General features: G+C 43.5%; 3 protein-coding genes across 8 annotated transcripts; 1 reads left to right on the top strand and 2 right to left on the bottom strand.

Moving 5' to 3' along the window:
• Positions 1–8,662: 8,662 nt before the first annotated feature.
• TMEM273 (transmembrane protein 273) lies at positions 8,663–33,088 on the bottom strand. Of its 3 annotated transcripts, XM_030031254.2 has the most exons (6): positions 32,807–33,077; positions 27,385–27,435; positions 26,465–26,575; positions 24,252–24,276; positions 11,799–11,825; positions 8,663–10,981 (listed from the first exon to the last, which is right to left on the bottom strand). In XM_030031254.2, exons 1-6 carry the CDS (start codon positions 32,859–32,861, stop codon positions 10,936–10,938), a joined length of 315 nt encoding a protein of 104 aa, XP_029887114.1. In that variant the 5' UTR covers positions 32,862–33,077; the 3' UTR covers positions 8,663–10,935. The 3 variants fall into 3 exon arrangements, with proteins under 3 accessions (XP_029887114.1, XP_029887115.1, XP_040983359.1); XM_030031255.2 differs by lacking the exon at positions 24,252–24,276 and having other exon boundaries at positions 10,915–10,981; positions 32,807–33,088; XM_041127425.1 differs by lacking the exons at positions 8,663–10,981; positions 11,799–11,825 and adding an exon at positions 22,558–22,629 and having other exon boundaries at positions 32,807–33,086.
• Positions 33,089–66,359: 33,271 nt separating this feature from the next.
• On the top strand, positions 66,360–86,287 carry C11H10orf71 (chromosome 11 C10orf71 homolog). Of its 4 annotated transcripts, XM_030031220.2 has the most exons (5): positions 66,360–66,662; positions 70,849–70,911; positions 77,562–77,732; positions 78,609–79,008; positions 79,642–86,287. In XM_030031220.2, the coding sequence occupies exon 5, from the start codon at positions 79,821–79,823 to the stop codon at positions 84,468–84,470; it is 4,650 nt and encodes a 1,549-aa protein (XP_029887080.1). In that variant the 5' UTR covers positions 66,360–66,662; positions 70,849–70,911; positions 77,562–77,732; positions 78,609–79,008; positions 79,642–79,820; the 3' UTR covers positions 84,471–86,287. The 4 variants fall into 4 exon arrangements, with proteins under 4 accessions (XP_029887080.1, XP_029887079.1, XP_029887081.1 ...); XM_030031219.2 differs by lacking the exon at positions 78,609–79,008; XM_030031221.2 differs by lacking the exons at positions 70,849–70,911; positions 78,609–79,008.
• A 12,170-nt stretch (positions 86,288–98,457) lies between these two features.
• DRGX (dorsal root ganglia homeobox) lies at positions 98,458–119,671 on the bottom strand. The gene is made up of 7 exons (XM_030031572.1): positions 119,594–119,671; positions 118,713–118,940; positions 115,759–115,856; positions 115,399–115,500; positions 112,611–112,783; positions 112,159–112,271; positions 98,458–101,289 (listed from the first exon to the last, which is right to left on the bottom strand). Exons 2-7 carry the CDS (start codon positions 118,744–118,746, stop codon positions 101,024–101,026), a joined length of 786 nt encoding a protein of 261 aa, XP_029887432.1. The 5' UTR covers positions 118,747–118,940; positions 119,594–119,671; the 3' UTR covers positions 98,458–101,023.
• Between the last annotated feature and the right edge of the window lie 842 nt (positions 119,672–120,513).

Raw genomic sequence — 120,513 nt, 5'->3', positions numbered from 1 at the left:
GTCTGGGAGTCTGACAGACTGTAAATGTGATATCCAAATATGTCAGCATTGCTCTGCATGAACCTCCATCGAACTGAATGTTTCCTTCTACGTGTCTCGTACCAGAACTTTTTAAAGGCACAGCTCCACACATGCTGTGAACACTCCTTTTTCCCCAGGACATTTACCTTTCCACCCCTCTTTTCTATGCCCCACAATGGCATTGAGGAGGAGGAAAATTAAAAGAGCTTAATGCACCCTGCAGCCCAGGGCTGTGAATTCCTCCCAGCTGCCTGCAGAGTGTTAATGGACACTGCACAGACCAAAAAGGGACAGAGGGAATCTGTCCCAATAGTTTTTAAAGCTTCACCTCTGTTGCTAATGACACCTTTGAGAGCTAATGAAATAGTTTTCAGCTATGGGTCTGGTCTCTGCTAATGCTCAGGAGTGTGAGCATACAAATAGTATTGCATGCTCCAATGGGAAGCTTACTTGGGCAAAATTCCCACTGAGGTCAGCTGGGCTTTCCCCAGAGCAATCCTTGCCTAATAAATCCCTTAATGGTAATAATTACTGAGTCTGGGGTTGTAGTTAAATATAGGGATATTTTAAATTAAAAAATACATGGGCTGTGCTCTCCTCCTGTCTGCAGTGCTCTTTCCTGCAGTAATTCCATAAAGTTACAGTCTTCGTTGGTGTATAGCTGAGTGCAGAATCATGCCTCCTATTACCACTTGAAATAACTCATGAAAAAGCCTCAGTTTTATACAATTTATTCCAAATATGAATTTGTGGCTTCAAACTAGTGAACAGCATGACATCTAATGAGTCCTGGAGTATCTTAACCATAAAATAAAATTAAGGAAAGTTCTTACTTTCCCTAAATGAAGGTGTGATGGCAGAGTGGTTACAACATCTGGCTTTTTGCCTGAGGTGTAAGGTCCCTTGTTGTGCTAGCGATGAGTGTTTTCAAGGCAGGTAGAGAATCAGATCTTGCTGCTTTGAGGCGTTTCTTGGCCAACTCAGTTGTAAATGGGTACCAGTCCTTCCAGCTGAGAGTCAGAAAGGCAGCTGCCTGTGATAAAAGCCTTTCTATTTTCTTAAATGTGTTTTGCCACAGAGTTGGCATGTATTGGCTGTGCCAGTCTGATGAGCTGAACTGGCTTGTCTTAAATTGTAGCCATTTTCCTACTACTTCTGCTGAGAGTTGTGTATTTCAAGTGTAAGTATTTACGTCTTGTGAGCAGCAGAACTAATGAAGTCTGCTTCCCAACAGATTTGTGTTATGCACTTGGTTGACATTAGCTAAATATGGCTAAGGCTATTATTAGGTGTCAGGTAGTCTGTAAAGAGAGATCTAGAGAATGCCCCAGCCTTGGGAAAAGCTTCAAATGGGGTTTTGTGTCTTCTTAGGCACTAGGATCCATGCTGCACAGAAGACTGATAAGGTCTTTTTCTAGCTGCTTGTATTCGTGAAAGCTACTGGAATGTAACTGTCTTGGAGGTTTCTGCCCTTCTGTCAAGTTCTGATAGAAACTGGCCAATCTATTCAAACACTGGTGGGAGGAGGCTGTCTTGGCCTGAGCTCCAAAATTTTCTGAAAGGAAAGATTCCCCAAATCCTAGTACTTTATGGTGGATCCATGCTGTCAAACATGAACTCTGAAAGGATCTGCCATGGGCGGGTTACTACCACATGTACTAGGAAATACCCTGAGTTCAGTTGTTCCAGCGACCATTAACAATGCTCTGAATCCATGCTACAGTCGGGCTGCAGCCAGCAGTGCGTAGGGATTAGTCTGCTTAAACTGACTCTTCACTTTCAGTTTAGGCAAAATCTGTATGACCCTGCTATGGTAATTAACATTGCTTTAAAACTGGATCTGCTTCTCCTCTTATGCCTTTTAACATCCACACAACTCAATTGCTTTGATTTTCTCTTGATTTCACCCCCACATGAAAGAGGCTGATTTTTACTCTCAGTATGAAGTTGCATCGACTTCTTCAATGCCATTACATTAGTATCAATTGGCAGTGTCCAAAAGGACTAAAAGGCATAATCCAGAATGAAACAGAAGAAGTTCTCATCTGACAGGCCAGCCACGGTCAGGTACTACTGTTAGATACTAGATTTTCCCAGGAAATTGCAGTATGGAAGACAGGAACTTTGAGAACTGAGGAGAGTTAAATCCATGCATACTGTAAATTTCTGTAGTATGTAGAAATTCAGCAAATAAATATGTAAATACTTCTTACTGAATTCTTAGAGTTCTTACCCAAGTCAGAGAAAGTCTCCTGTCATCCAGAGTCCTTAACTCATGGAAGAAGGGATTTTAAGGAGAATTTCTGTGGAGCCCTGTGTACTTCCTATCAGCCACTTCTATGTGGGAATCAAGCCATTTATCTATACAGTTCCTGACTCTGGAGCAATTAAAATCTCAGCCATAATGTTATATTAACACAGAATTCGGTGTGCCTAATGACATATTAAATCTTCCTAAATTATAGCTAAATTACAAAAAGGACTAATTTACCAAAACCAGTTAATAAATGTTTAGAAAAGGAAGCTAATTGAATTATCCCTTGTTTGTCAGAGACAGATAATCTCCTTGTGAGAAATCTCATTTTTTCTGAAGCATGATTAATTGGCCTGACGAGTCAGAGATTATGACAAATTACACAGGAGGAGACAATAAATAAGTCAGTAGGAAGGCTTGGGAGCAGAGAACTAGCAGCTGTTACTTGGTTTGAGGCTCGGTACTGCTTCTGGTTTCACCCTGACCCTTGTGTGGTTTCCTTGCTCCTGCTGCAGACAAGCCACGCAGCAGTCACAGCCACCCTTTGCTCATTTCCCCCACATGATCTAGGCCTCAGCCCGATTCAGATCAATAGCATCACCTCCCCAAAAGGATGCCTGAAAAACCACATGCTGCTAGGCCAGCGACTGGTTTCTACTTACTGAATAATCAAGGACATAAGATGAATGGGGTTTTTTTCCTTAGTCACGGTGGGAAGGCATTTATGGCTCACGCAGAAGATCCAGTTACAGCTTCATCTTATTCCCATTAAACTCAATGGAGAAATTAAAATCAGTTGTAGCTGTGCTCTACTCTGAATGCAAAGTGTGTCTTCACTAAGCCCATCAATGCGTTGTACCTAAGACACTACAAGTCTACACTCCTTTAGGAGAAGGCTTCAGCGCATGCACTGAGACTGCGGAATTTTAGTGCGTGGTGCTGGGCTGTGGCTCAAGCTTCAGGCTCCAACAATAAGCAGAGAAGAGCCAAGGGTGGGATGTGTGCTGGTGCACCAAGCTGCAGGCTGCTCCACCTGGGCACAGACTGAGGATGAGGCTGGTGCTGAGGTGCCAAATAAGGTCTTTTGCTCTTCCTCTCCTAAGTATCTGATCTGAGTGTCTTTCAGTCTAGTTCATGAAAAGCACAGGGCAAGGGCGTCAAAATTTGATCTTGATATTTAAACTCTGTGTACAATGTTGCCTGCTTTCATCATCTTGTTTGAAAAGCCTGGCAGGTGGTAGAACTGAATGAAAAGTTTATTGGTTTTATCGATGTGGTATCATGTGGGCTTGAGAATCGTTTTCCATTTGCACCCTCTTGTATGCGTAGATTATGCTATTTAACAGGAACTAGATTTGAGTTATTGACTCATTAACATTATTTGGAAAATGTTATGAATTAGATCTAAATTATTTATTAATGTGCTGCATTGGATGATAGTACTCAAGGAAACCAACTGTAGGAATCATTTCTATGCAGGGGATGCAGGACTAAGGCAGTGATCTTGTTGGGTAAGTTTAAGAAAAATCTCAATATAGCAGGGGGAAAGGGAATGGAGATGGGCAAACTCATTTACTATTGGCATTGCACAGTAGTTGGATATACATGATATTTACATTTAAATGCCAATGCATACTTTTAGTTTACACCTCTAACCCACCTCTGCCAGTCTCTAGTGGAAATCATTTGCACATGAGTTCCCAGCAATATGCAGTGGGCTTTTCCTGCACTACATCTTGGAGTAATTTTGAAAGGAGATGCAGGGCTAGGCTTTTGCCCTTTGTAAGCCGGGAACTTCTTGGACTTGGTGTGTGTCACAGGGAAGGAACTGCCTCTCCGGTAGCAAGCAGGTATGGGCCTGTTGTTTACCGAGCTTGTGTTCGTAAACCTGAGAATTCAAAAATCCCTAAACAGGCTCAAAATAATCCTGACAGTTTACAAGTTTGGGAGGTTCTTAGTTAGAACTATTGATCTCCCAGTTTCTGAGTCTTTATGACGTAGCAGAGATCAGAACTTTTAACTGTTCTCTACACCCTCAAGAGCAAGGTACATTTTAAATTAAAGTGGGGGTTGCCACAGCCACATGATTTAGAGACCTAGTATCTCAAGTAGAGTATCAGGTAGTGCAAAACTTCAGGTTAAATAATGACTGTTGGCAGCACTCTGCTTTTTCTGTTGTTCCTGACTCTGCTAAAGCAGTGATTTGAGGTGATTGTGAGTTCACATATCCTGCCTTTTCCTGTGCAATCACTTTTTCCCCCTTCCCAGCATCAGAGAGTTCTCCCTTATATTTAGTTCTCCTTTATATCATCAGTTTGCTTATCTGAAAAAGCAATTTCCCTGGCATCCCCAGCCAAGTCCCTGTGAATCTGCCACTGTCCCCAGTCCCATACCAAATGCATCCAGTCAGCTTCTCATACCAGGACTGCCTGAGGTACCTCAGAGCCTCTCCAGCTCTACTTTGGGTGCTGCATCCCTTTGGCAGGAAGGAGCAGAAGCCTCCAGTAAGGACAATCCCAAAGGAAACAGCCGGGTACCTGTAGCCTTTGAGACCTGAGGTCAGGGGCCCTCCCTCAGGACAAAAAGATGTCAACAGCCTCCCAAAGACAGACCTGGGTTGGAACAGTAAGGTCTCAGAGCTGTCAGAGGTACTCAGAGTGTGAGGGGCAGATCTACCAAGCAGCCTGCCCCGCCTTCACGGTTGCTTTGCCAGTTGCTGTTAGAACTGCTCATCCTGTGAATACGCAGCAACGTTTTCTTCTAAGTAGCTCTTTTATGTTTTGTATGCATTTCAAGGTGGCAGCTCTTTTTAAGGGGTCCCTGCAGGAGCCCTTGTGCACTCACCACAGGTTTCCATTGCTTCCTGGTGTCGCTCTAATGACTTTAAATATGATCCAGCTTAAAACATACAGGGGTTGCTCCCAAAAGGGGAGAATAGCCAGTGTTTTATATTCATTGAAGCATTTCAGCCAGTTTTAATCACAACAGAATATGTTTGCATCTGGTCCCAGCCCTGTGAGTCCTCCCTCAGTACTGTGGAGTAACTGAAGAATATGATTAAAGGTAGTTATTTTAATTGCCTATTGACTCAGAAAGATTTCTGATGGCACTGACTAGAATCCGATCTGTAAAGGCCTTGTGGATTGTCTGCATCAGGACAGACTGCCATCAGCAGTGCTGTGAGGGATGCAAATGAAACATTGCTAACCTCCTGTGAGCACTGCATGGGTTACGGGGGTGAACACATTTTTTAATTGAATGCAGAAGACAGAATCTGTGCACTGTACCAGTTTGCCTGTGAAGCATTTGGGCTTGTTATTAGCCCACAGTGTTCAGCCCCAGTGTAATGTCACTGACTTTGCTGAGGCTCCTGTTCGATGCAGTTGTGAGTGAAAGCATGGGGTTCTTCTAGGGCTTAAAGCCTGAAATACGGGAATCAAGACCATATATATTCAAAAAGGTGAAATACTTAACACCTAACCATTCCAAAACCAGCATTTTTGTTGGAGGCAGCAGTGAAGAAGAATGATCGTCTAATAATTAGGTCACCCACATTGAACTTGGAAAACATTTTCTGTATTCTCTGCTCTGCTGATCCTGCATCGGCCTTTGGCGCAGCACTTGGGCTGCTCCATGTCTCATTTCCCGTCTCTGTAAAGAGTGGATGTGCCGCCTTAGGAGTACGTGAATTGCTTTCATGCTGTGTTAGTAGCGACCATGCAAATTCACTGATGTAGTGACAGGGAGGGCAAAGGCCTTTGTGATTTTTTTTATGTATAAATATATAGTGTCTATGGAATCAACTACTTCTGACTGTGGAAGGAAAGTACATCAACAGGACAACTTTTGGCTTAGTGACGCTAAGCAGAAGTTTGCTGTAGGGCGGTACGGTCTTCTAGGAAAGCTTTGGCACGTACTTGCAATGTTCTTACATTTAGTCTAAATGTTTGCTATTAGCCACGGTGGCAAAGAGGCTATTGGAGAAGATAGATTTTAGTCAGACCTGGGCTGGCTATTCTAATATTACCCGTGTGTAACTAGCGTGATTTTCAGAAGTCTGAAGCCTCCATAGGTCCTATTTGTTTTCTTCTGCAATTACAGGCACTCTGTATTTCAGACCTGGTCTATACCATCATACAGTGTCATACTTCTCTGTTCTTTCTTTAATTCACACTCCATTTATATTTCTCTTTGTAGGTGAGTATAAACATCCTTTCTTTATCAAGTTTGCTAGGTAGGTTCTTTCCTTTGCTTGTGTTTTTCCCATTTTTGGTTGCTGAGTCAAAGCATTTTTAACAGTCTTTGTGTTTTGTATTTGATTAAGTGTAGTTACAAGAAACAGAAAAAAAAATACTCTTGACTAAAATGATCTGATTTTTCACTTACAAGTATGAGAGAGGCCAAGAAAGATTCAGGTTGCAACTGTTTTGACTATTATGAAATCTGCCATCCTTTCTGCTTGGGAGGAACTGAATCAGACTCTTCTGCACGCCGCCCAGAGCAGATTTGTATCAGTGAGGTCTGATATACAGGACTCCTTCCCCAGGCACTGCTTTTCTATCCATGCAGTTCTACCGAGTCCAGGAGATTTTTGCCTGATGTATTACCGTGTGAGTGAGCGCTGCACCAAGCTATGTGGCTCCTCCAGTTAGTCCCAATTTGCACTGGTGCAGCTGACAGCAGGATTTGACCTCAGGGATCCCACTGTTGCTGTGGCACATGCATTGTAACTAAAGCCAATACTGCATCGTTATCTCTTTAGAAATGCATGCTGTGTACGCACCTCTTAGCTCACTTCTTGTGTCTACAACTGCCTCCTCTTCTGAATAACTCTATTCACAAGCATCATTATGTTGCTGTGCATCAGCTGTGAGGAGACTGCAGGTCTAGCATGACATAACTGGGGCATGTGTCCAAACCCCGACTCTGAAGTCCTTCCCACTGTTATCCGTTCAGGAGAATGCCAGTGATCTCATGGAGAGCTTGAAGTGCTCAGCATGGGCAGGTGTAACCTGTGCTGGACAGGCAAATAGGTGAGCACAGATGCCTATTGTGCTGGTTGTGGGCTGCCTGGGCTGCATCCCTGATCAAGAATTAGTGGAGCTAACAGTGTCTTTTGTCTTTTGACTGAATGCCTCCAAAATGTTCCCCTTTCATCTAGTTTTCCTTCACTGATTATTTCCAAACAGTGTGGTGCAGCTTGGCCCAAATTCAGGAGCTCCTGATGCTACAAGCAGTGCTGGTAAAGCTGGTTGTAGGAATGGGCAAACCCAGCAGTTCCTTGTGTTATCAATTAATATAGGGAATACGATTGAAATAACCAGGGAGCTTCCAAACTCCTGGTAGAACCCACATCAGTTAATATTTGAAATAGGGAAACAATAACTAGACATGATTTAGGGTTTAGGAACTAACTACTAGACAATTGGGCTTTATGTTTATGCCAGAAAAGGTAATGGATTGTGGTCTAGCCAATAAACCTTGAAGAACCACTTGGAACTGCCAAGATTAGGAAAGAAGTAGGTCAAAGGTAATTCCTACAGTGGGAGATTGCAACCACTGACTCATTGCCCACCTACTCAAATGATACCACCTACTCAAAAGAAGACAATGAAGGAAGAAGACAGAGTCTGCGCACTAATTTACATGAGGGCCAAAGAAGAAAGAACCAATCATTAAGGAAAATAACAATGAATATGTATTAATTAAGTGTATAAATGTGAGAATTTTTAAGACAAGGGTGTGCTGTCTTGAGACAGGCACCCATTCATGCACATCAATGAAATTAATTTGAAAATACCTCGACTCTGTTTGTTATTGGCTTGCACAGCGGGTAAATGAACCCCGTTTGTGGGACAACGCTTGGGGTGGCGAAACGGTTGTGGCAGCCTGATTTGTCCGTGGAGAGCCACGCTGGCTGCTACAGTTGTGGGGTGGGAGAGTTAGGCTTGATGGGGCACTGGTTGCTGCTGCCACAGCAGCCCCATGCAGCGGCGGCAGTTACTAAGTGTGCCCAAACCTCTCAGCGGCAGCAGAAGCAGCAACCCCGGGAGCCCCTGATCCCCAGCTGGCTGTCTCAGCGCTGCCCATATTTTTCCCATACCCAGGGAGCCACGGCACACACCAAAAGGTTTTGGAAATTCAGAATCTATTCTGCAGCCCCGTGCATTTGCCTGATCAAGATTACTAACTCTAAATCTCCAGGCCTGTAACTTACATTTTTTGTTTATTTTCATCTTTATTTCCCATAGTGTACTGAAATGATGCAAAGGAAACATTTGTTCACACAAATAAGGGAAGGTAATAACTTCCCTCCCTGACCACATGCTCTCTTCTGTTCCAAGTCTTAATTAAAACAGTACTAAAGGAAGCAAATCAATTAACAGATACCTTACAAGATGGTTTATTCACTTACACATGTACATACACATAATTACTTACAAGTATCACATTACTGCTTTAGTTTATCTCTTAGCAAATGCGGCTAATGAACTGCAGTGTTACTGAACTGGGTAACAGACACCTAGGAATCCAGGGAAATTATTCCAATATATCAATTTTCTCTGAAAATGAACCTTACATTTTGCTGTTCAAAAATGTGTGAAAAAATTACCATTCGGTTTCCTTTGCACATTTGGAAAATGACCCGCTTTGCTGAGATAATATTCACATATTCAAATCCTTTCAGTTACAGTTACAAGTAGTACAGTAGCTTATTCTTCATAGAAACAAAATTCTGATATATCTGCTCTTATGCTCTGACAGTGTGTTGACTCTAAGTCCCTGACTCAGCACATCAGCTTTGCCTTTAATGTGTGGGGTTAATTGCTGCTCTTCACAGTCTGAAAGTTGATTATTGGATGGAAGGCCCTTCTGTGATTTTTTTGGAGCGATATTTCTTAATACTACACAATTTCTAGGTTGGACTTCAGTCTAATGTTTGTCTTTTTTTTTTTTTTTAAGTTGAATAATTTCTGCTATATTACAGTAGTGAAGAACTGGAAAGAACTTCATTTATTATGATCTGCCACATGGCATAACTAAGAGCAGACACTGGCTTAAAAGTTAACTTTAAAAATGCATGTTAGGTGAGAGATTAAAAAGTCCATATGTCTATAGACACTGGCCTGAGCTAAAAGTTTAGGCAGATCCAATCTATTTAGTTTGTGGTCTTTGGATCTGGCTAGTGGTTATTTGTAAATGGCAATAAAATAGTGTAACATCCTGCTTGGAGCCATCTTGTAATGCAATGACATAACAGCTATGCTGGTGAAATATTGTGATATTACGTAATGTTGTGCATGCCATCTACCTGAGGCTCTCAAGCCTTTGAGTCCTGCTGGGTTTCCTGAGAGGAGCTGTAGGAACAGCAGAGGATGCCCAGCATGGCATTGCTGCTAGACCAGTGCACCCAGAGCTCCCACAGCTGACATTTGCTGCCCTGTCTTCACAAGCTGAAAGGAAAGCCTGGCTTGACATACAAAAACCTTTCTGCTTTTCTCGCACCTTGGGATGACAATAACTGTTATAATAAAACATTCTTGAAAGAAGCGGATTTAAACAAACAGAATAGAATCTATAGCATTATTTTCTCAACTAAGACCAAAGCCACGGGCTCACAGCTTTGGTAAAAGCTGGGATGTGTTTACAAAATAACTTTGGTTTAAACCATTTAAAATTATTTAAACTGTTCTGAAAGTTCTGAGACAAAGCTCTATTTTTTCTTGTTGTTACTTCCACTGTAAGAAGTTTGTAATTGGAGCCAGGCAAAGCACTTTTGATGAAATCAAATTCAACAGAATATATAAGGCTAGAACAAGATTGAAGGGGCTGGGAGACTGAAATTATTCACAGTTTCTGATTTAACTTAGTGCATTGTTTTATAATAAAAAAATAGGGATGGGTGAATTTTGGAAATGTCAGATTAGCTTGTTTGTAGAAAGTTGACATGAAATGTTTTCTTTCAGATGTCCAGAAATGTGTTTTTTTTAGTATACAAAACTGTTTTCATTTCAATGTTCTAAAAACAAAACATGAAAAACATTATTTCAAAAAGGAATTTTTCATTTTACATGACCATAATTAATTTTAAATGGCTGAAATTAACATTGCCATGAACAGTTAAACAAAAGACATCAGTCCTAAAGCTAAAAAAAAGATATAACTTCAGTGTCAATGAAATGTTTTCATATTAACACAAAACATGTATTTCCCGAAGAACCTGAGAAACCTTGTTTTATTTCAAACTCAAATTAATGATTTTTAAAGTTACTTCTGTCATTATTTACCTAACTTGAAATATGGGCGTGACCATAAATTCTGCTGCTGAAATGTGTTTCTACCTTTTTGATTACCCTGTATTTAATTGATTTTAGAAATCAATCGTATGCTTATCACAGACTAAACAGGATCTATTAATGAGCAGAGCTCATCTATTTTATTTTCCCCATACATTTCCTTCATATACATGCTGTTGGGGATTGCAGGCTTTTTGCGTGCAGGTGATTGAAGTTAGCATGCACTATAAGCTCTTCCTGTAATCGATCAATCAGTCTTTCAATTAAAGAACAAAGAAAGGAATTGGTATTGGTGAGATTCCTGCCCGTGCACAAGAGACTCCTATTGATCCTCAGATCAGGTAACTGTTGATTCCAAAAGGATTATTGATCATTTGTACTTTGTTTTCCTAGTACATTGATGTCATCTCTGAAAAGAAAGAAAGATCACAGGTTAACAATAACTTTCTGGCTTTGCTTTTACTGGGGATGATCCACAGCATCATTGTAAAAGCTGAGCTGGGAGATACCCAGATAAAGATTACAGGAATCCTAGCAAATTATTAATGGAGCTGCTGGAATTACATTCATGAAGTTCCTCCCACTTAACTTTTCTTTTCCTAGATATTTCTTTGTATTTTTGGAGGTATCTGTTTTTCCTAAGTGAATTAACAGGACAAAGGTATGATTCTGGCTGTTGTGGTGACTCCCAGACGTCCGCTTCACTGCCAGGTAGGAATCCACTAGCAGCACGTAATGCATTTTAGGGCAGCATCCTACTATAAGAACTGCTCCGTGCATTGCAGACTCTGGATTATTGTCATTTGGGCCGCTTCCCAGTATTGCCCTGCCACATGAGTGGGGAGCAGCTGAGCAGCTCCTGGATCCATATTGCGGCTGCATCTTTCCAGCTTACTACCTGGAGTACCTGCTAATGAGGGGGCAGCTGCATTGCAGCTGCATAGGGCAGCCAGCCTTGCAGTATGCCTGGGCCTTGCGTTAGGGTATTCCAGGTATACAACTGGGAAGCTGGAGGACAAGGCAGTTAAATTACTTACCTTAGGTGATGCAGAATGTCTGGCAGACCTGGGCTGTCAGTAGGAACTCAGGGTAACCCCACAGCCTTTATTGCTGTGCGACCTTTCCCTTTACCTAGGTGGATGTGCCTTTACAACTTCTATGTGTCTGCCTAGCACTGTCACTTCACCTCCCTGCTCCACCAGACTCCCCCTTCCCCCAGAACGTACCTGTTTTGGCTCGATCCCATGTTCGACCTGCGAAGTATAGAGAGTGATATTAATTGTGACTTTCAGAGCAGTAATCAAAGATGAGAATTCAAAGAAGCAACACGTTAGGAGTTGGGGAAATGCAGGAACTTTTCTGCCTTTCTCTTTTCTTCACTGCTCTTAATCTTTTATTCAGTTTTACTCCATCTAGCGTCAGTGCTTGGAAATAAGCTGTTTCCTTGCCTTGCAGCCCTCAGCTTGTTTATATTAGATCTCATGACTCCACTGGGAAATGGTATTCATCGTAGTCCCTTTCCTTCAATACTACTTAAGCATTTTCCGATGACTTTGCTAAAGAAAGAACTCGCAGGAGATTTGGCAGGCAGGGACGTGCTGCTTGTAATTTGCCTCAGTCTTTTTTCCTTCTCTGAGAGAAATATTGTCACATGTGTCTTTTAGAAAGCTGTGCTGAAATTTTCTGTTCATGCGAAATTCACTTCACTAACGATTGGTGTCTGTAAGAAAGAATTAAGACCTGATTCTCATCTTTCTAGTTTGAACTGGGCATACAGTCCACGGGAGAGTGTATGGTGAGGCATATATAGGCTGGAATCAAAGGGCTTTTTTCTGTTCTGCTCCATTTCCTCACCTATTTCTTTCTCCAGTTTGGGACTGGTGTGAGTCAGCATAGCTCTATAAGGTGGCAGTGCCTGCACTTTCCTGCAGTGCTTTCACAGCTAGGTTCCCATACTGCCTGCTTTGCCCAGCCCTCAGGGAGCTTCCAGAGCATCCAGGGAAGGTGTCTGCTGAAGTGCAAGGAGGGAAGCTGGCCAGCACCTGCTGCCAGCCTGCTTGCCTGCAGCCTGGTGACCACACTGGAGGTATCCGGGGGTTGTCTCGGCCTTCTTTTGCCTGCACCGCTCTGGCACTTTGCAGACACAAGGAATTTCTTTTAGTGACACAGTTCTGATGTTATCCAGGATGTCATGGTTATGCAGTAGTATTTTTCAGCTTCTTCCAAATGGTTTGTGGTAGCTCTTTCCCAGAAAGGATAGGCATTTCAAAACATAATCAGGGGACCTGATATGGGCTGCGCTTATGAACTTGTCAAAATTTCTTCACACAAAACAACACAGATTTAAGCATGTGAACTATGTTACATGAATTTCTGCCCGTCTGGAACTGTAGCCATTAAAAAAAAAAAAAAAAATTCTATGGATTAGGTTCAGGGATGTTTACTTGATCCCTTTCCCTGCCTGTGTCAGAGGAGAACAAGGTGGCAGGGAACTGCTGGGAAGGGCATTGTCTTTCAGCACCATTCCTAAATGATTGCCTGCCTGTGGCAGGCACTACTAATCCTAAATAACTCAATTCTCTGCATACAAAAAGAGTAAAGAAGACACTGGTTGCAAGGCGAGTGCTCTTCTCCATGTAGCTCAATGTACTCAGTAAGTCACCTAAAGAGAGTGGCTTTCTTGCTGGTGCCCTCAGGCAGCCTTCCCACTGTTGACAATGCCAGTTGCTTCAGGAAAGGATGGTCCAGCCTTGACCAGTACCTCAGCTGTAATATTTTACTACTTCCTTTGTGCCAGATGTCCTTGAACAGCCTGATCTCTCTGAAAATGATTTTTATGTTATACTGCATAGATTTTTGGCAAGGCCAGTTCCCTGAGGCAGTGGAGATGCGTGACTGCCTGACCAGAACGTGTGGCTGTGCTGGCAGGGAGCGGGAAGCAGAGCAGGAGTGTCTCTGGACATGGGAGGCTCCATTGGTCCCACGCTTTGCTCTCCTCCAGGGAATCGTAGAAGCTTACTCAGAGGAACCAGTTTACAAACACTTTAAAAACAGCATTTCCACCTAAAGGGGTACTTATTCTTCAGCACTTGTCTCCAGTTCCCGGCCCCTTCCTCCATCTCTCCTGTGCCAGCACAAGCATTTCAATGTCTGTGTAGTAAATCAGATTTGGGAGTGGGCCAGGTGTTGTTTTTAATGCACAAAAAGTAACCTAGTTACTTTTCAGCCAGTGATTTTCTGTCTTTTTCTGTTTACAAGTCCATACAAATTTTCCATTGAAGCTGTGGGCCTCTGTGAAGTGTTTTTAAGCCTAATTTAAACCCATATGGAAAGCTTTTAAGCCCATAAACTTCTGTGAACCCATGAGAAATACTCCATGGATCCCCAAGCATTTGCAGCCTACAAGGGAGAAGTCAGCATCACTTTGTGTGATACTTGCTCATTTCTTTCAGCTTGCTGTTTGTTCTCTGACACCAGGCTGTAAAGTGCACATGGAATATGGAGGTTGGTGGTTATAAGCAACAACCAGAAGATAAACAAATGTAGCTTTGCTGATACCTAGTACAGGTCCTTCAAGGCAGAGCTCTTGGAGAGTAAGAGATCAGGGAACTGAAATAAAATGATCTGACAACCAGAAGATAAACAAACTTAGCTTTGCTGATACCTAGTACAGGTCCTTCAAGGCAGAGCTCTTGGAAAGCAAGAGATCAGGGAACTGAAATAAAATGATCTGACAGACTATATACATGATCTTAAAAAAGGATCTATAAATAATCTTATTTTCTGAGAAGTCACTGAAAAAAGGCTCCTAGGAGTCCGTCTGGAATCAGTGATTTATTTTTCATATGTTTAGTGTGAACTTGTCCAAAAATTCAGTTGGATACAGGAAATTCTGTGAGTTGGAATACGCAGGAGCTCTGATTTGACTCTGTTCTTTTCTGGCTAAGACCTGTGGCACTCTGAGTCTCTTGCGTCAGGAGGCCTTGTTTTGTTTTTAAGCTGTCCCTTAGCTATGATAGCAGCTTTCATTCCTAGCTAATCCCATGTTGTCACCTCTCTGACAAGCCCTAGTCAACATAAAAATACTCAGTCTGGATGGCAGATGGGTGCTGCCTGGGAGCAGGAAGCTCTCTGCTTGGTGGCATCTAATATTTAAGTTACCCTGGGTGTCTGTTGACAGGAATGAAGAGGGTACTCTTCCAGAAACATTTCTGATTTTTTTTTTTTAATCCAGACTTGCAGCAGCTCCAGGGAATGGTAGGGTTACTCATTTATTGCTGGAATCAGTGGCACCAGCAAGTTTGCCGGCAGAGACCACAATGGCTGTGGAAGGAATTGCCTCTGACAGGTGTCTGAATATTACGAGGAAAGAATTCTCCTGACTCAGCAGGTTTGAGACCAACTCTTACAATCAAATGATTTAGAGCTATTCAAGACTAGCCTCAAACAGTTGTGCAGAGGGGTAGGAAGGAGTAAGGATTCCTCCCTGTTTGGCAGCTGTGAAAAGGTCAGCCACAAATGCAGCCCCAGATCTGAAGGGAGCACAGGCGTCCTGGGCCAGATGCTCTCCCAGGGAATGTGGAGAGTGGCCAGGGAGGAGCAAAAAATAGCCAGAAGTGTGGCTCTGCCTGTCAGGCTGGTAGCTGGTATCAGTGAAGTATGCTGTATCCTGGAAACAGGTTTAATGAATTAATCTCACCCTAACAGTCTGGGCTATATGTATGTGTATATATATAAAACTGTCTCTGTGTGCGTATGTGTCTATACATGAAGTATTCCCTCCATTCAGGAATGGTGCTAAGAGGAACTGAGAGCCTGACAGTGCCTACAGAGTGTCTTAGTGCTGCTTTTAGAGCCTGGTGTTCCCAACACAGTGCAAAGCTTAGTGTCCTTGGTTTTGAAGTGTGTGATATAAAGATTAATTTCATTTTATGGAAAGGGCAACCTGAGCTAAAGTAGCTTGTCCAAGGTTGTTCAGAAGAACAAGTTTGGCTAGACAGGACAGTGACAGAACCAGGTAGAAAAGCCAGCTTATTGCTCTAGTCACTGGTGAGCATTGCCTCAACACAGAATGGGTGTTTACAATTTGTTTCTGCAAATGTGTATGTGCAAGGAGTTGAGACAGCCATCTCTGCTGAGATCATTTGCTCATTTTTTTAACATTTACACAAACATGCATGGAGTTGTTTGGGTCATCTCTGTTCATACTTATGCTTATTTGCAATAGCATGCATTATTATGGCATTTGTGCAGCTTTTAAATATTTTTCATTAAACTCAGTTCCCAGGATGCATACTGAGAAAACCTAAGGCAGTGAATACAGCCTTCAGCCTATCAGCCACCCTAATCCCTACAGTGTTGAGCAAGGAACTGGGCCTGCTTTGGTGTATCCGCAAGGCCAGACTCATCTTGTGCAGGTGGTATCTGCTCCTTAGCGAAGTGCAAATGCACTTCTGCCTAAGAGGACTGTAGCCCTCCAAGCTGTCTTTCACTCCTATTCTCCCAATAGTTGATCGCTACTGGTATTTGGCCATGGTGGCCAATGTGAAGGGAGGCTCTGCAGTCAAAGTAGACCGCAAAAGAATAATTTTTGATTGATTTTTTGCAAGGCTTATTTAGATCATGGAGGAGGCTACATGTCTTTGCTGGCTCTGTTTTTCCTTATTTCTAAGCTTCTAGAAAGTTACGAAAACTTTATGTTGACCTGATGATTGGGTTGTTTGTAGTATGTATTAGTTGACAGAATGAAAGACCTTGTGAAGGGCTGCTTGGAAAAAAAAAAAAAAGGAAAAAAAAAAAAGGAGTGGCAAGTGAAGGAACAGCTTAGGATATAGCTGAGGGATGTTAAGGGAAAACATTCAAGTCTTTGACCCCAGAGATATCAAAATTCGGCTGAATCTACATGACTGATTTTCTCCAGATCCAAGAAGACACTGACTGTCATAGTTTAAAAGGAATATGCCTGGGAGAGGAAAAGGGAAAAAGAGGCTTGTTTTAGTAGAACAAAGATGGATGCCGGCAACTCAGTGGGTCCAAGGAAGTTGAGGATTACTGAAGAAATCCAGGAAGCTGTCTGGATTACTGGGGATTTAGAGAGAACAGGGGTGCATCTAGGGTATGGCTGATTCTTTCCCTTTGATGCTTCACTTCTGTTGTTGCAAGATGCTTTATGACCATGCATGAAGCTACTTTGAACTGGTCACAGCTCCTGTAAGGAGGAACTGTAGCACTGAAACTCAGTTTTGCCTCCTCTGCAAGTCCAGAAGATACTTGGGGCACATGGGAATGGAACTAACTGTGGAAGATGAAGACTCAAGGCCAAAGGGTGCACTCAGCCCAGAACAAGGACAGGGTTGCAGTCGGTCTGTCCAAGAGCAGTGGTCTGGAAGGTATGGGGGGAGCTGTGGCATACTTTGTATTGTATAAGCACCACCACTTCTAGTCCTCTACATGGGAAGAAACAGACACCCGCAGGCTACAGAAGGGTGATGAAGAAAGCCCAGTGGGCACTGGGAAAGATAGCCAGGATGGAGATGGGAGAATAGATGAACTAGGAGGCAACAGAGCTCTGCCATTTCCATCAGCTACAATGATGGGTGTAGGCAGGTGAAAGCTGGATAGAGTCTGAAGCTTTTTGATATGTTCTCCAGTGTTTTTTCTTCTCTGCTTTCCCATATCCCTCTGCTCAACCTTGCTCTTTCCAGACCAGACAATGTTTTCTTTCTATGGCAGGAATGCCATGGCTGCACACAACAAGGGCAAAACTGAGCTGAGTGGGGAAAGGGAGTTAAGTGGTGAGGCTGGGGCAGATCCACTGGGGTGTGCCTTTGTGGGACTATATGAAGTGATTTTTGTGCCAGGGAGGCCCTTCCGTGCTGCAGTGTGAGCTGCCTTCTGCCAGGTGTGTTTCTGGCAGGTCTAGTTTCTGACAGCTGAAGCTCTTGTTTGTTATGTTTGTTGTTGAAAAACATCTTGGAGGATTCAGTCTGTTCCAGGCACTGTTCTGCTAATGCAGAAATATGAGACGCCTCAGGAAAGACTGCCCATGAGACACCCATCAAGTGCCAATAGTTTTGAAGGGCTTCTGATAACTCTTCCATTTCATAAGTCACTAGTTGTTGGGGTTTTTTCTTTCTCTTTTTTTTTTTGTTTGTTTGTTTTTTTTTCTTTTTTGCAAGGCTAGTGAGTTGAGTTTGCAATTTGAGTCAGTTGCAGTTTGAGTGAATGGTAGGCAGTCATATATTACATCTAAAGAAGAAAGTACTTTTTGAAAATTAGGATTCTTCATTGTTACACATTTGAAGGCCAGGCTGGGAAGAGACTGAGCAGCTGGGACTCTGTGTGAAAGGCTAAGCCAACTCACCTTTTCAAACCATTCCATACCAAGACTTGTCTTCTGGTAAGATTGGTGACACTCCATCGCTTTCCTCAGAATACCAGTGACTGCTTAACAAATTCCTTTCCTATGCCTGTACTTCTTACTTGCATCCCATGTGTTGGAAGAGGTGAATTAGAAAGACAAAAGACAGCGGGGAAGCAACTCAGGGAGCATGTCTAAGCAATAGGAAACTTGGAAGGTGGAGACTGTAATCTTGCAGGTGAAGATGGGATGTTATAGTGCCCATCTCCTGGGGGCATATGACAGACACAGATTTATGCCTAGGAAAATGTGTGCTTTTTCTTATCCATTGGCAGTTGACAATGTTTGTTAGTGCTTTGTAGTGATAGACAATTCAGTGGTTACATATTTTGTGTAATGAGTCATTGACTTCATAGGTGATTTCACCTCTGCATAGGTGTCCAAACAAATCCTATATTAACTTTTTAATGGGGGTCTTAGCAGGAAGGCCACAACTTGAATGAAATGTGGAGAATGAACTAGCCTCATTCCAGGTATCTCCAGGCTGAAAAGTGAGATACCTTACTGCTGGGAAAAATGTACTCTTAAAGTCAGGTCAGTGCAAAGAAAAATCTGTCTCCAAGTCTGACATATTTCCACAGGAGGGAATTACTTCATTGAAAAGTAATTAAAACTCACAAAAGTTGCTGTAGCATGGCTTAAAATAACCCACACCAATCCCTGTTTCCTGCTCTCTTCGTTTAAAAATCTTCTTCTGTGGAGAGGACATCTTAGCTACTCTGATTAAGAACTGGATAAAGATAATTCCTTTGCAGATTTATTTTTAGCATCATGCTATGTCAAGTACTTTTGCCATTGAACTTGGCTATAGTAGAACAGCAGTATGTGCTTGCATCTTAAGCAAATATAATTTCAATGGATAGTAGAGCAGCTGAGACAGTATCGCTCCCTGGCTCCAGACTGAATGTATAGTGTAATGTGTGAATAGCTGATGCAGTATCTGAGTCACTGCAATGCATTTCAATGCCCAGAGTCCTACCCAAGCTGTGTTCTAGATCTTGATTCTTTTTCCATGCGCACCAGTCTTCCAGTGACATGTTCAGACAAAGCCAAAATCTCTTTCCTTTGAATGTGTATTCACTTATGGATTTTGATTTGTAAATTTCGGGCCTGTTTTCCAAAGGACTCTCACCTGTGGCTTTTTTAAGTACCCTAAGCATCAAAACCAAGTCTCCAGTTAAGTTTATTTATGAGCTCAGACTCTGGTGATGAGACAGGTTGTGTCTCTCATTTGCAGCTGATAGTATCAGTGATATGACTCATGCCTACTTCCTGTTTGGTAAATGATGCATTCTGCAGTTTACAGTATTACAGACCAGTTTGGACTATTTAGATCAGAAAGAACTGCTCTCCTCCCCAAAACAAGAGATTTTTCTTTCTATCTGACTTTAAACCTGTTTGAAGGATATGAAATTGTTAGATCAGACCCTGTTCACTATCTCTGCCTGTCAGTGCAGCTGGCTACAGACCCAAACATGACAAAATGCTAGGAAAAATGTTCTTGGCTGAAATGTTTAGGCTGAGACAGTTCTGCTAGTTGGAAGAAACTGCAGCTCAACTTTCAAACTTGCATATGATTGCCCACACCTAGTCTTTGCCATGCCATCCATCTCTGATGTTTATATTTTCCAAGTGGATGATTTCACCTCCTATGTAATCCATGGCGTTGCTTTTACAGTTAAACAATGAGGAGACTGGAGGCTTTCAACATGCGATAACATTCTAAGCCCTCTTCCATTTGCCTGAAGAATGCTCTGATTCTCAGGAGTACCTTGTTTCCCAAGCATAGCCTAGGAAAGGAAAGAGAAGTCGGTCCCTTAGAAGGAGTCAAGTGGGAAAATACAAGCGAACATCTAGATGATGCTTTGGGTAGCAAAAGATCACTGATATGCTTGGCACTTGGCTGATGCAGCTCCCAAGCTCCTTCTCTCCTCCATCAAACATCAGAATGACTTGTGTATTGCATTTAAAACCTGATCTCCTGCTGAGTGATTTACCTAGGGGCCTCTAGAACCCAGTGAGTAGCATGGGAAGTTTTGTTGTGTGCTGTTGCCCAGGGTGTGTTGAGGCAACAGATGCCTTTTTGCTATTGCAGGTTTAAAATATGTACCTTTTCCTTTTTAGTAAACAGTCTCTGTCTCTCCATCCTTCTCCTTGCCTCTGTATGTCTCTTTCTTTGCCTCCTTCTGTCAAAATAAATCTGGCTGCCATGCACTGTAGTTAACTCAAAATATTACTAGCATTAAATGTGCCCAGACATTTTTATTAATACATTAAACTTGCATGAAATTTTTAGGCATATAATTTACCAAGCTTGCACCAAGATGGCATTTGAAACTGACATGAGCTATTAATTAAAAAAGAGGACATTGAATAATTGTCAGTTGACATCTAAATTACTGTTTTGTTAACTGACAGAAGCTTGCCTCAAGCCTCTTTCTCTTCTCAAGTGTTAGTAAATATCCCATTGTCTTTAAGGGCATCACATTATGAATTGATTGTTTAAATCTTAATGTTATATACCTGACTAAATAAAGTGGTAAATGCTGTTAGTTATTTCACAATGAGCTGTCAGTGTCATGTGGGTATAGAAACACTTCTGTTTTAAGTATTTGGGAAAGTATCAAGGGGGACGCGTTCAGAATGCTTCCTGATTTTAGTGGACACCTCTTCTTGCATTGTCTTGGTTAGGTTCAGTACCAGCTGTTCAGCGTTCTAGCATAAAAGATTATCTGCATCAAGGCCTTCAACTGGTACAAGGCTGAATAACTCCATCGACTATGATGGCACACTGTTCTGGGTGACGCCCACTCAGAGTATGTCCCAGCTAGGGAGAGAAATTATTGAGTGGCTTGAGGTACTTGTGGGAATAATTATGTGAAATTTAAAACAAAATTTGGCTGAAGATGGATTTGTTGAGGGCTCTACCAGTTGGATTAGGTTTTTTTTCCTGAACAAACACTAATAATCATCACTGGTCAAGCAGAAAATGAAGTTATCTGCAGAAGATATGCCGGTTCTCTCTGATCCTAAAGGAGTGGTATCTTAATTATCACTGAAGGTTTCAGGTTGCCTGTATCCCTGAGGGATTCAGCGTGGCTGTATGATTAGTTGGAGTAAATCAGGCGATTTTAGATAATGGACTTTGCTTTATCAAAGGGTTTTCTAGGACTAACCACTGGCCTAAAAGTGCCATGAATTCAAATCCCCAGGGAATTGAAGCAAGTAGCTAAAATCAGTTTAGACCCAATTATCACATGCTTCTCTGGTGACCTGAAGAAATGGGCAACTATCCCTATGACCTATGGGGAAAAATAAATCAGATAAAAAAGAACATACAGCTTGGATTTTCTTGAGGAATCTCCTTCGTATTTATAATACTGTAGCACTTACAGTGCAAGTACTCAGTGTGAGTAATATTTCAATGCTCTTTTCAGGAAATAAAGTGGGTGGGATTGTGGTGGCTTTGTGTTTGTGGGTTTTGGGGCATTTTTTTTTGGTTGCTGCTGTTAAGAACAGTTACCTCCCATACATCTCCTTTCAGAGATATACAACCTCAACCAGTTAGATGAAGAATGTTGGAATCCAAAACATGGCATATAACCCCATTCTTTGGGTCAAGTTTGGTCCTACAACAAAGAGATGCCAACATGGGTGAGAGTCCTATGCAAGGCTACCACATATTCAGCTATTACTTGTGCTATAGAGGTCCATTTCCAACCTTTAAGATATTCCCAGCGAGTATAGGCTAGTTTAACATGTCAACACAAACTCTACCATCTGGAAAGGCCCTATCCTGAAAAAGGTTAGGAGGAAAGATAAAAAAGTACATTGATTCCTGTATGCTGTATTTCCTTTTGATTCTTTGTGAGATTGCTTAGGTTGCAGAATGATGGTGCAAAACCAACTAAGCTAGTTCTGCATCAACTATCTGACATGCGGAAAAGCATAGCTTTGTTTATAAAATAAAGCACCATATATACTTCCTTGCTAAAAACTGATGTTATCTCAAGGCTATCTGCATTTCACTAATCCTACTAAGCATTAGTTTATAGGGACCTGTTTAAGTGTTTGCTATGGATCTGATAGTATTTTTACTGTCAGAGGTTTCCTCAAGACCAGTAGAAAGCTATACTGTTTCCTCAGATTAACACCTGCATTATAGAACCCCTTAATGAACCATCAAGGAGTAATACATAGATTCCCTGAAGTGAATGAGAACAAAGATTTGTTAGTAAATTACTCAGTGCCACAGTAGAATTGCAAAGTACAACTGCTAAGAAGCGATGGTGGATTTCTAGTTGTTTTCTACTTAACTGAAAGAAGTCATCTTTAACATACATAGTTTTGCCCCCAAACATTGTGGAATTACAGCTTCTCTCCCTGGTCAGTGTTAGTGGCTCTAAGGCAAAGAGTTTGTGTATTGTGTCACATTTCCAGCCTTAGGACCAGAATTTTGGCATTAGGTGGGAAACTTCACTCTACCTTTTAGCAAACGCCTGTAGACTGGGATGAGGAATCATCAAAGAGGTCAGTGTAAGGTCATCATTAAAGATGTTAAATTTTGCTGCCATGACAAAGTCAGTCACTTCCCTCAGAAAAATCAGAGGATGGTATCATAGATGTTCAAACTGTCTCTGAAGGAAAATAACACACATAGTAAACAGCAAGGGGAGGTAGAAAAGTCTAAAGTGGAGCAGTTCATAGATCATACCATCTGCATTTCATCCAGGCAGTAAATCTACTGCCTTCTGTGTCTCTTCTTGTCATTGTCCCTCTCCTCCCTTTATTCCCTTTTCTCTTGACTTGGGTCCCTGGCTTTTCTGGTTTGGCTTAGCTTTTTCTCACGCCCTTCCCACTCATTTGCTCTGTCTATACTGTCCTTAATACACCAGAAAGTTTACTGGGTATTGTATGTTTGTTCTTCTGGCCATATAATAGTCCTCATCTATTTTAGGTTAATACACAGAAATTGTCAGTGTCTTCTAAGAGAATAGTGTGTTACTAGAAAGGAAGCGTTTTGTGACAGCTATTTTTGTTAGGTTGGGGAAGTGTCTCCCTGGGAAAATGACAGGTGCTTCATGGCTGGGGCCCTTCTCTGTTGGACAGGCAAAACCGATATTGAAGTACTTGCTGCAAGGGATGCCTTTGCTTTGATCTTCAATTGAGTGTTTACATATGCTGTGCTCTCTTTATGAGGTATGACTGATGGGGACATCCTTCTATCCAGCTCTCTGAGAGAGTCCAAAAGCCATTTCTTAGATCATCGAGTACAGCTGTTGCCTTCAGTTCATGAAAATGCTGATTAATTAATGTTTGGGTCTTTTTAGTCACTTATAAAATGTCTCAAAGGGACACAAAAAAGTGTCCACATATGTAGATTACCATGAGCCAACAAACAACTTGCAGTCCAGGGCCCCTGCTCCTGTACATCTCTACCCTATTGCCTGTCCTTGGAGGACTTGAGGAGTGGCCATTGCCTAAGCAGTCTAGCGTTGCCTCTTCTGCCTGTGAACACCTCGGGTGCTCAAAACCTAAAATGATCTTACTGCTTCTGGATGAGGAGGAGGAAGGTCAAGGGCAAAAATGTATCCCTTCCAGCAGGAATGATCACTGCATGACCTTGACCTGTAAGAGCCTCGAGTGAAGGGACTTCTCAGAACTGAGATCCAGACACAGTAACTGGGAAATGTTTGATGAAGCCATTTACCCTGGTTTACATCTTTCTCTTTTTCCTCTTTTCTTTTCTTTTCTTTTCTTTTCTTTTCTTTTCTTTATCTAAAGGGCTTGTGAATATATGACAATACAATAAAAACTTTGTTTCAGAAAAAATATGGAAAAGTTCTAGCAATGTCAAAAAAAATCCAACTTCAGCACTTTTGAAACAAGGCCTTTGGCTTTCATTCCTTAAAAATGCTTTTTTTTAAATGAGTTTGCTATTATAATACATAGTACAAAATTTAAAAAAAAAAGCTTAATCAAAAGTGTTTGAAGGATTTTCTTTTTGAAAAGAATCTCAGGCTGCTGGGATTTCTTTCCTATTTCTGAAATGTCAAAACCCTGTTACAAGGAATTTCCTTTTTCCACACAGATCCACTAGATGCACTGTGCATAATGGTCCTCCAGAGGCTTGCATGTGTGTTATGTGTTATCATTCAAATCACAGTTGTGGGGAAGCATCATGCATAAAGAGGGGAGTTAAACATTACGGTTTGTATATCACACTGCCTCAGAAAATGCATGGGGCAATGACTCTTACCTTCTATCCATTTTGCCATCTGAGTCTAAAGAGAGAACAGGAAAAAGTGGTTAGTTAAGAAACCAGGAACAGAATGGTGACAGGCCTGCTCAGAAGTTGTGAGGATGCAACCAGGAGAACACAGTTACAGCTGGTGAAGATACAGCCATCCTTTCTGAGGCAAAACTCTTCGATATTAGTAGTGTCATGCAACCTTCCTAAAGACCTTCTTGATTCTTCCAGCTGGAATATCTCATGTCAATTTTCTCAGAGCTGTATCTTTGCTAATATTTTGGCTATATTGAGTTAGAGTGTAGCACATCCCCAGAGTGTCATGAGAAACAACTGTGAGGACAGATGCTTGATGAGAATGAGGCAGAAGCAGTTTCCCTTTAGGCCTGCTAAAGAAAACATCAGCTATTTGTCTTCCAGGAAGTGGTATTACATTGTCATTTGTAGCCTCATGTGGTACCTGGGGAGTCTGCTTGCAAAATTATGCTCTAAAAGACCAGTGTTTACTGTAAATAGGATAGAATCGGGTCGTGGCTGATGGGCTGAGCTCACCATAGCAGTGCTGGGCCCAGAGAGCTCAGTCTATTTCACTCCAAGCCTAATAGTTAAGACCACTCTGCTCTCCTCTTTACTAAGCAAGAGTCTGTGACTACTATTGAAGCGGTGTGTCATGGCGCATTGCTGACTTAGTAGGGTTAGACAGTTTCGGATGCTGGAAAGCTACCTCTCGTCAGTTGTGTAAGGTTACTGCAAAGATCTAGCCACAGAAGCAAATGTTTCTGGATACAGTGGATGGAACAAACAGGTCCTAGTCCTGTGCTGTAGCAGCCTGACTGAGTTCTCTCACTGCATTTTCCTTGTTTAATGTCCGACTCGTTTTCATGGTGGAAACTGGCTACATTTATCAGAATTTCTCTGTTTTTAAAAGTAGACTGCAAGAGCTGGTACTTTGCATGCAACCAGAGCCGCAAAGCTGCTTTTTTGAAATTCACCATGGAAATGCCATAGAGAGAGCAATGTTTTCAGTCCCCAAACTCTCTTATTATAGTCCCTCTTCTTTCAGTAAAGATTATTTCCCCGCTTATTTCATGACATTGTTTTACTGCTTCGTTTTCTGCTATGGTTTCCTTCCAAGCCAAATTTTCATGTGCTACTAGGAGTACAGGCCTCTCTTGCCAAGCAAAATGTAGGTTGCAAAGATTTGCCTTAGCAAAGTCCCAGGATGCTTTTTTGCAAAAAAGAACAGCTTATACTGATGTTCTGGTCAACCTGTCAGGAGTTTGCATTTCCTCACTTGCCACTATCTGTTGCTATTGGTTTTGCTATGATTTTTATTTCTAGCTCAACTGCAGTTGATTGTTACTGTGTGCTGTTACTTCATTCTGCAGATGACAGTTGTATTCAGCAGTGGAAGAAATTATCACAATATTTGCTCTACAGTGCTCTGTGAAGCACTTCAGAGTCCTGTCAAGTAAGAAAGGCTCTGTGCGGAGGATGAAGGGCCAAGGACCAGCATTGCCTCTGGGGAGGCCCATGGGACAAATTCTGCCTGTCGCTAGCTTCTGTCTAGTGCAATGATGGGCATTATTCAGTTTATCTTTAAGAATTTGGATTTGAATCCAAAACCATGGGTTGTAAACTGCTGGTCCAAAGTCAAAAGGAGCTGTTGCTACCAGCAGTTATGATGTTAGACCAAAGAGCTTTTTGCCTGTTTCAGATGAAAAACATCCTTTCCTGTAGCAACTTGAAAATCAGTCACAGTGGAAAAGTTATAGGGAGTTTTTCTGTGTACTCTGATGGAAACTGCGTATCTTAGTCAGACAGTCACATTTGAAGGAAAAGTCCAGAATCAGTGAAATAAATAGTAATTTTGGCTGGGAAGTGTGAGCAAGCCTCTTGCCCATCCTGCAAATCCAGGGCTCTATAACTTATGTTAAATAGAGAGAATTTTGTTTTTAAAATTAATTATTTTAAGATACCCAGGCAGTATGCTGAAGCGAATTCTATTTCTCTTGTAAGGCTAAAGAGCAGAGTTGGTTATACTGAAATGTGAATCTGCTATTCTAGGGACTCCAGCACTTCAGACACTTGGAATAGTTCTTCACAGGAAAACCAGAGCTGTAGTACATACACAATTCCTAACACTGAAGCTCAGATCTGCTGTATCAGAATATAAGAAGATCTAGATCTCTGGACAAGAAATCAGGAGTATTTTTTCTTACCTCCAAAGACATTGTCAATCATTTGGTTTTTGATCATGCAGATTATTACTGCTACAAAACCAATTGCTAGAAGTGCTCCCAGAGTAACTCCTATAATAACATATGTGAAATCTGCAAAAATTGAAAACAAGTCAGTGAGTATAAACCACTATGTAATAAATACAGTCTTTGTGTTTCAGATGTGACACAAAGTTTCCAAATTTTAAATTCATCCCTAAAAAAAAAAATCATATTTATTCTTCAGAAGGGCCTTATAATGCTGAGCCAGACTAGGTAGCTGAGAAGAGTCTACACTTTCAACCTGCTGCACATCATGAAACCATGTGAACCTGTGGCTAAGGGGCTCAATGCTGGTTTATGATAATGAACAACTTTAGCTTTTGGTGTGTGCAGGTCTCAGCTGAGTTTTAGAACTAGGGCTCTACTTTTCCCCTCGAAGTGAAGTTCCTCATCCCCACTCCCTTGCCACTCTGCATCCTGCTTCCCATAGCTGCACATACACAGCTTCATCTCCACCTCCCAGTCTCCAGCCTTCTGCCTTGCCTGACTATTCTGCCTCTATAAGTCTTCGTTGGGAGGAAGCAGGAGAATTTTTAAATGTAAACTATGAACCATATTGTGATTTTTGCACCACTGTTTGTACACAAGGGTCCACCTTCATCTGTCAGGCAGGAGGGTGCCTGTGTTCAGGATCTGTGTTCCAGGCTCTGTCCTCCCTATGGTCATTATATTTACCTAAAAATAATTTAAAAGCCCCAGTCACACAGCAGGACTCTGCTGTGCTAGGCAAAATACAAACATGCAACCAGATGATTATCTTCACATAAAAATTACTTAGTCTTCCAAGCACATTCATTTTTGTTATATTTGCTTTGCCCCTAACTTCCTGTCTGGAAGCGAAAATCTCACCATGAACTCACCTATTTCCTCCTCTAAGTTTCCAGAAGCATAGACCTTTGCTCTCCAAAAATCTGAAATGAAAATGTTTTAGCCTGTTAGGACATCAAGGAGAATGCTCTATATTCATGGAGAATGCCGTATCTGGCTATTTCCAAGGGGATGGTTGATCCTGGTAAAGCTTAAAAAAGGATCTGAGGCTTCCTGGAGTAGTGAAGTGTTATCAGTCAAGTTAATGAGGACATCCTAGGAATGTGGCCACCACATGCCAGTTTTTGGCCAGAATAGAAAATACAATTTTAAAATTTAATGTTGTCTTAGCACTGTTTCCACCCAGAGTTTCCTCACTGTAAGCCTGAGAGCTGTATGCAAGAGAAGTTGCTATAAATCAAGAAAAAGATTACAGATGCAGTAAAGCTAGTAAGACATGCTAACAAGAGAGGATATGGTACACCCAACAGCCCTCTCCAGAAAACATGCATCCCAATCCTGCCTGAAGTTCCAGTCTTCAAAATGTGATTTATTGCTGACAGAGAAGAAAGTCTTTTCCTCTTGCAAGAAAATGTTATGGGCTGAAAGCAACCTTTTCAGAGGCTCCTGTGCCAAGGTCCCTGTTCATCAAAAGGACACCTTCCCAGCCCTCCCCTTCTCCATAAAGCTGCTGAGCTGTGCTGCCTGATGCTTGGAGTGTTCAAGCCCTCAGAATGGAGTGGCTTGGAAGAAAACAATCCACTCCCACATACTTTTTGAGGGAAACAGATTCAAAATCTAAAAAACAAACAAACAAACAAACAAACAAACAAACAAACAAAACCCCAAGAAAAAGAGCAGTCATGTTTAGTTTTAATGTTGCTTGCTTATTATAGGAATTGGCTAAAAAAGTACACTCAAATGGGGTTTTTTTCAGTGATGGGCATGCAAGGATATTTCTTTTCAAGTAGCTCCAAATGACATAACTGATACGTAGCTGCGTGAGGTGCCTGGAGCATAAGAAGGCTTTAAAGGCAGGTATGACTCCTGCATTTTAAAACAGCATGCTGTGAAATTTCTGTCTCCTGTACATGCTTCAGGCAGAATATGAAGTCCTCTCCTACAGCTATTGCTCTTTGGCAATCCACTGCCTGGGTGACAGTACGTATGGGACCTGGTGGGAAGATAGCTGTCTTGCACATAACCGTCTTTTCATAGGCATTCCCCACTGTAGTGGGGAATTGTGAGGAAGTATTGTCTGACTGAAACTCTAGTGGGATTTTAAGGTCTTAAATGCATCCCGTTTTCCTACTGCTAAGGTATCTAACATCGTAAGTCCCAGCTTGCTTCTCCTTTCTCTCCTCCGCTTCTTGTGGAGAAATAATTCTGTCTTCTTGAGGTTTTGGGGGCTGTGCTTTCATTTCTTGTCCAGTAAAATGAATGCTACAAATATGATTGCTTTTAAACTTGAAGCATAGTCTTCCCACTCCAAATTCATCCATTTTGGTACCTTTACAGAAATCCATCTTGTTTCTGCTTTTCAGACTGATGAAACTCTCTCTCAAGATGAGTGTGGGCTCTGGGGTTTCCACAGTTATGTCAGAAAAATCTGATATATTGCGTGGCTCACAAAAGATTTATTTTTATTTCCTGGTCTTAAATCATATTTCTAATCCCAAATTTTCATAAATTACAAACCAAGCTTCAAAAATCTGGAGATGAGCTTAAAAAAATCTTGAGTTTTAAAGAAAATGTATTTTGGGAACTATAATTCTGAGCTGAACAACCTTTTTTGCCAGACTTTTCTTCATAATTAAAATGTCTGGAAACTTATTTTATACAAGCAGAAATGTTTTCTCTCCAAAAACCCCATGAAACTCTGAGAAGGGAGTTGGGAGGGGTGGGGAATCCAATTGCAGATATGATCACAAAAGCTGGCTATACTAAATGACCAAGATCAAAGTTACAAAGAAAAGGAAATTAAAAAAAAAAAAAAAAAAAGTCTAAGACTACACAGTGGGTGTAAAAAACATAGCTCCTGATTTTCCAGATTAAAACCAGTCTCTTTGCTCTCACTTGTGAATTTATTTCATTATAAATTTAAAAAAAAAACCCCTTTCTTCCATCCCCTTAATTATTCTTTGTGCTCACATGAAGAATGTTTTAAATTCAAACATAATAAAAGTGATATTGTATTACTTTTATTATCCTAATGATCATAATACATAGACCTTAATGTATGCTTTCTAATGGAATTAAACCAGTGACAGATTATGTGTTTTATGGCAGAAATAATATTTTACATGGAATATTTTATGTAGGTCAGTTTAATATATTGAGATTAAATTATTAGTTTCTTTTTGAAAAGGGAGGGAGGGAAATCTCTGAAAACCCACAGGACTAGAGAGAACATTTTCAATTCATACTTTCAATATGGTTTTAATTAAGGTTTAATATCACTTACTGGATGCTGCTTAAATACCGTTTGCTTTTGAGGACTGTGTTAGATAGCCAGCTTCTGTTTGTTTCAGTTTGTTCTTAGGTGGAAAGAAGTGGATTGACTAAGTCAAACACACACATGTTGCTGTTTGACCTAGATCTTCAGTTTAGATCTTTTGGGGATGTACACAAACCTCACAGTACAGAGGGTTTAGAAATGATGCCTCAAATCCTGCAGTGCTCCAGTCCCAGTGCTAACTTTCTGACCCCTTGTCTCTGTATACTGGGTTTACACTAACTCCCATGCCTTGAACAAACCCTCTGGGCTTGGAGAATCATAGAATCATAGAATCTTCTGGGTGGAAGAGCCTTGCAGATGAATTTGATATCTATACTTGAGTGACCCATGGTTCATTTTTCAAAGGGTCTTGAAGCAACTGACAGTGCTTTCTCAATTCTCCTGTGTGCCTGGCTCAGATGCAACATGCAACTGGTGCTATAATGGAGATGTGCCCCCCAAAGCCCTGGCAGCACTGGGAGACTGGTGAGAGGCATGGGCTGTGTCTCCAACTGGTGGGGAAAGCTTTTCTGCATGTGTTGTTGGCAGCGAGTCCGGAGATGAGACTGCAGACTAGACAGGTCTTACGTTAGAGGTGGGGGGATGGAGAAAGAGTAAGTGTGAATCTGCTGCAGCAGCCTGCCTGAGGAGCTGGGCTCGGTCAGGTATGCTGGAGCCAGGCATGCAGCTAAGGAAGCTTTTGCTTCTGGCTGCCCACTGCAGTCCTCTGCCGGTATGGTTACCTCCCACAAGGTACATCTGCTGAGCAGGTGATGGACCAGCAAATAAATGCACCAGGCTGGGACCCCCTGGTCTGTGATCTCGGTGAATCCCCCAGCAGACCTAGCCCTCCTCAGACCTGCTGTGCATGGAGCTAGGCTAAGCAGAAAAGAGCTTCTGAGCCACACTGAGGGATGTCCTGTTCTCCATGTGCCCTCTGCTACATAACTGTGCTCACTCATTGCCTTGCCCGTAGGTCAGCGCAGTGAGGAAGTGGTGCAGAATGCAATTTGGGTGTAAGATCAGGGAGCAGGAATAGCTCACTTCCCCCACCTTATGAGATACTGTGAACAACTCCAAGCCATAACCTGCATTGATAAACAGCAACATGTGCCTTGTTTTTCTCAGTGCCCAGCACTTGCCTTAGTCCCTTTGCTCTTGTTGCCTCCTGCTTCCATGTGACTTTCTTCTCCCTTCCTCCCCCATCTCAGGTGACTTTCTTCTCCCTTCCTCACCCATCTCAGGTTTCTCCTCATTGCAGCAGACAGTGGCTGGTTCTGTGGCATTGCAGTAGCCAGGCGTTCAGTGCTATGCATCTTTGAGGCAGCAAATGGGAAAGCAAGCATCTGTGAAAGCCAGAGGTAGGGTGGAAAAAAGGGATGGCTCACAGTGGATGTCTGAGCAACTCCAGAGTCAAATAAGGAATGCCCAAGACAACAAAGGGGTTACAAGCAATGATCCTGCTGGAAACCATTCCTGGAAGACATTATTAAAAAAAAAAAAAAAAAAGGTATTTTGGCTGCTATTTAGTGTAGCAAAATTCCCAGCTATGTGTAAATTTCATAAGATAGGCACTGTTGGCAACCAGGCAACTGAGGTCCTTCCTCAGTCCCCAAATTAGAGGCAAAATCCTTCTCTGTAGTAATAGATGAGGAGTCACTCCTACATGAAGACAGGAATTCTTTGAGCTCTAGTCCTTGCCAGGCACCCCTCCATCCAAGGCCTATAGATTTGCCATTGCCTGCACCTATCCATGTGACACTTGGAGGCATGTTAATGCATTTTCCTTGTATCTATTGCAAAGTGCCTTTTGCTGTAGAACATGTCTTGCTGCATCTCTTTGCTCTAAGCAAATGCTACTGCATTAATAGAACTTGTGCCATTTGATTTTTGAACAATAATAAGTAACTAAGGAGCAGGCATTGCTAACTTCACGTCTGTAAGAATGGTTGGTTACCCATGTCCTATGTGGTGGACAGTCTCCATTACTCTGGCCTCTGGGAATTGTCTATAGAAAGGTGCAGAGGGCTTGAAGTGCTGACAAAAAAGGATAGTGAGAGTAACATATTCCTATGTGTACCCTGAGAAAGACTACAAGAGGATAGAGCACTGCTGTAGATCTATGGATAGCTTTGCTCGCAGGAGGGGATATCCAGTGGATGCAAGCTGGAATAGCTGGTCTGCATGCCTCAGGTGGGGCAAACTGCCCTTGTGGGATTCCCCAAGGGTAGATGATGATTTTCTATGAATTTCTGCATAAAGTAGGGTAGTGTGGGAGTTGTTCATTCGGTAAAGATGAGGCTTTTGCCACCAGAGGGTGCCTGCCCCCTTACCTACCGTTCCGGAGACCACAGTAACCCATGAAACTTCTGTCTTTGTAGCTGCTGCCAGCTCCAGCCTCCCCATTAGTCCCAATGTTAATATGACCCCTGCTGACACTTCCTATCCATGAGGCTCACTCAGCCCCACTTTGTGCAGTGAAGAAGTAACCGTGAAATAAGAGGCAAGTTGTGAGAAAGCCCTGCTTTGGGCTGGCAGGAAGCATTAGAAGCAGTGCGAGTCAGGAGCATCAAAGTCGTGTAAGTGAAAGTCACAGAGACCAAAAGTGGCTTACAGATAGCATGTACACAGATCAACTTTTTCCTTACGCTCTACTGAAGTACTGTTTCCTATATAGTGCCAAACAGGGTGCTCAGCAGCTCTGCCATCTCATCTGCAAAGATGCAGGTATTTAACTTAATGGCGTCTTCTGGGTTGCGCATAGCTGACCCCTTAGCACTCAGCCGAGGAAAAGTTAGCGAGAAAACTCAGCAAAATACCCCACTGTCTCGACAAATGTTCTTTCTCCAAGGAACAGAGTTCTAAACAACATTTTAAATAACATACATACAATTAGACTGGGAAATAAATAACCCCACCAAGCTCAGGGAAAAAAAGCTCTCAGAAAGGATGGAAAAGAAATATGATAGATCACTTACGGAAGAGAAGAAGAAATGCCATTAGGACTGATATCCAGCTTGTTAGTAAGGCCATTGTGAAGTTTTGACAACAGAGTGGTTTCACCCAAATTTTCTGAATTTAGCTCTTCTGCAGTGTCTTTAAAAAAAAAAAAAAAAAAACCAAACTAAAGCAGGTCACATGACTATATTGGGAAACTACAGTCACATCCTGAGTAGTTACATTTGCAAACAGAAGTTCCCTTTTTTGGGTTTAGGTTCAACACATAAATAAACTCCCTGCTTGAAAATGTTCTGTGGAGAAGGTAGACAGCCAACAGTCCCAGCCTAGTTCAGCTGTTTTGCTCTCTAAGGGACCTTTAAATGCTAACACTTATTTTTACAAAATTGAAAAAATACTACCGCAGCGAATTGGTCTCTGCTGAAGTCTTCTAAATCCATGGAGATGCAAGTGGATTTTCTGTCTTAGAAGGAGACCCTTCTAATGCAATCTCTCTCAAAGTTGCCAGCTTTTTTTTGAATTCAACATGAATGCCATCATAACATTTTGAGGAGAGGACTCCTTGGCTGAACCCTTTCATAATTTCCAATTTTCCCTTTTTTTTCCCCATTTCCCATAATTTCCCATTTCCCTTTCACAATCAGCTTTTTCAGGAGCAGAGTGGAAGAAACTCACCATGGCTGCAAAACAATTGCAAGCCAGTTTCTGGAAAAGAACTTCTACCTAAGAAACATGTCTTGACCTAGTAGGAACTAAAAAGCAGGAACTTGCTAGCAGATAATGCTTCTGGTAGGATTCAAGCTTATTCTTTGAACTGCAGTGAAAAAACAGATTTTTCTGTTCTTCGGGAAAAATCATCTTTTCAAACAGGTTAACCTGATCCAAAAGTGAATGACAACAAAACATACAAGTAAATGTTAAAGCTTTTTGCTAAATGAACCCATTCCTCCCAACTCATTTCAGGTCCATCCTTCAGAGGGGAAAGGCACAAGAACATGGGCCTCTTTTTTTTTTTTCAGCAGAGGTCTCTGGAAGATCTCTGTATTGATTTTACCTCTTGCCTCTTGATGTACTTTTCTGCTTTAGATTAGTCCTTTGTTGTCTGGTATCTTCATCTCACGTAGATGCTTATATACTCCAATCAAAATAATCTGAAACACATCCTGAATAGGAAGTTTTAAGAGAGAAAACTCCTGGGTATTTCTTTTTCTTACTGTTGGTATGTCTGAGCAATTTGGTCTCAGCAGAATCTCACATCTTAAGGCTGGGTGAAGCCTTGCTGAGTAAATTATAGTTGTAAAGCCCTCCTTCCAGAAGTCTGTTTTTAATGGGACCATTGTAGTCCATAAGAAATGCTGATGACTGCATGTGTATGGCCACCTTGGTGGAAAAATGACTGTAAATGAGCAAGATGTTCACAAATGCTTAGTGGCTCTGACAAGCTGTGAGTGGAAAATCGTGTTTACGACTTTCAGGTGTTTGTGGAGGGATAAGCAAAATACAACATTAGCCAACAAATAAGACTCTTGAGGCACTAAAAATCTGAGGTGGCCTTAATTCTTGGCCTGTTTTGCTGGATGAAGCATAGGTAGAACTGACGGAGTGTGGTAGATGTGATAGAAAGTATGTGTTAATGCTTTGACCTCTTGTGAGTGTTTGTGTGCACACACACATGTGTGTGTAATTAATTTTTGCTCTTTCACTGTTCCTGGTTCTCTCTGGGATCAGAGTTGAAAATAGCAAAACCAAGCAAATAAAAATCTCTGTACCAGATGGATGGAAAAGATCAGGATTCTTGTAAGAAACCCCCAATGTTTTCGTACCGCATGTGTTTCATCTGCAAATAATTCCATGCTCCAGGGTTCCTGAGAATCTTTTATGGAAGGAGTAACATGAATGCCGACTCCCCTCCCCCTTTTTTTTTCTTCTCTTTCTTTTTTTTTTTTTTTTTTTTTTTTTTTTTTTTGGTTTGTTTGTTTGTTTCCCCTGGCCCAAGTCAGTGGTCTCAGAGGGCTCTAATATTTCAGAAAAAGCAACTAAACATTTGAGTATTTGGCTGAACTCTCTAAAGCTGCTTGGTTTATTCCATTGCTACTTCTCCACAAAATGCTTCAGATAGATAGTTTAGCTTGCTGACTGCTCACTGCTGGCTACGTATGTTTCACTATTCTCATTCACAGCATACCTCCAGTGAGGAAAAGCACTGATCAGAATAAGCCAGACTTAATAAAATCCTGCTTTGTAGTAGGTTTATTCTGATTCTTGACCAAACTGGGAAATGTAGCTTCAAGCATAGTCATCATTATCAGCCTTCCCTCTATTACCCACGCTCCACCATCCGGCCACTGGGCAGGATATATATGTTTAATTAATTCTGCTTTTACCTTCGACCTGTAAATAGTGGGAGTAATGTCAGATTTATACGTTATATGAATAACAAGGATTTCTCAGGAGGTCCTATCCTGGTGAAAGAGGCTAACTGTAATTTTCAGCTGTGAGTAATTGTATATAATATAATCCTAAATGATTTTTCTTCTGTAATTTCATTAGAGTTTAGAAATTTAATTAGATTTTGAATCACTCTGAAATAAAGTAGCAAAACACCCAGAGACTAAGAGCAGTGGTTATTTTGTCCTCTGAGGCCAGAATTCTTGGTCTCAAATTGGCATGTGTTCATTAGGAGGAAGTTTGCAGAAGTTCTTGATATATTATTGTCTTTCAGAATGGACTCTGAATAGGTCTTTGGAGAGCATTAGAAGAGCACACAATTATTATACAGACTCTTTTTGAGGTTTAAGATCATCTGCCTTGCATATACTTAATAAAAATATGCCTCTAAAGTTGTTTAAGAAACTGTGGAGATAGGAAAGATGCTCCTCCAGTGCCTCAGTGCTCCTCCTGGTTTATTAGCAACTGCAGTACCTGTGTATGATGATACAGAGAGGAGTTGTTTGCTTTACTTTAATGATTAGGTAGGTTTATGGTTATTTTTATTGCTACACATATGAACTGTCATGGTGGCTGTAATTAGAGGCACACTAAAATGCTGTTCCTTATCTTCCATCCAAGGTTCAAAAGAAATCTGTCCTTCTGGCAAACTTTGATTCTCTGTGGAATTAATCCCATGTGCAAAAGATGGAATCAAACAAAACAAAGACCAGTACAGCAGCTTTTGATTGTATGGGGTGCCAAGATAGTTGTGGTGGGTTCGGAAAGGGGATCCTCTTAAAAGATTCTGAGGGACTAGATATGCAAGTGCTTGTTCCCTTTTTATTTTAACTGGTGTAACACAGTTTGTGTTTGTGGAGATGCCCAGATTTACACTGCTTAACTAAAAAGGGGATTTGGGCATTTAGGAGCACATTCTCCAAAGCCTTTACCCACATAGAAATGTCTTTTTTCTCACTGGGGTTAGTTGCTTGAACCAGGACTATCCATGTGATTTTGAAAGAGTAGGTCCTTAAAGGGCAAAGCATGTAACAAATTGAGGAGTTAAGTAGAGAGCAGGAAATTCAGATTACTTTCAGCATGGCAACAAAATAAGGAACCACAACAGAGATATAGACAGCAGGAATTAAAGAATCTAACAGAAATGAGCAAGGGGAGAGAGAGCAAATGTTGTGAAATTAGGAATTTCAGCAGGACAAATCAAGGGGGAAAAAAAAAAACCCCAACCTCTTTAAATAATGGCAATCCAATCTATTTGAAAAGAAAGAGGAAAATTCAATGTAATGGGATGCATGTCAGTCCCAAAATAAGAAGTCGAAAGGAAACCTCCAAGATGACCAGGATGTTGTTACTGACTGACCTCTGTAACCATTGCTAGCATCCTCTGTACTGGCCACTGCAGGCAGACATGGAGTGAAACGATTCATTGGTCTGATCCAAGGGGTCGTTTCCTTTGTTTCATTAACAGCTCTTGATGAGAGCTCATCATCACATAAATCCAGTCCTTGCGCTCAAATATATCCTTTCAGAGTGATGCCAAGCAAGCAAGTCTTGAAGTCTGAATGAAAAAGATTATTGGAAAAAGATGGAAAGTTTTTGTACACTTGGCTTAATGGATGTTGATGGAGATTAGGCAACCTCAGGGGAGTCTGGTGTGCGTGGGACATGCTGCCTTCCCTTAACGTGTTGTGTCATATCATGGAACAAATTGAAGAAAACATGTTCAGGCTGGTTACTGCCAAAAATCAAGGTGCTTTTGCTATGGGCATCCGGAACAAATGGAAACTATGCTTGAAAACTCACAGCTGCTCTTCCTTTGCTATTTTCTCCATCTCCTCCTCCGTCAGGACTCTGAGCTGCTGGGACAACTGGGAGGGATTCCACATCTCACCAAGCAGCAGAATCACAGATGTCGGGTGTGTTAACAAAGGGAAACACACCCGCATCAGTTATTTAATGCCTTCCTCCCTTGACATTAAGGAATACTATGGGAAACCATTCAACATTTCAGTCTTGCTCCTTTTTTTTTCTCCTTCATCTCCATTTCCTTTTGAAGGAATATGTTATGTTACAGAGATGTTGGTACATTTTAAAAACGTGTTTTCTTGACTTTACTTGGGGGACACTATAGCTCAGTCCTATTGCCAACTCAGAGAGGTGCAGGGAGGCAAAGAATAAAGCCTTGGGACATGTGTCTTCAAGTCTCTTTTGTGCAACATCAGGAAAGAAAATTCCAAAGTAGTCCATGGCTCAGCTGAGCAGTCTATTCATTTGCAGATGTCCTGCCCCAGACCTTGCTCTATTCTTAGGTTTATAAAACTGTGTGGTGTCCCTCATGGAAGTTACAACTTGTACTGAGCTTAATTTCTTCCATACTGGGTGTATTTGGATTATTCATTCAGATGGTCTGCACCTATGTGTCATTATTTCTTGCTTCCCAGTGAAGAGGATTTTTTGTATTTCTAAACCAGGCTGATTCTGTGTTATGCTACAGCAGGGAAAAAAAGTATTACAACAGAAGGCAATTTCTTCCACGGTGAAGGAAAGCGCCTGCACATCGCTTTGGGAAGTTGAATGTTTTTTGGGTTAACACATAGCAATAAGTGTATTATGTGCTGGGATGAAACACAGGTAGGCATACATAAATTTGAGTTGAAAAATATATCTTTTTGTAGGAAACGTGGCTAATGTGTGCTTGAAAGATGCATATCTGATATTTGCATGAAAACAGTCAAATTCATTCTACGCTGAGTTTCAGACTCCTGCCACTGTGCCATAGGCATGGTCTGGAATCCTGGGCAACCTACTGATACTGTTTCCTGATGACACAGTTTATAGCTTAGACTTGAATACAGAAAATGAGAGTGTTCATGGTTCCTCTTCTCCAGTGTGTTTTCCCATACCGATACCCTTCATCTGGAGAGTTTTGGCACCTACACACAGTGTAGCAGAGATTTCAGTGAGGTGATCTTATGGTCAGAGTATGTTTTTTCACTGTTCCTCTGTGTGTGTGTTTGGTGGGGGGGACAGAGATCTGTTTAGAGCTAGCCATGTCATAAGCCACTGAAAATCTTTCTTTCCTCTCCGGACCTTGTGCTGCATGGCTGCTCCAGCAAGTGCCTCTCTAGCATTTTCCTTGTGTCTCTTACTGTTAATTTCCTACAGGCTGGGATTCCAGGTAGCATACAGAAAGCCTCAGCAATGGCAGCATTTTTTCCCATCTTCCTCTGCTTTAGACCAGAGGATTTAAATTCCGTTCTGGTTTCAGCTAAAAATTTTCTAGGACAGGTATCAATCTCCAGCTAGTGTATTTAGGCCTATAGGTATGTTCTTAGGTTAACCTCCGCTGACCCTTAAACATAGTCCACAGTCTCATATGTGTTTGTAAACCACAGATCAGAGGAATGATTTTACAGAAACTTGCAATCTTATTTGTCGTCTCAGACGACCATAGTCTGATCTGTAGCCTGTTGTATAAAATGTTTATAAAAGTTGGAGACAAATTGTCTAGTATGAAATAGTTTATTTAGGTTAAAAAGATTAATAATAAAGACTCTTCCAGGCTTCTCATAAAATCACCAGCTGGTCTGTCAGTTAGCTGAGAGACTCTAGAAGTAGGAGGATGTGTTCATGCTTGAGATGACTGGGAAATGCTTCAGTTAGCTAAGGAAATAGGAAAGAGGTCAGGATCCTGCCTTAGACATAGTAGTCCATGAGTCACTGGGAAGGATGAGCGTGGGAACCCATGGAGCAAAAGTTTAACAAGTCAAAAGAACTGAGAAGACAGAATAAGGCCTATGTTCCTCCAATAGCAAGATTGCAAATAATAGTCAACAAAGACAGAGGCTCTGTTTCATTTTGTAGCTTGATCCTGTTTTATTTTCAACAGAACCAGGTCACATTTTAGTATCAACTTGAGACTGTCTGATCTGACTTGCTTTTTCCCCTGAAAGGGATTATTTTCCACTCTGATATCTCTCAGAGGGCTAGCAGGTGGGAAACTTCTTTTAAAATTACAAAAACTTCACCAACTGGGAAAGATCTTAACCTTGTCTCAAATTTAGTTGAAATTCTTCAATAAGTTCAGATACCTTTGGGAGGACTGAGGAACACACACACACAGACAATGTGATCATATAAGCCTTCTTGCTGTAGGGAAACGTGCTGTAAAGAACCTATGGTTGCCCGTCTCTCACCCACACTGCCTCTTGGAAATACCCTGCAATATTTTTGCCTTCATTGTCTAAAGAATGTGTATACTGCCATGTGAATAACCTGTTGGTTTTTTGACTGTGTGTTGTTCCTTACTGCATGGATGGATTTCTTGCGTTGAGTAGAAAATACTTATTAAAGTATGGAAAATTCAATAGTCTAACTCCGCTGATGATGCCTGAACAGATGCTGTTACAAAGTCAGAGAACCAAATCTGGGGTTTTATTTATTTATTTAAAACCAAACCCAAAACACATACCTAGGTAACACTACCGAAATAACATTAGAAGAACTGTATTGCACTAAGATGAGCTTTTTGGAGATGCTATTTTGTGCTACCATGTGAAATTTCAGATATAAGATACGTTAATTCAACCTGTTGCATATTTCCATGATAGTATGGACTTCAGTAACGTGGTCCCATGGTACGCAGTCCTCCCTGTCCCATCTCCACTTGACTTCAAGAACAAATCCTCACCTCATCTGAAATGGATAATGAATGAAGCAGGGCGAAGGTGGCAGTTGTTCAATATATCTTTATTTCCATCATTCAGTGGGACTAACAGGCCTTATTTATTACATAACCCCTGTGTCAAACACAGAACAAACTTGTATTAATCCCAGCGGAGCTGCTCATATGCATCAGCAGGTGCCTTTCACCGCTTGGTCCAACTCCATCAGAAAGCGAGCTTTGGCTGGGGAAGAAGGTGTCTGCTTGTTTTCCTTGGCTGGCTTTGTCTAACAGCTCCTCTCTGTACAGGTCAGCTCCAGGCTGGAGTTAAGAGTCTGCTCAGGGAGAGAAGGGACCCTCTTCACAGAGCATGTGGATTTCAGTACATTCAGCATTCTGTGGGAAAGGCTCTCTACATTGCATTTGTCTTATTGCTCAAATATATCAGAGTGAGCTACTGGAGGAGGAGATTCCTTCGCATACTGTATATTCCCTGAAGCACTGTAAGTCACAGTGGAGATACTGTAGCATTTGGAAAGGTACTAGAGGAGCTGGGAGGCTGCAGGAGGAAGCAACAATCCCACAAAATTGATTAAAGATGTCCTTGGGGGAGAGTTTGGCTCTCTGAGCAATGAGTTTAGGACTGGATGACCCTACGTGAAGGCTCTGATACTCACTGGATGATATCGTCTGCTCCTCTGATTATCAAGCATCTCAGTCACTGGAGGGCTCTGTGTTGATAAAGTTCCTTTACTGAGGCAGCACTGCTGGAATTTTTCCTATGTAGGTTTTCATACGGCATGAACAAAACATCCCAGGCAGCCTGGCTTTGTCGTTGTTGCACATTCTGATACACTCAGCTGTGTCTTAAAATACCTTTGAAGTGTATGATGATAACTTAGAAAGCTCCTAAGCAGACTCTGAAAATGGCTGCGTGTTTCCTCTTTGAAGGAGGCATGCGTGGTGGTGAAGCAAAATGCAGCGCTGAGGAAAATTCAGAGCAAGAGAAAGACAAGGTAGGGTATGTCCAATTCCCATTCAATATTCTTGCATCTCCTGTCCATCTGTACTCTGTATAAGAATGTTGGACGTTGTTAAAGTGAAGACACTGTGAGTAATTTATATCAGTAAAATGGGGTAAACAATTCCAAGGGCATTGTGGTTATTGGGGAAAAAAAAAAAAAAACCAAACACCAGAGATTCTGAAAATCTGGAGCTATAGTTATACTTTAGAGGAAGTTAAACCATCAAAAATTTTGAAGTAACTGCATAGGCACAAGATTTTGCTTAGCCCTCTTCAGGCAGTATGGGATTCTAATGCAAAGGAAAACTTGGGTTTATTTTTTGCAGATGATGTTTGGAGTTCTGCAGTTCACAGAGGTTCAGGACTGGGAGGCAGATCCCAGCTGCGCTCAGGTTGTGTCCTGCTCACCTTAAATTCCTCCTCCTGCCACTGCTGTCACAGTACAAAGCAGCATCATTTTCTGCTCTGCAAGAGGTGCTCTGTACTTCTGAAAATCAGCCTGTTTATTCTACTGCTAACTCAGGAGATGGAGCACAATCTTTAGCCAGTGTTTGAACATAAATAGCTGTGTTAATGGTAAACCTGAGGGTGCCCAGGAAAGAAATGAGGAAGTCAAATGATATGAAAGTAATGGCACCAGAGCCAAAACTGAGTGTTTATATATTTTATTTTTTTTGTAAAACACTTATGCTTTTATGCATTAGTACTTACCTAATTTAAAGCAGGACATGAAATGAGCAAGACAGAACACCTGGTGTAGTCACAGTTCCTGGGTTTTAGCTTTGCCTTGTAATTGTACAGCGTCTTAAGGTACTTGGGATATTAACAGTTTTTAGAGGTACTAAGCATCCTTTTTTTTAAGGGTGAACAATAAGAGGATGGCAAAAATAAATTGCCCACCTGTAATAACACTTATTTTTAACGGATCAATTAGGCTTTGAAGGGAAGAATCAAAGGAGGTGGATGGGAGGAGAAGGTGGCAGAGTTGACAGATTTGCTCTTGCTTTCAGTTGCTATAGTGGAGGTGATATGGTGCTTTGCTCTTGTCTGCATGTGTGTGTTGTCCTGTTTTAATTATGCTGGTGTCAGGAAAGTGAAATAGGTCCTTTGAGTCCTGCTTAGGACAGGATGCAGTTTTGGAGGTGGTGGGAGAACTGGGAAACTTAATTTAACCATTTTTGCTAATACAGCCACAGAGACCATTTCTTTCCATGCAACAGCTGCAGTCTAGGGAGGCATTTGAATGAACAGCCTCATTGTTTCACAGAGGAAGGGCAAGACACCAGGATTTCCTCTCTGGCTTCCCCTCACATTGGTCCAGGAGAATCTATACGCGCTGGCCTCTGTGGATAGCAAAAAGGTCACTTGCTGTGCTGGGTGTTGAATGTGGGGGAAGCAGCTCTTCAGTGTGTGGTGATTTAAGCAGTTTATTAGTATTTCAAGAATAATGGTGTCAAAAGCATGGCATCTGGCTCTGAAGATAGAGGATTTCAGGAGAGACTGTGTCTTCCGGTGAGATATTGTTGATTTCGCTCATAAAAATTCTGCTGGCTGCAGTTCCTCTTAGTACCTAGGTACCTTTCAGAGAGCACAACTGTCCTTCTGTCTCTCTAGTCTAGTAGGAAGAAAACTCTCTTCGTCTGCCCACCCCATCTCAAATCCCAAACTTTGTTTAGCTGAGAACAAGCGTAAGTGGTCGTGGCTGACATGAACACTTGGCAGATAAAAAAAAGTGATATAGGAAATTCTGGGCCATATCTAAATATAAAAGTGACAAATGCATTCAGTAATATGTATTTTCAGGAACTAAGAGTATTGTAACACACTGCTTATAGCTAGCACCTGCTGCTACAGGTACAGAGCGCTGTAAGTACATGATGCTCTTCCAAAGTCATTTTGCAGCTTTGGTGGCTAGGCAATGTATGGAAGGCTCCGCATCCATTGGTGGGCAGGAGAAGTCTGTTTCTTTATGGCCAAAGGTCTGCAGGTTGTTTCCTCCAAATGACCCACTAAGGAGCGTGGGTGTTGGAATGGATGAAACTTTTTTGTCTTTTCTGTTCCTAGGCATAAAATAGGGTTTTCAACAGAATAACTCTTCCAAGAAAATGTGCCATAAATGTGGAAAGGTTGAGTTTCAATCAGGAATGAATTCCTGACAAACACCAGTTGTTCCTTTTTGAGAATGTAGATGCAGTGCCCCATAAGAGTTGTAATTCAGGTAGTTCATGTCCCTGTTATCCTCTCTTGGCTGGGTCACCTACTGAATTACATTCTCATGATGTGCTGTAACCAGAGGACAGAATGATCCATTGCACTGACACAGCAAAAATTTGATGCATCCAGGGATTATTTTTTTTTTATTGGTCAATTCAATCATCAAAATAGGGGGCATGAAATGTCAGAAATATAACTTCCACAAGAAAGCCTGGTAAGTTTCTGAGTAGAAATGTTCAGTCTAGGGTTTTTTTGGTGCATGTTTGTTCTAATGATGTGGGAATCATTTGATGTCAGACTGCTAGTCAAGGGCAGCAATGACTCATGAATAGTGGACAAAAAGGCTCCTACAGCATGTTTATATTATTCCTCAAATGTATGAACATGTTGCACTTTACTCTTGAAATCCTGTTGTTGGAAGCAAATTTTGAATGTACATAAAGCAGAGCTACTTGAACAGACTATCCAGTTCTGCCTCAAAGTAATTGCCACTTTGTTTATAATATGAGCAATGCTGGTGGCATGACATGAGACTTAACTGCATCCCGTTTTGGTGCTAATATTTGCCCTTACACTAGGCATAAATAAGCTGGGACTTCTCTTGAGATAAAGCAGATATTGCATCTTTAATGGAATATAATAGGCATAAACAAGCCAATTGCCCTGCTTTGGAATTAGAATTATGTGATTTTTCTCCTTTTACATTTAACAAACACTGAAAAGCACTAGAAGTCATTAGGCAATCTTCATAAACACCAAGTTAAAATAAAACAACCATTTGTCATTCTTTTCCATGCAGATTGCCCTCAAATACATTATCTGTCTGTGAAGACAATCATTTCGCTCTTGTGCATGGTGCTGTGGAAAGCTGAAAGCTTTCAGCCCCTGACAGAGGCTTTTCAAAAATCTCAGTCTCTGCATGGTGGGGCTGTGCCTGCCTTGCTCTGACATGCCAAGCAGAGTGAGTGGAGAGATGTTTATAGACAAATGAGGAAGAAGGGCACCAAAATCCAAATTTGGATGCCTGAAATGAGAGACTTAAATATGTTTCCAGTTACCTCCCTGCTTTCTTTAAGCACTTATGTATAGATTTAGATATGTAAACATCTAGTTTAGCTCCTTCAACAGGAATTTAAGCACCTACGTTATGGTTTAATATACTTAAATTAGGTTAGAGAATCTAACCAATGTTGTCTTTCTGATGGATCAGGCCTGAGGTTTTTCCTATGGAGGCCGTGTTAATAATGGGCAATCAGCAGAAACAGCATCTCTGTGCATAGTCACTTTGCTGGTAAAATCATCACAATGCGTGATCGAGTGACAGCCAAGGCATTCAACTTTGACTATGTTACTAACATCTGCCTGCATCACAACACAAATTAATCTTATGGGAGAGATCTGAAACAAGACTGCCTTTCCCACTAAATCCTTGAAGCACCACAGATTCAGGTAGATGCCATTCTCCTGCATTGTCCATCTCTACTGAGCTTGCAGTCTCCCATTCCCCACTTTCCCTCATACAGAGCACCTTATGGATTAGATGTGTTTGAAGATGTCTTTAAAAGCCTTACCTGGTGGACAACAAATTCTAGATGGACATTGATCACAGCTTATGTGAAGTTAATGTGTTTTCTGGTCTTCATTGCTCTGTGGAAATCAAGCCCTTGGCCATAACATGTTTCTTGATTTCCTTCCCCCTTGTTTGTCACTGTCCTTGTTTGTCAATCACAAGTATATCAGATGGACCAGTTTGGGGACAATACAGGGTTGCTTAAAGGTGTTGATGTCTGGGGAGGAAGAAGCAGAACCAGTATGTGAAGTATTCAAGGACTGACTTCGAACTATGTGAATTTGTACTATGCAAGCTGCACCAGAAAAGGGAATGTGAGGTTACTGCAGTCACTCAAGCCTGGGGAGATATTTGTCATTCCAAAACCATGCTGTTGAGGACTTTGGTTCAGCGGGAGCATCAGGGAGAGGAAAATAGAAAGTGGAATGTAGGTTCTCAGGATTGTGGTCTATTAAGAGGCAGAAGTATCATCATCACAGTCACCTATTTCTCCCCCAGGGAAAAGATGGAAACAGTACAGATAAGATTACCTCAGGTCTCTTGGTGTGAATTTGCAGGGTTTGTATAAATCTGGTCCAGTATACATCCATGCATCTAAATTTAGATTGGGACTCCTGTGTTCAAGCGCAATCTGAAGTACAGTTTTGCCTCAGTTGGGCTCTTACTCACACAGCACACAGCTCTGGGTTCTGCCTGGCAGCCTTTCTGTAGAGCATTTCAGCTTGTTTTGTTACACAGTGCTGAACAGACGGGAGGCATCTGTCATCTCTTCAGTGCCTGCGCAGAAGTCCCTGCGCCCCATGGCTGCGGCACTGACTGGGGGTGTGCAACAGGTTTGACTCTGCAGGGTGTGCAATATTCTTCATTGTCCAGCAGCCTCTCTGTGCCTCCCACCGTGAAATGCTGCAGCAGAGGCATTTCTGAGGGTCTTCACTGGCATAGATTGAGCAGACTGATGCCTAGATGTCATATTTGAAAATTAATTTTGCATCTCCAGTGATTTCTTTTTAATTTTACAGCATTTTTCTATGTTTTTCTTCTCCTTGGCTATCTAGGGAAGTCCATGCCTTGATAACACCTGCCTGGAAATGCAGGCTGGGCTGGAGCTGATGTCTTGCTGACTTGCTTGGATCCATTCTCATCTCTTGGGATCTTCAGTATTAATTGTCCATTTTCTCCTTTTCTGAGCTTTTTTCTTTTCCTGCCAACCCCTTTGGCTGTACCGCCTCCTAACAGTGAATGCAGCAGACAGTTTTGTTCAAAATTTATTTCCCTCATGCCCAAAGATGGAGAAAAATAATAGAAACCTGAGACAGCACCTCCTACAGTGGTGGGAAACTTCTGACTTGAAAATGGGAGGGGTTTCAGTGATCCCCATGTTCAAATGGTCTGACATTGCGATTAAGGGAGGCAAGGGTTCATTTCCTATCATGTTTCTTTGGCGCTTGGTTATCTAACTCACCAAGGAAAATTCTCATTTGAGTTACACGTGTACAGTTTAGTGTGTCACTGGTTTAGTATCTTATTTTGTTTTCTCTATGACCAAAGGATTTTTAAATTTCCCAGGTCATCAGCAAGACCCCAATCCAGCAACATTTGGGCAACATTAGTAAAATTTAAAAGTGTCTTTCATCTGTGAGGACCCTCCCCCCACAAAGTCTTTTATGATCAGCATTAAGAGGTCATTCTTTCATCCTTGCAGCCTTTATTGGGGTGAAATGCAAGCACTGTTACCAGCACTTAGTATGGCTAAGCAACAGATTAGTTGGGGCTGCAGTATTTACTTGAGGCTGCAAGGATGCAGGACTTAGGGAGGCCCAATCTGATCATTACTCACTCCTCAAACAAATATCTAAGGAAGAGGTTGATACAGTCCTGTATCACTGGGTTTCTGTGTGGAGCTGTGAGCAGGGTTTTGGGGAGGTTGGGATGTAGGGAGGCCATGGGGGAGGAAAAGAGAGTGTCAATAGTGAGAAGAGTTAAATAGCTGTAGGAGGATGCTGTTGTTCACAGAGCAGAGGCAGGGACACCTTATCTGGCTATAGCAAAAGTGGTGTGGCATGGTAAAGAAGAAAGGAAATGCAAAACTGAGGGTCACACTAAAACTACAGACTATGAAGTGCCATGGCCAGGAGCGGACATAGAGGGACCAACGATATACGAGCAGATATATTTTGTAAGGCAGCTTTTGGGGCTTTTTGGCTAAGGAAATTTTAGGTAAAGTTTTGAATGTCAGGTCAGACCATGGGACAAAGTCATAACGCTGCAGGAGGCAAGGCCAGAGCAGAAGGTAACAGTAGAGAGCACAGTGATGTTAGCCTGAGCAGAGACCCAGTCAAAGGGCTTCGCTCATTCTACAGAGCTGCAAAACTCATGCAGCATTTTCCAAAGAAGGCCTGTAGCAGCCAGGTACCTTTTGCAGTTGCATCCACTGGACTGGGCATCCATATCCCCTTGGCACTTCATACTATCTTCTGTTCAGTGAACTCTTGCTATCCCACTTGGTGTGATAAAAGAAACTGCTAAAACTGGAGGCTGCTGAGTGCTGTGCTGCCTCTATTCAAATCTCTAATGAGCTCCTCCTTGTAGCTCTAGGTTTAATTAGTTTTCATTGCAATATTAATGATCCAAACAAACCATTTTAACTTTCCTGTTGCACAGCTGGAATCTTCTTATTTAGCATTCTACTCTATAAGGGAATCGCACCAACTTCCTTTCCCCTCCCCCATTTGTCCCATTAATATGCATTAAAATCACAGTCTCATTGGCATAGAGTTTCAGACCTGCTATAAAACTCTAATAATTTCTAAAAATGGCAAGGTTGAACTAATGACAGAGCCTCATCCAAATAATACAAAGATAGATTTCTCCCAGAGTTTGATGGCAGTGATGATTAATACTTCATTTATTTATTTACAGTCTATCAGCATTTACAAAGATTGGCTCATTCCTCTGAGCACACATACAATCTCTCTTGAATTCCATGGTATTACAGCAGAAATGTCTAATCTGTTAGTCTTCAACAAAAATGCCTCTTTTCTCTCTTTTTTTTTTTTTTTTTTTTCCTCAGGAGAAGGGCATGCTCTGCCCTTCCCAGAGTAGATCTGAAGACTGCACATCTCAAAGTCTTCTCCTACCATAACGGAATAGGTGCATCTTGCATTTCCCTCTGAAATCCCTGATAGGGAAGATTTAGAGGAGAGTCTTTTTGTCACCTTCTGGTGTGTTTCAGCTCCTGGACTCATTGTGATTTGCAGAGACTGAAATAAGTTGGGTTGTAGATAATCTGGGGATCACTGTGTTGAAGGACGATAGAGAAGACTAGACTTTTCCATGCTGAAGGGCTGAAGTGGAGTGGAGTCTTGCCAGGACCTCCTTTTTCCTGAGCCATAGAAATCACGGGAACATTGGTAGCAAGGAAGCTCCAGGGTCTCTTGTCCAACCTTCTTCTCAGAGGTGGTCTATTGCTAACACTAGATCTGGTCAGTTTTGGCTTTGCCTTGTTTAGAAATGAACATTTTCTAGGAGCCTGAGGAGCTGTGCTCTGGCTGTCAGCAGCTGGATAAAAGGGTTTGCCGGCCATACTGCACAAGCAGAGGTCAAGATGCAACTCTGAAAGTGCCAAAGAGATTTACTACTACTTGCAAAGAGTCATTTTCATGGGGACTTACTCTCCTAAGTGCTCACATTGTTTTTGAAAATAGGACTTTGGAGTGTGAGCATGAAGACAAAGGGGTGAGGTCTGATTGCTTGCTTTGGCATTGCCTGCAGGGTCTAAGTTCAAGAGAGCAACGAGTGACTTGATTGCGGAATGCCAGTCCCACGGCCAGGCAGTGGAGAGCTGGAAGTGCCTTATCCCAAGCCCCTGCTCTGGGAGCCTGACGTAGGCAGTCTTACCTCATAGCACAACCCCCAACCCTCCCCTTCTCAAAGAGGTGTGTCCTTACAGCATTTTCCCTTATGAAGTCATCAAGCCAGATGTGAGCTAAACACACATAGCTATACCTAAATTAAGCATTTATGGTACTGTAGACTTACTTGAAAACCAAAGCAATTCAGTAAGTGCAGGAAAGAAGTTGCATCATCAAAGTCTCCTCTGGCTGCTCTTCATGATGGGAGAATTGTCCAGGAGATAGATTGGGTACTGAGGGTCAAGACTTCACTCGGTGGTCCCAGGGCTCTCTCCAGCTGTGTAGGATTGTAAAAATAAAACTCCCTGCCTCCATCTAGCTGTGTTTAAATATCATAATTTTTTTCTGTCTACCTAGCTGACTGAATAGAGACCTTCAGTGGGTGGGTATCTTGACTGATGGGATTCATGACCCGTTTTCTTAAAACCTTTGTGATCTCACAGGGGAAAGACTTCACTGTGTGGAGTTTTTTGCCAGAACATTTCTCTGTAGCAGAATTTTCTTGAAGGTTTATATCAGTGAGCTTATTTTGGTAATGTTCTTGTGCTGGTTTCCTTAATGTTTACAAGAGTTTGTCATTCATTCATTGTGCTGAAGTATAACTGTGAATGCTAACATACAAAAGCACATTGTCAACAAGCTGAAAGTATTTGTCCAAATTGCTCTTGCTGCAAAGTTGTAGGTAACTAACTTGTTTGCTCCCAAGTGGGAAAAAGCAAGAGCATGTGCTATCCCTTCAGAAATTTTGAGTAGAAGGGGGAGAGAAGGAGACAGGGAAAGGAAATGTGCTATCTCCTTGCTCATCTGCAAAAAGTGGAGAAAAGCCTCACATGAACTGAAAGCACTATCAGAATCATATCCTGACAGTGTGACAGGGTTATGCAGTCTGTCATGTATCACTTTCAGCTAGCCACATCTTACCACACAAATGTCTCTCTTACTTGGTTTCCTTTCACTCAGTAAATATCTCTCTCCCCCTCTGGGAACATACTGGTGCCTTCCAAAAGCTCAGATTAAATGGTTTGCCAAAACCAACATGTGCGGTGGATGTGTCTGTTAGCTAAAACTGAACCCAGAGCATTCTAGCTTCTACTGGTATTTATGGTTAAGCATGCCAGCAAGGTTTCAAACAATAAGAATATGTCCGTACAGGTCAGCGTGGCTTAACTTAAATGAGTTTAACATTACTCATTTCACTGGAATTTAAGCCAACTCATTTTACATCATATTTGCTGTAAGCTGCAGCAATGAGCCCATAGCTAGTTAGTATGGTTCAGTTGATATGTGATGGTGGTGATAGACTTGTAACCTAGTTTGCCACAGGAACATATCTGACCGCAGGTTTAGTGTGTTACAAAAAGGTTTGTCATGAACGATTGAACCAAGTCAAACAATATGCAAAGTTTTAAGCAGTACAACTTAGGGGTTAGATCGAGGTCTGAGTTCCTACAGTGTATGGGTTACCACATATCACTACTTAGTTACTCAGGGGCTTGTTGTTCTCTCTGGTCTGCCAACATAATTACGTGTGGTTTCTCCCTAACCCAGTTCCATCAGAAAGATGAAGTTTAGTTTAAGTTCTTACTGGGATGACTTTCAGTCTGTGCTGTTTCTGCAGAATCAGGCTTGGGGAATCCAAAGGGGCCAGTAAGATCTGGAGGGGGAAGATGGGGCAGTAAGGTTAAGCCAGAAAACTGCTGTGCACTAACCTCCTGACTGGCTTTGGCAGCAATCGGCACAGCACGTGTAATTGCAGCTTCAGTGACCTGCTTTGCTCTTTCTTCAGTCAGTCCCTTAGCCAAAATACTGCCGTCAAGCTAAAATCAAAGTAACTATACCAAGGGATGGATCTGTTTTAACAAAATTGTTTTCTAAATTGATTTAAATTGGTGTTCAAACTGTGTGCACGGCTTCCTTCGGTGACAGAAGTATGATTTTACCTCTTTCTATTCCTGGTGGCTCTGCAGAGCCGAACCACCTGAGAGGGAACAGGCTTGTGTCTCTCCATAGCTGGGCATTTCCACTAGAACTGAGCCAACTTTTGATAACAAAATTGTAATTGTCAGTGATGTTCCAATTAAGAGCCTTGGGTGACTTTCTGCTCCCAGACTAAGTCACATGGCACTTAGAGAAACATCATTTTATCTCATACTAGAGCACATCTTTCATTGCTGTCGGGGCTGACAGCATCCCTTAAAAACACAAGATTTCAGGAGAGCAGATGCTTTGTATTATTTCTATTTGCTTGGCACTTTGAACCTTTGCAACACCAGCCAGCTTCAGGTTTTTCTTCTGCAGCTGTGAATGTGAATTTATGTGGTTTGGGGGGGACTGAAGTCTGACTGCCTTATGTAGAAACCATTTAACTGCACTGTCCTCTCTTTAAATGAAAGAATAATTTCTTGTGCTAAAAGAAACGTAAAAATTGATATGTTTGGGGGATAAGCTGGCATGTGTGCATTGAACACTGAATCTTTTGACTCTCAATAGAAGCATTAGGGCCAGCAACTTTGCCTTAGGTGCAGATGCACTGAAAGAGAAAAACCCAGACACCTACCTGCGATTTCAGCAAAGGCATTTCTAAAGACAAATGGTACTGCAGGAGCTAGGTGCATTTATAGTTGTTTATGAATAATTAATAATTATATTAAAGGTGTAGGGTTGACTGGGCAGGCTTCCTGTTCTGGAATTGAAATCTTGTCTCAAAAATCTTTAACCATTTGGCTTGTGATTGAAAGCTGCATGGCGTGTCCACGCTGCAGCTCATTGCAGGGAAAGACTTGAAGCTGTCAGTTGTTCCAAGAGCTAATGGAGGCATTAAAAATGTAGCAGCTTACTGGGGAGAAAGCAGGGTGGCTGGACAACATGTGTTACTAGCATATGCTGTAACTGGACTGTAAGTGGTCTCCACATATTCATGAATGATGGCTGACCTCTAGTCTGCTAGGGCACATGTGTGCACGTCCATCATGACAACACTCTGAACTTACTCCATCAGAGGCTCTTGGGAACATAACCCCTGTATCTGTCTCCAAATATAGCTCTGCTGGTCTGCAATATAAGGCAGTGGGGAGAGCTGCTGGACTGCGGAGCCGTTTGGAAACTGTGCTGCAGTGATATGCACAGAGGTCTCTATGCCTGGTTTGGTGACCTTCATCGCTAAGAGGCAAATGTCTGCAGCTTGTAAAAGAAAAAGATGCCTCTGAATGCCTTTCCACTTTTAAAAGCTCCTCAGTGCCGGCTCAGCAGAGCAAGTGAAACCCGCAAGTGGCGGCACTTACTGTACTTGCATTGTATGAATGTATGCAGCCATACATCTGGACATGGAGGCATGTCCCAAGCAGGGGGCTGGGAATAATTCTTGGAGCTGCCTGTGACTTAGAGGTAGAGCTTTGACCTGAGCCAAACCACTAACTAGGAGCTGTTTCAAAGTCAGTTCCTGTGAAAATAAGGCCAGTAACCCCTCTCTGCCTCAGTGTTCTCCTTTGTAACCCCTTTGTAAAATAAGACTGCATAACAGCTCATAAGGGATTAGGGAAGACTCATTCATTTGTATTTAAAGTACATTAGGATCCTTGGAGAAAAGTCCCTTATTAGAGCAATAATGAATACAAACAATAATAACAATTCTGTTATCACTGTGAAATTGCAGGGATTTGGTCAACATCACTTGACTACAGCTTTGTTTGTCCTGTAGATTACAACAAAGAACAAATCATCCTCTCTAAGTGTTTTTGAACATGGAGGATGAAAATGATATACTGCTATCTTTTAAAAGAAAATTAAAACCTTAACTCTAAGGTGTGTGTAATAAAATGGCACTTTAATTCTCTAGTGTGCCATGCAGGCTTCTTCTGTTAATTTATTCTCTTCTTTTCTTTTTGTGCTTCATGTAATATTCTGAAGTTATTAATGTGGCAATATATTTGACCACAAAAACCTGCCTTCCAGTGTTGTTAAGACTGTGAATTAACTCCACAAATGGAAGGCATTTCTGACTTCGAGGCAAACAGATCATGCTTGGGATAAAATGATTAGCAACATGACAGATATGCAAGAACTTCTAGGCAAAGGTTTTCCCAGGTGTCTTGCCACAATGTATGGGCTCAGGTCTTGTGAGCCTGTGGGATTCCAGCTGTCAGTAGTGTGTCTCTGTGATGCAGAGTGTGGTGCAGACACCTGTGAAAACCACCACCTGAGCTGCTGCAGCCCCTGGGACACAGCCGCTTGGCGCAGCTGATTCCCGGTGAACAGCACTGCCACCGCCATGCTTGGATACCTTCCAGTGCCAGAGTGAGGGTGTTAGGTGCCAGGCTGAGGTCCCTGCAGCGCACCCCCCAGTGCACCACACACTGGCAAAGTTCACTTGATAAAGTGGCACCTCAGCCCTTAAATGACTTGGATGTCACCTGTCTCAGCTGGGTAACCCAAAACCCAGCAGCAGCCAACAGAAGGGCATTCTGTGGGATTGAATTCAATTCAGTGCGATCTAGAGCAAATACTCATAACTCTGCAAACACTTCCAGGACTAAGATGTGGACCTAGAAATGCCCAGTCAATTTCATCTTGTACCTATGAGCTAAGTCATAAAAGGCTGACGGAGTGCTGTACCTAGTAGTGACTGTAGCATCAAGCCCTGAAATCACCAGTGCCAGCCTAGATTGTAGGTACTTGTAAATAACTTTCCTCATCTGACTCATTCCTTTATTCCTATACTTAGGCATTTGCAGGACTCATCTTTCATCAGTGGTACAGTTTACACCGAATGCAAATTAATGGGCACAAGTTCAGTGCTCCCTGTCTGTGGGGCTTTGGCAAAATGAATGGCAAATTCATTGGAAAAAGAAACAGGTTTTTGTTAGTGGTAGTTGCTAGGATTAATATCAGGCATGGGGAATGGGTGTAGTTAAGATCACGGACAAGCTAAACCAAGTGGTGTATTCTGCACGTGGCATCAGGAGTTACTGAGGCCTTGACTCTGCTGTGAGTGCAGCACACACTCCTGGGGTAGCCTGGAAAGGCTGTCTTGGCAGAGAGCTAAAATGAGCAGGGTTTTCCAAGATGCTTTGCTGAAGTGTATTGCTGTGTTAGCTTTGATGTCTGTCTCTCCATGCTGGTAGGCTAGACTCATGCCTCCAAAATGTCTGCTTCATGCTCAGCAGTTAGAAAGGCAAACAGAAGACTGGGAAAGGGATCAAGAACAGTATTGTGTCCCTACATAAATCCATTCTGAATACTGTCTATGGTAATTGCTGTCACCTCAAAAAGGTCATAAGAGTAGATTAGAGAAGGTACAGAGAGTAGAAATGTGGAGAAGTGCGGAATATCTTCTTCCATGAGAAGAGATTAAATAAGTAGGATTCTTCAGCCTAGAAGATGGACAACTGATAGGGAAATTTTTTTACCATTTCTGCAGTCTAGGAACTACAGGCCACACAATGATTACCAACAGAAAGATAATCCTGGCCACAGTCGGAGACAGGATATTTTTTCTGATGTTCTTGCAGGACACTGAATAATAGGGTTTGTGTGGGGGAGAGGGTTGAGGTTTACGCTGATCACCTGGCACAAAGACAAGTCAAATGGGTGCACAAAGGACCTCCCTGAATCTTTTTCTTTGGCTAACCTGCTGAGGTACATCCTGACAGATGCCAGACTCCTATGAGGAAGGTTGGGCTGAACCATAGCACTTGCACCTATCTGGATTTGGGGGCCTGTCCCATTGTGTGTACAATGCAGCCTCTACAGAAGGCTACAAAAAAATCTGTGTCTTAGATAGAGGCTGCATAAATAGTTTCTATCCTGGCATTTTTACTAGGCAGCAGATGTCTAGCTCTAGGTGGGCAGGGATTCTTGTCTTTAGTAGTATTAATCAAAGATCTTCTAACTAGAAGCATTTCTCAGAAGCCTAATTGCTAATGGCCACTTCTCATGGCTACTGATTTTTCCACCCTCTTTTCAGACCTTGCTGCTCAGACCATTGGCTCCAGCACTGTTGTGTGAGTGTTTACCTGATACCTGAGCTCTCCGAGTCTTGGCAGAAGCAAGAGAGAGGTTGGTTGGTGTTGTCTTTGCCAGTGGCTGGGCAGAGGTCAGTTGCATCAGCCTAGACCTTTGTTGGACTTCTGGAGAAGGATGAGGTACGGTTGAGGCAAATTTTTCATTTGATGAATGAAGAGTTGAACTGTACCTACTCATCCCCCTCACTGCTTCCAGGCAGAGAGCCGCTGAAGTGGGGCCAAGCCACTGCTACCCTCTCCTCTGTCCTCCAGCCCTTGTACTCAGCACACTGAGAACTGAGGACATGCACTTTTTCTAGGGCTGTCAAATGAACAGTGAAAGGAAACAGACTCAAAGGCTCATTTAACCAGAGAATAGCACCTGTCTTTTTAGGCAAAGGCAGTGTGTTTGCTTGTCGCTCCTGTCAGCAGCATGGGCTCTGCCCGAAAGGCCCTTTAGGCACCTGATTATGTAGGAGGGGGAGCTATGTTGTCATGCTGCGACACCCCACCCGCAGTGCTGGCAGGCCGTGGGGCGAGGGGAGGCGGGTTAGGTGTCAGTCCTGGGGGATATCGCTGCCAGCGCTGCTCAGCACCCCTCGCTCACGCAGGGCACGCTGCCGTGGCCCTGCCATTTCACACAGTCCTTCTTCTCCTAGCCACCGTGAGGGAAGGAGGGCATTGGCACAGGCAGATTTTCTCTATGAGGACGACTGGGTACGTATCTCTTTAGTTCATCTTTCTGGGTGAAACACTGTTTCCTGACTGATTTTGAAGTGAAATCTAACACCCTTGGCTTATGTGAACTCGTTGCTGGCGAGAGATGGCACCCTGTCTTGCTCAAATTTGCCAACGGTTTCAGTGGCCGCCTTCTCTCTTCCTCTTTTTAGCATAGCTCTTAAAATCCCCTTGCGTTGCAGTGGTCAGGAACGACACTCATGTCTGAAAACAAAAGCTTACGGCAAAGGAAGCCCAGGGGTACGGTGCTTGCCCAGCACTGAGAGCACAGCAGGACTGTTCACAGGGCTTCCCAGGCAGAGGGACAACTTTGTGCAGTTTGCTTAGGAAGGCCTGAAATTAAGTGACTTGAAGGAGAATGCTTAATTCTTTTAGGCACCTTTGATCTAATCCTATAAAATTTTAATCTGCTCATAATTCGCAAGGAGTCAATGGAAAGAGACCCAGACCTGCAAAGTTTAGAAGATAACCAATGACTCAATGACTTTGGTTGTTTTGTTGCTCCTAGTTTTCCCTTTATCCTTTCCTTATTTTAGGACTTTCCCAGTATCCCCACTCCCTTTACATCTCCTCTTGTGCGTATTTCATTTGTATTTCCTCGCTTTGGGGATCTCGGCCATTGCTGGGTTTCAGTCCCCTTTCTGGGGGCCAAAGTCCTGCCACATCTCTTCAGCTGCCTCAGTACTCAGTGCCTAGGCTCAGTCGGTCAGGAAGGTTTCCTCTCTCATCTGGGGGCAGGACCGTGTCCTGAGACTGATTTTTCCTGCGGGAAGAAAGGCATTTCAAACCTCCCAGAAGTGTCTGCTAACCTCCATTAATGAGAAAGGGAGCCTAGATGGCCAGTTTAAACTTGTAAAAGGCCAGCACTGGGTGTGATGGATTCCATCCACTGGATCTCATCCTCTTGCTCATACAGGATATTTTGCACTAGAGCTTTTCTCTCCCTCACATTACTGATTGTGAACCGTCCATGCACTCAAATGCTGAAACAAATGTTTTTAGTGTCTCTGTCCCCTGAGGGTGAATTGTTGCATTCCTGCCCCTTCCAAATAATATTAATACTACTACTACTAATATCTTCTATTTATAGAGCTTCAAAGTTTCCCGAAGAGCCACCTTTGGGATGGAACATACCAACAGTTAGTGCATAACAACCCTAGACAACAACTTAAGACACATGAACGTACCCAGTTGCAGCTGAAGACGAGATTTCGTTTGGCAGAAGATAATTGCAAAAGTTATTAATTATTATTGTTGGTGTTTATGCAGCTCTAGACTCAAAAGCAATAGGCACTTTTAAAATACTACCAATAGGTAGACAAAAGCGCAAAGGAATTATGATCATACCATAGTAATTTGCAGAAGGCAGAACGTGCTAATAAAAATCCTCCCTTGGAGGTTTTTCCATCTAGGGCTCAGCATAAGCTGATGAATAGTCCATAATTCTGGAAGAGAAGAGAGCTGGATTCTCTTCCTGGCTTTTCTATAGGTTCCCAGCATAACCTTGAGGATATAGTTTAGTTGCTCTGAATCTAACAACCGTCTACACACCATGTTGTAGATGTTTAACTAAAGTGAGATCTGGAAAGCATTCCAATAGAAGTATTTGATATGAATCTGTGTGTTTCGCAGCGTGATTTTATTCAAATTGACAGTTATTGGGGTTTTTGTCTTAAGCAACAAGACCAGGTGTACATGGGCCTGGATTTACAGATCATCTTCTCTGAGTGCAAGATTAGGTGCTTGCTTACTCTGGTACAGGCCACAGTGGAAACCCCTAATATACTTGATGACTATTATTAAAATCTCATGGACTTCACAAACTAATGTAACTTGAAGAGTAAACATAAGGACTGTGTGATTATATCTGAAGTATCCTGTGGAAACAGTGAGTCTGCAAATGTTTTTTGAAGGCAATTGTGAGAATTTGGTGACTATAATTTTTTACGTTGATGCCAAAATATATGGTAAAGCTGTGAAAGGTACAAAGGAAAATGTGAATCAGGACACTGGAATTAACAATACATCAAAGCATCTAATGTTGAACAATGTAAAAATATTGTTGTTTAAATAACAGTTTATTTTTGCTCATTTCTATTTATACCACCCGTTCCTTGCTTTATTTGTATTTTCTGGTCTTGCATTACTGACATGGAAGTTTTGTATTTGTTTCTTCAAATTTTTTCCTAAAAATCTGTAGACTTTCAGAATTGGTAGAGGTATTTTTTCTGCTGAGATATTTCATGTTTGTCGTGCTCAACTAGACTGGAAAAAGACTAGTCCAAGGTCTCATTAGCATCTGTTCTGTGAGGACAGCACAAACTCCATCTTTAAAGCAATAAGCAAGCAGAGCATGTTCCAGCTCCCACTCATGTCTCTGGAAGGGTTTCTGTTGATTGGAGCTGGCTCAGCTGCATCTGCCAGGCTGCTTCTGCAGTCAACATCAATTTCCAAAATATCCAGCTTCCATGCGTCACATTGAAATGTCTGAGTGGCTATTGTCCTTTGGCAGGGTTGGGATATGGAAATCAATGGGATCTGTGATCCCAAATGACATGGACACTGTTGAAAGTGTCATCAGTGGAGACACCAAACCTTGCCTCCTTATTCAGGCCTGCCTGCATACACAGTCATTTTCTTAATGGAATTCAGATACACCTTGGATTTGGGAATTACTGCTGTATTTTCAAACAGCAATACTTTCTGCCACTAACAAAAAGATTGCAGTAAAAATGCACTTTGAGCTTGCAATGCTTAAATGCTTCAGTGTGTGCTCTACATTGTGGCTAAACACTTCTGCTGAAATCACTGAGAATATCCGTATGAGTGACGTTATGGATTTGCTTAGAGCCTTGATTCTGCGAACATGTTTAGTTTTGTTCCTAAGAGAAGGGCCCCTGATCTCTGCAGGAAGATAATTAATCACATACATGTTTGTGGGATTAGAATTTTTATCAGCAATAATTTTATTATTTGTTTTATTTTTACCTTTTTGCCGAAAAGGCCTTTGTAAACTTTAAAGGAAACCAGTTGTGACATTTTTTTAAAAGACAATATTTATCTCTATTCCCATTGTGTTTCTCTTCAAATATTTGACAGCATAAATTTTCTAATGAGTTTTGCAGACTACAAACGTTTAAAAAGTGCCTGAAGTCAGTGGTTTATATGATCGTAATTCAAACCACATGCCCTTTCCTTAATGGAATGAGATTAAAGAAGAATTCTTTGTTTGCATTTGTCAGTTTATTAATACCAGCCACTTTAGTACATTTTGTACAGTGGATTTCAGTCCCAGGAATCACTTTACTCCTAAGAGTAGTCTCTGCTTACCTGGCACTCACCTGGTTAATCCTCATTAAGGGGTTGTGACATAGTTTTTAGGCCTGAGGGATTCTTAGGGGGTTGTCTGATCCTGTCTTCCTACCTACTCCACAAATCTCACTGACCCTGTTCTCCAAGTTCAGCTACAGGGAAAGGATGAAGATCCATCCCTAGTTTTCCAGTCCACCCAATTCCCTAGGCAGATTGTGCCAAGGACCTTGCAGCCAGGTCCTGGGCTGTGCTGACCAGCCCAGGTGTACTGCAGGCAGAGGAGCTGGGACGGATTTCTGCAGCGAATCTGCACAACTGAGCTCTGTTTCCGACTGCCACGTTTTTGTTTTCTCACTTCTCTGCAGCAGTTGCTTTCTGTTCCTCATTTGGCTCCTTTCTTCTCAGTCATTATTTAGCACTGTTCTGCAGAGAAGCACATTCGCTATCTTTCAGCCCAGGTTTTTAGCTTTTCTTGGCCTTCCTGTGTTTGCGTGAATTCTTCCCGCTAACACTGATAATCTCACTGCATCACCATCTGTTGGCTTGTTAATCCTCCATTCCTGACATTCAGCAAAACCTTGAACAATTACACATTGGCTTTTTCTGAAAGGCTGGGCATGAACTTCTAGTCTTCTCTCTAGTGCTTCCTGTTTTACTGAATGCCAATTTTAGATTACTTGCTCTTCTTAAATGTGACTTAAAGTCATATCATTTTAGAAATACAGTATTATAATTCCTTGGATTACTGGAATGGGAAATAGGCAAAAAGCTATGTTGCTTTTTGCAGTTAACTGGTGCGCTCTGATCTGCTACTGGACTGAAAACAGGTTAGGCAATTGTTTTTGCCGTGGCTTGCATACTAGTGGTGCCCATTTTTCTGCCAAGATATGCAAAACTGAAGTATTTGTCAAAACTTTTTGTGGTTTCCAATACTCCTTTTCTGAGAAGGGTTTTGAGCTAGGAAAAGAGGTGGTTTGAGAAGGAGGAAGTGCAAATGTAAATTCCTTCCCTGTCTGATTCACATCAGGGCTGAAACCTCTCTCCTATAGCCAAGCTGGCCTTCCCCACACTGCCCACCAGTGCTCCAGAACAAAACCATGCAGGTAGATGTTTTGCACCTGTGGTGATTTAACCCCAGCCAGCAACTAGGCACCACGCAGCCACTCGCTTACTCCTCCCCACTCTCAGTGGGATGGGGAAGAGAATCGAAAAAAAAGTAATACTCGTGGGTTGAGATAAGAATGTTTAGATAACTAAAGTAAAATAAAATACAATACTAACAATAATGACAATAAAATATTATAATAATAATTTTAATGAAAAGGAATATAACAAAAAAAAAAAAGAAGAAAAAAAAAATAAAGCCCAAGAAAAGACAAGTGATGCACAGTGCAATTGCTCACCACCCACTGACTGATGCCCGAGCAGCAATCCACCCCTCCTAGGCAACACCCTGCCAGTTTATATACTGAGCACGACATTCTATGGTATGGAATATCCCTTTGGCTAGTTCGGGTCAGCTGTCCTGGCTGTGCTCCCCCCCAGCTTCTTGTACACCTGCTTGCTGGCAGAGCATGGGAAACTGAAAAAGCCTTAACTTAGGATAAGCACTACTTAGCAACGTGTAAAACATCAGTGTGTTATCAACGTTATTCTCACACTAAATCCAAACCACGCTGCACCAGCGATTAAGAATAAAATTAATCCCGTCACAGCCAAAACCAGGACAGCATCCCAGTATTTTCTGAACACAATCTGCAACACTATGAGTTTTTGAGAGAATGCAGGTATGTTTTGAAACTTCAGTGACTGCCGAGGAATAAAATTCTTGTATTTTCTTCTGCTGTGCTTCACTTTTTCCTCTTCTTGGCCCACAGCAAGTGTGTTCTGCAAACCACAAAATAAAAACCCATGTAATTCAGGTAAACTCATTAGCCTATAGCAAGTTTTAATGTTTTACCTTTTCACTCCTCCGCACCCAGAGATAAGCCTACATTTGAACCGCAGCTACCTCTGCAGTACCAGCTGTACTGCAGCATAACACAATTTCCCTTTGTAAAACATTGGTATTCCCCGACATCTGGGGGGAGTCAGCCCTGCAAACACTGCCCCAAACCTATCTCTCAGTTGCAAAGGAACCTGGCACAGGACAGGGCCAGTGGTTCTGTGGAAACTTCCATGGAAGTTCGTCCAATGTGTTGTGTGAAAAGCAAAGGATTGCATGAAATCTGGATGGAGGTGTGGGGGCCTGGAACAAAAATCATAGTGGCTAGTTCACCTTGTCTGTGGTGGGGCGATAGACTGCAAAGGACTCTGAGAGCAGCCATGTGACACCTCTGGGTTGACTAGACTTCTAGCTGCTTGGGCTCTCATATGATCCCCTAAAAATAGCACCTTATGCTTTCCATCATTGCTGTCCAGCTATTTTAATTAGCCTATGGTCTCCAGTTTTTGCTTTGTGATTTGTAAATAGGAAATATTTATGCTAGGCCAGTAACTCCACGTTCCTCCAACCTCTTTTCTTAAATGAGATGGATAATAGCTATGTTTATAAAATACCTAATGCCTTTGTCCTAATATCTCTAAATGTCACTGGCTGCTACATAACGTTTTTAAAAAGAACTAATTCTTACATCACTCAGACTATTTACAGGCATTTTTTTCCCTCATCTGACCTGTCACAAGTGTGCTTATTTCTTAACCTTTAGTTGAAAGACTGATTCATTGCATGTCCTCGGACAGGCTGAACCTCTCCTGCAAATTGCAAAGTGCTGTCAGTTCCTGCCTATTTCACTGACAATTCCTGATGGGAAGGGAAAGATATCCAAGGTAAATCAGTGCCCATAGGGCAGATAGGTATCTAACGTGGTTTTTGGCTATTTTAGATAGCACAATCAGACCCTTTGGAAAATTGGCCTGGGTAGAACAGTGCTTTGCAGGATTAAACCTTTACTTGCAAAATAATTTAGCCATCTTCTGGTGTTTAGCATTTCCTGTAGTAAGTTTCTTTTCTGCCACATCTGTCTTCCACCCTTGGCAGAGTGTTTAAGAGTGAAACACTTATACAAAAGCACCTTTTTGCGGTTTTGCAGATATGATCAATGCATGTGAGGCAGCTGTCTTACTGGCAAAAGCAAGAATTTGCTCCTGTCTGAAGAGTCAGTTTGATTTGGGGGAAATAAGTAGGATGTGGTTATGACTGACATCCTTGCCAAAACTGTCACTGAGGCTGTGTCTTTAGGGTCCTTCTAGCCTACGTTCTGTCCCTGAAAGCCATAAGAGGGCTGCTGAGCCCCAGTCTGGTGCCACAGCTGGGCACCTCCCAGAGATTTAGGATGAGTGTTTGGGGTGGGAATCCAGACGAGTCATCTCTGAGTCAGCTGAGCCTGGGTGGTATTGATGGGGCAGCAGCAGGGAGAGCAGTTCAAGCTGTAGAAATTCTTTTAAAATTAAATTTAAGGTCATATTCACAAATGGACAAAAAGATGATGGAACCCATGTCTGCCAGTGATCACAAATGCAGTCAAAGCTGAAATGTAGCAAAGTTTGTTGGTTTCAGGAGAAATCAGATTTCAGAGGAGAATCATAGCATTTTGTTTGTTGGAAAATAATATCTTTTACTACTTTCTGAGGGCAGGATGAAAATAATTTTGATATTGTATTATATTAAACACCATACTGTAAAATTCTGAAAGGTGAGATCAAGGAAATATTTCTTTTTGATTGAACCATGCTGAAATTTCTTCCAGAGCTTCCTTTTGCAGAGGATTTTTACTTCGCCAGGCTTCATTCAAAGCTGCAATAAGGACAAATAGAGAAAGCTCCAGGGGCTTCAAAAATTAGAAATTCTCTCCTTGTCAGAGCTCTAGGAGTCCCTGGATTTGGGACCAATAAACTCCAGCTACTGACAAGGTTTGAGCCCGAAGGAGTAGCCATGGAGAGAGGCTGTGGATGAGTCCTGCACCTGCCTCATTGCACAAATTCTGCACTAGGGGTGGATAAGCAGCCCTTCCAGCAAGGTGGAGAAGTGGTTCCATGGGAAGAGGCCACAGGACTGGTACTGGTTCTCAGGTGCTGGGGACCCTTCTCTCCTCACCTACATCTGCGCAGCTGCGTTTGTCAGTACAGAGTTTGGTTCAAATCTAGATGTGTAAGGGGCTGAACCCAGAAGAGGATACAGGCAGAGCGGAATATGATAGAGATCTACTTGTCATTTCCCCTGATACCAGGTGCAGCACAGCCTGCGTTGCCTAACAGGAGGTGCTGAGCAAAAAGTGCAGCCTTGATCTTGTTCCCCTTTGGGTGAGAAAATACCTATAGCAATAACTGAGACATCTTCCTCCCTTAGGACCCTCAGGTCTCTGCTGCCTCCTGGAGACAGCAAACGGGGGGGGGGGGGAGGTCTGACCAGAGCTTTTGCACAAAATCTAGCTGCAGGAGGAAGCAGTGATGCTTTCACATTTAGTAGAAAATGTGCAGATCCTCAGGGAAGTCCAACGCCTCCTAGAGGAGAATGCAAAACTGGAGACCTCAACTCATTTTCCATCATTATCTCTCCTTCAGCTAGGTGTGAAATGTGAAGATTGCAAGAGGAGGAACAAGTGGAGCACCTCCTCCCCAGAAGCTGGGAGCATTTCCATCATCAGAGGAGGTGTGCCTTCAGATCATTTTGAGCACGGAAGAAAGGGGTTTGGGTCCAGGTTGCTGACATGCTGCAGGAATGGGATAGAACTGGAGGCCACCTCCCCATCCAGACAGGTCTCATGGAGGTGGAGCCCCCTTGCTGGAAAACAAGCTGGGAGGGCTTGGGTTGTCCCAAGGAGGCAGGTGGAGCAGCATCTGGTTTGCACCATGACTCCTTGCTTAGCACGATATTGCTGCTGCACTCCTGGGCACATCCAGAAGCAGACATGCAGGTGCTATAAACAGAGAAATGCAGGCCTTGCAAGACTTCAGGTGGGGCACAGCAATATCTCCCTGCAAGTGTGGGGCTCAACATGCAAAGCAGATGAAGGTGTTGTCCTGCTGTGGGACATGTTCTAGTCCTTGGTTCACTGCTTTTGTTCAGCTGATATGACCCTGGGGCTGCTCTATCCAGCTGATGCTCTGTACCCATCTGTCTGGTGCCCAGACATCAAGTTATTGCACTCACCGTGATAAGTCAACAAATCATTCAGTCTGTGGCTGCCAGGTAAGAACTGAACCTGCGTTGCTCTGCTGGACAAAAAGTGCTGTAAACAAACAATTGAAAACTCAATATAGTCATATTGCTCTCATGGGTTATTAAATAGGCCCCTTGCTCATTAATGCCAAGAGAATTATAAACCATTTACTTTCTACAACCAAAGCAGTTTGATGCTTCCATTTTCCTAGTCTAGAGTGGCATGTTTTCATTGCTGTTTATCATCAGTTCCACTTTTTGGTTTCCATGTACCAGGGACTTTTTGCATGTGATCGGTCCATTGACCCCTCGGGGTCTGCATACTGCTTCTCTGGGATTTGCGGCTAAGGTAACAAAGGAAAAAACTGTCTCTCTCAGTAGGGCAGAACTCCATTTATTTCCCTGGAGAAAGCGTTAAGGGATGGGATACAAGTTGGAAAAGGCTGAAACTACTGCTCTTGCATAAGGCTCTCATGTCTGTATTCTCAGCCTTGCCAAACACACAAAGTTTCAAGTGTGTGTATGAAAGATGGAATTCATTATACATACATTCATTTTCCATTGACATATTTGTGCAAATTGCATACTCTTTTCATATAGATTTAGAATTTCGGTCCAAATTGCTGTCTACAAAAGTTCAGTGTGATCTGTTATTGCTCTACACTCTCTGAAAGGAAGCAGCAGGAATTTTTGCTTTTTAAATTTCCTGGGAGCAGGATAACAACATCTAAATGCCACTGGGTTGTGTTTGCTGTGCGTTATTCAGTAATTTTCCCCAGAAGTGGTTTTATTTTAATGACAGGCCATCTGATCCCAGAGTCTCATCTGAGCACTGAATTTGCAAATATATGTATTTATTATCATCATATTTGAATAAGCATAATGCCTATCCCAAGATTTGAGTCCTTTCAAAGCTGGAGTCTGTAAAGCACATTCATCATGATGAATAGTGTTAACCCCAGCTGCTTTCATGCGAGAGGCCTGTTTTGGATTTTCTAGGCAATCAGCCACCCTTCCTGCACTAGCAGTTACAGTTCCATGGGGGTCTTTCTAGTTGTAATTCAGCCTCTAAGCAGTTCACAAGTTCATGGGCTTACAGAAAGCAGGGCTATACCTGCCTCTCTTCATCAACAGCAGGGATGGGTTTATTTTTAGCACAAGTATTCCAGAAATACATTCCACCCCTCTTTAGAAATATGTGGGAGAGACAGACACACATATACAGACAGTTTTGCCTACATTAGTGGCAGTGGGTGCCTGAAAACTACTTTTCCACTGTCTGTCATCCAAAACTTTTTTTTTTTTCAGTGTGCACCAGTTCTCTCCAATGTCTCAGTTCATAGGTGCCAGGACTCATGATGCACCAGATCTTTGTGCATAAGTGCCATCATGGGTGCAGAGTGTGGGTAGCTGTCGTGTAGTTTGGGGCCAGAACTTAGCAGAAGTGCCCTGGTGTTTGGCAAGACCAGCATTTAGTTTGGGATGAGTTAGGAGGAGCACTTGAGCACCAAAAGCCCAGACCAGGATTTTAAGAGAGTGGGCTTTGCAAAATCTTCCTGCTGGGATCTAAGGTGAATGATACACCTCTCCCAGGTGGGGAATTCAAAGCTGAAGGTTGCTTTGGAGAAGGCAGGTCACTGTCTCTCCGAGGACTGGTAAACTTAGGCTGCTTTTGGATCGCAGGGAGGATTAGTTCATCACAAGCCTCCTGGTGCTTGGAGATTCTCAGGCAGCAGATACCACATGGTTGTTGCCTTGCTTATGCTGTAGCAATGTAATTAGCAACTCTTTTTAACATGCAAATGAATACTGGGCTCACGTGGAGCCCTGCTCTGCCATGGAAGGAGGAGTTGGGCTGTAATCGCAGGAGATTCTGCTCTTCATTTTGCTGCAGGCTGTGGCTCAAGTCCAGTGTGATGCTGAGCCCCGAGAGTGCCCCATGACTTCAGTAAGGAGCTCTGTGCACTCAGCATGGCACAGGATGCAATCCATTGTTTACATCTGCAACACAGAAACTTAGCTTGTTGACTTCATGGCATATTTCCCCTATTATTCAACATCCTATTGCAGTTCACCAAATGAAATTCAATGCTGGCATGTGCCTCCCAGGAGGGCGGCTGGTCTTGTTTGCTTTGGAAGGACGGTGGAATGGGGTCCTTACTCCAAGAACACTGGATACATTTGTCCAGCCTTGATGATGAAATGGGCTATTTATGAAAAAGCACCATAGGACAGTAATGTGTCACTCATGGGCATACTTCTTGCACAGTATTTTTAATGGTGACCTTAATAAACATTTTGACTCCCACCTGTAGATACAAAAATGCAGTGCTTTACAGTTTGAATCACTGGCAGTAGCGAGCCAATCACACAGCATTACTTTCTGTATTAGTTATCTCTGAAGCATTACCAATGGCGAATCTGAATGTAAAAATAGCTGATGACTGTTTGTTTCATCTGTCTGTTACTTGACACCGCATGGTTATTCCAATACGTATGTTTGCCTCTTCCCCACCATGATCTCCGTTTGGTTTCCCCTTGCCTGATAACTATTTAAATACATTTTACTAACTTTGGATTCCTTGCTCACTTCACTTCACCTGGCTGGGCAGGTCTGCGAGGGCTCAAGGGTTAGCTCCTCCACTTTTACTATTTTATTTATTTTTCAGTGCTTGTTTCTATTAAGATAACCATGTTCAGAAGGAGAGTCTGAAACACATAAATAATGGGACGTGCTAATAGTAAGCAGGCTGCTGTAAAATGTGCTGGGGCTTTGACTTAAGGGAAGAAAGCGCAGCACTGCACTGTCCCTGATCAGGAAGCTGGAGCACAGAAGGTAAGGGGGAAGCGTATGGGTGTTTTTAAAGCAGGGAAAGGAAGAATGGTGGTGTCTGAGTGTGTGAATGTGCGGGCACTCAAGGATCAGTTGTGTACTTGATCAGATAAGAGAATTTAAACAGCATTTATATCTTTTTTTTCAGTGATTAGAGGTGGAAAGTCCTTTCATTTTTGTCCAGCTTTTTTCTGCTCTGAAAAATGCAGGATTGTCTCTGAAAGTCTGTGTGTGGAAAGAAACATACATATAGATTTGTATGCAGTGATTACTTTTTATGACACATAATTGTTTGGTAAAGGGTTATGATGTTTTTAAAAGACCACTAAATTGCTACAAAGCTCCATTTAATTGTTCTCCGCACTGTGCTGTAAGCAACTTTAAGCAAATATTCATTGATTTTATTTTCCAGATGATTTCCTGCCTACAGATAAGATACTCTTAAAAATTTTAGTGATTTGTATAGGGGTTTGAAGGCATTTTTATTTCTTTTTTTTTGGAACAAATAGGAAGAGAATAATTTAAATATTTTATAGAGTAATTAGTATGCTACGGAGCCTGAAAAAGTAAAATAGTTCAAATACCTAGGCAGTGCTAAGAGGCCACTATAAATGACTGTGACTATGACTTGTATCCAATTTTAATCAGTGGAAAATTTCTTAAATGGCATAAGCTTTTCTGAGTCCAGTTGTTGCAGAACTTCTTAATCTGCCATCCCAAGGAACTGCATTTTATTAGCCTAGCTGCAGAACTCAGCAGCAAAGTAAGAACAGAAATAATTAAAATTGAGCTTGAGAAGCAAAACTGCTTGTGCTTTTTTAAATGGCCTGTGAACAGGCAATCTGATTAAATCTGAATAGGGCAAAGTGTTCCAGCAGCGGGCCAAAGTGACTGGTTCACACTGACTTCGTACAGTATCAGCTAGAGGGTTCATCACTAGTCCTCTGCCATTGCTGGGAGGGAGGCTGGGGAGAAGGAAAAGTGAGAAGAGATAAGTAGGAGAAATAAGCTTTCTGGACACAACCAAAGCCCATGGATCTTTTCCTTCACTTATGCAAGGAAATGACCATGTAAAAAGCAAATACCCTCAGTTAAATGCTTGAAGGATAAGGCCTGTGGAAAATACTAACAAATAAAATATTCCCAGTATATTTGAGCCCCAAAAGAACTAAATTTCTCCATCCTTCCATGCTTGTCACGAGGAAGGTATTTACATACCTATTTGCAACTTAGTTATCAAAACAGTTGTAACAGGCACTCACCCGTGAACTTGAGGGTCACAGCTGGGTAGAGGTATGCAGGTATAATCGCATCCCTGCACCGCAAACCAAAAGCACACGGAAATTTCACTCTGTAGCCTCTTATTCCTACCTGCTTCTCTGAATGTTTGTCTTGTCTGTGCTTGCATTACTAGACCTGTGCAAAAGGCCCATGAAAATGTAAATCCCTCGAACACCAGGAAAAAAGCCAACTACCCTATGAGCCAGGTTGGGAGAAAATACCACTCATCTGTATCAGTCTTTCCTTTCTTTAGTCTAGCTGAGTTTACACACACAGAAAGTTGCTGGCAGAGGCAAATTCTGCAAGTGGTTTTTAGCTGCAGGCGTTTTGCTGTACTGGCTTGCCTGCAGCCGGGGTGCCAGGTCACACAGAGCTTTGTCTACTATAAGCGATTGGGTGAGTCCATTGCTTTTAGAGCTAGCCTACATTGCTTGAGGTAGTGTCACATTTTGGGACCAGTGGTCTGTGAGCCAGCTGACAGGTGTGGGGGGAAAGGGAACATAGTGGGGGCTGCATGTGTGATAGGGGAACTTTACCCTTGAGGAAAGGTTGTCACTCTTCAATCAAGCCTGCATATGGTTTTGGGTGGGACAGTAATTGCTTATACATACATATCTATAGGTGTATATATACCTTTGTGTGTGTATTAAGCTTGGTGTTTTGTGACTATGTTGCAGCTTGCCAGGTTTTTATGGCTTTCAAGTGTGTATGGTCAGATAGACTGCCACTGAGACCCCTGTCCCTTGGCAGCCACAGAGAGAGAAACTGAGGCAGTATTGAAGCCGTAAGAGGACAATGCTTTGCCAGAAGTAAGGTTTCCCTCTCTCTTGGGTTCCCCTGCCAAATGATCCTCTTTGGACAGGCTTAGAAAGCAGATATTTAATTATAGTCCTAAGTTTCTTTATCATCCATCTCCTGTGCTTGCAAATAATGGTATACAAGAAGGCATTAGCTAGTAATGATTAATCTAAATAATCTGGTAATAGTCAGACCAATCTTCTTATAAGTCAAGCAGGTCAAATAGTGATGCATCTTTATTTTCAATCTCTCACACAGCTACATCCCAATAGTTTCAGGGATGCTTTCCGTGTTACTTACACACTATGTCTAAGGCTGTTTTGGGAACTGTGATAGGGCTATGACAGTCAGGTACATGAAGGCCACCTAACTCATACTTTCCACTTGGAAAAGATAGAGATGAAAATCCCTGCAATTTTTTGAAAAGTCTCTAAAAGAGATGCATGTGGTTACCATTTGGCTACACCTTAACAAGCAGAGTCAGCAAACAGCAGTATCTCCCAGTTTACAGCTACTGTAGATCCTCAGTCTCAGATGTGCCTCTATCACCTTCACCTGGATCAGACATAAACTGTCACACCTTAAGGCCAGCTTGGCTTGCCCTGTCAGCTTCATTATAGACCCTTGTACAATTCTGCACACTTCTGATGGCTTCTGTTCTGTTGAGATGTATTTCAGATGTGTTCCCGTCCCCATCTTTTGTATGTATCAAAGCCCAGGGCTCCATTGTGCGGAAATTGGAGCAAATGCCCAGGACTGTCTGGGATGTTGGTGAAGAAGCAGCAGCATGCTTAGAGGGAACTGGGCCATGCAAGCCGCATCCAGGGTTTGTGCTGGAGCAGTGGGGCAGCATTGCTGATCATGATGTTGTTGTTCACTGAGACTCTTTGTTTTGACTGATCTGCTTTGAAGTAGTGACATTAGGACTTAGTCTGTTTCTCCAAAACTGAGAAATTATTCTTTCACCAGGCTTCTGAATTGAATGAAGCCGTAGACAAGTAGCTAGAATCGTCACTTGGGGTGTAGGGGAGAATTGAGGAGGAGGGCTGGGGGAAGAAGAAGTGGTTGGTGACAGGACTGGGCTGTGGGTGATGCTATTGCTTGCCTCCAGGGATCTTCAGAGGGTCTGGGTGGTCTGGAAAAGCACTGTGATGACAGCATCACTGAGGTTGCTGAGGGACTGATTCAGCCAGAGTCACCAGCCTATCTCTTAGGGAACAAGTGTGGATTCTGCTTAAAACTCTTGTTATTTTCCTTTCTGTCTTTTGCATATATTCTTTACAGAATAATCACAAGAAATGCCTTAGCATGTGCATTAACTGTAAAAGAATGAGGAATTGCCTTGGGGACACACCATTAAATCATAACAATGAATCAATCTCTGCATAGGAAGAGGGAGTCTGCATTTCCCAGGGAGAAAAAAAAAAAAAAAAAACAAAACAACTCCTGTTGCACAATGAAGAGAGAACTGGAAGGAGCTTCCATCTTGCTCAGGACAAGACCACTGTCTGGCTTTTGCCTCTCAAAAGGAGGAAAATACTATGGCCTCCAGAGAGAATACCTGGGGGCAAGGGTGGGTGGGCTCTCCAAGTCCTCCCATAGGTGGATAGCTCTCCCATGGCCATCTTCCAGACAGCAGGCAGGAGTAAGGCAAGACACAGATTTTTGTCCTTCAGCTGGAATGGCTCTGTTACAATCACAAATGGTTGAGGAGTAGTTTGTCATCAGAGGAAAGATGTTATGTGAATGGATGGTTGTGTGCTTGAGTCGTATGCTCTGGTATGTATATAAGTGTGTATTTCCCTCCCCGCCACACTGCTGGCTCAAGAATTGAGCTCCGTTGACTGCACTTGAAAGCTATAGCAAGTTGTAAGTAAGAAATAGCTCTAGTCCTGCAGTCTGAGCCAGAAAACCTTGAAAACCAAAGCCTCTACCTTCTCTTCCTCCCTCTGGTACATATACCTATTTGTCTTTGGAAACATAAGACAAGTGTTTCAGGATATTGCATGTCCCTAAATCCCATGGAACTAGTTGGGTGAGAAAACCACTTAGAACTTGAAACAATTTTGAATCTAGCACGTACAAATGGCTTGAATTCTTTTCTTTATAGAAAACAGATTCAGCAAAATCCTTGTCCAAACCTTGGAAATATCCAGAAGATATTAAGGAGCAGGTGAGACTACCAGTAAAAGAATAATACTTCTTTTCTGCAAGCTTGTTATTTCCTGAGACTGTATCCTGTGTGAGTGGGTGTGGGTCAAATTCTCCTTGTCAAGAAGCTTAAATGGTCTAAGTGTAAACTTGACAGTGCAGATGGTATCGGTGTGCTGGGGCTGATGAGGAGCACAGTGTAAGTAAGTGGGGGATGGTTTCAGATTCCCAAGCTGGAAAGAGAAGTGAGGCATGGCTGGTTGATAGTTGCAGATTTCCTTGTGTAGGTCAGAGAGGAGAATACACCTGCTTCCCTCTTGTGTCTAACATATACTTGCTGTTATCATTACAATTTTTCCATGACAGGGGCTGGGGACTGTCTGGCATGCTCCTTTACAAGGCATCCAAGCCATTACATTTGCTTTCTTGGCCATGTATTTTTCTTCCCTTCCCCCTTTGTCATCTCCTGGCTCTAGGCATTATGATGCTGTGGTACTCTACAACTTTCCCTCTACTGTGGGAAAATCTCCTTTCTCCCACTCAGGAAATGAAAACTCAGAAGCTTTCATCCTCTAAGCCTTGCCTGAGACTAAATGAAAGGAGATGAACACCTGTCTCATTAGCCAAAATCCTGTCAGTGCTCAGTGAGGGGGCTGCACCAATGCAATGTCAGTTTTCACCTTGAACTAGTGAGGAAGGCTTGAGTGTTCATGATCTCAGAGGGGTATAGGTATCAAGCACCTGAGGCAGAGCTGAGATCTTTGCAGTAAGTCCATCACCTGTAAATCTGGATGGATTTCACTATACATTATTATGCCAAGCTACAGCACCATACTTAGTTGAAAGGGTTTTTTTTTTTTGCAGAGGCTCATAGTAAAGTACCGTGTCTATGAAGGGCAGTGGGAAGGTACATTTTTGCCTTAACTTACAAAGGTTAAGCTCTTATTGTGTGATTCAGAAAACATAGATTTCGTTCCCTGCCCTGCCACAGATGTCCTGTTTGATCTTGGGCAAATCAGTCAGTTGAAGCTGGGCCTTAGCTGCTGACCTGTAAATGAGACAGAAAACCTGCTTGCAGTGGGAGAGTTTGTAAGGATAAATAGCCACGAGGTGTTCATGTACCATATTACTGGGGAGCTGTATAAATATCTCAGTGTATAATGACTGACCTAGTTACAGACAGTGGCCTTTTCCAGTCAGACATTTAATGCCAAGAAATGCACTGTTTGGGTTCAGTTGCTTAAATGTCACTTGTCTGTGATGACTTCAGGTCATGAGAAGAGCACCATCCCTTTGCCTTGTGATTCTTGTAGACTTGTGCTGTTTGTCCAGTGCTGCACCTGCCCTTTGCCTGTGTTAGTCATGGGCTCTGTGCCTTTGACTTCCTCCATCGTGTCTGCTTGTTATTGACTCTTCAAAGGCAGTGGATAGGGCTCAGGTAATGAAAGGACTGAACAAGAGTTGCAAGAAAGCCTCAGTCCAGATACAACCCTTTCCGAAAGACATCTCCTTCTTCCAGACTTGACAGGCCTCTTGGCAGGATGGGGCATTTGGAGGACATTGGGAAAGGCAGTCCGGAGACCAGCTGGAAATAACTGTTGGGTCTTTGCCATTGAACGAGAAAGGGAAAGGTTGAGAGACTTGCTATGATTGTCCATAGCTGTTGCAAGCAGTCTCTATTCCTCCCATTTTTCTTCACATGAAGTATTCATCTCCCAGTGCTTGAAGCTTTGTGGTCTGAGCTGAAGAGGTAAGCATTCCAGCTGGGGCCTGGAAGAGGTTCACATCCTTTGGGGAAAGGACACAGAGCAGGATATATAACACACAGTCATTAGCTAGGTACACTCCTTCCTTGCATTCATGCTTCCACCAGGTTGCACTGACCTTCCTTGAGCTGTGAGTCTGATGAGTCTCCAGTTCCAGCTCCCATGGCAACAGATGCACTAGCTTCAGTAGAGCTCACTGGGAGAAAAAGACTTCAGCTGTCTTTTCTGAAAAAAAAAAAAAAAAAAAAAAAAAAAAGTTTGATTAAACAAATAAAATCACAATCATATTCATTTTAATGACATTTCCCCTAGAAAGACAATTGGAAATTATTTTTTTTATCATTTGGAATATTTACTTAGGGAAATTTCAAAACAAGATCACACTCTCTGTTGCAATACCATCAGAGTATTGTTTGATGTGGAAAATAAAATGAAAAGTTTCACTTAATATTAAATAGCATACTCCCTCTCTGACTTAAGGACAGTAAAAATATACTATTTTAACTATTATGGTATATACTACATGCTACTTCTCATGGCCTATAGTGTAAAAATAGTGAAATAATCTGAAATGAAAAGATTTTTTAAAAAATTCTGAATGAAATTTTGACATTTCTAATTTAATTTCTCTCCAGAATCTTTATTCCATGTGAAATTTCAAAAACAATCTAAATGAGAACATCCTCCCATCACACACACACACACACACACACACACACACACATTTCCAAAAGATGATATTGTCCACAGGACGGCAATTCAGATTGGCAGACAGCTCTGCTGGTCCAGTCTGGGACTGCACAACATCTACCACACCACTCTTAGGTCTAGGTGTTCTAGTCAATATTGCAGAAAAGAGAAAAATTACTTTATTCCAAATGCACTGCTATTCTCAGTGGTGAGTGATACAGGTTAGAAAATCCGAATTGTCCAGAGGACATGATTTGGTGGCATAGCAATGCGGTATCGGTTCCAAATCCTTTTCCTTCACATGTTGGTCTGAATGCCACATGGGGGTGAGGTTTGGCTCTTCAGAGATGTTGGATTTCACTTTACTGTGGTTACAGTTACTTATGTAGCCTTCTGGATAATGCACCAGTATTGGCTTAGGAAGTAGATGTATTTAGAGTCACCAATTCTGTTCTCAGTTATTCTACTGACGTCAGTAAAATTACTCTAGATTTATATCAGTGTAACTGAGAACAGAAGCTGGCCCAAAGTCAAGAACAGTCTCTCCTCTGGCCCAGGACAAGCTGTTCGAGACACAATTGCTGGGCCAAATCCTCAAGAAGAATGGACCCAGTCTACACTGGTTTGGTGCAGACACATGGTTCCTTCACCTTGCTTTCCAGTGCAATGATCAAAGATCTGATGCTGGAATTGCTGAGGTCACCTTCTTCTACGCTAGTCAGTTCTGTCAGTATTTGGGATCTTCACCCCAAGCTGGACAGATCCAATTCTCCACCCTCCAGCAGCTGGAGCAAGTATTTGTATTTGAGCAAAGTGGTTCCCCTTTCCCCAAGCAGGAGAATTCACTTTGGCTGCCCTTTATGACCACAAAGTATAGATGAAAGAGATCTTGCTGGATGAGGGAAATGGAGGCTCGTGCTAATAGCTCTCGTCTTAAGAGCATCTTAATCCAGAAGTTGCCTTTCTTGACAGTTCAGAGAAATGTGGCTGGAGCACCGCTGTCTCTCTTGCCAGGCAGCTCCCCTCCTTGGTGAGGGTGTTGTGATCCTCCCCCCAGTCCACGTGCCCCAAGGGCTGCTCAGAGACGCAGTGTGGCTGGAGCAGCCCAGGCAGCAGGACAGATCAGAGAGAGCATTTGGCTCCGATGCAGCCCCATATGACCAGCCCACACACCCCTGGCAGTCCAAGCAACCCAGTACAAGCGACGTTTGGGTATTCTACGCCAGACTACAGGGGTTCTTCGTTTCTGCCGGACATCCTTCTGGCTCCTTGTCTCTGATGGGGACTCACAGGGTGACCTTTAACTCCCTGACACCCTTTTGTCTGTTTTCCTAAATACGCAATGAAGACAGCAGTACTGTGATCATTGACCAACAGCAGCACACTCAGTAGCCATTCACAAACTGATCACTGCTGCCATGCAGTATTTTCTGGTGATATCCAAGAAAGCTTACTGAGCCAGCCCCGCTCAGGCTAGCGACAAGCTACCATCAGCTGGGAGCGTTGTCTTAGCCTGATGACACATAGCTGAACAGTCCTGTTCCCATCTAGCCCTCTCATCTGACTATGAGCAACTGTGTGTGCCATGAACAAACATGCACCTGTACAAAAAAGTCATCAATTCATTAGGGATTCTCCTATTTCCCATGGTAAGGAGGACTAACTATTCATTGTCATGATGAGCCCTTGGAAGCCCAAAGCAGTGGCATGTGTGCAAGTAGAGCATGCCACTGCATAAACCTCAGCCAGCAGTCACCACAGGGCTCTGAGTTTTGGGCTGGAGCTGTGGATGGATACCATATAGAGAGCACCACATGAAGAAACCAGCTTACAAAGATTAAAAAAAAATAATAAACCTTCCCTCCTTCTCCCTTCTCTTCCCATCCTCAAGGGGAATGCAGTGCTGCTGACTTCAAACTGCTATGCAGCTCCCAAGGGCTCTGCCAAAATGCCACCGCGATGTCTCATGGCACAACTTTTCAGCCAAATACCAGCCCAAGGGGAGTAGGGGAACCAACCGGCCCTTTATATATTGCAGCAGCAGTGATGTCACACACTCCAGCCAAGTTTGCTGGTTTGCCCAGCTCCTGTCTAGTGAAAAAAGTTGACATTCAGTCTGTGCCAGCCCAGGAATAGTCTCTGTAATTTAACCTCCTCATCATAACTTGTTAGGCACTTAAGAGAGCCACTGAAAAAAGCCTCTTATTTAAAAGAGAGGGGAGGCTAGTCTCTGATTAAGCTCCTTGGAATCTGTACATTCATGCAAGCTTTATCAGTAGCTAGTATCAGACGATGCCTACTGCAAACACCTCACATGTTTCTCAGCATTTCCCAGGCAGTTCCAGATGTGCAGCATTGCTTTCCTCTGTCTTGAAAATAGACTAAATTCAGACATCCTTAAATGTTTGAACCAGCTGAAACCTGACCTCAGCTCAAACACTGCACCTTGCTTGCTGGCTGCCATGTTTGTCCAAAAAGGTAAAGAAATGGGACTTTACCAGGTTATTAAACCAGCCATGAACAGCTGCTTTGTCCAAGTTCAGAAGTTGTCATCATATCTATACAGGGATAGCTAGATCAGTACAGTGCTGCTGTTTCCATCCAGTCCCAGTAGTGATCTGCAGTTTGAACTCTTGGTGTAGATACAGCTTTTCCAGCTTGAAACATTACACTGCCCAAGTACCAGTATTATGGCCAGGCAAGACAAGGATCCTCACAAGGGTTTCAGAGACAGTGACAGTGGCTATTCTTTTTTTAATCAGTGGTGCTGAGTTGTTTTTGAAACAGTGACACCATCTAGGAAAATAATTGCTGAGATTACATCATGATCTCCATGTTTATTGTTACCCTACTCACTTTTCAGCAAATGTTCTCAGTTTACAAGGGACAAGATGTTTCTTCAGACCTCTGTCCATGAGATCTGAAATCCAAGCTTCCTCCTGGTTCAGGCACCACCACCAATAAATAGTGATAAACATTGTGCTGCTGGAATTTAGTCAACAGCCCCATTGATGAGTGAGCCAGAACAAAATCACAATCTCCCGCGGCTGTGTTGGCTTTGCACAGTTAAGAGTACCACAGAAGCAGTAAAATTGTAATTTAACCTCTGAGCAAAGAGATAACTGAGTCCACATCTCTGCAATGAGGATGCTCTTTTACATTTAGATGCAACCAGACATAGCATTGGGGTTTTTTTCTTTGCTTTTACTTTTTTCTTACTCAGACATCTTAAATGGACCACAAAAAGCTCTGATTGGTACAGGCTTGTCCCTAAGCTAACACTGATAGCTGTCCTTCCTCAGGCAAGGTGTAGGAGACCATCCCAGTGGCTGAGCCCCTCTTGCCACTTTTGCCAGTGTGTTTTGAATACTACAGGCTGTCACAAAAGTTTCCTTAGAGCAGACCCTTGCTTCAGGAAAATCTGCTGTATCTACACCTATGTGCATTACCTCAGGGCCAGGCAGTTCTTGTAGGAAATGGATATATTCTTACAAAGATTAAGCAAACTAGCCTGAACCTTGAGGGTCTCTACAGCAAAAGGACAGCAGCAATGCACATTCACCATAGCTGAGCTTTCCTTTATCATCTCCTGACTCTGGTTCGTGCATGGAAGCAAAAAGTTATTTTGTTTACTGTCCTTCACCATCCCAGCTGTCCACCCTTCCTCTCCTTTACAACAGGGGTAGTGAAAAGGCTGGACTTTCAAACCTCAGCTGCATTAGTTCCCAGTCCACCAGACTGACATCTGTCTATACTTGTTGGCAGTAGGAAGTCATATACAGGGGGAGTGGAGGCACACATTTTCCTCTGCAGTCCCTCTGAAAGGGTGGCACAGCAGGGACATAGTCAGCAGCAGGGAAGAAGTCATCTGGCACAACCCCTCATTTTAACCTGGAGATGTCACCCAGCCTTTGCAACGGGCAGACTGCCAGGAAACCATTGCTCACTCAGCTGTTAGTCCCTGCTGAGACTGCCAGAGAGTGCTGGAGTCTGTGATAGTTGTTTGCTAGAAACCTGACTGCACTCCGCAAGCTACCAAATCCTAAAGGTATCTGGTTGTTATCACTCTGGGATGGATACCTGTCTCTTTTGGTAAGAAATCCTGTAAATTACTCCTAAAATGGTTGTAAAATGTGAAGGAACAAATAAATGAATGAATACAGCATGAGACAACCTTCAGATCATGCAAACAAATGTCTTTGTTTTCAAATTGCAGAGTTCACTTAAGATCAAAAAATGCTGAAGGTCAGAAACATCCAGCGACACTACTTCTGTGGAATCTACATTACTGGACTATTTCTACCTCCTCACTAATGATGGTCAGAAATGAAGCCAAATACAAGCATGAGAGGGAGTTCTAAAGATGAGAAGCAAAATTACATGGCAGGTATGTACCTGTACTTCCCGCTCATATAACTGTTAAGAATCAAACCTGAGTGGGATGACCTTTCATTTGTCTTCTCTTTTTTTCTTGCTGCATTGTACACAGAAATGTATGTGCAGTCGGGGGAGTGAAACTCACTTTTGAAAAATCTTTGTACAAAGCAAAATGGAGAAGCTCTATTAAGCTCATTTTATTTCTGGTGTAAATCTGTTGTAGTTCTGCATAAATCATTGGAATTGTATGGCTGGAAGGACAGAATCGAGATTCACTATGATACTTTGAGTCTAGAAATAGGTTGGCTGAGGTTTTTTTTAAATAGAAAAGGAAGATGAAGACTCTTTTCATTTTAAGAAACAACTGAGCCTGAGTAATCCAGCCGATTAAGCCCAGTTCCTCTGACTTTTCATACTTTGACCAGCACTGAGTCACCATAGGGAAAAACGTGCCCTTTCCAAGAGTCTCACTGAGATGGGCCAAAGCGGAATCATGGATTTGGACAGCTGGAGGGGCTGAAATCTGGATTTCATTGCTCAGTTCTACAGTGGATCCAAGCTTGAGATGGAGGCAGATTCCACTTGTATAGAAGCTAGAAGCTGCTGTAGATGTGAACTGTGGTGTTTCAGCTTATCACAAGTTCATGATGCACTTGTACTAGGAAATGGAGAGACAGATGAGACTTTCCTTAAGGAGTGGGTTTTAGTTGGCTCTTGAATATGCTTTTAAACTGAGTCTCCCTGTAGTTTAGTCAATACCCTGCTCAAGGCCTTGAATGTGAGAATAAGTAGCTAAAGAGTTTACAGAGTAAACTTTAAAGAGTTTTAGTGTATAGATTTCAAGTACAGCTGAAGGGTCTGTTTTGCTTTTATTTGTTCCATCCAGAGATTCCCCCATCCTGTCTTCAGACTGATGTGGAGATAGACAAAAGGCACAACGCTGTGGGCCCTGACTGTGCATCGTAATCGGGGATTAATGGAAGGCTGTGATATTTTATAATTGTGTTGAATGGGTTACCTTTTGCTCTCAGCGCTTCTGGAACTGAAGCCAAATGCTCCCTGTGCTCCTTTAGTGGCTCTGCTGGAGTCCCCTAGGCACTCCTGCCTTCTGCTGGCTAAGCTGGTATTAGCAGCCTCTTCAGTTTCAACACCAATCCAACGGCATCTGGATATGGGTGGCTAAAGGATTTTACCCCACCAATATATGCTTGGAACATGCTAATGCACAGTAAATCCTCTTTACCTGTGGTGCCATTCTGCTTTCTCAAACAAAGGTTCTGCTCAGGGTAATTGTCACAGCGAAGCTCCAGCCTGATACAACCAGGCTCATCTCTATAGACTTCATTTTCTGCAGTCATGAGCTAACACATGAGTGAGAATAGAATCTTCTGTAATAACTTTATTTTTCACAAAATATTTTAACTTATAGTTATGATGTCTTGCCAAGTAAGTTTTATGAACTTTTCTTTCATTTTGAACATAGTGTGCAATGATGTACCCAATGACATTCTTTTTTTAAGTAAGTTTTGTCCCTTTTTATTACCAATTCTTCCTGGCCAAAAAATGTCTAACCTTCTTAGCTAAATACATGCACAGCACTTGGAAGTGTTTATGGTTGGAGGTATGGAAAGGGAAGTACTTGAAATTTGGCTCTTATATCCTTGTTTAAGAGCCCAAGTAAAGAATCTGAGGTGAAACCACTTTTTTTAATGGCACTTTCCAGAAATTAAACTATCTACCATGAACTACTTGAATTGACCAAAATAACAATTATTTTTCATGTTGTTTATTTTGTTGCTAGCATCTTGTTTAGAATACATGTAGGAACAAATTAGGCAGTGATGGATATATCTGGAAAATGCTCTCTGTCTGATAGTGTTAATATAGAAAAATGATAATTTATAATTTTGGCTTTGCAGAGAAGAAGGTTTCCTTCAGCTATTCCGTAAGATGACTCCATGTGCAGCAGCACCTTCTGGAGGAATCACTTTGTGCTTGTGAATTGCAAACAGCTGGAACCACCCCACGCAGTCATCTGCCTATTTGACGCTTGAAATAATTAATCCTTTGGATAATTCATTCATGACTCCCATGAACAATGCAAGGAAATAAGAAACATACAGAAGGACATAGTGACTCCTCAAGTATTGGGAGTCTCCTGGATGACACAGACAGAGAGGTGAGCAGCCTCACAGACCGGGCTTTCAAAAGTTTGTGTGTGGCAGAACTCGAAGACTCTTACAATGAACCAGATCTTGCCATTTCACCTGACTTTGCCCTCCAGTTCTCTGCTAAATTTCACCCAGCGACATTAAACCATGCCATCAAGAAAAGCAACGTCTGTAACAATCTAACAAGAAACAATGAACATACAATATGGGCTTCCACATTCCAGCAGTTACCAAATTGTGCTCCAGAGGAGAAAAGGATTGCTAAAAATAACTCCTTTGCCACAGAAAGGAAAAAGCTGAATTTGCCAGTCCCTGGTCCAAGGAACAATAAACATGTTTCAAAAGTGTCCTCCTTGATTAAGACATTTGATAAGACTGCAGACCAAGGGTCAGGAGGTTCCCTGATAACCATTAAGCAGCCCATTAAGAATAGCTTTCAAAAATGTAAATTAAATCATGGAAATGATATGGCTTGCTGGGATGACACAGACATTTTAAGCATCCACAAGGAACTTTCTGAATTTTCCGAGGCTGGTCAAGGTAGCCACTGTCTCAGTGGCACACACGAGCCACAGAAAAGACCTAATAAAATAGACCTGAGTTATTGTGGCTCTGCTGGTTATTATCCTGTGCTGATTGAGATGTCAAAAGTAGCCAAGTCAAATTTTTCCCGTTCTTCTAAGAAGGCTTTAAAAAACAGAAGTATGAAAGTTAATGAGCCAGCAAAAAAAGGTAATTTTCTTCACAGTGAGAATAGTGCTTTTGAATCATGGAATGTTCATCATAAAAAACTGACTGAAAAGGAGGAATTTGTTGATATAAAAATGAAAAAGGAAGGTCTTACATATCTGGAAGAAGCACCATTTATTAAAGGATCCCACACACGTGAACATAAATTGCCACCTGTCAAGACCACTGTAGCCAAGAAGCAGGAGAAAGATTTTCAGATTAAGCCACCTCCACCAGAAGCTGCTTTCAACATCCCTCTCTCAGCTGTGTATGTACCTGAGGGCCCTCTCCCTTCAGAAACTGAACTTCCCGCTGCTCTTCCCCCCGCACCCCCCCCCAGGATCCACGCACAGCAGGGTCCCCCTCAGCCACCCCCTGTCCCGCAGGCGCTTCCCCTTCCACCCCCCACCCAGCAGGGCCATCTCCCAACACCCCCTACCCCTGAAGCCCCTCCTGTGCCACCACCCCCAGTGCCGGCTCAACTTTCCCCCCCTGCCTTGTCCCAAGCCTCCATCTCACCCCAGTCCACGTCCTACAGGATGTTTTCACCCTCACCCATGTCCCTGGCACCCAGCCCGCCTCCACCGAGACCCCTGGCCACCTTAACTGAAGAGGAGGCCCTCAGTCCCCAACTGGGCAATACCTGTCCGCCTTGGAGGAGACAGAGGGCTACAAAAGGGGCAGCAGAGAGGAGACACACCTCACAGGAGAAGTTCACAGCCAGTGATGAGACGTGCTCATTGTCCGAAAAGGCGACTGGTGCTGAACCTGGTCTGGACGTGACTCCTCTGACTAAACAGGTAAACTCCCCTGGATCGATCAGTCCCTCATTCAACATCACCGAACTCTTAACACCCATCATACCACCAAAACAGGAGGTGGACGCTGTTGAAAGTGAGCTGATACCGCTGACACCTCCTCCCACTGAGAGCACGGCATTGAGAGACCACGAGGGGAGCACATTTGGTGATTACAGGTCTCGGGATAGTTACAAATCGAAAGCGTCGAGTCTGTTATTCAACTTGAAGGATGTGCGTAAACGTGTTAAAAGCATTTATACCCCTTCTCCCCTGTTAAGGGCTTTGGAGGAGAAAAATAAAACTAGGGAAAATATACAGGAGAGTACAAAAATGAATCCCTCACTCTTGACTTTACAAGAAAAAAGTAACAAAAATATTGCAGAGAAAGATGAATCGAGTGATATGACCTCCGTATTGTCTGGCAGTGTTCACGAAAAGGACAATAAAACTGATTTAACTGGACACTTTACAGACAATTACCTGACTTTGAGTTCACCCCAGACAACAGCGGACCTTTTATTTTACCGAACTGGAGACAACTTGCAGCAAGACGATTCAAAACATGAAGATTTAGTTCAAACCACAAGGGATAATGAAAACTTCCCCTTGTTCAGACATGAATCAAATGAACCTGATTTAAGAAAACATCTGCAGTATCCAGCACAGAAACCATTCAGCAGAGACAATGCAGATGCGACAGCTGGGCAGCCCATGCAAAATCCCGGTGTCCAGGGTGAGGAAAATGAGAGACAGGCTGCTATTCAGAATGAAAATTTTGCCTTCAAAATTCTCCCAAACCAACTCTCACCAGCAGAGGATGTGCCTTACAGTGCCACCCAAACCAATATGGTGGTACCTGGCCATGAAGCAGAAGGCAAAAGAAGCACTAGTTCTTCGGAGCAATCTTTTGTTTCCACGGTAGAGCAGCCACTTCAGGAGGAGCCGTTTCCACCAGTGCCCCTGATGCAGAAGGCATGCTTTCAAGAAAGCCAGAGGACTAAGAGTGAAATAGGTGCAGACAGTAAGAAAGGCCACAAGGAGAGAGGGAAAGAGGTTGGGGAAGATGAACTGCAATATTATGCTTGTATCAGCTCTGGTACCGGTGCAGCAGAGAAGAGAGAGGGGAAGGTTACTGGGAATGAACAGAGGAGTGTCATGAAAGAGAAACTAAGGAGAGAGAAAAGGGAAGAGGCCAACAGCACGGATTCTGCTTCCAACAGTATAAGGGACATGTCCATCCCCAGGTCTGAGGAACCACAAACACCACCATCTTCAAGTTCAACCAAACCCAGTTTGTTTATGATTAAAGATAACACATTCAGGTCACCTCAGGTAATAAGGGCTGTCAAGCTGCCCCTGTTCAGGTCCTTTTCCCTGGATGATACAGTGAGCAGCAGTTATAAGGAAATGGAAAGTAGGTTTATGCCCCCAGCAGAGCACAACAAGCAGCACGGAAACATGTTGCATGCCCAGGAGGTAGGCTGGTCAGCATCGAGGCACAGAGGGCAGCAGAATGTGAAGGATGGAGAAAATGACAGCGGGAAAGAGGCGAGGGAGCCTGGATCTACTTCAGCAACACTGGATCCCAGCCTTCTGGAAGATACAGAGAGCTTTTCATTAGGGAAGCTGATGGAAGAAGATGAAGAGACTTGTGCTTTGTTAAATAAACTTGGGAAAATGAATGAGGAACGCGTCTGCAGAAGGAAAGAGAAGCCCCAGACTAGGAAGGCAAGACACAGCTTAACACAGCCAAATTTAGGTCTGGAAAATGAGCAAGCACAAAGCAACCCCAGCTATCCTGCAGAAAGAAAGACGAATTACTTCAAGAATCATCATTTATCTAATCGCAGAGGTGGCTCTTGTGCAAAAAAAATAATCACTAGGGAGACAATTTCCCCTGTGACTGGCTCCATATCAGAGGACCACATGTATTCTCCTGTACCCCATGAAGCTTTAGAGGACGTCTTACATACAGAAGGTGCACCGGTTTTGTTAGACAGTCTTGCATGCTCTGCTGTTACAAGCCCCAGGTCAGGCAGCACAATGCACTCTCTTGCTGCCAGTTCATCGTCAGACAAACCAACAATTTCTGGCCTTAGAGAGACAGAGGATGTTATAAACCCTGCCTTGCTGAACATGGCACTAAAAAGCCAAGCTGATACGTCTGCAGAACAGATACTTGATTCAGCACGGAGGAATCTGCTTTCCAATTCTGCAGGGGAAGCTGAGAGACTGGAGCCCAGAGGACTTGGGGAGAGAGCAGCAGGCAAGCCTCCTGCTGTGCCACCAAAAACAGAAAAGGCTCTGCGGCGGGCCAAAAAGCTGGCAAGCAGGAGAAAGAAAATGCAAGAGCAGCAGAAAAAACATCAGACTGAGTATTCAGATGCTGTAGGGAGAAAGCCTTCTCATTCTGGACAGACACTAGCATCTCCTTCACCCTTGGGATATTCTCCTCTCCACCCAGCCCCTCACTCAACTTTTACTCCCACAGAAACCAGTACAGGAAGACCCAGTGGTGCATCAGCAGTAAGCCCTTCGCCCTCTTCAACCCAGCGTAAACTCCTCCAGGACCCTGACTCTGGTCAATACTATGTAGTTGATTTACCAGCTGAAGTTAATTTAAAGACATTTTATGACCCAGAAACTGGCAAATATGTTCAAGTCTCAGTCCCTTCCTCAGAAGGAAACTCATACCAACACCCCTCTTCAGAAATTATGAATTCTCCCTATGCCTCCTATCCTAGAGTGCTGCCTTTACCAGCTTCATCTGTAGCAGTGCTGAAGTCACCTTCTCAGCTCTCTGAACCTACCTGGTTAATGCCAGCTGTACCAGGAGAACCAGCTGAACTACCTGAAGATGGCCAGCAGGATTACAGATACAGTGAAGCTGTGGATACTCAGGCCTATATTGAACCAGCCTCTTACTCCTACAGTCAAGACACTGAAGAAACTCAAGTTCACTTAGGAAAGGACACGAGCCCAACCCCAAATACTGACATAGTGTCTCTCACTGAGTTAGATGATTTTGCTGCTGAAGGAGTATCTTGAAAGCTGAAGTAACAAAATATGCCAGCTAGTGTTTTTAAGAACTGTTTGGACAGACACATGCACACAAAAGCACATGCAGATTTGATGTTTGTACAACACTTTATGTCTGAATCTCATTGTGGTTTGGGTGGGAAGGAAAATGAAAGCTGACCATGAAAGATGCAAGGTGATGATCACTCTGAAGAAGAGTGAAATTGAGCAAGCACCAAATTATCAGTGAGATGAAAGGGCAATGCCAGCTAAACAAATAAATACCACAGTATGAAGCCACTGCTTGCTGCTGCTGCTGCTTTGCCATTATGGTGGCTGGGATTGCCAAAGCAAGTGTCCTTTTGCCCAGATGTGTTGCATGATATATGATATGAAATAAAACCTATGACACCATCCTGTCCGTCCTATGAGACCCAGGACAGATGCCGCATCTACTAAACTTTCCTCACTCACTGCCTTTGAACTATATTGACAGGTAGAAAGCATATGGCTACAAATATGCCATAAACCCAAGATTCATTTTTTGCACACATTGATCGCCCAGATGTTATTGACAAGAAGATTGTATACTGGATGAACAATACAACAGCTGCATCAAAAAACATTTAAACAACCAGAATACAGTTGCAGCTGCTCCAAATAAGTTCCCCTAGAGTCAGGGGTTATTTATAATGCAGCTTAAAACTTCAACTTATCTTGATGCTTGGCCTGAGATATTTTGGTAAGGAGCAAGGTTGAATGAAATCTCATAACAGTATTTAATTTTTTGTTAGGATGAGAAGATCTTTGCTTATTATAATTGAAATGCTTTTCATTTTGTTTTGTTTTCAGACTCCCACTGAAATACAGCGCTACCTTTTAAACCCTGAAAAACATACCTAATTTTGGTCTTGTGAATTCTTTGATTTAAAAAAAAAGAAGAGAGATAAAAAACATCCAAAGTGTTAAATTTCTAGAAAAGTGCTTCTTTGGATTATCACTTTTCTTTGAAAGATCTGTATCAAAATATCACTCATCCTTGCATAAGCTCTTTTTTATCATCATAGATAATGCGAGAACCTTGGTGAAAAGATGGAAAAATTGAATGTAATGTGCCTGCTTATAAATATCTGTATTCGGAGTGTTGGTTTACTTTGTCTCATTTTCATACTGTTCTCCCCAGTTAAAACTGAAGTGCAGGAGATCTAAGGAAGAAATATATCTGACTTTCAGCCTGATTCACACCTTAGGCTATTTTTACAGGATTGTTTTCAGTGAAGTGACTCGACTTTCTGAAAAGAAAGGGAAGAACCAGACCTTTTGTTAATAAATACAACATGGAGATGGGACACAGGCACTGCTTTACTTTCCCAGTTTTAATATCTATGATAGAGGTTTTCTTCAGTAAATTCTTAATTTCCCAGCACCAAGGCTGCTCAGGACACAGTCCAACGCTTGGTGGTTTCACTCCTTCCCTAACTTGAACTCAGCTCCCAGCCTTCCTCCATCCCTGACAAGACCCATACATTCAGGACCTGTCCTGATCCCACCAGACACTTCCTTTCATCAATGCTATTTGCTAAAACATTTCCCTTAGAGGGGCTAGACAAACACTAAAGGTATCTCTTCGTTGATTTCAGTGGGGTTTGGATTTGGTCTTTAATGGTTTCCTAAGGTTCATTTCACCTGTTATGCAGAGTTGTGTCAGATTTGCCATTTTGTGATTTGGCAGGGATGGTTGCAGCAGAGGTGTGGGGTGGAAATGGAGAAGCTTGTACTGTTTTGGTTTGGGTTTTGAGCACATTCAGCCAAATGTTCATATCTGAATAAACAATTATTGTTCAGTCTCTACCCTTGAAAGTTTTCAACACCTGGCTGGATAAAGCCCTGAACAACCTGGGCTGGCCTAGAGCTGACCCTCCTTGAGCAGGAGGTTCATCCAGAGACCTCCTGAGATCTCTTGCAGCCTGAATTATCCTATGATCCTATTCTGCAAACATTAAAATTTTTAAACCAACTTTGACTTGGAACTCAGAAAATGCAGTCTCCCCTGGGAAAGGGCTCATTTAGAAAGAAATAAAGAATTTGAAAATCGAGAGTGTTTCAGGAACAACAATAAATTTTCAAGTTGTTAAATTAAGGGAAATGGCCCCTTTTATGAATATTTTTCCTTTTTTTGGTCACAAATATTTTGCTAAACTGACACAGTGCCATTCATGTTGCACTTCTCTGTTGCTGTCACTGTATACAGCATAATGTCTATCCAGTATAGAGCAGAATGTCATCTACATGTTAAAATACAGATAAATAGATCTATTAAAGTTTTTCATGGTACATTTAGACAGAGCCTATGTATACCTGAAAATCTAGCAGAGCATACAAGCCATTTTTTTGGTTTGGTATTACAAATTTAAATGCCGTTAACAGCCACAAGGCAAGAAGTCGGCAGGCTCTCAAAGGACAGGATAAAAGCTTACTTTCCAAGGGGAGACTGTGGTTACAAATTATCTGTGCACAGATATAAAATAAATGGTAATTTGATAAGCAAAATGTACAACTGCATTAAAAAAAACCACCACTTTTTGCTTGGTTAACTGTAATTTGTTTTGTAGATGTGCACACTTCTCTTTCTGCACCCTTTTTTCAAGGGCCGCCTTAAACTCTTACTGTGGAGAATGGGATCATCCAATATACTACTTCCAGGTATGCGAGGAAAGCAGGTTACATTTTTACTCTACTGTGAAGGTAAACTGTAACGTGGGCATCTGAAAAGGAGCCAGTCCTAACTTGGATACCAAATACATTTCAAGTAGGACTTCTTTATTTTGGCCAATCCTTTCTGCTAGCTTAAGGGAGCTGCATTCACAGCGAACTGTGTCTCTAAACATGCACATGTCCCAGAGGGAGTTTGACCTAGGGAATTTGTAGCTAAATGAAACAAACAGAACTGGGTAGTTTTCAAAACAAATATGAAAGTGGTTCTCATCATGTATCCAGAGCTTTCCCTAGCACACTTTGCCACAGGGAGTGAATGATATTATAAAAGTGTTGCTCTGGGTCCCAGCCTGGTACTGACTTCATTTGAGTATGAACCCATCAGGAAACCTGTCTCTGGTCTAGATCACGCTTTTGGCCAACTTCTAACTAGGCCATGGGAATGTGTGTGTGTACAAGCACACACATGCACACATATAAACAACCCTATATAGAGATATATAAAAATATATTTTGAATATATATAATATACCTATAAAACTGCCGTTTGCATATCAGTATAAGACAGCAGTAATTCCTGTGATGGTGAACACAAAATGTTTGCGTGTTAAAAGGAAGCCAAATGACATCTTTTCACATAACAAATATTTTTCTTTCCTTACCCTTTTCTGCTCATGTTTGTTGGGGTTTTTTTCCATTGCTGCTGTGGGAAACTATGATGGAAGAGGTCATTACTAGGCAAAATGGCAGCTGTGAATTGACCTCTTTCTTTGGGGGGGGGCACTACGGGAAATGTGCAATAGTCATGAAAGCAGGTATAGGAAAGTACTGTTTTGTGATGCAAACGACAGTGACATTAAATCATAGGTTAAAGGGGTGTTGAGGCAAACTAAGCTGAATTCTGCCTTGCCAGCAGCCGGTGGTTAGGACTAAGGAGCACAGCAGGCTCTTTGCATGCACAGGAGCACGGCAGGCTGAAGAGGAGGGAGGGCCATTGCTTTCACTGCTCCCCTCTCCTGCACGTGGTCTTTTTGGCATGTTGCATTTCTTGGTGCCCTGAGGCTTGTTTACAGTGGTGCTTCTTCCTTGGCAGATGTGACTGAGGCCAAACCTGGCTTACCTAGTCTTTGGCTCGAGGGTCAGAACTGCCTCCCTTCAAACCTCCTTCTCCTTCTGGGGCAACTGCAATACCTTCTAGTCCAGTTGGCAAATGGCAGCCTTGGACTGCCATCCCGCAGCCATGGCTCTGTCCCAAGAGCTCAAATTTCCTCCTGCAAAATGCTGGATTTGTTTTAGAGAGTGCAGTTTAATTGAAATGGCCTACATGCATGGATTTTTATGAGCTCCTCCTTGGGTATTCAGTGCCTTCCTAAGTCATCTGTCCAAAAAAAATGTTTGTTATTGGCATGTTCCATCAATGTAACTGTATCTGCGAATAAGTAATTATTTATTAAATAAACAAAATAAATGAGACTTGTTTTACAATACTGAAATGACTTCTAGCCAGCTTTTTCATTTTAATTTTACCTTCAGTTATGCCAGCAGAAGAAGTCAGCAACATGGAAGTGTGTGTTTGTGTGTGCATGCGTGTAGTACACAATTAAAAGCTCTAGGAGATGACTGGATGCAGGGCTTTGTCCCCCTTCCTCCCTCTCCTAAATGGAGGGAGCAGGAGCTGGCCAGAAACACCTTTGGCCCAGGACTCCTGCGATCATTCCCACCCCTCCCTGCTGTGTGAGGGCAGCAGTCTGGCCAGAGGACCCTGGGGATGTGGTGCCAGCACCCAGTCCAGCAGCACTGGAAGGGGATCACCTTCTTGCCACCACCCAGAGGACATCAGAACTTTTGCATTCCCTGTGCCCCATTCACCTGGGGGAAGTTACCAGGGGTGTAACTTGTCTCTTTCATTACTAGCCAGTCCTGCAGACCATATGTCATCTCCAGTCTTCTCAGTGATGGTTTCACATTTTTTCTCAGTTTCTCTTCTTGTCTGCTGCATTATGAAACACAGTGGAGACTCTTCTCAAAGTGATTTTGGCTTAGTCCTTGTCCAGACTGGCAATTTTATTTAGATCTGTTCTGCTTTGATCCCTGACTAACCAAGCAGTCCTTGCTGACAGTGAAAGTGTTACTGTGGTTTGAATGTAAGACAGCATAAACAGAAAAGTTGGCTAGTTATGTTTTTACCAGAAATATATTAACAGATTTTCATACCTGTATTTGGGAGATATATTTTGGTTCCTTTCTGAGTAAATAAAGAACTCTAAGTTTGATCCTCTGTCTCCCTGAAAAGCAGCATCAGAAGCTGGTGATATTGTACATGATGGGTTACATGGGCTCTAGTGAATACATACAAATGTGTAATTTGGAGCAACTGGTGTACATCAGTCATTTTTATTAAAGAAATTCTGCTTCAGAGCCTTATAGGAGATAGAAAGAACATGAAACACTTGAGTAAATTGAACTTCAATGTGGTGGGGTTTTTTTGTGAAATGCTCATTAGAACAACAGAGGTCAATGATTAATTTATCTTTAGGATGATTATTCTGGTGTTATGATGATTTTACATTTACCACTGTCCCCTGATATTAAAGATAATATTGTAATTATGGGGTTTAAAAGGGTAGGGAATGGCTGAAAATGACCTGTGGTCTTCCCTTGCTTCTTTTTTATATTCTCAAAGTTTTTGTGATGTTGATTTTTTACATTAGATAGTCAGGTCTTCAGTAGTCTATGGCCAATTAGAGACTTGTTTCTAATATGTTACTGAATATACTTAGAAAGCAGCATTTCAATAGTGCAGAAGAGAAATCATTTATGTCCCAATTGCCTAAAGCTCTGTGTTTTTATTAAAGCAAATTTAACTCAAGCCTTTGGGGAAGCAACTTGCAGTGCTAAAAGATAAGCACTTTCCCATGTCAATGTCCATATTGAATAAATCAAGACCAGGGCTATTCTGAAAGAAGGAGAGGGGGAAGACTCTGTGAGAAGCAGGGACAATCTTTTAAATCCTTCTAGCAATGGAAAGAAGTTGAACTCCAGCAAAAAGTAAAAAATGTTCAAAGCTGGAGATATATTTTAAAAAGCCAGGGCTTGTCAAAGTCAAGCTGCCTGATGCTGGCTTGGACTCCCTTGTCCTGGAGCTCCCTGGTGTGTTCACACTCCTGCCTGCTGGCATTCAGTGTCAGAGCCTCATCTTCTCACAACTGCCCCTCCAGTTGCTTAAAGCTGGCATAGGAGAATGGCAGTATTCAGAGCACACAAAAATGGCCCCCTGCTTATTGCCATGCCAGAAATGCCAGTGTTGTCACCAACAACATGAAGCGTTTCAGGTGAGCTAAGGTGGCCTTCTTCAGGATCTTCCTTACATGGACAGGCCGCAGATGGCAGACAGACTGAGATAAACAGCAATCCTTCTTTCTATTCCCAGCACTGGTAAGCTGCAGAGGATGTGAAATGGATCTGGCCCAAGAGAGACCCTTTCTTTGATTGCACTGAGATTGCTGAAAGTCTGTTGGCAGAATCGGTTTCTGCTGGCAAGCGCTGCCTGCCTGCCTGGATCAGGTCTCCCGAGACTGCGTCCCTTCCCAAGGAATGTGGGTGAAAACATTTCAGAATTATTCCATGCCAAAACCGTCTGTGGCTTTGTGAACTTTCCCAAAGGAAAAGTCAGAAAGAAATTAAAGAAGAATGTCATATTGCATTATAAGACAATGTTATTGTTGATAATACATCCATACATGGATGTATCTAGGTATGTCTACATGTCTGTATATAATTATAGATATAGTATTCATGTTCTACTGAAGTGTTTGGACGTGATCTATACAGTGCCCTTGAACTGTCCTTTGCATCTCCCACCTGTCAGTCCGCGTGTTGTGTTACTTGCAGGGTCTGCCCCAAGGAAGCTCCATTTTCCCCTAGGCTTCCCACGGTCCACTGCCCCAGGGAGGTGAATGTTCGCCTCTTTCCGTACTCTTGTCAGGACTAGGGGGTGCACCTGGGATGCCCCCATACCTCCATCTCTTCTGCTGGAGGAGCGAGCGGTCGCCCTCACACAGATTCCCCTTGCTAAAGGTGGTGCAGCTGGTGAGTCCTGAGCAGTCCCCCAGGCTGGGCCACATGGGACTGTAAAGGGAGATGGAGAAGCCCTTTTGCTTAATACTCCCCCTTCATGAAACCACCGCATTATCAACGGGAGACAACAAACACTTCTCCTGGCAACAGGATCAGCCCCAACCGTCCAACCCAGCAGCATAACTGGCCCTAGCACTGATCCTACTAACAGTAAACTTCTTACCTTAGCAACCAGATGAGCCCTAACATAAACCGAGCAGGATCAAATACCAGCTGGAGTAGTGGCCCAAAAACCTACTGACACAGCCAAGTCACAACACCGCACCTTAGCAGGAATTTTCCAATAAAACAGTTTCTCTGCTGAAAAAAAAAAAAAAAGGCTGCTTTGACAACACTGAAATTGTTGGTAAAAAAAGCACATTTGGGGTGGTTTTTTTCAACCGCTGTCTTCTGAGATGGGAAATTTGCTGAAAAATTTTTGAGAAGTCCCCATTTGCTTACATATATGTATAAGTAAACAGTCCTAGACCTTTTCTTTTGGATTGAAACAACTTTCTAAAGAAATCATTCATTTAAAAACATGTATTAAGAAGCTGAAACTAAAGCAAAAGTTTTCAAATATCTCAGAATGTTTCCAGTAGTCCAAGTTGGTTTATTACTTTGTGGTTTGTTGGGGTGAATATTGTTTTGGCTTTTTTTTCCTAGTGGTTGGGTTTTGGGGTGGTTGTTTCTTTTTTTTTTTTTTCCCCCAGTTTGGAATGAGGAAGAGACATCACCATCAGCAAAATGGCTACGTGAGGGAAAAACAGTTTCTGGTCCAGTCACAGACAAGTGCTCCTAGTGTCTGCTCCCACCGATGAGCCACTGTGGAGCTCCCTCTTGTGCTGGACTGTCCGTATCTCTGGATACAGCTGCCATCCGCCCAGCTCCGTGCTGACAGTCTTGTTATTAACACTGAGGGGGGTGCTCTTCCCGCTGCTAACTGTGTTTTCAAGTGGTAGAGGAACCTGGTTGTAGTTTTATATCCTTCTGGGCATCCAAGACATGTTTAATGGTGTGCATTATCTGCATCCCTGGAGTATACTAAGAGAGGTTATCTGATCGTGCTCAGTAGGACACGAACCACGTGGTTTACACTTGTCAATTTTTACGCTTCTCATCTGAAAAACCCAAACAACAGCCTGGTCCTTGAAAAGCTTCCAGCCACATTCCCGCTGTGAGAGTGGCACTAATGTAAAAGCAATGGTATATTCCTACTGTGCTTGAAGCACTCCTTCAGGGGGCACGGCTTTGTCAGTAAAACTGAGCTTTGTACCATGGCAGTAAGACCACCCTGTAAATAAATCCGACCCAAGTGGTAAAACAAAGGTTTTGTACATGTGACTGCATCTGTACTATCGGCTTTTGCTGGAACAACATTGTCAGCCAAGGTCGCATGTGCCTGATAGGGCTGAGCAGGACGAAGCCCGTGATCCTCAGAGGCCATAGATAAAACCACATGGATCCCAACGTGTGCTTTTTATTCTGGCTAATCTTAAATTCAGCCTGAATCAAACTAAACCCTCGCTCATTCCTAATTCCTCCAAATTAATGCTCACATTGCTGTGTATACACCATTAACTAATGCAGCACACAGCAGACATCATCTTCCATACCATGCTGGGCTGTTTCTGTTTCTGTTTCATGCAGAAGACGACTTTTCTGCCCCTCGCTGCTTATTGCTGTCTCTGCCAGGAGAAGCACTTCACAAGGGCTTCCCGGTCCCCCTGCAGCGAGCCCAAAATGGTCCCTCCTGCTGATAGAAAAGTGAGATCCTAAGCTCAGGAAGAGGCAGGGTCCCAGGCAGAGGGCAGGGGGAGAGGGTGAAGGGAAGAGCAATGTACTTAAAAGGTGTCATCATTTACAAAAGTAACATCTGGCCAACGCAAGTCCATTTTGTGGCACGTGCTAAGGTTTGCTCTCCCATGGGCCTTGTTAAACTGTGGCCTAGATATATCCGCCCTGACATGCAGGAGCTATGAAATCAAGGCTAAATCACCTGCCCATGCGGTGGCAGTAGGAACAAGGTGTCTTCAGTACCTTGGCTCCTCCTTTCCTGGCTCATTAATGTAATTCTAAAATCTAATTAATAACATGACTCTCATTTATTCACTCCTTTCTGATTTTCACAGTGTCTGGCAAATGGTGTATTACAGAACAGAAGAGTGCCAATGTCACTAAAGTAATTTTAATATGTACCTGATTCATCGAGCTGGTGCAAAGGCATAGCTCTTAACTCACTGGATTATTGTTTAAAAAGTTTTATTTGATCCGAACTGGGCAGAAATTGGAAGATTTCCAGAGTTTCCCATAAACGCGGCTTCCCAGCCTCAGCGGCTCTCCAGACACTTGACATTTGTACAGAGCAGCAGACCTATGGCATTTTAACAAAACAAATTGAATCCAACCAACACTACCTCAAAAGAAAACTTCAGCGCAGATTTAGTGATCCCTTTGTGTGGGGCAAAGAGTGTCACTTGTATCTTCAGCTGTACTGCTCCTAATCTCTGGTGATGATGTGATGCAGCCGAGTCAGTGTGGCATTGAGCAGCAGGGTGACCCAGAGGCACTGAGGGGTTCCAGATGGCTCATGAGCCCTCACTGAGGGGACAGCAAGCCTCCCAAGCTATGGAGGCTGGTTCAGTTACTGAAAAAGGGGACCCCTTAGCAAGAAATACCTCCCTTTGGTACATCTGCACTGAAAAAAAGTTACGTAGGGCTCAGGATGGCTGGGCACAGTGCAAAGGGATCACTAGTAAGAAAGCACTGAGCAAGAAACCCTCCTTCCTTTCCTTCCAGCTTGGACCCAGGTTGTGAGCTCCATCCCACAGCCTCATAGTGGAGGTAGGGATAAAACATGCAGTGAGTACTGGGCTTCGCTGACAGAGAAACAGCTCTGTGGGGAGCATGAAGCTGACTCACCTAAATGCAGGTCCTGAGCCCCATGGAGGGAAACCCCACCAAAAAGAGATGAAGCTGCAGTTTGTGCACACGCACACACACACGAATGTCTGGCTGCTTGTCTGTGTTATTTGTCTGAACAGCAAGCTGCAACATTGATCTGGATTACTCCCAGGTTCAGCCCCACAGGAGAAGTATTCAGGTATTTGGCTTTCTGAGTGGGATTTTGAAACCTTCCTTTCTGATCCCTGTCGAATGGTGATTGTGAAATCCTCCCTGGAGAACCTCTGGCTCAGTCTCAGTTAGGTTTATCTCTAAACACGAGTAATGGTTCAGAAGATAGATAGGATCAGCTCTTTTCTTCTGTACATCTTCCTTCCCTGCCAGCAGCCAATTTCTTGTGCACTGCTATAGAAATATTTCTAATAAAAACGAACAACTCCCAGGGACGCTCCTATCCCTTGCTGTGCCAAGGACTGGTGATCACATCAGCGTCTTGGTTCTCAAGCATCTGCCAAAACCTAATGGCTTCAGCCAGCACGACAGAGCAAGGGTGAGCCAGCTGTGACTTAACAGGCAGAATTTAGGTTCCTGGGGAGTCTTCTTTGCAGAGATGGGCTTCTTCATTTAATGGGCTTTGGATCTTATTTAACACATCAGCTCATGTACAGTGCGGGTGTAAAGAAGCTGTGTGCATATAATAAAAAACCTCAGCCTATTCAATACCTAGGGGAGTTCTAATAAATTTGCCACTATAGCAAGCTTTAGTCTCTAGGGCCAATACTGAATGCTGGAGTTTAATAAACAAAAATTCTGAAGCAGGAGAACTGAAAGGTAAACCAGTTCAGCTGACAAAGCAAGCACAATTTAATTAGAAATTAAGTTTCTCCTGGCCTTGACCAGTCCCAAGGTCCAGCGTCTCAGACTGGTTGCGTCTGGGCTGCCTTCTGATGGCTGCTCTCAGGGTGCATTTTCTGACCATACTATCAGAGGTCTCCAAACCTGGGCTGAAGGGCACTGCTCAGAGTACACAGGAACTTGCATCCCAGAATAGACCTTGGCAGCTACTGAACCATATATGTCCAGGCCATCCATGGGGCAGAAGATTGGTAAATCGTGAAGGATGACATACTTCCAGGTGTCCACCTGTGTATGGCATTAATGTCACAGTACTCTGTCTTGTGCAGGGGCTTAGAAAGCAGGGCAGTAACAACCACCCTGCCATTAGACCAGCCCAGAGAAGTGGGTATTTCCTCTGTACAAAACCAGAGATGTCGCAGTCTGAGGTGCTCCATGAGACAGTAGGGCGATTTAGATAAACAGTCAACTGTCCAAGACCAGAAACAGCTTCAATGTTGCTGTCATCTTTTATGAGAAAATACAGATGCAAGGTAACTTGCAGGCCCATCAGAATGAACATGGGGTGGACATTAGATCTGAAAGTGATTCAGCCTACAGAAAAAGAGCTGCCTTTTGTTGCTCTGCATGTGAGAACTCTTCTTGGCTAAAATGACACAGTTGGTAGTGTTTTTTTCCTTCTCTGTTTCATGTTGTGGATGTTACAGCAGGATTGCAAAAGCACTGACTACAGAAGAAACCATCAAGATTAAATACTCGAAGAGTTATGCAGGCCAATACTTTAAATCCTGGTGAGTTTTAACAAATACAAGTTTACCACAGGAGATACGTCACAGCTCCAAAAAATGCTGCTCAGACTTCTGAGACAGCAGACCAGCACCTACTTGCCTTGTGACAGAGAGCTTAGGGCTGGCAACAAGGACATTGTGGTTGGATTATTAAAATATTGTTGACACATGACTGTCAAATAAGGCTGGATTTGCTACATACCAATGAAATTCTCATTCTCACAGGCCAGATCTATGTAAAGGCTTCTTTGGTTGGTATCAGGAAAAGATCATATTTTGTGGTAATATGGTCACCTGAAGTCAATATTTTACTACAGTGCAAAGGAAGTTTTTAACTGGAAATAATAAAGCATGTTCATTGTACTCTCCTGCTCTTTTATTTATGGCAGGAGTGTCAAACTCTTCAATGGAGAGGTCTGAATTATGTACTCGGAGCTCGGGTATCAATTCAGGGCTTCTCACTTCCCCCGCTTCACACGCTGCTTCTACCACACAAACAGCCAGGCACAACAGGATCTTTATCGAATAACAGCTCTTTTAGAGGGAGAATGTGCCATAGCAGCACACCACAAGCATTTCATCTCCATCCCCTGCTCCCTCGTGGTCCACCCGGCAGCAAACAACTTCCTCCCACGCTGTGCTGGCTTCTTTCTGCTGCAGGGAAGCAGAAAGCTTAAGCGCGCAGCAGAAGTGCAAACTTCCCAGAGACGCAGCCCTACCAGCAGGCTTTTCTCCCTGGCCCTGGCACAGGATGGGGGAGTCCTCTGGGAGGTGCAGAGCAGTTCAGCCCAAATTCACCAAGGGCAGCAACCTGTGGGGAACACAGAGGGGAGGGCGCCGACTGCAAGAAGGAAGAGTTTAATGGTATACCAAGACCTTTTTCTGCATGCACGTGGCCTTCAGCATCATTGTAAATAACACTCTTAATAAAGAGCCAATTAGCCTAACAATCTCATTACTATCCAGCATACAGTGTAGGAAGGAGTAGCCTACGGCATAACTGAGCGAAGGTGCATTCTCGACTCCACGTTTCCTGCTATAACGTATGTAGGCATAAGGAGGCCTAAATAGATGTGCAAAAGATAAAAAGCATGGAGAGCTGAGAGAATGGCCTGCAACCTTATAAAGAAGGTCCCATGGCCTGGCGCTTCGCATCAACCCCCATTAACAGAACCCAGAGCAACACGCTGCAATAACCCCACACACAGGTCCTGAGCATCGACTCCCCAGCTGGCTCTGCCGTAGCCTCCCCGGTGCCAGGCTCAGCGCTGGGGCAGGGCTCTGCGCAGGGCGGGAGGGACTGTGGCGTGGGGACGGCACAGGCTGAGAGTTAGCACCAGTGCTGGAGGCAGGACCGCAGGCTTTCCGCAGAGCGGTGAGTGAGGATGTCGGGAAATGGTCTGAGCCGGGAAGGTGGGGGATGAGGGGAAATCTGGACATTGTGGATGTCCGTGATTTCTTGAGAAAAGAGCTCAGGACTGGAGATGCTTTGCCAAAATCGCACAAGTGACATTTGCACAGAGACTGTTCATGCTATGTGTAGCTCATGCTAGTATGGAAATTCACAGAGAATTACTGCAGGGCATCTAGTGACAATGCAGTAAGCAGTTGTTAAACAAAACATCTTTGTCTTACATTCATCTCTCAAACCTTGGGCTTCCATTTTTCCTTCACAGAACTGAAAAAAATATCACGCAGGCTGATTTTGGAATAGCTCGCATGTAAATCATCCCCTTGGGCTTGGGCCTCTCATGCTGGGGTTCAGCCTGAGTGACTTTTTATAGCTGAGTTATAAACTTTTAAATGCCAGACTTAATCAGAGCTACTGAGATGGCCATTACAGGAGTGGTTTAAGTGGCAGAGCCCTGATATATGATAGCACAGAAAGAAGGTAGGTGGCTCATCCGTGGTGGGCAGTCCATCTGGAAGGGAGCAGGGTCTGGTGTCTAGAAGCAGGCACAACTGAGACACAGATCTCTTGAGTTTTGCTCTTGCCCTTGTGCTACTGCTCAGTGACCTCCAGCAAGTTCCCTTGGGCTGTGCTGCCCTGAGCAGACAGGTGTCAGACCAAAACTTGAAAGGAAAATGTGGGTCACGGTGCCCTGGTTTCCCCAACATGCTAACGAGAATGCAAATATGTACCTGCCTCCCCGAGGGAAGTCACAAGAATTCTTGGCAAATTGGCCTAGGGTTAAACACGGTGTTGTGCAGACTCAAAACATGCAAATCTGAAAACTTCATTTCTGGCTGACTTCTTAGAGCAACTACCCACAAAATCATACTGAATAATTATAATCACAGACACATCAGACACTAAAAAGTCTAAAAGACTTTAGGATCAGGCTTAAGGGGGACTAATGCCGCTTTGCTTTTAACAGGAGGCTCTGCATAACTTTGAGCCCCCTAATTTTGCAAGTTCTGAGACACCCAGCAGGTTCCAGCTGTGAATCCGAGAGCCTCCCCCACTCTGCAACATCTTTGTGGTCTAAGCAGAACTGGGCAGTCATCAATGTGAGAGCAGATGCTTGGACGGAGAAATTGATCTGAATGAAAACAGTACAGAACTTTTTGGGGTCTTCTTTCTAAATTTATTCAAGTATTAAACGAACAGAAACTACAGCATGCATCAGATACTTTTCTTTATTGTACAACAAAACTATGGACTTGTTTGTATTTGCAGCATTTCCAGCAACATCAGGCAGACTTGTCGATGTTATCCAGTTTTGCACAGTCACTAGAGTGTCGCATCATGAATTATTAAATCAGTGCTTCGTGGTAATACATAATTTCTTATCAATTATTCATGCTAATGTGCGTGTAGTTTACTTAATTGTGTTATTGACGATCAAAAGTAATTTCCTGAAAATCCTCAAGGACAGAAAATTTAATCAGCGTAACTACTTTTCAGATGCAATGCTGTTAAGTATTCTTAATTTGCTCAACAATTCACTTATTTATGTACCTTTCTGGAGGAAATACGAGTTTAATCAAACAATTAGATTGAAGAGTTAGTGTACAGAAGGGCTGAAGTTCAACTAAATGCAAGGTAATTATGTTGAAATGAAGTTGGGCCTGCCTCTTTGGAGTGGAATATTTTTTTTAGTCTTTTTTTTGGAGAGGGGAGCACAAAAAAATTCTGATTGGGAAGATCACTAAGAGAACAGTGATTCTGTCTTCTCCAACCGCTCCCCACAACAAAGCACACAGCAATTTGTTTTATTTTGGTGGAAGAAAAAGGTTGTTGCTGTTGTTTAAACTAAGCCATGATTTGCAGCGAGGGAAGCCACCTCCACCTGTAGTTTCAGCAGAGCAGCTCGTGAAGCTGGAACACAAAGGCAGATCACAGACTACTGCGTGTTCCCCCCTGCAATTACGACAGTTCAGGATTGCCAAAAGACACACACGGTGTGGCAAAAGTAAGGCAAAATGAATCCATTTGATGAATGTGGGCCCTGTCAGACTTTTCTTTGTACATGGATCCAAGGACAGACCCAGCAATGTCCCCTCTGATGGCTCGTGTCCAGAAGACACAAACCCACCCTGGGGGAATGCCTGGCACCCTTCACTCCAGGAGCAATGAAGGTGCTTGGTGCTGCCAAGCCACCCCCTGAAGACCAGGGCTTCCACCCTTTGAATGGGTGCTGACACCAAGCCCTGCCTCCGGGAAAAGAAGCTGTGCACCAGGAGGTATGGGAGGGTCCTGCAGAGAAGTCCCAGGTTCTGTGAAATTCGTGGGCTGAGATCACTTAGGTGGGGGAGAGAAATTTTTGCTGCCAACCTTAGTCGGGACTGCCTTTCCAAGCACATCCCCAAGCTCAGATCCTGTGAGAAGCCAGCCACAACCCCCTGTAAAAGCATGTGCTCAGCACATTGCAGGAGGTCCTCAGCACAACGTGCAGGATCAGAGCTGACAGGAATCCTTCTACCAGCCTCCACATTACTTGGTCAAGTCTCAAAGCAGTGGTTTCACCCTGTTGTCCAGGGACATCTGTGGACAAGCCTAAGGAGTCTGCAAAAGGCACCTGAGAAAAGCAAGTCCTTGTCACTAAGTTTGAATCTGCATATGCATTTCCCATGGAAAAAATGTGGGGCACCCCAGATTAAAATGCCTGCTCTAGAGCATCAGATCTTAGTCTGCTTTGCTTTGGGGCATTTTGGGTCAGAGATAAGACTATATTTCCTGAGGCATCAATTTCTCCTTTGCACTGTGCCCATTCTGTAATAATTAAGACATTTTCATATCTAGATTCATTACAACAAGCCTTCAGTGAATGGAATAGTCTGATTTTGGATGGCATAAAGGAATACCCTTCCAAGCTTTATTTCCTCTTTATTAAAAACAAAACATGCAAGGACATATTTGCAGCATTGCAATGCAGGAATATTTTGGTTTCCAGTCTTTCTTTCCAAGAGAATGACGCTACAATACCCCCAGCTTTGTGCAGATCTAGACTCAACTGCACCCTCCATTAAATACCAGCATTACCATTTGAAGCTATGAATGCTGCTCTGGAGTCATGTGTCTTTTGTGTCTAACCCAGGGAATGGCAAGAGTAACAGACTGATGTTCACATAGAGACTAGTGCAAGGATTTTATTCACGGCTTAACTGATCTCAGCAATTTCCCAGTAATCTACTCCACGGAAAGTTTCACTTTTGGGCAAAAGAAGGGAGAAGGGAAAAATTAAGAAGAGTTTCATTCTGTTTTCTGCTTTTCTTACACCTGGCTTGCCTGGGATAGATTTGCTTGAAGTCATATCAGAAGACAGCAGGACAAATTGGTATATACCTGCATATTCCTTTACCTTTGCTGTGCGCGGTGGGGTAAATGATGCCTGGATGCCTCTCCTGCCCCGGACCTCGCGTCTGGAAGTGCTGCCCTGCTGCCAGCCCTCCATCTCATGTGGGATGGGAAGCTGAGATGAGCGGGAGCAAGCCAGGATTGTTTCAGTGTCCCTGGGGTGTGAAGGGGGGCCAAAAACAGTTTCACGAACGTTTCCAAACACAGATAGTGCCAATAAATCAGGGGAATGAACCTACGGTGGCGCAAGAAAAGCAAGGGTGTGTGAAAGGCAGCCAAAGAGGCCACTCAGATTTGCCAGGTCCCTGGTGGCCCCGTGACATCCAGCCGGGGCACGGCCATGCTGCAGTTCACCCCAGCGGTGGGTCCCTGCGCTGAGCTGAGGGGCCGGCGCCGGTCCGGTCTCATACGCTCTTCTCCCCTTCCATGTGCTCCTTGGACGGAGAGGGCTGCTTGTCCTGGCTGCCCTCGGGGCCGGGTTTGGTGGGAGGAGTGGGGCTGCTGCTGGTGGCGGGCAGGAGGTTGGCAGACTGGAGCACAGCCTCCGAGTGCTCCCGGGCCTTCATGCGCAGCGCGGCCACGCTGGCGGTGCGGTTGCTTTGGCAGCCGTAGGTGGGCAGGAAGGAGAGGCCCATGGGGTCTGGAACGCAGCACGAGCACAGCGGGCTCCCTGGGGAGGAAGGAGACAAGGCACCATCACTGATGGGGAAGGTCACGGGGACTGTCTGACTGTTCCCTCCATGGTCGGTCTGGAGAGGGCAGAGATGGGGCTGGACTCTCGAATGGCAACAAATCCCTCCCCTATTGACCTTCAGCGGGTACATAAATGTTCTCTGGATCAGGGCTAGAAAAGCCAGATCCTGTTGTGCTGAGGCCCACTGTGCAGGACCTTACACTGTGAGTCATCCAGGGTGACAAACAAAGTGAGCGAGGGCCAGCAGAGTCAGAAGCAAGCAGTGAAGTTTAGATCACACATGACATTTCCCCGCAAGCGAGGCTGAGCTCGTCCCCTGCTCTTATACCAAGCTGCTGCTCTGTGGCTACCGTCAGCCCCATGCTGGAGGTGTCCCCTGACCTCCACCTGCACACTGAAGCTTGATCAATTTGGGCAGCTGCATTTGGTGGGGGTCCCATCATTTATCTACACCTGAAAGATGACTGCAGAGAGAAAGGTGAAAATATTCTTTCTCGTTATTATGCAGGAATTAATGACCTTCTCCTATCTCACTGTAAGATGAGATAGGCTTTTCCTTGGCCAGGCCCATGCCAACTATTGGCATCATGCCTACCTGCAAGGGTCTGTTCTGCCCTCACCCACCCAATGTCTGTGTTGCTTAAGGATGCCACCTCGAAGAGAACGGCCCCCAGAAGTGAGCCAAGGCCACCTAAAGCTGCTGCTGCTGACACAGCTTAGGAGTCCCATCAGGAGAGACGGGCCAGACCATCTCTACCCTGTCATCTGAGACACATGGGCTGTTCCGAGCAGGCAATAAAACACTGGAGAGAGGGTGAAATGGGTATTCCTCTCCCTTTTAAGCCAAAAGGCTCCTCTGCAACCCACTACAGAGGCAGTCCTGACTCCACCAGCTGCTTCCTGAGCTGGACCACTGCAGGCTCTTCCTCTAGCTTATCTTCGATAATGCTGGGACTTGGGCCAGTCCCCAAACAAGCACACCTGGAAGTGTAGGTTGACCACTGGGCAGGACATGTAATCCATCCAAAAAGCCACCCTGGTACCTAGCTTAGATGCATCTATTGAATGAAGGAGAATGTGTCAGAGGAGTAGGGAGGGGAGGCGGGGTGGAATGGCTGAGCTACTACTTTAATTTGCTCTCTGGTGAGAAACATTGGGTGACACCATTTTTCCACGGGTCTCAGAAGCCACGCAAACTCCACATCCTGTTCTACATCCCTGGCAAAAGTCTGTCCTGTGCTGATATGCTACCTCCCAACAAGAAATAGCCTGGCTGCGCACATCTTGACATGATGCAATGTCTTCCTCTGATCTTTCCAAGCCAAGGACTTGCTTTAATTTCTGCAGTTAATATTTGAGTTAAATGGCTCATGACTAAGTGATGGAACTAATAACCTGCAGGGAGCAGGTAGTCTTTCTTTTACACTTCTGCTCTCGGTAGCAACGGGTCAGCACCCATCTGCTAGGGATGAAGGCAGACAGTTGTTTGTTTTTAGGATGTTGGCAAGACTTCTACACAGCAATTGTCAGAGATTAGCAGCTTGCAGGTAACATTCAGGAAAAAGTACTCTTTGCATTTTAAAAAACAGAATCTACAAGGGACAAGTTATTAATGTAACTGGAAAGTCTTCTCTTGTAATACTCCTCTGCTAGAGCATATGATCAGCAAACCAACATTTCCATGGGTCCAGGCATTCAAATGAATTGCACAAGCAAGTTTCAGTACTTGGTTAAAATCCTCCATTTTTTGCTTTTAGCACTAGGAAGCTCAATCTTGAATTCTGTGGCTGCTTTGAGCAGGTCAGAGGAGGGTTCATAACAAAATCCACTCAGTAACACAACCAACCAGTGCTACCACTATCCATGCTCATAAAGTCATTTTTTGCCCTGTTGAATCACAGCCACTTCAGGGGTCCTAGATGGCCACTGTTTTAACAAGAGGGAGGAGAGGAAGATTGGCACTTCAGAGTCCCTACAGTTTGCAGCAGGTCTTTCGCTGCAGAAGCCACACAGAAGTCTGCTTTTTCACTACTATTAAGCCCCACTATCTTAAGGTTCAGCTCTGAAATGACAGAGCATAGAGGCCTGCCTGTGCATCGGCTTTGCACTGCTGCTTTCTAATGCAACCTGAGTGAGACTTTCAAACGCGGCTGTTCAGCTCCCAGGCTGAGGGGAGGGCTGGCCCGTCTGCGGTACCTAATGCAGGACCTAGCACAGACATTGTCTGCTTAGTGGGAGGTGGGGGAAAGTGGAAAAGAGTCTTCCCCTTTTCAAAAGAGCAGGAATCAGCTCCTTCCCCTAAGAATAATTTTCACTCCATTGTTAGAGAGGGATAAAATATTTATCAGTCTTCAGTACCAATCTAAGCTTGCTTAATAATTAGACCTGATATTACCTAGTGGCTCCGCAACCTGAGGGTACAGTTACCTGTGGTGGAAACTAGGCTATCTCTAGCAATAATTCACCCATAAACCATTCCTTTAATTTTCACTGAGGTTAAAACACTTGCAAACAACAGCTCACGCCCCCCTCCCAAGGTAAAGTAACATGTCATTTGCTCCGGGGTCCAGCTAGAATACAGGAAAGTAGAATTTAGTTCTGTTTCTTTTTAATGTAGGTTGTAAGGAAGGTTGAATCTACTTTGCAATTGCTTGTGTCTGCAGGTAGTAGGTCCAGTGAAATCTGTCGGACTTTGCTGACACAAAAACCAAGACAAACAACCGGAGACTCAGGAGCCCAAGGTCTCCACCTGCCCGTCAGTCAGCCCACGATGGACAGGGATGTGACTTTCACTGAGAAAGAGGCATCCACATATAGCAGACATCAGTGGTTTTTTTACATCGTATTGCAGTAACCCTGAGTCCACAGTGGGAAAGGAAGGAATCCTTCCTAGTTATTTCAGATCCTCAGAGGAGTTTAGGCACCTAGCTCCCATCAAAATCAGTGAGGGTTAAGCTGTTAGCCCTAGATCTTGATCCAGCTTCCGCTAACATCTATGACAGTCTGATATTACTTTAATGCCATTTGGATCAAGTTGCTACAATACGGACAGGGTACCATTTTCTTTCTTTCAGGAACTTACTGCCTTCTGTACACAAAATTAAAATACACAATTAGATTTCCATTAACTTAGAGCAAATTCTGCTGAATTGATCTGAACCTCCTTGTATTCCTATATGAGATCATACTTTAAATGCTCAGCCTGAACATAAATACTTAATGTAATAAATACAGTCTGAAATATTTGATCCACTTGGCAGTTTAATTGATCTACTACAGAGACTGACAGGAAAAATTAAATTAGCTCTGTCTTGTCTCTGCCAACATCACATTTCAATTGTAACAATATTTGATCTACATTTTTGGTTGTGGACTCTTCTGTGCAGTTCCAAGGTTCAGTTTCAGCTGAGAAGAGTGGGGTGGGAGAGGGGCCCTTATTGATACATAACTATCAATATAATATATAAATAAATATATATTTACCATAAATATATAAAAATAAATATATATTTAAAATATATATTTTGTATTTCAACTCAACAATTTAAAAATTTAATAGATGGCTTTTCCAAAGGCAAAACCCCAACTCCTTCCCTCTTTCAGTATTTGTGCATATCAGCATTTGATATGGACAGCTGAACAGCAACTTGACACAGATGGAAGCAAGGAAAAATTCCCATTTAAAATCCTCACCTGTCAATGCATGCTGTTTAGTTTTCAGAGGAAATATTATGTTTGATTTAAGCATTGTTTTCTTCTGATAGTAGTCACATTGGTTTGCTTGAGCTCTAAAGCCTCATAAACTCTGAAATCACTTTCACAAGGGTTAGAAGGTCAACAACTTCAAGTTCATAGTGTCATTTACCCATGAAAGGTGATTCAAAAAGGGAGCTCCCTCTTGCTCTTCATATATGATGCCAACACTCTGTCTATTAAAGCCTGAGGCAAAAGCAGGAAAAACAAAAGTGTCTTTATCCAAACCTTCTTGAGCTGTGAATCAGGAAGTTCAGAAGAACAACAAAGGCATGAACTTAAAGCCTGAAATAGAGAGGCACCAGATGCTCCCAGTATAATTTAGGGTAGCCTGAAGGCTGCTAAGCTGTGCTAGATGGTTCCTCCTTCTAGTGCCTAAGGTCGTTAACTGTGGAAGGCACTCTGTGCTGCCCAGAGGCTGGAAGAGCACTCCAGAGCTGACAGCAGAGTCCAAATGTTATAATTTCACGTCTCCTTGGCTTGTGAACCCTATATGGCCAATGAAAACAACAAAGAGCTGGTGATCTGACCCGGTTGCTCTAGCAGGAGCCTTTTATGTAAATAACTCGACACTGGAACTGGAGGATTTCATCCTCATTAGTACTGTTCCAAAAAAAGAATTCAGAAGCCAGGACCTTTCCTGTTTGGACAGGAAAGTTGGCAGCAAAGCCCACAAGAGCTGGGAGAACAGAACCAGTCCTTTGAATACTGTCAGCTCAGCAACCATTTACCACTCTTCCGTTCCACATCAAAAACATGATCTGACCCTAAATACTGCTGACATGTGTCACTCCAGGAGGGGTCAATAGAAACGCCTGCCCAGCTAAGGTCCACTAACCTAATCAAGGTTTGTCCTGGAGGAACAAGCCAGCACGCATTTCCTTTCCATGGCTCTTAGGGCTCCTAGTATCTGCATATTCCCTAATATTTGTGATAAAGAACAAAAAAATCTACCTGCAAGGTAGGACAATGCTAGAGTCAGGGACCCCTGATATGGAAATCAAAGTAATTTGCTTAAGGTCTGTGCATCTGCAGCAAACTAAAGAAATATTTTAGATTCTCTAAAGTCACAGTGACAGGTAAACTACGAAAAATGCCAAATAGAACCCACTTGATATATTTGCTATATTACATGAGAAAAGTCAGTAAGTCCATAATCAAGAATGACAGAGAAAATAAAGGACCTCTAGAGTTCTGATTCCTGTTCCCCAGACTTATAGTAAGCAGTGGTGCTTCAATTCAGTAAACACCAGTTCAAGGGTAAAAGTTAGGTCCTTGAACACTTATTTCTCAGCCTTAGCAATGGGAATTGCCCACTGTAATCGAGTGAATTCTCTTCATCTTTCTGTAATAGAAATTGAAAAGGAATGGGTGGGCAGTTCTAGTTGTTGCGGTTTTTTTCCTGGATACTGCAATTAAGCCTCCCTAATATGAACAACAGCAACCACAGCAGCAACAAACCATAAAAGAGCCTAATCAATGGTGCCCTGGAATATCCACTTTGATGTGCATAATGCAATCCTGCTTCTCTATCAGTGGTGTGGAGGTGCCTTGAAAACCAACTGAGCTATAACTTGCACAGAGCAGAGCTGTGGGTGAATTATGAAAGTAATTCCCTGGCAAGTGTAATTATTCCTCTCCTCATACACTGCACTCATCACAGGGTCTGGGGAAATTTCAACGGAATGTAACAGACACACTCTTGCCCTCAGCCACCGGAATGGTAGAACACTTCCGCTAAAAAACGGGGATTTTTGTTTACACCCATTAATAACATCTTCTACATTAATGAATTGCATTCATGCTGTCATCCATTAAGAAGGTACTTTGAGGTCTCTCTCTGCACAGAACACTAGCTTCTCCTGATGACTCTATTGTTATACAGCCCATAAATAAAACAAGTATTTTCCCTTCATATTTGAGGTCTGCAATTAAATCTACTAAATGGACTGCAGATGCATGGTTTACAGTAAGTGATTCATCTTCGAAGATCATGGAAATGTCGAAGTCACCACAATGAAGTAGCATAGTTGTCAAATTAGGACAATTTCAGAGAGTAACAAACACCAGAAATTTCATCTATGCGAGCCAACCTGTTTCCTGACTATGGCCAGTGGTGAAGAACTAAAACCCTGAAGTAGGAAACCCTGTATACCATAGAAATTATGATCTTATGGTAATTTTTCGAATGAGAAATTGTATTTCCTGAAAGAATAGTACATAGTGAGGTGATAAGGTAGTTAACAGATGCTTGCTACTAAGTACAGCCTCTGATGTGCTGAACTTCACAGAGGGAGAGGATTCAGCTAAGGAAGGAAAATGTCTGTTGTATTACTGAATAGAGAATATTTGATTGAAACAGAGAAAAACTGTCCAGTGGTAATATACTCTTCTCTGGAACACTCTGTGCTCTGATTTACAGTTCTGATTGTTATTGTATAGTCAGCCTGCTTTCTTCAGTGTCCTGCGGTGGTAATACCATCCCTTTGAGGAAAAAAAAAAAATCTCAGTTTCAGAGACAGCAGGGTTCATGGGCCATAGTGCTTAGGGAGAGTAGCTTTCTTCTCATTCATCAGAGCAGACCTGGTCTCATGGTCCAACAATACCCCGCATTTTCCTAGAAGTGGCACATGTGGGGTTCAGATGAGCACTGCCTGTTGAAGAGTTGCAGAGCCACACAAAGCATGAGGCAAGCCTACGGTGCACCGCACAGTCTTTCCAAAAGCAAAGTTGCAGGCTCAGTCCTTGCCCCATGCTAGGCTGTCCTGAGATTTCTTGTCTCTACTAGACCAACTTCATCATCAACTATTATACCCTTATACTACAAATTAGATCCAGGAACCACGTGCCCTAGACACTTTATACAGCCTTGGAAATCTGGGTCTGGAGCCAAGCAATCAAAGTCAGAGAAGGAGAAAGAGAGGTATTAGTTTCTTTACAGAAGACAGAGAACTCTCAGGTGGCAGAATGAAAATGGTCCCTGAGAGCATAAAATAATTATTAATTAGTTACATCGCCATCATCACTTGTTATTCACTGTATTGATTTTAATTGTCTCCTACTAAAGCATCAGTCAAATATTACTCACTGACATCAACGAAGTGTTGGCTCACAAGCCCAACAAAGCACGTCTTGTCTCTTCAAAAGAATAAGAAAACAACCTAGACTTCCCAGTAGTATCTGATGTGCTGAGAGTGCCCATTTGTCTGCGGGCAGGTTTTACAGCCTTACCGAAGAATATGATTCCCTTTACTGGCCAGGATTGTTCTCCCAATGGTTGGAATACATATCTATTTATAGGATCCATATAGAGGAGCTGCATTTAATTTGACATTTGCATAGAAGAAAGCAGGGTCATGCACCAATTGGTAGTGAAATGGTGCCTTGATTCTGGAGCAACTATTTTGCTTTCAAAAGCACAAAGAATTCCTGGTTGTCCTGGTTTCGGGTGGGATAGAGTTAATTTTCTTTCTAGTAGCTGGTATAGTGTTATGTATGTTTTGCATTCAGTATGAGAAGAATGTTGGTAAAGCACTGATGTTTTCAGTTGTTGCTAAGTAGTGTTTAGACTAAAAGTCAAGGATTTTTCAGTTTCTCATGCCCAGCCAGCAAGAAGGCTGGAGGGGCACAAGAAGTTGGGAGGGGACACAGCCAGGACAGCTGACCCAAACTGGCCAAAGGGGTATTCCGTACCATGTGACGTCATGCCCAGTATATAAACTGGGGGAAGTTGGCCAGGCTGGATCACTGCTTGGGAACTAAGCGGGCATCAGTTCGTGAGTGGTGAGCAATTGCATTGTGCACCACTTGTTTTGTATAATCCAATTCTTTTATTATTGTCATTATTATTATCATCATCATTATAATTATTAGTTTCTCCTTTTCTATCCTATTAAACTGTCTTTATCTCAACCCACGACTTTTACTTTTTTTTCTGATTCTCTCCCCCATCCCACTGGGTGGGAGGGAAGTGACTGAGCAGCTGCGTGGTCCTTATTTGCTGGCTGGGGTTAAACCACGACTCTGGTAGTTTCAAAGCATGGTTGGCACAAGAGAGATACCAGGAAGAGCTCTTGATCGTTTCACTCTTCAATAAAACTTGAAAAATCTTGGAAAACCTTACTACTTGCTGAATTTCTCCTTATCCAAGCAATCCAAAAACGAAACAGCTCAGAATTTTATGCCCTGTGCTGAGTTTGATGGGATTCTGTGTGGCATAAAGTCCTATGCCATCAGAATCACTGTGGCAGAGTCCTGTTGGCATTTCTGCTGCAAAATGTGACTAGATTCTCAAGGGAGAAGCTTAGGCCACTTCATTAAGACACATAAGGACACAGACTAATGCCCACCTAAATGTAGGGTTAGTTGTCCTTCGGCAGGCCTGAAGTGTACAAATCAGCTCCTAGCTCAAAGGAGGAAATGAGAAGGGAGAGTCAAATAAACTGAATTGAGCAAGACGAAGAAGGTCATATAAAGGATTTGTGAATGCTGTGTCTCTCCCTGTCCTTTCCTTCCTTCCCACAACCATTATCTCTTCCTCCAGACTGACATGTGAGCTTGCTTGTGCTCTCAAATACATTGGTTTAGGTGAACCATCGTTCACCTGGTTGTTTCCATACTGAAGAAAACCAAAATGTGAATCAGGCCTGTGATACATTTGGTCCACTCAGAACCTCTAGAGATCATCCTGTTCATCATTGTCAATTAACGAGACTGAAGCTCAACGTCTGCTGTGCACAGCCCCTACCCCAGCCCAAGTGAATTGCTCTTGGAGAAACAGGGAAAGAGGAACTTGTGGAGATGAGCCAAGGAAAGAGGAGACAATACTTTGTATATAAATACCATAAGAAAGGTGCTACAATTGTTCTTTGCCACCTTATGGAACAACAAATTCTTCCTCCTTAACCTCAAAGCCAAAATTTGACATTCCTGAGACCTAGCTGCAGAAGAAAAACATCGCTCCTCAAAGCAGCAGCTCAGTCTACCAGTTCCTTGCAAGTATAACAATATGCTGACAGGCATAGGCAGCTCCACAAAGTTCCTGGTAGGTGGATATGCAGTTGCAGATGCAAAAAAGGTGGATATACAGATACAAATCTGTAACTGGATTTCTTAAAATCAAAATATACCGCGTTATCACATGCCCTTGAATGTATCTGGAGATTTCTAGTGCCAGGCATGAAATATAAACTGGTCATCTCAGCAAGGAACTGCATATGTAGCTGACACCATTCATCAAGAGAATACACATGCATCTGATAACTGACCATCCCTATACAAATTATAAAAAAATCTATATTTACATTTGGGACCAATTTTTCAGGGACACTGCCTCTTAGCCTGGGCAACTGACTGTCTAATATCTTTCTCTACAAGAGATTCAGGAGTAGGATTTTTCCTGCCCCTAGGTTGTAAAACTGCTATCAAGCAAAAAGGAGCAAATTATTAATTTCTCAATTTAGTTGCTGAGCTGTAAAATCACAGAAAAGAATATCTGGAAGTCTTCCAAATAAATAAAACTAAAAAAACCCTCATGACAATTTTTTTCATTAATTTTTATTTCATTTTGCTTGTTGTTTTTTTTTATTTGGGTTATTTTTCTTAAAATTTAGCTACATTTAAACATGAAACACGTGAGAACAACGTATTGATGCATTTAATTTTCAAAATACTTAAATGGAAATTTTAAGAAAAAAAAAAAACCCACACCTTACTTCCATCCAAAATTATTCACTGAACACAACCCCATTTCCACAACTTTCAACCTGCCCGGGACTACATTTATCAATGATCTTTTTGCCTGAAGAATTTCACCCGTATCTACTCCAGAGAGGCTGTTCCCCGCCAGTGAAAGAAGCCAAAAGTCTCTGCCCTAAAACTTTGCAGTCACAGAGCAGACATGAAGAGGACTCATGCAGTCCAACAGCCGCTGCCCGTTTACAGGGCTTAGGCTGACAGTCATCCTTTAAGTTTTAGGGTTCAGGTCACACCTGTGTGTGACTTTTCTTGATTCAAAATCACAGGTCCCACACCTATCAAAATACCAGTAGCTGTATGGTGTGTCTGGCTTCAGCTTTTTTGAAAAGACAGGAGGGAAGGGGGAACAGGGGGCAGGACACTGGACTCAATGCAAAACTCAGCAGTTCCAAGCATTTACTTCAGGAATATAGCTTGGCAATGCTGATCTAACTGGAAATACTCACGAAGAGCATGAGGTATGCCAGAGAACATAGTGAGAGGTATCAGAGGACATTTGTGTTCATAGTGGAGGGTCTTAAACTGGGAAACTTTCCTCACAGATTATTGCACCACATTGGGGCACAGAGTAAATGTATGTGCCACTTTGTGCTTGGCAGTGCTATGAGGCTTTACATCCTATAAATCTATAAATTGGATTCATCCTGCTTACACCCTTAGTCTTATAAATTGTTAGACTAGGAACAGCTAATGGATCAGCTGGTGATTTATTTTTAAAAGATGCATACTGCTGCTTTTTGGAAACTGAAAGGATATGGATATACCCTGGATATACCCTTCCTGAAGCCTGGGTCCCAGGTAATAAGGATTTACTTTGCATCCTCCCCTGTCTCCATGCTCACACTTTATTCAAGTTCTCAAAGCAGACATACTGTTCAGGAAGAGAAAGGTCTGGCATTGTGCAGAGATGTACTGCAAAGGAAACCGCATGCAAAGAGCAGATGAGGCATCAGTAACAGTGCCAGGTAATGTATAATGCAAAAGGATGTGTATAACTAATTTATTAGTATAAATTTGACTCTGAAAAGAAAGCATATGCAAGGAAAACTCTAAAGGAGAAAATCCTACCTGCCTTGCTCCTTGAGACAAACCCTGACCTCACTAAAACCAACCACGTAAAATGAAGGAGCTTCGCCACAAATGATGCTACAAGTTACTACAGGAGACTCACTCCTGTACCTGCAGCATCTGTCAGTGCAATTACTGCCAATCATAACAGAAAGAAGGATCCATCATTTCCCAAAGGCTTCCCCGCTGCCTCAGGTGGGACCATGCTGCTTAGCTTGAAAGAGCCACTCTTTGAGCTTATCCCTGAAGTTAAACCAAGTCACTTACCTTTTAGAGAGGCGACATGGGATAAAGCTTGTGCATAGGTGGCTGTGTTGAGAAGAGTCCCTGGCAGGCAGGAGGGGAAGAATGGTCCTGTAGGACCCACTGCTCGGCTCAGGCTGATGGAGAAGAGAAAACAAGTTCCTTACAAAACTACAGAACTAGTTGGTTCCAAAGACAGCATTTGTGCATGCACACAAACACGTTGGTGTCTCAGCATCCAACTAGATGGGACCAAGCCTGGATAACATTAGCCTCCCAAGGCCACCAGCTTCTCAGCATCTCCACAGGGAGCAGTGAGTTGCAAGAGAGACAGCTCGTCTTCTAATGATTTGGGCTCTACCTGAAGATGACACTGTGTATGTCAAGGCTTAGCAGCAGGCAAGTCTGTATATGTACATATGTATGATGCATGCTTGCCCCGAAGAGAGGCAGTCGATAACAGGTATTACTCTTACCTCTGCTGGATCTCCAGGCCCTCTTTTTTATTCCTGGTTTGATCTGCTGGGGAAGGGGAATTTAAATTCCTTGCAGGAGGAGCCACCTCAGCCATTGTTTCCTTAGAGCCCTCTTGGTCAGAAGCACCCCTCTCTGTTTTCCTCCATTTAGCTCTTCGATTTTGAAACCACACCTGGAGCAGGAGAACAATCCAGGCTGAATACCGTGTTTAGCCAAATGCAAAGCAAGGAAATTGTAAATTGTTACTCTGGTGAAATCAGTCATTTAGAAGCTTGGCTAAAAATTCCTCTTATTTTGTGTCCCCACTGTTATTCTAGTTGAGCCTTAGGATTACATTTGTATGTGGAATATTTCTGTGTCTGGAAAACAAGCCAGGAATGTCTAAAGACATTCAAAAGGCATGTTAAAAATAATAATAAAAAAAAAAACATAAAAAGGAATTTTGATGTTACTGTGCCAGTTAGCAACACACTTAAACTCGTACCTACCTTTATGCACACGTTTAATTCTCACTGATTTCTATGTTTTAACACGTCTAAAAGCCTTTTGTATAGGGATGGACTTAAATATGTACCTAAGCACTCTGGCAAAACCATATATAAGTCTTTAAATGAGCTGCTGCTAGAATCAGAGAGGTCAGAAATGAAAAGGTATGTATTAGGGCATCTTATCCAGCCCATTTCCTGGAGAGGACTGATACTTGCTGTTATTCCTCTGATGTATTTGTCCAGTCTGCATTTAGACGACTCAAAAGGTGGTAGAAGCTAATTTTGGAAGATCATTCTGCAGTTTAATACACACTATTTCCAAAACTTACTTTGTCCCTGTAATGCAATACAAATATTCATGTTCTTGATTTTATTCCCTGACTTTGAGTCCAAACACTTTTTTTTTTTCCATTTACCTTGGAGCTTATGTTCTGAAAGCACTTTATTTGAGGTGGAAAATGCCAAGCCTCTCTTGAGGTCAGGAAATCCACATTTTAATACATGACTTCAAGTATAGGCGAGATTGTTATTATTATTATTCTCCTCCTCCAACTCCATTTTAGTTAGCTGCCTTTTAATTGCATGTATCAGCAAACGTTGAATAATGATTTTATCTATATTCTAAATTTAGAGCAGTTAAATGCAAAGCAAAATGCAGACACTTTCTTGTGTCTTAATTGAATGAAGGTCACAGCTATAACAACATTTAATTGAGCTATTTTTCATTATCATATTTTAATGACTTTGCACTGACAGTTCGCCTGCTTCTGAGGAAAGAGCATGATGAAGTCGTTTATTTCCCTATTTAGTTATTGTTTGACAACATCATCTTCGATTAAGACTCTGCTTTATAGCACATTAATCATATTTGAATGAGCAAGGGGTATAAATGTAAACATATCTCCCATCCTCTGTGTTTCCCCATGTCCCTGCATGAAAGCAGGCTAAACAAATGCTTGCATCTATTGTCTGTTTGCATAATAGCCAACAACAAGGCTAAACACCAGTCCTCAGCAATCTAATTGTCACCACCCCTATCTCACCCTTGCACCTTTCAGGAAGAAGTTATGATCTTCCACTTCTGAATGCTCAATAATTGTCCCATTTATCTCAATTTGCAGTTCAGTCTTTAGGCACCAATAGCCAAAATGGCATTTTTTATTATTTTTTTTTTAAGCCAGTACCTACAATGCAGTGGCAAAAGGAGATTTTCATTTCCAAATAATAATCAGTTTAATTTGCCCGCATATGACCAATGATTCATGTTCAGATTTAATAATCAGGATCGCATAATCTGATTATAGGAGAAATAATTTGTTTACAATCCCCAATTTACTGTGGTGAATTCCATTATCTCTCTTCAGCCATTGGGTTTTAAGAGATACTAACATGACCCTAGGGAACAAAAGGCAAGCTATTATATTTCCTACAATTAGATCTTTGCATAGTCTTAACCCCGAGCACCTAAATAAAAAAAAAAAAAAAAAAAACAAAAACAGCGTGCAGAAAAGCCCCATAAATAAAATGAATACATAATTGTGTTCAAAAAATGGTTTGCAACTCTGTGGTGGATGCCTGCGGAGTTACAGGGATCCATCTCTGACAACTGCAGGACTGCTGTTCTTAGCAGAGCTTGTAGACACACAAAGTTAATCCCTGGATATGGAAAAACAAACACCTGGATCAAAAAAAAAAAAAAAAAGTGGGGAGAAGGCAGGAAGGAAGAAAGGAAGGGGTGGAAAAGAGGGGGGTTGAAAGAGAGTAATCGTGGCCAATGGTATTTATTGGATCATATTAACAGTGTGGGAATTGCTCTGCAGGCTCTTTAGCTGTTTAAATTAAGTGTTTAGAAAGAAGGAGAAAGAGAGAAAAGTTGAAGAGGTGCAGAAGATTTCTTCCTGGCAGTTGGGCTCCCTGCAGTTGACTAACCCCATTGCTCGACAGTGGTCATAGTTGCTTTGGAGAATCACGTCTCAGCTCTTTTCTCCACACACACACCCCCTCCAAAAGCAAGGAAATGGATGTGCATTGATGTAATTTAGTACCTTGGAGACGCGGACAAATTAGTGTAGAACATTATCACTAGTTAATTATGAATGACCGATTAATCAACCTAATCTAATATTCCACATTATGTTGATGTTATTAAAGTGCATCATGAAAATGACAGATCGTCTTCATTTGCGTTCTTTGGCCAAATGTGCACTCTGCAGTCATGATGTCAAAAAAAAAAAAAAAAAAAAAAAAAAGTTTGCCAGTTTGAATACCCGAGAGTTAAATAATTCCCCGGAACGTTTACCTGCACCCTGGCTTCCGTGAGGTTGATTTTCATAGCCAGCTCTTCCCTAGTGAACACATCGGGGTAGTGGGTTTGGGCAAAAACGGCTTCCAGTGCCTCGAGCTGGTGGAGGGGAGAAGAGCAAACACATCTGTCGGGGGCAGGGCACGGCTTGGGGCGCGGTGCGGCCCGGGGAGCTGCCGGCCCGGCGGGCGTCTGTCCAGCTGCCCCAGGGGGGTTTCTGCGAGGGATGGGGAAAGCGGGGCCGCCCGAGGCAGCGGGCCGGGCAGGGAGCCGGGCGGGGCGGGCAGAGGGCAGGCGGGGAGCAGGCAGGGGGCAATCGGGGCGCAGGTCAGGGGGCAGAGAGGAGCAGGCTCCTACCTGCTGCAGGGTGAAGGTGGTGCGGTTGCGGCGCTGCTTCCTACGCAGGAACCCGTCGTCGAAGTCGCCGGCGGAGTGACCGCCGAAGGGGGCCGCGCCTGCGGGCGGAAAGCCGCGTTAGGGGCCGCGGAGACGCAGCCCCCCCGCCGCGCCCCGGAGGTGGGGGGGGGGGGGCAAAGAGCCGGGAGCCGGGGCCGCCCCCGCGGGGCCGGCGGCTCGGAGCCGCTCGGGAGCGGGCGGGGAGCGCTGCCCCACGTCCGCGGGGCGCGGAGCCCCGAGCGCCCCGGCCGGCCTCGGAAGCACCGCGGGATCCCCCCGGGCAGAGGCTGCCCGACCGGGCCGGGGGGTCCTGCCGGCGCCTGGGGGTCCTGCCGACCTGACCTCGCCCCGCCGCGGGTGAGGGGCAGCCCGCCCCGGGAAAGGGTCCTTTTCGGGACATTTGTGTTTTAAAAGGACGAAGAGACGAAGCTTTGACCTAGGCGTCGTGACGGCAGCTCGAGCTCCTAAAAGCCCTGCCCGTCTGCCGGGAGAGCAAGGGGAAGCCCCCCGGGCGTGGAAAGGGCAGGACCGGGGCCGTTGGCAGTTATCTGCCCGCACTCCCACACACCCTCCGAGCACCGGCCGAGCCGCTCCCCCTCGTGCCGGGAGGCGAACCGCCAACACGGGCACGGGGCTTCGTACAGCGCCGAGCACCGGGGGCGGCGGGAGCGCTCGTGGGGCTCGGCCACGGCTGAACCTCCGGGAGCCGGCAGCGGGGCTGAGGGAGAGCCCCTGCCCTTCCCCGACGGGGGCGGGGGGGCGCGTGTCAAGGGGGCCGAGGGAGATATTGGGGCACTGTGAGTTTGTCCCTGGTCGGAGGCCGGGAGAGGGCAGACGGCCCGCCGGGATGCAAACCACCTTCCGTGGAGCAGCCCCCGGCCTTCGTGGCTCCCCCCAGTTACACATCACCGGTGCCCCGGCTGAAGTGCTGCCCTCCCTTTCTGTCCGCTGACAAAACAAGGTTAAAAAACCAAACCCAACAAAAAACCAAAACCAAACCAACAAAAAAACACAGAACAGAAGAATACCCAAACCCACAGAAGTGTTGCTGACTGTCTCCAGGACCCTACTCGCAGACTTGCCCGGTGGAACACCCCGGGCCGGGCCGGCCCCACTTCGGGGCACAGGGGCTGGAGATTGCTGCTCATCTTGCAGCATCATTTGGAAGATAAACACGGCCCCCAGCCCTCTCCTCGCACAGAGGGAGGGCTTGCTGCGGCCCTGGGAGATGCTCGTCAGAGAACAAAATACTGTTGCGCTGACCTCCAAAGCCCAGTCACTTCCCTCCAGCACCGCCGGGCCTCCCTGGGTGCCCGCACCCACCGAAAACGCTGGCCGAAAAGGGCTTTTCTGTTGCCGCTTCTTCGGTTTGGCGATGGGTGGGTGTTTGGGGGTTTTTTTTGGACGGGCGGTGTATTTATTTATTTATTTTTTTTTTTACTTGGGATGCTCTACACTGCTTTCACCCGTTAGCAGGGCAGACAGGCCAACCCCCGCCCCGCTGCTGCCCACGCCAGGAGAGCGAGGGTCCGGCCCCGGCCCGCCGCCCACAGCCCCCGTCGCCGGGAGAGGCTGCAGCCTGCGGGGACCTCTCCCCGGCTCGGGCCGCCAAAACCAGGCACCAGCCCCAAACTGCCACCGGAGAAACAAACAAACAAGCAAAAACCAACCAAACAAGAGCACGTTTCCAAAGCTGTCTGCCAAAAACTAACGAACAAAGCCGTGCCGGCGCTCGGTGGCACAGGCGGGGGCGGCAGGGCGGGCTGGCGGGGGGCGGAGGGACCCCCGGCACTGCCCAGCCCAGCCCGGCTCCCCTGGCCGGGCCGGAGACAACTTAGCGAAGCGAATTTTCCAGTCGGCGATGCGCAGACCGGCCTGGGTCCGCTGGCAGCCGTGCTGAAAGGGGGGATGACCCTTCCCCGGAGGAGGATGAAACCTCTGGACCACCTCTTCCTGGCACCGCTACCGAGAAGAAAGCCCCTTGCTCGCCGGGTGATGCCCATGCAAGGAGCGGGGTGGGCGGGCAGGGGGATTTTCCGGGTACGGGCCCCTTCCCCCGCCGTGCAGCCGCGGCGAGCACCGGCAGTGCCCGGGCACGGCAGGACAGCCCGCAAGGAGCTGAAGTTGCGCGGCCGAGGCTCCGGGGATGCTCCCCGCACTACGAGCGCTGGCCGGAGGGAGAGGGTGCAGAGGCCCCATAAACGGGGGTGACACGGGGAAATCCCGAAGGGTGACATACTTTTAAAAGAGGAAACAAATAAACAAACAAAAAACCCACCCCGAACAAAACCCTCTGATCAATAACACAAGGAAAAAATCCTCCCAAATATTTATTTTCCGCTTTTTTTTTTTTTCAGTCGTGCCGAGTCTTTCCCCATCCTCCCGCAGAATGTTTGTAAAATAGCATTAAAGATTTATGCGGTCCCTTTGGCTGGAGGGAGGAGGCGTGACCACGTCCTGAAAGTGTCCCGATTACAGCCATGACACCAACATCTGTGCTGGGAGGGGAGAAAAGCATCTCTTTCGTAGCCTCAGGCTCAACTGTGGGATCGCTGTCCACAGAGGGGAGGCAGGTGGCAAAATGACGGGGGTGGGGTGTAAAAACAAGGCCTTTCCAACAGGAATCAAATTAAAAACAAAATCATGCAATCCTTCTTTCCATCCTGTGACAAGAGGGGAAAGCTGGGCGCGGGGAGGGGGGGTTAGGGTTGTGTTTTCTCAAGGAAAAAGACGATGAGCTTTTATATTTAGCTGTATCTATAGATCTGCATCTTATCTCAGCACATATCTGTACCCCAACAGTCTTGGAGCAAGTCAGACCACAGTTTCTCTCTTCATCCCCCAGCGCACCCCCATCACCTCCCCCCGCGAAGTTCAGCTCTTGTACTTACACGTCTCTGTGCGACAACACTCACCCTCTAGCTGCGGGGGGCAGTGGAAGTAGAACATGGCCCTGCGGCCGGGTGGGCGCCCGCTGCCCGCCGCTGCGAGGCCGACGGCGGCCGGGGCCGGGGCCGGGGCCGGGGCCGGGGCCGGGGCCAGCCCGCGGGGCGCGGGGCTTCCGCGCACTCCCCGCACCGACACAGCGGCACCAGCTCCCCAGCCGGGCACCGCCACGCACCGCCGAGGTGTCTCCTGCCGACCTGAAGACAGACAGAGGGAAAGAACAGAAAAGGTGAATAACCAGAAGAAAGCACCTAGAGAAACTCATTGAAAATCCTAGATCCCTTCCCAGAGGAAGCAGAGAAAGTAGTGTCTAACCCTGTGCAACGAACTGAAAAAGCCAAAGGCAGAAAACTCCGTGGTAGGTGCACAGTATCAAAATCAGTAAAACTTTGTTGCTTCTCTTTGTTTTTATGTCACCCCCCCCTAGCAGATTATCTACTTCTTGTTATTCCATTCATCCATGCTTCTATCTATCTATCTATCTACCCATCTGTACGTTCATCCATCCATCCATCTATACATTCATCCATCTATTTATCTATCTATCTGTCTGTCTGTCTATCTATCTAACTAATTATCTCAAATGTTTCTTTCCGGAGCAAATAATTACATAAAGAAAAAACAATGCTTATAGCTAAAAACGAACCGTTAAAAAAAAAAAATCTAAATTATTCTGCCTAAATGAAACAGCAATAAAAGCTAAAAGCTGTCTTCTTTTTAAAGCATCCAACACGCTGGGAGTTGTGTTCGGGTTGGAAACTAATGTCCTCGGCAAGAAAAAAAATCTATTCAAATTTATATGCAGTCATATAAAAAAATCCAGAAAGCAAATAAAAATAGTAATCCATACCTAAACCGAACAGAAGTAAAAATCACCAGTAAGGTTTGGGGGTATTTTGCACTGGAATAAGGCGCTGTGAGTTGTTGGCTGCAGAGACAGAAGGGCTCTGTGGAGTTCTGGAAGTGGCCAGATGTCTTTATATCTGTCTACAGCATGCTCTGCCTCTCAGCACTTGCCTTTATAATCTCACGCATAATTGGCCTTAATCTGATTATTTCCAGCGCTGTCTACAGTGAGTAACTTGGATAGGTCTATTGGGCCCTACAAATGGCCCACGTGGTGTGCAGAGCAGGGGGAAAAAAAAAAAAAAAAAAGAAAGATGAAAAGAAAAACCCCATCATTTCTCAGCAAACACCAGGAATGTGAACAGCAGCAACAAAATCCCATTATTTTCTGAGCGTTAGCGCTCCGGGGCTCAGCGGTCCCCGGCGGCCCCCCCCGCCCCGCACCCCCCCGCCCCGCTCGGGGTGCCCCGGGCTGCGGGGCCGGGGGCGGGCCCGCCGTGCTGGGCCGGGCCGGGCCGGGCCGGGCCGGGCCGGGCAGGGCCGGACCGTGCCGTGCCGTGCCGTGCCGTGCAGGGCGAGCCCTGCCCCGCCGCCTGGACCCCGGCGCTGACAAAGCGCCGGCTAATTGCCGCCGGATGGGTTTTGGGGGGCCGCTCTGCACGCGCCTTGCCTTTCCAAGCGCTCGTACCACGGCAAAGTTTGATTTTGTTCACAGCGAGGGGTCTCTGGATTTATGCTCGCTTCCCGTCTGCAAATGATATGCGGCGGGACCCTTTGCAATTACTTTTAAAATGCATCCGAGACATAGGCTCAGCGGAGAGAGATGGCCCTTGCCTCAGCCCGGGTGAAAATTAGACTTTAAAGTACCCAGATGAAATTTTCAAGTCAGGGACGCGGGATTGGATCAAATCACATAAACTGCAA

Source organism: Aquila chrysaetos, chromosome 11 (genome assembly GCF_900496995.4).
Source record: "Aquila chrysaetos chrysaetos chromosome 11, bAquChr1.4, whole genome shotgun sequence".
NCBI lineage: Eukaryota > Metazoa > Chordata > Aves > Accipitriformes > Accipitridae > Aquila > Aquila chrysaetos.
The sequence above is the reverse complement of the archived record's forward strand: the minus strand, read 5'-3'. Positions and strand labels throughout refer to the sequence as shown.

Coding starts and splice junctions, on each gene's coding strand:
- TMEM273 (XM_030031254.2), bottom strand. CDS start 32,861: ATGGCCTTACTAACAAGCTGGATATCAGTCCTAATGGCATTTCTTCTT. Junction 24,277..26,464: donor GATTGACAATGTCTTTGGAG/GTAAGAAAAAAT, acceptor TTCTCTCTTTAG/ACTCAGATGGCAAAATGGAT. Junction 11,826..24,251: donor GATGGCAAAATGGATAGAAG/GTAAGAGTCATT, acceptor TATACTTCGCAG/GTCGAACATGGGATCGAGCC.
- C11H10orf71 (XM_030031221.2), top strand. CDS start 79,821: ATGCAAGGAAATAAGAAACATACAGAAGGACATAGTGACTCCTCAAGT.
- DRGX (XM_030031572.1), bottom strand. CDS start 118,746: ATGTTCTACTTCCACTGCCCCCCGCAGCTAGAGG. Junction 115,857..118,712: donor CTGCCCCCCGCAGCTAGAGG/GTGAGTGTTGTC, acceptor TTCCGCCCGCAG/GCGCGGCCCCCTTCGGCGGT. Junction 112,272..112,610: donor GGCCTGGAGATCCAGCAGAG/GTAAGAGTAATA, acceptor CTTCTCCATCAG/CCTGAGCCGAGCAGTGGGTC.